General features: G+C 40.5%; 9 protein-coding genes and 2 long non-coding RNA genes across 25 annotated transcripts in view; 6 read left to right on the top strand and 5 right to left on the bottom strand.

Annotated features, from left to right (window-relative positions):
* Positions 1-13,041, bottom strand: part of LOC111269307 (sphingomyelin phosphodiesterase) — a 41,838-nt gene extending 28,797 nt beyond the window's left edge. Inside the window, exon 1 of the mRNA XM_086971979.1 lies at positions 13,027-13,041. The gene's annotated coding sequence lies outside the window, so the exon portion shown is untranslated. The remainder of the gene's footprint in view (positions 1-13,026) is intronic.
* A 26,577-nt stretch (positions 13,042-39,618) lies between these two features.
* mRpS23 (mitochondrial ribosomal protein S23) lies at positions 39,619-54,835 on the top strand. Of its 2 annotated transcripts, none has more exons than XM_022848324.2 (3): positions 39,619-39,723; positions 53,905-54,099; positions 54,488-54,835. In XM_022848324.2, the coding sequence occupies exons 2-3, from the start codon at positions 53,909-53,911 to the stop codon at positions 54,738-54,740; spliced, it is 444 nt and encodes a 147-aa protein (XP_022704059.2). In that variant the 5' UTR covers positions 39,619-39,723; positions 53,905-53,908; the 3' UTR covers positions 54,741-54,835. The 2 variants fall into 2 exon arrangements, with proteins under 2 accessions (XP_022704059.2, XP_086828223.1); XM_086972097.1 differs by lacking the exon at positions 39,619-39,723 and adding an exon at positions 53,023-53,167.
* Positions 42,040-52,906, bottom strand: LOC111269213 (uncharacterized). Of its 4 annotated transcripts, none has more exons than XR_002685662.2 (5): positions 52,817-52,906; positions 50,541-50,658; positions 44,635-44,752; positions 43,771-43,919; positions 42,040-43,333 (listed from the first exon to the last, which is right to left on the bottom strand). It is a non-coding gene; the product is annotated as an uncharacterized LOC111269213 (long non-coding RNA). The 4 variants fall into 4 exon arrangements; XR_002685694.2 differs by having other exon boundaries at positions 44,643-44,752; XR_002685678.2 differs by lacking the exon at positions 52,817-52,906 and adding an exon at positions 51,392-52,375.
* A 548-nt stretch (positions 54,836-55,383) lies between the features above and the next one.
* On the bottom strand, positions 55,384-57,584 carry mRpL13 (mitochondrial ribosomal protein L13). 2 transcript variants are annotated; one of them, XM_022848573.1, is made up of 3 exons: positions 57,495-57,584; positions 56,958-57,238; positions 55,384-56,436 (listed from the first exon to the last, which is right to left on the bottom strand). In XM_022848573.1, the coding sequence occupies exons 2-3, from the start codon at positions 57,200-57,202 to the stop codon at positions 56,124-56,126; spliced, it is 558 nt and encodes a 185-aa protein (XP_022704308.1). In that variant the 5' UTR covers positions 57,203-57,238; positions 57,495-57,584; the 3' UTR covers positions 55,384-56,123. The 2 variants fall into 2 exon arrangements, with proteins under 2 accessions (XP_022704308.1, XP_022704237.1); XM_022848502.1 differs by lacking the exon at positions 57,495-57,584 and having other exon boundaries at positions 56,958-57,488.
* Positions 57,585-64,458: 6,874 nt separating this feature from the next.
* On the top strand, positions 64,459-72,269 carry Ppcs (phosphopantothenoylcysteine synthetase). Of its 2 annotated transcripts, XM_022848210.2 has the most exons (3): positions 64,810-64,849; positions 65,064-66,013; positions 70,797-72,269. In XM_022848210.2, exons 1-3 carry the CDS (start codon positions 64,825-64,827, stop codon positions 70,803-70,805), a joined length of 984 nt encoding a protein of 327 aa, XP_022703945.1. In that variant the 5' UTR covers positions 64,810-64,824; the 3' UTR covers positions 70,806-72,269. The 2 variants fall into 2 exon arrangements, with proteins under 2 accessions (XP_022703791.2, XP_022703945.1); XM_022848056.2 differs by lacking the exon at positions 70,797-72,269 and having other exon boundaries at positions 64,459-64,849; positions 65,064-67,916.
* A 138-nt stretch (positions 72,270-72,407) lies between these two features.
* On the bottom strand, positions 72,408-86,565 carry LOC111268495 (5-taurinomethyluridine-[tRNA] synthase subunit MTO1, mitochondrial). Of its 5 annotated transcripts, none has more exons than XM_022847552.2 (11): positions 86,463-86,565; positions 79,002-79,236; positions 78,570-78,847; positions 78,257-78,419; positions 76,915-77,087; positions 76,457-76,696; positions 76,189-76,314; positions 74,816-74,909; positions 74,259-74,462; positions 73,647-73,968; positions 72,408-73,297 (listed from the first exon to the last, which is right to left on the bottom strand). In XM_022847552.2, the coding sequence occupies exons 1-11, from the start codon at positions 86,559-86,561 to the stop codon at positions 72,943-72,945; spliced, it is 2,289 nt and encodes a 762-aa protein (XP_022703287.1). In that variant the 5' UTR covers positions 86,562-86,565; the 3' UTR covers positions 72,408-72,942. The 5 variants fall into 5 exon arrangements, with proteins under 5 accessions (XP_022703287.1, XP_022703365.1, XP_022703437.1 ...); XM_022847630.2 differs by lacking the exon at positions 86,463-86,565 and adding an exon at positions 85,504-85,595; XM_022847702.2 differs by lacking the exon at positions 86,463-86,565 and adding an exon at positions 85,122-85,446.
* Positions 86,566-86,571: 6 nt separating this feature from the next.
* LOC111268759 (CXXC-type zinc finger protein 1) lies at positions 86,572-91,741 on the top strand. The gene is made up of 6 exons (XM_022847961.2): positions 86,572-86,913; positions 87,934-88,329; positions 88,688-88,956; positions 89,222-89,567; positions 90,151-90,317; positions 90,887-91,741. Exons 1-6 carry the CDS (start codon positions 86,572-86,574, stop codon positions 91,170-91,172), a joined length of 1,806 nt encoding a protein of 601 aa, XP_022703696.1. The 3' UTR covers positions 91,173-91,741.
* An 8,850-nt stretch (positions 91,742-100,591) lies between these two features.
* On the bottom strand, positions 100,592-106,160 carry LOC111267848 (protein kinase C-like 3). Of its 3 annotated transcripts, none has more exons than XM_022846431.2 (7): positions 106,084-106,160; positions 105,232-105,410; positions 104,743-104,977; positions 103,436-103,686; positions 102,737-102,956; positions 101,996-102,380; positions 100,592-101,584 (listed from the first exon to the last, which is right to left on the bottom strand). In XM_022846431.2, the coding sequence occupies exons 3-7, from the start codon at positions 104,900-104,902 to the stop codon at positions 101,191-101,193; spliced, it is 1,410 nt and encodes a 469-aa protein (XP_022702166.1). In that variant the 5' UTR covers positions 104,903-104,977; positions 105,232-105,410; positions 106,084-106,160; the 3' UTR covers positions 100,592-101,190. The 3 variants fall into 3 exon arrangements, with proteins under 3 accessions (XP_022702166.1, XP_022702481.1, XP_022702243.1); XM_022846746.2 differs by having other exon boundaries at positions 103,436-103,614; XM_022846508.2 differs by lacking the exons at positions 105,232-105,410; positions 106,084-106,160 and having other exon boundaries at positions 104,743-105,108.
* A 108-nt stretch (positions 106,161-106,268) lies between these two features.
* Positions 106,269-117,861, top strand: LOC111268187 (cyclin-dependent kinase 10). 3 transcript variants are annotated; one of them, XM_022847193.2, is made up of 11 exons: positions 106,269-106,764; positions 108,751-109,019; positions 110,230-110,302; positions 112,297-112,368; positions 112,534-112,712; positions 113,306-113,411; positions 113,540-113,684; positions 115,101-115,224; positions 115,530-115,684; positions 116,086-116,138; positions 116,383-117,861. In XM_022847193.2, the coding sequence occupies exons 2-11, from the start codon at positions 108,900-108,902 to the stop codon at positions 116,457-116,459; spliced, it is 1,104 nt and encodes a 367-aa protein (XP_022702928.1). In that variant the 5' UTR covers positions 106,269-106,764; positions 108,751-108,899; the 3' UTR covers positions 116,460-117,861. The 3 variants fall into 3 exon arrangements, with proteins under 3 accessions (XP_022702928.1, XP_022702863.1, XP_086827895.1); XM_022847128.2 differs by having other exon boundaries at positions 112,531-112,712; XM_086971769.1 differs by lacking the exons at positions 106,269-106,764; positions 108,751-109,019; positions 110,230-110,302 and adding an exon at positions 111,178-111,381 and having other exon boundaries at positions 112,531-112,712.
* Positions 117,862-124,179: 6,318 nt separating this feature from the next.
* LOC111268091 (atypical protein kinase C) lies at positions 124,180-129,646 on the top strand. Its single transcript, XM_022846861.2, has 5 exons — positions 124,180-124,797; positions 126,233-126,435; positions 127,206-127,425; positions 128,144-128,525; positions 128,989-129,646. The coding sequence occupies exons 1-5, from the start codon at positions 124,635-124,637 to the stop codon at positions 129,353-129,355; spliced, it is 1,335 nt and encodes a 444-aa protein (XP_022702596.1). The 5' UTR covers positions 124,180-124,634; the 3' UTR covers positions 129,356-129,646.
* Positions 129,647-136,677: 7,031 nt separating this feature from the next.
* The window catches only part of LOC147754022 (uncharacterized), a 7,437-nt gene continuing 3,914 nt past the window's right edge, over positions 136,678-140,200 (top strand). The window contains exons 1-2 of the long non-coding RNA XR_002685034.2: positions 136,678-136,725; positions 139,914-140,008. This is a non-coding gene — a long non-coding RNA (uncharacterized LOC147754022). The remainder of the gene's footprint in view (positions 136,726-139,913; positions 140,009-140,200) is intronic.

Here is a 140,200-nt window from a genome sequence, read left to right as displayed (position 1 = left end):
ATATATTTATTCACAAGTTTGGACAAATTGGACTAGCTGTCGATGAGCTGTACCGAGGAAAGCGAAAGAAAGGACGAAGGTTTCTTGACGGTGGAGGTGCTGACTGGGGAGCAGTAAGAGTTCAGTCAGTGTATGAGAGACTTCCTCCGTCGACAACGGCGAGCTCGGGCATCGCTCGGAGAATGGCTCGATCCATGGATAACTTGTGACTTGTGTTTCTATGAGGTCAGAGGTGAGTTAGCCACTGGCGTTAAAGAGCAGCCGCAGCGTCACTGAAGGGTGTATAACTACAATAAGGCTAGGGGGGCTGTAAAGTCGAAGATGAAGAGCGGATGGGAAACTTATCGGTGTCACACTCACCGACAGACGATGCAGGCAGAACTGGCTTCTTCCATGACAACAGTCCCTGGCGGTCGCGCCCTTGACATCATTGAATGGAAGGAATGGCTATCTAGGTACGTATCTCCTAGGCATAAACATCCCCTGCTCCGGATCTCAAGACCTGACCAGTACTTAAACTGGCCTGTTACATGCAATGCAGTGTATACAATAAATGTCTGTGATGACAACTTCTACTAGCCTTGAGCATCAATGCTCTCACCAACCACTTCATATTACTGGCAAGCAGTTATAGCTTCTCGTTGAGAAACGGGGTACCGCAATAATCGTCGGTAAGTGTGCGATCGTACGCGAAAAACATCTCGCACGAATGACCGTAGTAAGTAATAGTTATGGGAAGCAGCCATGGTGTTTAGGTATTGAACAGAATACTTCGGCTGCATGACCAGCGTGACGGGTATTATATTTGTGAGATATCCTTATCATTTAGCAGACAGCCAGTGGTGATATAAAGTTAAGTAAATGTGCTGTACTACAATTAGAGAGAGAGGCCATAGCCACATGCAGACGAACTGATATCCGCAATATAATCGTATCTAGCTAAGGTAATTGAGCGCGAAAACACGTTGTATGATTTCATAAAATTACCGGGTTAACCACTTGCTTTCTATTGACAACAACACGAGAACCGCTATTTTGGCCGCCAACGCAGCAGACGCTTTTTGCTTTATCGGGACTCTATTCATATACTATAGAGCAGTGAAAAACAACACAAAGCCAACCCTAACTATGCATTTGAAAATTACGAAAGGAGAACGAGTATCCTACGAGGTACTCCTTAAACAAGTAAGCATTATTAACGAGAAAATTAAGCAAACGGGTATTTCGCGAATGCATTTAGTAGTTTAGTTGAAAACGGTCCGCTTAAATCTTTTTTTTCTATACGGCTAGTGAATGGTTTTTAGTATCAGGCTTGAAACCTTTTAAGCCTAAGCACAAAATAAGCTCATGAGAATTAGCGTCTCACCACAACGAGGCAAACATCCTGTGAAATTTAAGAGAAGGACGCACAAGCTAAATATGCAAACATAGGTCTCACTAATACATTTTACACCCTAGGCTAAGTCGGCTGCTAGTGAGATTGCCGTGTCAGGATGGACGAGGTAATCGAGCGAAGTCCAGAGATTGGTAAGCCCGCGCCCTCGACTGCATCCGGATCCCGGCTTGAATACAAAGTTAGGACAAGACGGGATGCCGACGAACAATATAGAGAATGCGAAGCACAGATGTAAGAACTCCTGCCACTCCGGTACCCGTTCTAAGCTGACTGTAGCGAGCAGCCCACTCTTTTCTCGACTGGCTATTTTTTGAACAGTCGTAACTCAGATGGACACAGGTTGCTTCAATTAGCTTTAATCCCAAGATATTATATGGAGTTATACGTCCAGTGAAGGCGAGCGCTGGGCCGATGCTCGACGACCGATCAAACTAAGTAAGGGACAGAAACGTTGGGGTCATCGGAGTTTGCGAGTTGTAGAAGCATATACTACACCCGTTCAAACATAAACCGACGGTGAGAAAGACATATATAGAATCAGAACTAATCAATGACAGTCGGTTGGACACTCAGCACAGAACTCGTAACGGGGGTTTCACGGGGGAGGTATTCTTCGCTTTTGCGCCAAGCAGGGGCTCCGCTTTGTATGGGATGCAGGAGAAAAGGCGTTTCGCGCGGTCTCAGTTCAGCAACATCCGCTTTCAGACTTCGAATCGCAGTATCGAAGGCTACGGTCGGAGAGATTGGACTTTTTGAACGGGTTGGATGACCCCTGGGCTGCGACTCTAAAACATGGGAAAGATCGACTGAAGTTGTAAAAGGTGCTGGACAGTTAAAATGAAGGCTAAGTCTGTGCCAATCTGGGACACTTATGCTACTCGACGCCCTTAAAACGTTCATGTTGGGTCAGGCCATTCTTGACTTTTGCTGAGTGTCCAATAGCAAGAAACTTCCACTGGTCTCAACGATGAGCAGCTAGCTGATTTTGACATAGAGATGTTGGCTTTCAAAGAATTGAATGTTGTTGCGGTAATGCAGTGGGTGAAAAATGATAGTCCACTAGAATACACTAACCTCTGCTAACGGATCATTAAGGGTAAAACCGCAATTATCTCCGACTTTAGGAGCTCTCAATAGCACTAATTGTACGTGTGACTATATCCACCTTGTATGCAGAGCGTACCAGCTCATTAACGTCGAGCGGCGTGGGCAAAACTGCATAAAGAGAAGCCCACCTCATAAAGCGAAAAAATGCTGTGCGATACCGAAGATTAAGCATGAAATAAATATATGAAATAGATATTTTTTTTATCATTAAAGAAATGTAATAATAAGCTTTAATTATTTAGTAGTAATTTCGAATGGTTGCACAAGAACAAAATTTTATTACGTCATCACTACCTCGAGAATCTCATCGACCTTCAATATACTTAGACGGCTCCTCCGACAGCGTGACGTTGATGTATCACACACATATACATTACGTGTGCAATAATAGAGGTCTATTTTGCAAAAGCTAATATCATTCAGTAGTACGGACATTTAGCATCTTCGGCAGAGGTGAGTTTAATTGAATTATATCATAGGTATTGAATACTTAAAGAATTTTAATTTAAAGGTAAACAGCTTGTAAGACCGACATCTTGAAACGGCTTTACCCATACCACGATTTCGCTTGTCATGTTTACGTACCTATACGTGTATGTATACTCAGCTATATATCGACATAACATAATAAATTACTTGGGTTACGCGTACGAGTGATAGAGAAGAAGCCCTCGGACATGAGCGGCAGCTAAAAAAAAACGAGTCTGATCGCAGAGTTCACGGATCTCGACGTCTAAACACTCATGTTATGTTGTACCTGTCAAGGTAGATGCGAACCGTCTTTCGAATGACCGGAGAGACAGCCAGTCTGCCTATGTAGCCGAATAGGGTCCCGAAGTGCATAGCTCAACAACGAAACATAACACAGAGCTAAATCTACAGTAAGCGATTTGCGAACGCAATGCAAAATCGGGGGTTTTCGCTTGATGGGAGAGTATTCCAAAAAACGGAAATAAGCGCCCCCTGTCTTATCACAAGCGGTGAGGGTTGGCTTTGCGTAGTCTTCAACTCGGAACTCACTCAAGGGCCCCTCTCACAACCCCTGCGGGGAATCCAGCTACCTAACTTTCATAGACACTCTTAGATCCTAAAGGCGAATACTTGCGGCTGCGGTACTGCTATCGAGCAGGCCGTCCTGTGCCACATTAGCCCTGTTACCGTGGAGACTCTTGTCCTGAGCAAGATGAATCGTACTAATTAAAGACTTCCCTCAGATCGAATTAGCATAGTCAGTCAGTTTGGAGCTGCTACCTCGCGAGTGGCTCAGCTTCTGAATTCGGCCAAACAGCGACAACAGGAAAACGGGACATAGAGACTAGGAAAACAGTCGGTGATCTGGGATAGCTCCTCACGTCTCATGTGAATGGCTACGAGAGAAAACAGCCATCAGAAGAGCCAGTAATGTAAAAAAAAAGCTAGGTATCAAATAGCGCCGGCTTAGAATGAATATAAATTGTTTTATTATAAATATCATATGGCCGAAGCTCAAAGCGATTTTACTTTAGCAGATCTGCGATGATTCGTGTGAGATTCGATCAATTATCGGCAACGTTTTGTGTCGCTCGCCAGTCGTCCGTGTTGATATTTCACTATGGTTACAGTCTATCATATATAATCTACAAGGTATCTGCAAGCTATAATTGGTTTATTGATTAAAATAGAGTTACTGTCAATCGTGGGGGATGTCGATTGGCAACCTGAGGAGAGACATAGCGAAATGTAGTAATTTTTGAGTGTATTTCACTACGCTGCTGCTGCTGCTGCTGCTGTTGGGTTTTCCAGGCTGAAAATCTCAACTTCGCGCCTTTGCAACATCACGAGTTATGCTGAGTAGCTAAATTTGTATCGAGTAAAACTCCAGTAGGACGATACTAGGACACTGAGTAAAAAACGTGAATAAATAACAAAATCGAATGGGAGAAAGGTTGCGGTTACGGCCGAGACGCCAATTGGCTCGTGCATAGATATCGCTCCATTGGAGATTTAGAACTTTACGGCATTTCCCTTGGTTGAGTATGCTTTGCTCTTACTACCTAATACTACCTAATACTACCTAATAACCTTCAAATACCTGTAACTCTTCCAAACTACATGAATAAACCAGCGCATCGTTGTGTACAAAAGTAAACTAGCCTTCCGTAAACCTCCCACAACCCCGTCAATGCTCAGACTTTTCCACAAGATCCTAGACACAAGCTACATTATTTATGTTTCTTTTTCACAAAACAAAGCATGTGATTCTTCTTTCCGCTTTCGCATGTCTGTTCCTGTTCGCTAACCGTGCTTGGTTCCCCTACCGTTGACTGCAGCGTACGGAAACAGTAATCAGCATCCACCTTAGATCGTTCATTCTTCGTAGTTTTTTTATTTTTTTTATTAGGGGTTGGCTCAGTCGCTGAAAACGCCGCGGAGTCGTAGGACAAGAAATTGCTAATATCAATCTTGGCTGGCTGCTCTCCGTTACACTCGCTAACGCTTACCATCGCTCACATGGAGCGAATCCTTAGACCAAACCAGCTTCTAGACCAAGCTAGCACACATCCATCCATTGGGCGAGTGTATTTGAGCTCCCACCTACATTTCCCTCTATATGGGACCAATTGTTTATCATCAAGCGTTCCGGACATGCTTTGGAGTTTGGTTTCTAATGCCACTTGACAGAATGCAAGTAACGTAGCGTACGTACCCTGCGCACCCTGAACACTAGTCAGCACGATAGTCTCATGGTAATAGGCGTTGGTGGTTGAATCGTTCCCTCTATCGCCGGTGGCTATGGTCGGCGTGCTTGAAATGCTGGGTGTGTGACATGGAGAGGCAAAATTGTCCTCCCGTTTCTATTTATCGAGCCCCTTACTTCTTGTAGGACCGTTTTCAGAGGCTGGTTGCTTTTACTGATCATCTTTGATACACCCGAGACCCTATTTATTACCACGATGAAGGCAGAGCTATCTTCGACGTGGGAGTAGTTATAGGTTTATATAAATACGGGTTCTCTTGCATTCAACGGTGTTTTTGGGTTGATCCTATGGGCGGTGTATATTAATAATCCGCGGAAGCGAGGAAAAAGGCAGGTTGCGGAAGCCAATTCGTCGCATGGCAGCAAGGCGACTACTGATTCTGACTTACCCGCAATATTCCGTTGTCTCAGAGCTACGGTATTGTCAGACTATTTGTCGGACAACGGGAAGTTCAAAAAGCCGCGTACGGACAACTTAGTGCATGCTCATAGTACATACGTTTTGTAGAAGAGTACATCATTCTTATATTTGTTGGTTACGACGTGGGAAATGACTAAAGAGAAATATGAACAGCTGATGTAAGACAATTAACTGAGAGATACTGAGCACCGCAAGGTAAGAAGCAAACTCTAAAAGCTAATGCCATTATTTCCTTTGAAGAGGACTCATGAAGGGTGGTCGCAGACGAACCCTTTATGAGTCCATTTTTATATCCCATGAGTCCAACATTTTAATAAAAAGTAAATGCTTAATGTTCATAGAAAATATAATGCTTATTTTTCGTGCGTTTACTGAATCTGTATAGAACAATCTACTGTTTATTCTAGCGCAACCATTACCGGAAAGAATAGCTTAACATATATGATCAGTCCTTGATTCTCACATCTGCAGTTTCACTTAAGCACCCTTGTCCGTATAGTGTTCATCCAATACTTCTTCAAGGATCATGAACTAGTTCGATTCTGAACGCATATGTGAAGTGCATTCGTTAATTCTTCAGATATGCTCGTCTGATTGGTTCTACCTGTCACCACTCGATGACCAGGACATTTCGTCTATAGAAAAATTACTATACACAATACACATCTTGAACATTTTTTTGCGCTCGTGTCGGCACTGCTGCCATATTGAGTTCAACGAATTTAAAAAGGCTTTACCACGTGGCTCCCAGTCCATGCATTTCGTCGTTTGAGTACTTCGTTCTTCTTACCACGACATGCTTCTGTAATATTTGCTACGCTTATATATTATTGTTATCAAGATTGTAACGTATTCAGAAGTGACTCACTTCATCGAATAAAAAAAAGACGACAATATAAGAACAGCGGGTCTTTTGTGTGTTGGCCTCGGTGATACTCGATGGCCTGTTGAGATTCATCGGTGACCAATATAAAAACTATACATTTTCACCCGACCGCTACACCGCACAGATCACTATTCAACAATTAATACATGCCCTTCTCGCAGCCACGCCTGGCAGTGAGGCGCAGGGGTTCAACGCAGTTGAAAGTTTAAGATATTCATATGCAATTAAATCTCCCTCGATTGCCAACACCCCCCGGGTTCCATATTATTCCATCGTTAACTTCTTCTCCGCTTTCCGGTGACGTTCTTCTCCGGCCGACTTCCCTTCGAGGTCAGCACGATCGTTTCACTCGTCACAGTCGAACAGTCCAGGGACTCTCTGAGAAAGCAGCAATCCCCCGTCCATACTTATGCGTGTATGCGCAACTTGTTGGACAAACTTTACCGCCACTATCGCCATGGCCCGTACGCCAAAAGCACCGTGTCAGCCACGGCCTCAAGTAATCCTAGTTGTTCCTCGGGGAGAAAGGGGGGAAGGGAGGAGGAAGTGGCACTGTAATCGATCACGGACATGGCGAGTCTCGGGGACTGATGAATCCACAGGACTAGGAATCTACAGGAACTCGTACGTCCAACCAGCTACTCGACGAACGAAACGCCACATAGCCCTCCACCCGTTGGAATCGTTGCGGCTGTGGCGGCGATAAAGCAAGCGGAGCAGCCGCAAAGAAAGGACAAGCAGAAAACCCCGTAGCAGGAATTGAACTCTGCTAGAGGCGGGCTGAGGACGTCTTCCATCAACTTCATGAACGACCGTCGAAGAACCTCCCTTATCGGTGTTCACGAAGAGTCGCCATAGTATAAAGACAGGAGCCAAAGGGAGCTTAGAGGCAGTGAATGGACACATACTCAGTGTGGTCGCAAAAACAGTTCTGTAGAAACACCGTACCTACAATAACCCATTGCACGTGAGAACTGGCAAATGTGGCGATGTTGATTGTACAATGAAGGTGTGGAAGGCCTCGGCGGCGTCTTCTTCTAGATTAGATGTCGCCGAGTGCTTGATAAATCATCACCAGAGAGTGTAACCTATATCATGGCGGTGATGTAAGTTTTTCGTCCTCATAACGGTGTGAATATATGCTAATCTTTTTTTTTTTCGGCAATGAATAGGCCCCATAATTGACGAGGTTATCTAAAGGAATTTCGTAAGCTATTTGCAAGCGCATGCTTAGAGAGCCCGCATCCTTTGATACGTTAGTTTGTGGTCGCCTATAGGAGTTCTCGTAGCGAAAGCTTTTCCCTGAGAGGTTGGTTACTGATCAAATATAGGTAATTATAATTTTTGGCTTGAGACGTTTCGATTAATTCTATGAACCAACCAGCGCTTTCTCGTTCATGAAATAGCCAAAATTAATCTAATTATAGAATAGTACCCGTGTTATGTTCTCGTTTGTTTGTCGGAAAAAAGACACCCAAAAGCTAGGCGTTGAGATTAGATTCAGTTGTTATCGCCAGATCAGCTTCTATTGCTACTAACTCGTAACTCGCTAATAACAATAGATGTGATCCGACTCAGCGTGAAGTATATGTATAAGGTAACGCTGACTGCGACTTTCGATTTCGGTAGTCCCACTTATTTATACAGCGTTGACAGTATTTTCAAATCCATATCATGCTGAAATCATACGAAAACGTTTACTTCATTCTCTAACTTATATAGGATTTCCTCAACACCAGCTACGTGTATAAATCGTGAAATTATTTATGTGTAGTTTACATTATTCGGCTACATTTTTGTAGAATTAGCGGCCCTGTCTGGGAAACAGCCGAAGACGCTCTATAACGATTATGGCATTTTCTTTTTTAAATACACATATGTTTTGATTTATATGCATTTTCGACGCAGCCCGTACCCTGCACCCGGTAACAGCTCGTTAACAGTTAAAGCACTCGTTCCTTTTGCTCGTCAGGCCTTCGGCTCTTTTAATCCCTCATCATATTTTCCTTCTCTAGCGTCCCTAACAACGGAGAAGCTCCCAGTCTAACCATTTGGCATTGTTCGTCCCTGTATTGCCGGTCGAGATAGCAAGCCGCTTAGCGTTTGAATGAAAGTAGTTAGCCAGTGTTGGTTTAATTCACTTGTTGCTCCACTCAATCACTCAGCTAACCCTTTCACTACTGGGCATTGGTTTATGAAATCTTATTCCCTTCGGTTCCAATAGTTAACGCGCTTCGCTCCCGATTAAACCAATGGTGATATGCCTTCATGCTGCCCACTGATCTTAAAGGCGGAACAGTATTGAAGAGTGATAATTAATTGAAAAGTTCAACTTCTTCCTTAAGCTTTCGACGCCTTAGGTAGCTGGTGCACTTAACTTGGTATTCATCAGTCCCTATGGGGTACGTATCTGCAATATATACACACACACGTCTTCATACATACGAACAATATTATGTGCGCATCCGGTTATCGTCATTAGCATTTCCTCTTCGTCTTTCTAGTTTTCACAGTCCACAGCGCCATGGATAGTCCCGTGCCTCAGATTTTCTTTAGACCATCGAACGTCCACCGGCCACTTGCAACTGGTTAACTGGCGACTAGTGGTCCGAATGATGCCCTCTCCTCCGACCCCTCATCTATTCTAACTATTAGGGGAACTAACTGGCTGGCTATCCGACAAAGCAAACCCCCTACATTCTCCCGATTTTGATGTTTGTCGTTTCGGCTAAAGCTTTCCTCCCCGAGGGTCGCGGATGTGTCGTAGCTCCATATTCAAGCTTTCGCCAGCGTCCATCCATCTAAGTCAGTCAGTCAGTCAGTCAGTCAGTCAAGTCAGCAAGCATCTTCGAGTTACTTCATTCAACGCTTCTGCGCGCTGCGGAGTGCCACCTTATATTGCTCGCACACGAGGGCGTGGGTCGGCTTAAGTCGCGCGGCCTTCAATCCTTTCCGCCAGTCAGACTTGTATCGCTCATATCCTTAGCTTGACTCTCCACTTCGTCACTTTCTTAGTCCACTTTTCGAGGGGGTCGCCCCCGATGTATGGGGCATAGAATGCACGCCACTTTTGTCTTGATGAATAGTCTCAAAGTGGAGGACGACGACGACTATTGATGGCGTGTCCACGCGGGAGAAATAATTTTATTTGTTTAAGTGGCGCCAACTGCATAGTCGCCAGAGGCAAGCCTGATAGACTTCGCGAGGTCCCCTGGACTGGCGTGCGTGACGGCTACGGTAGTGGATTGAACTGGCAAGTTTGTATATCGCAGGAAAGTTACCGGTAGGTGAATCGGTCCACCAAACCCTTCAAGGGTAGAAAAAGCGGTGCTGGCGATAATCGTCTTACAAGCAACGCTCGATAAAAAGGATCAGTTCGCTGGTATCTTTAGAACTCCACCGCTCAACTGTTGAAGCCGATGAAAAGATCTGCTTCACTTGTTCTCTATGGATTAGGGATCTGATAGACGTAAAGAAGATGGCTAAGTTTTTGAGAAGATTTTCCCTATAGAAGAGGCTGCGAGACCGACACGTGGAAATTGATCTAGTGAGTGACTAGTAATGGCATTAAGCGGGCGAAATGAAAGCTAGGTTTTAATCAGCGATGGATGACTAGGATTTTGTTCAATTTAACTAGAACCAAAGACGATTTTTTCCACGTTCTGAGTAGACAAGCTAATTTGTTAGATTCAGTCCAACAGTCTACTAGGGTAATACGGTGAGTAAACCTGGGCAACGTGACATTAAGATTTAACTAATATGGTGTTGTAGGCAGATGACCTGCAGGGTGTGAATATCTAGAGTTAGTATTTTCAAACAGGCGTACATTGTATATGTAAGACTCTACCTTAATTACAATTTGAGCTGATATTTAAATACCTCGAGGCGTAAAGAGTCGCCACGTAAAGGACTAACCTGCACCTTCGGGTGCTTAGCTTTTCTCCAAAATCTTTGAATGACGGCTAACATTAGAGCATCTCGAAACTTTTCATCTGTTGTCAGGTATTTTGTGTTGCGTCATTATCGAATAAAAAATATCCACACGTTCACCATTTAACAGAGCATGGCGTCTCTGCCAAACAAAGAAGGGCCCGAGATTCAAAAGGTTTCTTGTCTAGGTGCCTGTAAGAAGTTGGCAAGATTCCCTCCTTCAATGCATTCTAGGAAGTGATTTTAATGTTCCGCCTTCGCTGCCTTTAGTGGAAAGCGTGCAGCTTTTCGGCAATCACTCCCCAACCTAAACCACACATCGCATATGGGTTAACTATGCAAAATCATCGCTCGTTTCAAACGTATTAATGCCAGTTGTTTCCCTAAAAACGATCATTTGACCCAATCTCTCGACCGCTGTCCGCCAACTCCCAACCGCTATCAAATCAACGTTGTCTTTTCCAAGAACCGCACATATTTACAAATTCTGCAAATTTTGTTGGAAACGAGCGAAACGGATGACAGAAGGAAGCCACCAGACGGCCAGTTGTCATTTGGTGACCCTATTTGGTCGCTTGGCAAGTAAGTCCAGTAAAGCCGTACATGGACCCCTGTACACGCAGACTCCAGCAACCGATGGAAACAATTTGGCGAGTCCGCGTGCCAAAGCTCATCACTCTCGTTCCTTGCATTTAGGAACCGTTCGTGGAAGCTTCCCTAGTCGACAATTAGCGATTCATAATTACGGTTACATTATCGTCGGCCGAACGCAGGTATAGGCCCGCAGGTCGCTATCACAATCATCCTCAAAACAGCCTGCATCAATAGCCCTCGAGAAACCTCCTGTCGCAATTCTATGAGTGTCCAGGCGCTTCCCTCCGCTCTGGGATGCACACACAGGATTTTTGGTACAGAACCTGTCTGGAGCTCAAGACTATCCTCGCCAGCACCCAAAGAGTACAACCGCTCCATTGCGCAATTCTGGGTAAGCAAGTCGCACTTGCATCCGTTACCAAACACTTCAAGCGGTTGCAGCCCCTGGGTCCTCAAGCTAGGGAACAGTTGAGACGGTGAGGTCGAATTTTCGCTACGGAAGTTAAGGATTACAGCCGACAAGTGAAGCATCTGGTCATCGCGTCCATTAAGGCAAGCTGACTCCACTGAGCTGAGAGCACAGGCTTTCATCTCGTTTTATCTAACTCTATCGTGAGCGCTTCTTGGGCAGTCCAGAGCAGCACCTGATGTTTCATTGCACTGTTTCGCATGGCACCACTGACTATGCCCCATTGCTTAGACTCGAACGTCATCCCTCACGCAAGCCCTTTTGCAGGCTGTCTTCTATCGATTGAACCTGCGACGCGCCTACTAGGTAACTGCGGTTTACTCGCGAAGTGTTGGGTTACTGGCAATCGGTAGGCGCCGTTCGTGCAGTTCGAACCGCTGTTGGTTCTTCCATTAAATTTGTCGAGGAGACGAGTAAGAGCGTCATGCCATTCCTTTGTGGGCTTCTATTACCGTCCCCTACCACTTAATGTCTTGTTAATGTAATATCTCGTCTATCAACGATATAGGATTACGTCCGTTATATATATATATAGACTAAGCTACCCGCATACAGAGATAAGCTCAAACCGCTCAGAGGTTTACTAGGACCAAGATGCGGCTTACACCTACAAATTGAAATTTTCCAAATGAATTCATAGTGAGTGCACAGGATGAAGAAATCCAGTGTACAGAAATGCTGCGAGCGAACCCTTAGAGGTGAAGTGTTGCTGAGTTCGCCATTTGTCGAAAGTGAAAACCAGGACATCAAATATAACAGAAGCAAAACATCGGTGTTTGTTGAGAGAACACGAGGTTTTGCATAGCACAATCGTGGGGAAAGATTTATTGATACTTCGAGAAATAGTTCTCCTCAGAACGGTTACTAGCATGTTGGGCAATACGATGGATGTTTAGGTCAATCCGTAAAACCATTTAATGGTATCTTCTCAATGACTCGATACGTAAAATATATAAGTGGATCTGCTGGCTGCGAAATATGCCGTTACTACTTACCATGGTTTGACGTCTGCATATATATAGTATAAAGCCTTAAAATGAAGTCCGGATTGACTCTAAGTCGTATTCCATCAGCATATATGGCCACGTACACAAGATATCATGCACAATCCCGTAGAAACATATACTCTTCTACAGGCAATAACAGATTTATTGATCATTTTCGTTACGTTCGGCTTATAGCGCGCAGGTTGATCGCTCCGTAGACATTACCACACTAAGGCTCTAACATTTCCAAGCTGAGAACAGCTATTATAGTTGAAAAGGTTCTTCAATGTTCTGTGTACAAACCGTGCTGATAGTTTGCACTGCGGGACCTTTCTTAACTCTAAAATTAGCTCACATCTTGAAGCCACTTGCCAATGACAGTCGGTAAGTAGCCTCTCAGATCCTTCACCTGAACGAATTCGTTTAGAAATTGCTTACAGCTACTTACGTCTAGAGAGAAAAGGACAGAAAAAAAAGTTGTCCATCAGTGTAAAACCTACCCTGGGCGACTCCATGTCGAGAAAGCGTGTATAGTAAACAGAGGCGCAGGCGAAAGAGAGGACGCCATAATGGCCCCCGGATACGGATACAACTCTATGAGTTTTTCCTTTGCCCCCGATCCCGCTCCTTTCCGGGCCTGGCGAAACCGGTCCAAGTTCGCGTCACGTAGCAACTACCGTAGCAGTTGGCAAAGACCGCAGACGGCCGGGACAGAGCAGTAAAGCCCTCGCCCCTGGATGGGAGAGCCTTTCCTCTCAGCACGTGAGAGGGCAACAGCGGGCAAGGATTTGAAGCCCAGAGGGCACACACTATCTATGCGAATGGCACAAGGTCGCCGAACATCTGTGGAGCGCGGGAAAATTTGAACGTGAATATGTCCTTGGCAGATCTATTGCTCTGAGCCAAAATATAGAGGACATTACTATGGCTGCATCATTTAGGTTATGAGTAAACATGTGCGTAGAAAATAAATTAACATTTTGTTTTTCGGTTATGTCCTCTAATAGGCATGTACTTAATTATGACTGTGATGTGGGTAATTGTAGTAAATCGTAATTAAACACTTCGTAATGTTTAATTTTAAGAAAGCAACCGTCAGACACAGAAGTTCTTGTACACTTTTGTAACGTCCGTTCCTACCAAGCGACCAATGGTCGCTAAATATAGACGATCGTTTCATCAAGTATTGTAAAAAAAAAAATGCCAGTCTATACTAGAAGATGTAGTGAAAAGGCCAGTACACTGACGCTATAAAAAATATCTGAGGATCATCCGAATCTGAGTGAGGTTGGCATGAACGTGAACAAATAATTCAGTTATCAATCAGTCAGACGATTAATGCAGTCCCGTTAGTTGGTCTTCTCTGATGACTCCGGCAGCCATTTCTAACTATAAACAAATGTCATTATCAAAACAAGTCCAGCAGTAACATAAATTACACTCATTACGATTCACAACTACCAAGAACTGCGTATTTCTAACGTTTTAAATAGTGAAGTCAAAAAACCTCATCGAGCATCTGTTGACTGACGTGTTAGCGCTCACAAGGTTCACAGGGTTGAAGCTGTTGTCATTTAAATATAGGCTGAAGCACCGGCATAAGCTGCTAGGAGTTTTGGACGGAGTAGAGCACTTTAGAAAGTGCCGCCCACGGAAATTTTCTAACAGTGTCCCAACACGTATGAAAATGTGCGGGGTAAACGATCTAAAGTTGAAAAAATAAGTACAAATTTCATATCTGTGTGGTTAATTTAAATTTTATGTATCGCGCAAATAATGCTTCAAGCAACTACAAAAATGGCGAAGATCGAAAGAGGATAGCATTATTTTGTCATGATTGCTATTAGATACCTGTAAACTGTTGGACTCGTTTCCTCTTACGCACTGAAGGAAAAATTTAACCATGAATGAATTCGGTGATGGACACAGGTGGGGCTACTCAGCCATTCTTTAAGCTGGGAGCATCAACTAACAAAATCAATTCTTTGTTTTATCTCGGCACGAAGTAGGACATTTCATTATTAAGCACCAAGGCTTTTGACTTTAGGGACATCGCGTTCGACTATGGAGGTAGAGGGTTGTCCATACATGCGAAACGTATCCAATGACAGAGGAGTGCAACTATGTAAGCGGAAACGATATGTGGCTGCTTTTTTCTTCTAATACTCAATCGATCATTCGTCAGACATCACCACTGGAGCTTCTATATTGTTTTTAGTCATCTGCAACGCAGCCGAGTATTAGGCTGATGCGAAACCTCATTTTCGCACAGCCCCGCCGTACGGTGAGGTATATCTAAAAAGCACTATATAGGATACGTACTCGTTTCAGTGGATCCTTCCACTGAGTTTGTTATCGTTCATTACACATCGGCACAACAACAGCAAAGCGATCTTGGTATTTTATTTTCATGATCGCTGGGACAATTACCTGGCCACCGATGCGATGGTCTGTCAGCCAATAGGCGGAAAAAGAGAAAAGATTCCGGCTACAACTTTCTGTCGGTTGAATTTGAAAACGTATTAGTTAAGGCCGCATTGACAGGACCAAATAGGACGGAACAGTACCTGGCATTTACGGGTTCGTTTGTATCAAAACCACGCAAAATGATAGAGCAATCGGCCAAGTCGGTTGTGGCACTGCGGTCGTATGCTGAACTCTATCGACTGAAGCGCCACAAGATGTTCTGCACTGGTCCCCCAGGTTTGGAAACGAGTCAGAAATGGCTAACCCGACGCTGGTTAAATGAATCTATCAATACTATTGAGCGTTCCTATTTTCGATTCATGTTTTCTATACATGTTCAGTTTGCTTTGTGACATCTAAATACCATTGTGCGTTTTTGCTGGCGGCAGGCACGTGCGCTTCCGAAAACAACTTAGATATTAGTTACTTTGGCTAGCTATTTTCTATTACAGTGGTTCCGGGGAGTTGTATTTTTGCACGTGTGGCTGGTTACCTTCGTATTAGTCATAGACTTATCAATCGTCTTGATCGACAGCTTCCTGACGCAAATTTATATGCGTTAACGTCTCTGATCACTGCGGTTAATTGCGAGAGCTGGACCCGTAGCATTTGCCGCATGAATGGCAGCGATGCCCGTTAGATGTAAACATTCAAATATGTTTATTAATTATTTTACGTTTGTGAGCTATACACATTAGATTTCTTTAAAAGGAACAAATGTCTTTGTCTTGTTGAAACTTGTTTCTTAATACTTATTCCAGTAGCAAAATGACTCGTGTGAAAATAAGTTGGACCGCTTTTGGAGAGGTAGTTAAGGGCTTTTTTAGCACGTAAGCCGATAAACAACATATGACATTACATGCTTCAACCTGTTGTCTAGTTCAACCTGAAATAACGGCCTACCCTCAACCGATAACAAAGTTATTGGCTTTTCCCATCTGACATATACTATCAAACTTCCACCATCAAAATGCCTATTTTTATCCAACTTATCTGTCCATATGGGTCCTCGAATATACAGCTTTCTCGTGACCTGTGCGTGATCGTAAAAGCCTCGAGGGCGATGGCCTCTGTTGCTGAGAAAAATGGAATGTCCATAGGCGGGTTTCAACAATAACAAAATTGAATCCTAGGTCGTGATCAATCTAAGATTCAATCAACAACTCGCTCGAGTTGTTACAACAACTACACCAACGGCGCCATAACGATGACTGCGGTTCAAGCAATAACTATCAGCCACAATCCCCGTTAGAATGTAATGGCCTCATGACTCACTACCCGCTCAATAACTCGGTCTCAAGCTTCGTCTTACGTTCTCTTGACAGCAGCCCCGAAGGTTAGGATAGCTTTGGAGCTGCGAGCCAGTATCAAATACGTATGTTTATAAAAGGATCCAGCTGGCACGTATAACCGAGATCCGCATGTTACCTGAGTCAGTGGCGAAAGCAAGGGACCTCCTGTCAGGGCGCGCAAGAAAACAATTAACACGGCTAATTCGAAACCGATCCAAAAGAAGGCTCCAGTTCGTACCTTGGAGCGATTCAAGCACTACGCGCCGGTTAAGTACAGGGAAAACTAGGCGAGACTATAGAAAACTTCAAAGGAAGTCTAACTACCGGCGACGATGAATTAGTTTACAAATCAAATGCCATTACATTGGTAGCGTTCAAAATAAATGTGTTTCAAAGGAAGGTTTTCCCACAAGTCTCTCGGCCCTGCAGTCTCTAAAACGACCCCACATGGCCATTTCTCATGTAACTGCGGCTCGTGTGCCAGCAGGATCTAACCTATGCGCTTCGCATACCAAGAAAAGGGGTAAGTCCCCGGCCCGGAAGGATCAAGGGATCGAGCCCCTTGGGTATGACTGAGAAAATTGGAAATTTTTGTGGCTTAAAAATGTAGGAAGTATTCTTTCGTTATAGGCAGGGAAATTAGCCTGCAAACGAGATCAAGAAACAGGGAGAGAAAGTTATCTAACCAGTGAATTCTCTATGGATTGACAGGGTTGGAGCATGTGATTACGAAGAGATGCTTGTCCCCTGGAGAATCTGTTTCGGGTATGAAACGGCCGCGGCCAGTGGAGTCCAGTGGTAGAGTTACCTTTTACTCACTTAACAGTCGACGACTCATGAGTTAGTCAAGCATTGAGCAGGCAACAATGGATGTGAAAAGAAGACAGTAGTTAGTGATCGAGCGTCTGGATTAGGTGAGAGTCTGAGTCTCTGAGTAACTAGGCAAGAAAGTATCACGGTTTAATTAAGAGGATTTGCGGATCTAGGCAACGTTGTCGTCAGAAGCGAACGAATTGAAAACTGCTAGATGGGATTTTAGCGATACTTTCGCTGTGTGTATATCGCACGCTAAAAGCAAGCAAGGGGGATTGCTTTAAGAACGTACCATTCTCATAGACCGCGGAGTGAAAAATATGGAAGTATCTAGAGGTGAGAAAAACATGGCCGATCGGTTAGCACCCTGATGCCGCATACTGTTAATGTCTTTTTGAGCATGATAGGAAAAGTTAATGCCACTCGATATTTTTTCAGGTTAAGTTGTATATATATATACAGCTTATTATCCGACTTATTATACAACTTATTTATCCAATCAACTTAAATTAATGTAACTCTGCTCCGGGCAAAGTTGTACGACTCCAAGTTGAAGGAACTTTTTAATTTTTTTGTTGAAGAGGTCTGGTCTAATGCGCGCAAGCACAGTCTGGAAGTAATTCCTCCAAGAGTCCATGCGTGAACCCCGCGTTACGTTGGAACCTCTAGGCGAAGGGTACACAAAAGAAGGTTACATATTCGCGTTTACCGTACCATATTGTTAGAAGCCATTTGATTCCTTTTAATTATCAGTCTCCCTGTTTCGAATGCCTCTTTCTTTTTCAGATTACCTTCCATGAAGGTCATTCCGATGCCGCGAAACGGGTGACACTAAAGATCTGTTTAAATGGGCTCTCCCGCCGTTCTTTGCATTCTAGCGGCAGCGCCCTAGGAATCCTTCAGTATTGCTTATTTCGAATATTGCGTCATTATGACTAAATTCACTGTTTTTTTATTTTCTTAAGCAAATTTCTTTAGTGTGCAGAAGCAATCATAATTACATCGATTCAAGCTTTTAGAGTAGGGAAGTTGAAGTCCTACTTTTCTATTGTATAATCTTATATTGCCAACCGGTAGACAGTTCGAACGCTCTCAGTTATCGTGCCCTTCATCCACAGGTCACCTAAAAGAATTTATTTGCCAAGGGAAATGTATTTATATACCAGCCTTGAAGCTTTTTAAGAACGAAATCATTGATAACCGTACTAGACCTTAATATTAATCCACGTCCAACAGCAATTTTGTTTAATTAGCCTGGTTTAATAATTATAGCTTTGTAAACTGGATATAATGTATTCCTATATTTCTCAAAACAACTTTCCAAAACACCAAATAATGATTTAAGCGAATTTTTAACACAGAGCTTATTCGTAACGTATAGGTTCTGGGTACCAAAAACATCTTTAGTCAACACATTCAGACGGACTCACACTCACTTCTTATCAAGAGTCGCATAACACTTCATCTTATTTGTAAGTTATAGGATTCTTCCCGAAGGTCGTTTTGACAGCGAAACCTTTTTACTTGATTTCGCTGGCCTTAAAATGACACCTTTTTCTTTTTCATGTCGGACGTGCCTAACAAGTTTAGGACAAATTAAGGAATATTGTGATTGGTCGGCTTTAATATTGTGTATAACAAAGTTAAACCGAGTTAGAAAAGATGTACAGTGCTGTCTAAGTATTATTTGATCAAAGTTACGCTCGGTGATAAGTTTCAAAACTTATGATCGAGCCTAACTATGCTTCGTACAGGCAAATACTAGATACATCTTGGTTACTATAGCAATTTTTTTCTTGGAAAGTGACGACTAGAATTTAGCCTTGCTATATATGGACTCTCTTGGCCTTATCATCAGGACGGTAGAACTGGTACAATTGTAGTTTTGGCTGATATCTTTATTCTTCACTTACTGTCATCAATTGCTGTATACTAATGATGATAGTTATCATTATACAGTAATAACAATATTCTCGTCAACGTGAGAAGAAGCCCTGACCGTTAAAGTATTTTTTCCTTCCGCTAACTGTATTACCCGAATCTAAAAACTAGCTCTACCTATCGATTGTTATAGCAACGCCTGTCCCGTTCTCATAGTTACTAACAGCCTTTTTTTGATAAACACATGCACACAGATCCAAGATAACCATAACTTGTTCGTTGTTTTTACAACGGCGATAATGCACCTGGGCTTTATTTAACGTGTTCGTGTAATATTGTATATTCGTGTCACACCGTAACCGCTGCAGTCTTATCTTCACGATCGCATCATTTGTTTATGACGAGGTATTGTTGTGTCATAGCCAACCATTTCTCCGCACTTCAGCCAGCCCTTTAAATGGCTATTGTATTGTTAATAATGAGGTTAATGGTAATCCTCGAAATCGTGTAGATGTTCGAAGTATGGCTGGCGCGCGCGATTCATTGCGTAAACCACTTTAAAATAGTTTGAGTGGCAAACGCGTGTTCGAGTCTTTCCAGGCACTCTGCTTTACGATAGACTTGCTCGCTGCATAGCCATAAGCGTGGGTCCACATGGCGGCAATGGATAGATCATTTGTGAAGTTCTAAAACATGCTTAAATTACGTGATCCCCGCTGCCATTATGTCCGAAGGCCAGTACCAACAAGGCGGCTGAACAGGACTAAGAGCTTTCACTCACGATGTCTGTCAGGTTTTTCACTCTATGCTGAAGCGCCCAAAACCACTCGTCCTCTGCTAATGAACTCCATCACGGAAGAAGTCGTCTACGGAGATGGCCAGTTAACTGTAGCTTCCCTGTGTCAATCCTCACCGACTATTTTAATAGATTACGCAGTGGAAATGGTGTCCCATCAAACACAGCGTATGTCGACCGTCGGGGGAATACTGTATGTTTGTACGTGTTCATGCGTGTGTATATTAAAGTCATATGTCAGCTTTATCGTGTATGATTCGAAACGACTTTAAGGAATCATTTCGAGAGCGTGCGTCTAACGATGGTTAGCACGTGACCCTAATACCAACTATGATAGACCTCATCGACGTCGTTGTATGTCCATGTATCATATAAGCGTCGTGGAGGAAGAGAGATAGCCCGGCAGGGAGAGCATATGAGATTTGCCTCTCATTCAAAAATGCCCCGGATGGACAACAAAGGTGCTGCCGCTTGTTTCCCGGACTGTGTGTCTGTCCTGACGGTAGTCTTCGTCTAAGATTGTTCAAAAGATTGATGAATCTCCTCTCGTTAGCGTCTGTTACTGTTCGGTGCCGCGTCTGAAGTGAACCAATAGGCTTTACTCGGTGTCAGGATCCAATCGGAATCGGACCTAGAGATTTCATTTGAATCAAGTTTGAGCGATGTAGCGCGATACAATCGGGTTGCTTCTTATTCACCCCGAGTTTTTCCTACACACGTGTCTCGATAAACGGTACGTCTCCGTCTGATACAACGCGATCTTGGCAAACCAATAGATTCTGGTAATTGTGCTACCAATTTTAAAGACCCCCTTTTAAAGGCTCCTTTAGACTTGCCTAAATCAGCGCATGCCGTTTAAGGATGTTCTGTTAAATTACTATCGGTACGATAAACACTAGTCTGTTGAATATCAGATGAATCAAGTTGTTTACGTGCGACCTAACGCTTCCCGTAGATGTATTTATATGCAGAATGTGTTAAGCATAGAGCAATGAAGTGCATCGGTCGTAGTGATTAGAGGCACAGATTCATATAGGTAGGTCCATATATCTCCTAGACGAAGTGCTGGCAGACCGAATGAAATGTTCATCAAGATGAGAAAAGGACCTGGCAAGCCTGTTATCCGTGTCAAGTCGCCATTTGACTAGTAGGGGCTATTGCTTCCCTGAAACGGAGGCCAAGAATAGGTAGCCGAGGGGGGGGGGGGGGGGGCGGAAAAAACTACTTGCTCAAATTGTGGTAGAACTATTAATGAATAAATAGACAATGACTAAATAAATTGGATTATCGCCGCGTGGTCGCTCGTCCAACTCTGTATCTCAAAGGGTTCACATAATGGATGAAGAGCTCGAATATATGCTTAGCGAAAGGCGGTCGTAGGAACGCCGAAACTGGGCACGAAGTAGAAATAGAATGGGTGTCCTAGGCTCATTCCACATGTTGAGGACACAAAGGCTGGATTGACCTGTTCATTTAACAGCTCGTATCTCATTTAAATACTTCTGGGAAATCTAATGCATTCGGAGTATATAGTGTTCAATGTATCTGTGGTAGGGATCGAAGAAACTATACTTAGATTAGCCTACTTGGCTTGAATAGGCGTTGTTCCCAGATATTCACGAGGGAAAGTATAGTTTAGTTATCTATTGTAAAAACAGATTTTTTAGTTTCGTCAAAACTCACTCAAAAAATAAATGGCCGTTTAAATACTTTTCGGCGAAAATTCGTAACAAAAAATTAGAAAAATTCATTTTCTGGTAATCATTGTCCAAGCGTAGTATCAAGAACAATGAATTAACTGCAGAGCTACCTCACGTGGCTGTGCTACAATCCAACTGATACACTAATATAAACTGCAAAAATACCCAACGCCTAAACAGCGTGAGCCAAAGTTAAGATCCAATCAGTGTTCTTATCTGCAGGTTTACAAAAACAGATTTTTATTCCCGAACATACCAGCCTTCCTCAGACTACAAATAATACGGCATTCGGCCACTCGACTTCAACAAACCTTAGCAACAATTCACTATACGAAAGTGTCCCTGAAATCCACTCGATTTTCTGCTCCCCAGTAATAAGCCAAGATCAAATCGGATACGAGGCAAAATCCTTACCGATATCACCCACTAGAAGATCGCCGTCGGACAAGGCAAGCGTTCACATGCCCCCATCCCCGCTACGCGATTCCTTGACGTATACGAGAGCATCAGGCTTAACAGTTTGGCCATGTTGTCATGTTAAGGGGATTTTCCAATAATTGGCGGCATGCTTCAGCCCTAGTAAACACTGTACATAGGATGGGACGGAACAGGGCGAGGTGGGGTTGACTTGACTTTCGAGTCGGTCTTTCAAATCATTAAGAGTTGCAAGTCGTCAAGTTTCTACAAAGCTATTGAGACCGGTTCACTCACACTGGTCTCTTAGTCGGTCCGGCATCTTGTTGAAAACCCCACTCAACGCATGCTTATGTCCAATGCGCTGGCTAGGGGGACGTCCTATCACCACAGCTAGAGATGCCCTAGTTAGTAGAAAGCCGCATAGAGCTATGGACTTGGCAGTAGATAGAGGTCATTAATGCTAGCTTAGATACCTCCCAGGCCCTGCATAGCCTCGACTCCTCAAAATACCGTTTGCCTATCCCGGAGTGAGTGTGTCGCCATATACAATTCGGGATTTCCCAGTTAAACAGTGGCCAAATAAGCTTAACTTTACGAGTCTTTCTCGATCAGAAGATAGCAAGTGGATAAAGCTGGAGTCGAAACTTTGTCTCCCAGACATTCCTGTTTTCCCGTGTAAATTAGAATGACTCAAAAGTGAATGGTAGTTGAAATGCTTAGTAAAATGCTATGCGAAATAAGCAAGGGAGATCTTACTGGTTCGACGAATTTTCAATAGGCTTGTAAGGCGACGCACGACTAGAAAGACATGCAAATGCCAAAAGTTTAAAAGGCATCTGCTAGCCATTATAGCTTCATACGTTTCAGAAGTAGGCAGGAAACCAGTTCGTTGAAACTGGCTCAAAGAAGACTCAAATGTTTATGATGGCCAACGAATACCCAGAAGTACAGTGGTCATTTGTGTATCACAATGAGCGGCTGTTAAAGGTGTGATTTTTCTTCTTACAATTAACTAAATTGTTCCGGATAATGACGCTACAGAATTAGCAACGGAGCTGCGGGCCATTAGCTAACTAAGGTCTCCAATGGCATAAATGAGTCAGTGCACAACAAACGGTTAGTTCTAGTATTGGGCCTGTGGCGCCGACTATTAACCGAAATATAATGACATTATACTATAATATAATAAGTTGAAACACTAACATACTACTATGACTGTAATTGTCACTGTCATTTAAACACAAACATTTCATTTACAGCTAGTTGAGATTTAACGGCTAGGCTCTATTATTTGATGGTAAAGTGGCGACATCTCGATGCGTATAACACAACCTGACGCTACGTTCTGTCCCGCACGGGGGGCGTCTCCGCTAATCAGCGGGAGATGGCCACCCGCCCCGAACCAGCGCACCGTCGGTTGTTATTGAGAATGATGCGAATCTGACTTGCGCTTTGATAGCAATGGGGCGCTACTACTTATTCGAGATTGAAATCCACGCTTCGTGCTTCCGTTGAAATTCATCAGAGCGGAAGTTTGTGTCGGAAACTGGCGATGGCGGCGGCAACAGCGGTAATACTATAGATGTTGTACGAAATCAAGATGGCAAATACCTGAATCACCATTTTAGTTTGCCGAGCCGAAGCCGACTCCCGCCGGTTGACTGGTTCCTAAGTTGCATTGGTCCCAGATCATCGACATTTTGTTGGTCGGGTCGAGTTGACTTGTCTCGCCTGGACGATATTCGAAGATATGTGAAAACTGTATGTCTATGAACGATTTTTCTAGTTGCAGTAAGCTTACAAATAGGATCACGGTCGAGGTCGATCCCTAGAATGCCTTCCGAGAACGAACTAGGCACTATTTGCTGGTCTACGGTCGGCGACTGGAATCGCTTTAATGCAGTTGTTGAGAAAACACTTCCTAATAATCAAATTTAGTAGATCCAGAGAATGGTTCCATCCAAATAGAGTATTTATAATAGCCGAATTATTTTAAAATCCGAATAGCTCAAGTGATCATGGTCAGCAGTCGACCGACCGACCGACCGACCGCCCGACCGACCGCCCGACCGACCGACCGACCATGGTATGGTAGCAGAGTTATTAATAACGCTTGCTTTTTCCGCGTATATCATTCAGAAACGTATTCACTTTTTTCTAATTTCGTAATAGTAAATAGACGTTTTTTAGCAATTGTGCTTACGCTGATATAAAGTTATAAAGCAATCGAGCAAGATACAGATCCAATCGAGTAAAAGGAAAAGATGTATATCTTATATTTGTACTTAGAGGTGTTCCAGGCTCTTTCTTTCTTTTATTCGTTAAATGGATTTTAATATTCAGTCATAACCAATTTTATTTCTTCCATCGCATACGCTAATGTATGTCTGTTTCTACGCGAATCATTGTTTCGGTGATGGAATTGTCAATGTTACCTACTATCTACAGCGGTTACCACTGATGCTCAAAAAGTCTCCGAAAGTAAAAGTGTTATGCCTGTTGGTCAATAAGGAAAATTAGTGATTTAATTAATATAGTAGCTCACTTTCTATTCAGCTGAATTGACACGCTGTGTGGCTGTAGATGGGAAATCGCGCACTCACTGGTGTCGTTTTTTGCCTCAATCTCCCTACATATATTACTCCCGCAGCCTTTTCTCTGCTTAAATATCTCATCAATGCTCAAACGTCCCATTGCTTTATTTTCCCCCCATAGTCACGGCCCTTTGGCAAAAGTTTACAGTTTCCAACAACTACATATAGTTCTATGCGACTCGTTCACACATGTCATTCGCCTATAGACTCCCACGGGGTCCTGGCCTTCGTCTACGACACTTCATCGCATCAGTTGGGTAAGTATCGTCTCAAAGTGCCCCTAGATTCTGATCCCCCCTCTACATGCTTCCTTATTTCGAATCGAGCAGCGGCAGCAGCAACAGCAGCTGTAACAAGATGCGTAGAGAAGCGAATCTATGCTTTTGCTGTACGCCCCCTGCGTCTGGCGACGTCTCCTTGTAAAACAGCGTGGGTGCCCTTCGGTTTTCGGCCCTGCCTTACAAGCCGACCCTCCTTTTCCCAGCTATTGACTAGCTGTTCCCTACCTTCGTCTAGCCAACCACCTGCTTAATAATTCATTAGTTAAAAGCCGTGTAACTAGTTTTTTGAGTGAACGTTACGGGCCCACTTCTCCACTGCACTGCATGCATGCCTGTCTGCCTAACTGACTACTTTCTGCCCTACAGCGGTGCCATTGCATTTCGGTGTTGCTGAGTATGGTTCTGGGTCTATTCTCTGTCACCCCACTCAGAGGGAACATCTACCAGGCGAGCTTGGGCATGTACCTACGTCCAATCTTTACTCCGTTCTACTTTTCAGCTAAATAGGTAACACGGTTGGCACACAGAGCACAAAGAGTTCTGCACATGCATATGTATCCGCTGGATGTGTGGGGGTTAGTCGAGGCAAAGGAGTCCAAGGCAACACCACTATAGCTGATTAGGGCCGTGGGGCAATTGATGTTGAACGGAGTGTACCGCGCCGGATGAGTGCAACTGTGTGAGAGATCGAGCTTTCTTTCTAAAAGGGGCAAAATGTTGGTGCTAGAATGTGGTGTCGTGACGACTGTGTGACGCGGACCGACATTGAGATGAGAAATAAAATAGGCAGGTTTCACTTTTGTTCACCCCCTTCCAGCCTCCTATTGAGTGTGCAGGTGTGCAAGCGAATGAGGAACGAAAAGACTGATAGTAGTTGCCTTTCACACCGAAGGCGGCTGAGAGGTTTGTTGGAAAAACTGCATTTGCGTTGCTTTTACATTTTTTCGATGAAAGATATAGGTTAATCTACCTGTGCATTTATACAAGGATATACGTACATTATACGCATGTACATATGTGTAAATTACACACAGGTACATATGTGTTCATTACACACATCTACATTTGAATCTATGCAAATTGCTCGTGACGATTTTATAGCAAGGCATCAGAGAAATTTTAGCTTGCCACGTAATATACGTGAAGAATCACGGCCCAATTTCGTCTAGCATCAAAATACCTTTATGCTTACGTCAGCGTGACGGTTGTAATTAGGGACCGTAATAACTGTCATCAGAGTATATGTTCTATTGCATTTTTTTCTAATTTGCTAACCTGTATTTTGAGGTTAGCACCTGCTATTCTTGTTATGTTTAATAAAAACGCAAACAGGTTTCACGAATTCTAAGTTTTTTTTTCATCTCTAATGAGCCGTTGCTTCTTTGGTTCCACGAAATAATTGTTGTAAGTTTTCATAAACATGGATCATTGCGCTCTACGACCTGAGCTAGAGCATTGACTTTTGCTTTGCAAGAATACAGAATATATATATAAGCTAACTGTTTAAACCCTTATTTGACATAATTGAATTAACTAAAGTAGTTATTTACAAAAGAAGGATAAACACGGAAAGGGTAAAGCAGAATGTTTCGGCTAGAATATAGTTTCAGCTATATTTGAAGCACCGGCAAACACATGTTGATCCATTGACACAAATGGCTTCGTTGAACATCTACTAACTAATTCATTTAAAAGTAGATTGATTAATACCTTTTTCCGTATTGGAGATACAAGTATGTATGCTCTCAGTGGCGCACGTTTCCAAGCTATATCAGATCTCACTTAATTATTGCACATTGCCTAAGTTTTGCTTTCCTACAAATCGTTCTCCTTATCAACTTTCTGCCGCTATATGCTATTTGACACTATAATACAGCACCAGTAAATGCCCTCTCATACTAGCAGACAACATAGCAGACGGCGTCAGGTCAGCGGCGAGACCTGCGCATATTTCACCTAAGAGAACGATCTGCAATAGCAAATGTTCCACGCGATGCTTTATAGGTTCTCTTCAATGAAAGAAAGTATTATTCCACCAAATTGGCCCTCATTAAGCTTCGTGTGAGCACAACAATGAGGGTATCAGTGAAGCGCCTCTAGGTGGTACGCGACCCGCGTTCTTTAAGCTGCACGTTTGTGCCACAACTGTATCTCATGCACATAAACCTAGCACCGAGCCACACTTCGTTGGTAATGAGAGTACATCTATAGATACTCAAAACCACACTATTTGTGGCGGATTTTCAGCAGGCTTGTTGATTCTCGCTATTGATTATTATACTGCTATACTGGTATAATATCATTGCTCGAGGCTAAAGGGGGCAGAAAGAATGCAGAATTTAGTGAAAGGGCGGTAGCGCTATGTGAAATGTGAAGTGCCCTCGGGCACCAGCGGATACAAGCAGGACAGCTGCGAGGACAATTTTTTTCCCCAAATACCTACGTTGAATTTCTGTAGAAAATGATAACATTTTTAAGATAGCAGTCACAATGATAACAACAATAACAGTAGGAGACGCACAACTGCTATTTACAGGGTAGCTTCAGTAGATATGCAAATGAAGTCGTGACAAGGATCAGGCGGAAGTCTTCGCTTAGATGGGCAAAGAACAAGGCTAACTAAGGCAGGGTTACTAAGTGGGCAATTAGAACTCCCATTGAGAACGATTGTTCGAATAACGCTGTAGTTCCATCAACACTCTAAGTGCATGTATAAAACAAATGCATATAGTTACAATTTTCGTTTAGTTGATACACAACTTCTACACCTATTCGTTGATGAATACTTCATCTAATACCCGTCATCTGCCCGAAACAAGGCAGACCTTTACATATAATGATTTTTCATAATGACAATTATTAATAGTAATCCCGATAAGAAGCCCACGAAGGGTAATTTATAACCCCAAATAAATCCACCGATGAGACATGCACGGCCCCTTTTGCCCATCCTGCAAAACATTGTCCATGAGCTTGCATTATGGAGAAGCACAATCTAGTGTGCATACGTAATGCTAGCTGATTGAGGAGCTACGCTGCACCATTTATATATATATATATATATATATATAGAGAGAGAGAGAGAGAGAGAGAGAGAGAGAGAGAGAGAGAGAGATCTAAACCATCCTGAAGGCCTTTAAGACTCTGAGCAAAATTACGTTGAGAACGCCGAAACTGGCAATAGAAGGATTTTTCAACTAAATGGCCTACTTTGCCCGTATACCACACCGATACGCAACTGAGATAGAGTCTTATCACGACAGAATGACACGATAATCCCACCATCCCGAAGCGCTTGAAGTTTGCAGACAGAAGAATTCAAGCGAAAACGACAACAACCGACACAGCTCGGTCCCGCTCGCTATTTTGAAAAACACCTTTAGGCATCTCTACGAACGCCCCCACCCAGCCTCTCGTCGGCTCTCGAGCAATTTCACTCTCAGCAGAGTGGCAGCTACTGCTTATAGCGCACCTTAAAGGCTGAGCAAAAATAAAACGCTTTAGAAACCCTTCTGAATCCCTTAGTCGCAAGTAAAGGGAGAGTGAAAAAGGGGAAACGAATCCTCCCCCACGGTATTCCATTGTGACTGGGCGTCCCACACTGCCCGTGGTGCGCAGCACAAACATGGTTCTATCTGTCGCTCGCTCTCTCTTTTTTGCAAAAGTAACGCGGGAACCTTCAAACTTCTCCAAATTAATGGTGTCCAAATCCTGGACCATTATCAATATGAGCAACTCGTGCCAGTTCCGCACGCCCAAGTTTGACCCTCCCCTCCATTGCGTAGGGGCGTAGAGGAGGACTTCGCGTACAAGCTTCTCGCTATTTTTGCGTTATAACGATGGATGAATCCAAGTGCGATGTAGTGTAGAAGCAACGTAGCTTCGCGAATAGGTTGAAGATAGTAAGGTCGGGGCTAGTTGTCAGAACCGCCAATGACGCAGGAGTAAGCGATCTTGCACCTGTACCCCCTTGTTTTTGCCGCGAGCGAGTTCATTTATCTTGACGTAGCAGGCGACAGACCTAAACGACTGAACTTGCTAATATGCCTACCGCTAAAATTGACAGTTGCAGACGCAGCAGCAGTTCTACGACAAGTTGGGAGTATCAAGCGTGTGTCACGTGGGGTTCCACCAGCGAAATCTAAGACACTACGGATCTCCCCTTCCCCTAGTAGCTGAGGATGACGAGAAAGGACACAGGTTTGTGGGGTTCGGGCGAAGCGACGTAGAAGACGATGATCCTACAAAGAGTTTTCCGGCGTGAATGATGTGCTGTACTTGTTGACGCATACATCCACCCCCGAAATTTGCGGAAGGAAAGCAGGAGAGGAATATCAGGGGTTAGAAATGAGGTAGGTTTAAGGGTAGAGAAATTCATGATCGTCATGCTGCTAAACCTGGTTCATGCTTTAGTATTGGGCTATCCGAGTCTCATTCGATAAAAGGCCTTCTACTTTTCTTAGATCTATTGCCTCTGTTACTCACTCGAACTGACGAGGTTGCGAACGCCTCGCTCTATCACCGAAATAATGACTGCTTCATCAGTGAATTAGTATATATAGCATTGTAAGTGATTGATATTCTGTTCGCGATGTCGCGACCTGTCGCTGCCTCTCGCCAGTGTTCAAAGTTTGCTGTTAGCAAAGACGCTCAGCAGGCACCCTGCACAGCCAGCACCTCAAATACTACAAGCAACGACTATGTTTAAGATATGTGTTTCTACTGGTGGATGAGCAAAGCTTGTCATCCATGGCTTGATACGGTATCATTCATTTTCGCCATTGTGACCAACTCGTTGACTAGGCGAGATAGCTTGGTTCCACCGAATCCGGTGGACCGTAAATCGCAGTAAATGTATGTAGATGCATGGATACGGGTGGAGCATGCAATGACAGAAGGTTGATTACATCCCAGCTCTGTTAGGTTGCGGTCCGTGTCGGACCCGCATTGTCAAAAGCTGTGTCGCTCAATATCGTGAAAATTGCAGTTGCATGCGCTGAAAATGCACTGATAGCTTTTTGGTGATTTGTTTTTTAAAAAAGGTCATTTTGTAAAAAATCAACTGACCATATGAAGATTTTTTTGCCACACGGGCCAGGCGTTTCGCAATTCTGATGTTGATCAAATAGAGATATTCAGGTAATAGGAAATACACGGGTCAGATATATATCGAAGTGTTTATGTAGCAGGTAAAGCGCCTGCTATACAAGCACTTCGAATCGTATACTATGCAGCTAGTGCGGCTCATAGCTTCCGGATATCTTACTATCCTTTTTTGTACATTTCTACAATGGATTCGGAGGTGCGCGCGTATAATTTTGACCCGTTAAACAGAGCCAGGCATAAGCGGTTTGAGCCCGCGGGACAACAAGTTAAAGAAATTACGTTACCATAAACGTGTTGGAAGATCGTTCCGTCTCACTTTCGAAGATCTTTAATTTAGGACAAAACAGGAAAGCGGACACGAATGATGCAGCGAAGCTGATTTAAGGCACATTCTTTATGCGATCAAACGTTACGTTTCGAAAATGTTTTCTGAAATTGAAGAGGCAGTTAATAAAGGTTTATCATATCAAAGTTGTTTGTACGATACAAGGTTCTGACAGATGTCTTGAGCTGATAAAGAGGGAAAGGACAGATGATTATGCGGCCAGGCCACGCCACAAAAATCGAGGGGCTGTCAAACCCCTTCGAATTCAACTAGATTGTCAAAGGAAAGACGCACCAGAAGAAACATATAAAAAGGCCGTATAGCTTTTGATAGGACTAGGTCTATGGGAAATTTTGCTCTACACATCAGTCAGATTTTCCGTACTCCAAATCGTTCCGAAGTCAAGAAACAGACCGACCGAAGGCTAGTTGACAAGACCTCGATGCGCTTGCTCGTAGTCGAACTGCCAGCTTATTATTGACGAACCACAAGCACTTTCCGGGTGGCTTCACAGTGAGACACGCCGCTGGTCCTGCACTAGCGGCTCATCCTTCGCGTTTACAACCAGTGATGAGTACAGAGGACAAGCGGCTTTCGCTGGTGGTGCCAGTTTTATCAGCCTTCGCAGCTACAATGAACTCCAACAGATTCATTGAATTCGTCATCCAAAGTGATCAGTCAAAAATCATGTCCGTACCAGCAGTGCAGTGAAGAAGAACCGTCAGTCCTCGAACTGTGCGGTCACTCGTCTCGTCCTGGCTAGATCTTATCATTCTATATTGATTTGAAGTTACCTTTCCCGTTTTCAATGGCTTCGTGGCCCGTAATCTAGTACAGGTCAGATGTTGCCACTGCTGCCGTTTTTGCTGTTGCTGGTGGCATTCAATGGGCTGCTGATCCAGCTCATCAAACAAAGTCAAACAGTTTCGGGCGTGAACCACGTGGCATATATTATACTATGAATGATAATGGTGAGCAACGCACAGAGAGGCCAGAAGTGTCAGAGCATCTAAGGGGGTGACTGGGAGGTAGTAACCTTTCGACTTTCATCCGCTCTGGACCTGCGCGTGCCCTGTGCAGGACTGCGTGAAAGCATTGCTTCTAATACCGGTTCAATAATGATGTGTGCTGCGTCTCTGCACGCGGACACCCTGTGGGCATTGCCTGTCATATTAGCTGTGCTGTTATGCCGTAGCGATGCTACAATAATAGCGGTGCTTCGAATTAGGTATCTTCACAGACGGACACAGATACGGTGTGGTAGCCTTTAATTTTGCCTTCCTTCAGCTGGTTGCTGGTGCCTTTTCATTTCATAATGTCTTCCGACGCTTTTTGAGTGACAACCAGAGCCCGTGCCGCGTTTCAAATTCAACTTATTTAGACTGGTCGCGTGGTCCGTACCAAGAATCGCGCGGGCATCATTCAGATCGACTCAACTTCATTTGAGCCCTTGGCTGCAGCGACCGTGGTAAATCATGAATCGGTTGTTTTGAGCACTGATGAGATTTGCATTTTGAGGATGCGCATTGCTTGAGGATGGCTGCTGGTACGTCCCTGTAGCTCTGACTTGTTCTCCGTAAAGGTTCGGTCTTCAGGATGTCTGCGGGGGGCTTGACAATATACATGGTGAAAAGCGGAATCTTAGTGGACTTTGAAACGTGTGGCGGCCGACGAAAGTGAATCGGCGAGGCTTGAGGACGTGCGGGTTGTTTCGTTCTCACGAGCGACTCGTTCATTGGATGTCTCCCTAAGGGAAACGGACGTTGTCTCGGTAGGCTTCTGCGATTTGCTAAGGCTATCTAAGGAACTCTGTGAAATGTCATGTTGGCTTGGATGTAGCTAATAAAATAAAATTATACCATGACCAAAGTGCTAATTCTCTGTTTCCTGCTAGCGCTTGCAGTATCGTTATAAAGCTCCAGCACACGTTTACGTATTATTTATCTCGTTTTGTTATCGTAGCGTAAACTCGCTGAGTATCCTGACATACACTGACAAATGAGAACGATTGCTATAACAGTTGCTCTAACAATTACGTAGTGAAACTTTCCGTGCTAAAATAAGCTATTTTTCTCGATGTTTTTTTGTTTTCCATTTTTAAATTGGTTGCATTAGCAACGACAACCTATCGGGAGCGAGCTTACAATTGTACAGTGCAAATAAAACGAACAAGAATACTTTGTTTGTTTTAATTATGATGATATACATCTGTTTTTTTTACTCTCGATAATCTACCTTTATAAACTAATTCATAGTTGCCGGCCCCCTATCGCGAGCGACAAGAAAGTGAATCCATTATGCCTCCTGTCAGTCTGAATAGACGCATTTTTTTTATATTTAAAACGTATGAGTATTACCCAAGGGTTAAGCAAATAATTAACAAAAGCTTCCATCAGACGATGTCCCAACATACGCATATGAGAGAATCAAATTTTTGGCTTTTATATATACATTTACCATTTCTACTTAGTTTCAGCAGTAAAATAGCACCCTTCTAACTAACTACAGTTATGTTGTTTTCCTATTGAACGCTCCGAGCATTCACCGAATGGACGGATTTCGTCTGCTAAACAGATTGTAACGATGCTTGCCTTCTACCAGCTACAGTTCTCACCGCTTTTCAGATAGCTAGCTTTGGCTATATGCACATAATAGCACAACGGCTATCGTAGCGATGACGCACATTAAACAATACAGTAGCAACCAGCTAATCGATTTATATAGAAAATCAGCCGATAACCCTCTAATCGTATCAAGCCTAACAAGATGTCCGCCCCTGTTACCTGTCTACCCCACGGGCTGAACCGCAAAGCAGAAAGAAAGCTTATCAGTAATGTAGATCGTCAACAGCGCAGGGATCCGACACAAATGTTAGTTGTTATTTTCATATTTGCTCCCCAAACGGCCATCGCTGATACTAAATATTTTCGGGTCGAAAGGGAACTGATATCTATTGATTAGGTTGGCCTACAGCATTGGTCTCAATCACTTGCTGTTAAAAAGGCGAAGGTTGATCCCGTTCTAGGGAATGCCTCTCATCGTTCACCCAGGTTCATCATGGTAGACCATAAGATTCTTAGGGCCTCATTAGAATATGTCATAAGCAAAAATGATAAGCCGATTCAATGTACCGCCGATCGATGTGACTTGTAATCGTGAGAGCACGCCCACTTAGTAACGTCAAATATTGAAGCTGCTATAACAAAAAAACTTGAGCGACCGTAAAAAAATAGCACTTAGCCTAAAATATAAGATTTATGAGTGCGTGAGGTCAATTAAAAATGAAGTTCCTAGGGGGGGGGTTTTCTTCCATAAAAGCAGATATAGTTACAGAAAAGGCGATCATTATAACAAGACAAGAAAAACGAATACCATATAAACAGCTATTACAGCAAACGCACTGCTACACGCTTTATTAACCAGCCAAAATCAGAGTACCTTCATTCATTTGCATATAATTAACATCATCACAGCGAAGCCACACTAGAAGCATTTTTCCCAAACGACCTGCTTGTATGATCGTCTATAAACCTACAACAGTTTTCGTTCCCTTCTCTAGCCCTTGCGTAGTATTCCTATTAGTCGACATTATCCAACTCGCGTGGTGAAACATGTTCCTCGAGAGTAAAATTCGTCCAGTACCTCTCGTATAGAAGACTATGCGACACCAAACTCGACTTTACGCAGACAAGCTCAAGCTAATACATAAAGGCATTACGCCAACAGTCACATGGGGGGGCGGCCGGCCGGTCGGTCGGTCGGTGGGTCGGTCTATCGAACATGAAAAGCACTTTACATCGCTCCACTATATCGATCCTGCGCTCGCGATCCTCACAGCCGAAGCCAAATATATATTTATATGAATGAGCACTTTGAATGAAACGAGCATGCGTAATTAGATAATGGTACTGCTGCTGCTAATAACGCCAACACGAGACTATAACTGTCGTAGCCCCAGCAAAACGATGCTCACAGACAACTGTTTTCTTAGGGTTGTAATCGGCCAAAGTTTGGGAAATCGAGCGAGCCCTTTTCTGCTAGTTTTGTTGGCGGGCTGTTCGACGTGGTCTTGCTTTCAAACCTCAAGCGTTGGGCCTGCGCGTTGGCTGACGGTTTGTGGGAATTTGTCTCTTCGATGTTATTCAACACGACGGCGGACAAGAAGAGCACTCGTCCCACTCTGAGTTTATGCTAGAAAGCATTGAACCATTAGCCAGACAATGCGGCTAGATCGGGCAGAGGCTTTTTAAACGTGAAATTTCTGCGTACAATACGGCCCAGACACTTCGGAGATATCTTTCATAAGCATTTCAAGCTATTTTCTTTACAAGAATAGGTCTTCGGACCACTTCTTCCTATAGCATTTCGTGTCAAGAGTTTGCCTAAATTCCTAGGTACGTTTTGTCGGACATATCTGGACTTTCTCCAACAAACCTGTAAAACGTCATGACAGTTATTCAAACAGATATAGAACTTATAAAAATACCTCTAACTGAGATTTTAATCAGTGTAGCAGCATACTTGCTAAATTCGATAGTTACCATGGGAACGCAGTAAGAGATCCGCGTTAGCCACTCCGATCATTAAGAGATATCTCCTTTTAAAAGAGATACTTCTCAAGCTGTCAGTAGTGGAAGTACTTTAGGCGCGCTTCGCAGAATCTAATTGGTTAATGTAGATCTCGAGATCTGCAGTCTGAAGTATAGCTTTCTCGATGGCTCTTGGTTACCAAATAAAATACGCTCCACTGCACGAATATTATGTACATTTATATATATATATATATATATATAATTATTTGTTGACAGAAAAAAAAGGGGGCTAACGAGAGAACAGGAAGTTAATCATATTGCTTGCTCTTGAAAACCTTTTCTACAAACTGACAATGTCTTGAGCCTTGATTTTTCTCTAGAATCTAACATCATAGAAATCCGTTGGTTCCCAGTCTCCTTTCTAAGCTTTTCGAAGGCTGCACAAGTCAGGAACACCTTCATTGCAGTATCCGCAAACGGCATTAAATGACTTACTTATACGCAACTGGTCGTCCCCGAAGATCTGTGCCCAGGCATTTGCATCAGGCCGAACGTCACGTCTTTATGCTCTTTTTTTTTCTTTTCTGTAACACACTTACTTAATTAGTCGTCTTATGATTTTGACTGTACTCACTTAATCCTGCTGAAACTCCCATATATCTCGTTTTCCTTTTTCTACACATCTGTTCAGGTCTATTGCATTTTTTTCATGCACCAGTAAATCTGTTGAGATCTGCCTGACGATAACCGTTATTGTATCAAAGGAAATAGTTGTAAATGGCATGAATTATTCTATTAGTAACATAATCAGCATATACTTCATTTCAGCACGTTTCATTCAGAGTTTTTCTTAGATATTCGATGGTTTCGTATATAGGACCGTAGTTTAATACCTGTATCATCTTTCGCTCACGGAGTATTACCTCAGGGAATATTAACATTTCCTTCTTTACCGGGTCTAGTTCTACTAGGTCATGGTCAAGTGTAAACAATACCCTAGGTATTGTTTATAGTGGATTAAAGTTCGTTACTGTTTCATTCTACCTATTACTGTTCCTGGTGGATTACCAGCAAACTCGGCTGGATCCTTCGGCCTGATCTAGATAGTCTTACCACAGGCTGCCATCATAGCCTTCATTCTAGAGAAAAGCGCCGAGCACTAAGCCCTGGGGCACTCCTCGAGGCGTAGGATACGTCTTGCCTCCATGTATTAGTCACCTGTCATTTAAATAAGCGATAACTCTACTCAGTTAAGGTTCTTTAAGTCGTTTTGACGCGATATTTCATGATATAGACTTGGTAATGTTAAATGCCATTGGAACATAATTTTTTTTTAATTTTGTTTTTTTCGTCTCGCTTCTTGCCACTTTTACTACTACAACCGTGGCAGTATATGTTGACAACGTTTCCTTTATTAAAGAGACCCACTGTACTGCTGTCGTTAAGTTCGAAGTTGGATGATTTTTTAAAATACAAATAAGTGATCGTTATACACTTTGTTAATAATCGCTTGTAAAAAATATCTGAAAAATAAATAATTCGCTCAAATTCAACCAGCTACTAAATGGTTACTTCTGAAATCTTCTGTGAGATAAAACGTGCTTCGCGATTATTGTAGGGTCTGTATGTATAACGATAAAAAAATTTAGTCTAGAGCGGTTATTTGTAACGAAAGGCTTCATCGATTAAGCAGGATTTCTTCTCCTCGGGCATACCTCTTATGTTTACCTAATAGCCGATAAAACCTGGATTAGATGCAGCTATGCCTGATTATTGTGGCCTATATTCAGATATAGCATCGATTCGCAATCTGTACCTTCATCATAAGACCACCTTACCATTAATTGAATCAATCGTGTTACCAAAATACGCAAATCTATTTACGACAGTCAAACCGGCCCGAGATAGTCATGTCGGTTAGTGAAACGCCAACGCATCCGTAATCCACATCCTTACGAAAGAGGCATAAACTAGTTGCACACAGGGAGAAATTAACAATCAGAGGAGCCGTTTCGCATCAGATGAATGGATGAGGAACTTAATCCTTACGAGGTTTGTTTCAAATCTGTTGCTAGGTCCTAGTGAAGCTAAGCAGTTTCAGCTATTATGGAGAATTTGTTCAAATACCTTTCATGGGCATACAGTGGACACTATTTTGAGAGGTTCAAGAAGACCTGATTCAAAGAAAAAAAAAACCCTGATACGCCTAATCCTCATAGAGCAATCATACTAAGGACAAGTTCTTGGCTAGTTACTGGCACAAGGCATATTTCGTTTCAGCGAAGATTGCATTGGTTATACGGGATATAGCCGTAAGGGCAAGGCTACAAGCTTTGAATCTTAGAATTTCCGGTCCGAATCCTAAAAATCACATGACAAACGCTCCAGTCTTCCACTTGCGAGTTTGTTAATAAAGTTTTTATTATAATTACTGTTAAGCAAATAAAAGTCAGATACAAAAATATTACCATCAGCAATTTTTTTTCATCAAAATGGATTTTTTCACCAATACATTATATGAATACCTCTTAGTTGGCATCACTTCTGAGGAATTGTCAACGGGGATATTATGCGAAATTTGCTCATAATTTTTGGAAAAATCTATGTAATATCTTTTAGTAGGGCTTTACTGTTTATTAGACTTCGTATTGTTCTAGAAAATTGTCGTTTGACATTTTTACAACTATGCACTATTACTACAGCAGTTAATTAGTAAAAAATCTAACGCTCAATTGGTTAAGAAAAATCTAGATGATAAAAAAAAAAGATCACATCCTTTCAAAATGCTACAGTTTAGAACGCCAGGTCTCTCGCTGAAAGTAATATTCCATTGAAGGTCTATCTTTTTTTTTAATGACATATTCAAACAACGATAATAAAGTATTTGAAATCATGCTAGAAGTCTTTCAGTTTAAGTATTATACAGTTTGCAAAAAGAAAACTCTACGGCGCTACGATGAAGGCCAAAACAAAAAGTTCCACTTTCGACATTACATTTAACTATAGAGGCGGACGAATGAGCCAACGATAGCGTTGCTAACTAACTACTCGATACCCGTCCGGTGATCATAATAGTACGCACTCGATATACGAAGGCACTCGAGATCTCGGGAACGGCTGTTAATTCGCCATTTCTATAGCGAGAAAGGTAAAAATTTGGGAGGATTCATCAAAGGAACTATAGAAGTCTTCGGCCTTGGAACAGACGACAGTAGAAGAGATTTCGACTAACCAGGTAGTCAACGACGAATTCGGCGCCCTGATAGCGCTTTGTGGTTCTGGCAATCGGATTGTATTAGAAATATGCCCCTTGTGATGCTTGTGCCAGTGGAGCTGAACTAGATGAAGCTCTTGAACTTAGGACAAATCATTACTGGTACGTTAGCAATGGAAACTTCATAGAATATACTTCATTCTATGAACGCGCTATTTGCGGAAGAGTCTTAGGTACATCGAATTTCAGAAACAAGTTATGTATTTTACCAATGGGATTATTTGACCATTATTGAGTTAAGGATAGCCTGTAAGAAGAGTTCGATTCAGACATTTGACAAATGTGACGTACGGCCTTCACTTTTTAAGAATGGCATGTTTTTTTTTATTAGGAAATATTTGCTTACGAAAACGTCTGAAGACAACAAATCCAAATGTTAAAATAAAACTTAAGTCAAGAAGATCGTGGTCCGTGAATTTAATACGCTTGCCAGGAGGATGCTTGCAAGCTAGACTATAGCATTGTTAGATCCATGGGTGTAGCGTTCGCTTCCAATGTAAGCGCATTAAAGGCAAACCCGTAATGCACATCACTAATTTGTACCGCTTTTGACTAACTAATTTCACTTAAAGAAATTTAATATAAGTTCACTTTTTTTTTAAATTTCTAAATTCAGTTTTTAAAATAGCTTGTTAGCACGAACTGGTAATATGATAAAGTAAATTTGTTAACTCAGGCTACTAAATTTACCTCTTTGGCCCTATTTATCACTTGTGTGGTAGTTCTCTGCTCATTTGCGGAGATAATGTAACTTTTCAAACAGTAGGATACATAACGAAAGCTGCAAGCAAGATGTGTATGTAAACATACATTATTCTAATGTAAACATACATTTATTATGTGTTGTTTCAACTAGTATGACGCAGTCCTGATTCCTCATCGGAAAAATGATCGTGAACGACAATGGATAGAAGAGGATACATTCATCGTAACTTTGCCCTGGTAATGTTTACGGCATCGGCACAGATCTGCAATGTCCTGCTTAACTGCGTTGCACATGTGCTGCGCGATGGGAATCATCATTATTATAGAAAAATTACTGAACACGAAAACCTAGCGCTAACATAATTCGTTCTATGGCAAATGTACGATTCAGTATTTCAAGCACTACCTGACACTCAGCATATCCTTAAACGAGCACTGAAACAGCAGAGTTCCTGTTTTCTGCACAGTCGACACCTATTCTAATCGTTTGTGTCACAAGATAAAACTAACAGTAGTAAAAGACCCTCAAACCTCCCATAGGTCGACTGTCCTTCTTTTTTCAACTATAAGACAGCAGATCAAACGGCCCCTTCTGTCCTACAAGGTTACGCGCTGTCCAGTTTTGTCGAGCTAATACATTGTCATCATCGTAATACACGCATCTATGTCTCCATGATGCTGCGCTCAAAAAGATTAAAGTAAAACTCCTTTCGCGAGCATTAGAGGCTGTTAAGCCGCGTCGAACAAATGCAATAGCGTATCTATAACCCTTTTCATTGGTGTTTTGCTTTGATATACATTGCTAGCAGCGCCAAACAAGCATGAACATCGACCCGCTTTTTAGTTTCAGTAGAGGAAGTAGCTAAAACGAAGGAGGTATGTGAGCAAAAATGAATCATTACAAAAAAAAGCCCATCAACAACCATAACCGTATCCAAAAGCTGCAAACAGAGCTCTCAAGTCACTTACCCCTTCTATACTCCTCGATTCCGTCTGGAGTGCGCGAGGAACCCAGGTAGGTGCTCATCTGCATTTAGGTACTAACTGCATAGACTGACGACGACAACGACAGCTGTAGCAGGTTCAGCAGGTGCCTTGAACGGTGGCATAACTCTGTGTTGTATTGCGGGGTCGCTTGCTAGCTTGTTCTTCACGGTGGATCGTGCATGAGGTTTATCTTGAGACGGGGCAGTTAAATACGATCCCGTATGGGAATATCTAGGTACTGCGGCGGAGTCATTGATCGCTGGTGCCAGTCAAACGTACACAACATAGACACTGTAAGAAAAAGCCGATGCTGCTGATGCTGCTGATGCAAGAATGCGGGAGTTGCGACTCCGTACAGCAGACATTGGTTTCCGCTCTGGTAGACTTCGTTTGTAGATAAGAAATGCTTTGAGAGGGATTGAAATAGCGTAAAAGCCGAGTGATACAGTCGACCACCTGAGGTAACCCCATCAAGAAGCTTTATGATGGGGCCTGGGAGGAAGGAACGGGATGCGGTGGACATGATGACGCAGTGAACAGCGGCGACCCATCGAGCTCAACGTAGTACTACCACGAGCACAAGATGCAGAACAGGCCATTTCGTAAATAGACGCATGCGCTTTGGCACCAACAGCGTGTTCACGAGACCGCAAGAATGTTTAGATCTCCGCGTGCTCCAAAGGTTGAATGAAGATGAGCGCCTGGGGTGCGCCTTCACAGAGGAAGGAGTTGTGGGCTGGTAAGGATACAAGCTATGACCCGTAGCAAGCGTACGGCGTTAGTTAGACTCATAAGGGGTTCGTCAGGGGCGTGCTCAATACGAGAAACGAATGGCTCCTATGGAGAGGAAAAGCAGACATCCTCGAGTGACAGCAGGCTGTTATTTGCAATCGCGAGTTGTGCAATATGCGTGTTAGATCGGACGGACCTGTGTCGATCGGGATCTCAAAAACTAAGTTTCGTAGAGAACTTGGCATGTAAGCAAAATAGAGTTCGATGGTTGAGAGTGGACATTTGTGTATGTCGATACATGGCATTTCACTTAAGTGATGCTATTTAATTTCCTTTGTTAGTTTATATTTCAGTGCATATGACTATATCCTGGATGCTGTGTCAAAAGCAGTAAACTGTAAGGCAGTTTGCTTGATCTGATGCCAAAGGAAAATGCAGAGATGGGCTCTGTTTTCCGTGTTGTGGAATTTCGGAACGTGACGGCAAGTGCTGATCACTAGGAAGTGTAGCCTTTGGCAACCCAATAACAAGTTCCTATTAATATTATTGTGTATGCGTGTCTGAGTAACGTAGAAAACATGTCGTGATCAAGATTAGATGATACTGCTTATATCGATAGGCATTAGTGTACCAATACGAAACTCTCATTCTAATGTGGGCATAGAGTTCATCTGTGACAAGTTACAGTGACTGTATCGTATTGTAGACTCTGTGGAATCTAATATCAGTAGGTAGATATGTAGAATAATTATATTCTATATAGTTCGTATAAATCGTTTATATATAGATGATGCTATTAGCCTTTATATTTGTTCTTGCCGGATGAGTTTTTTTTTGCGATAGGGCTCCGTCTACCGCACTCTACATCGTCACAAATAATTTCTATGCCTACATCCTAACATTATATATTGGAAATTGTCTACTAATGCCAGAGTCGCACTGCTAATCATTAGTTTTTCGTGTTTGGCGTCCGGTGCTTAGTAAAAGCCCTTATACATTACCTAACACGGCTGGTTTCTAACACAAAATGAAATGTTCTTATACCCGGTCTCGAACCCAGACACCACGTGTGTTGGGGTGTAGTCGGCAAAGATGTTACGCCACCAACGGAAACTGATAACACAGCCGCCATATCGAAGCTCCTTCGCTGGCTACGTAACACCTACAAGATTGCAAGTGTATAGAAGCGTAACTCACTTTCAATCAAATTTCGCAAACGAACTCATCCCGCTATGATAAATAATGCTCTGGCAAACAAAGTTTACTTGTCGTGATTTGCTCCCGCTGTGAGGGTCACTCACCTGCACACTGCAATTCTCTGTCTATCGATGTGGTTGTGACTGAGCCCAGCAAAAATTAGATTTCTCAAATGAGCGACACCTGACTGATTTGTTCCTGCTGTCTACTCGGGAGATAACACCATTTTTTTTTTTTTTTTCGTGGCCGTTTCGGCTTTTGTAATGTTGTTTGACTATATGATTGTTTTAGAAACGAATTCAGGCTAAAAAACGTCTATCTAGAGCCAATCCTCCCTAATATTTTAAAGTCACGTAAATGATCTATAAATATAAGCTCAGACTTGCGTGCTACTGTTCAAGAGATCTTTAAGAGATACTGTTCAAGAGATGACCATTTAATGCAAAGTTAAACATATACTAGACGGTGACACTATATCATTTGTACAGGATATGAACCCATATATTCATCCAATCAAATCAATGGTAATCATGTAGTTTTTCTATACTATACGGTTACGCTATAGCCCTCTTCACGGCGTTTTTTTTAACTGAAACCTTCCAGCTCGTCCAGCGAACGCTTCAGTAGACGATCACATGTTATTTAGTAAAAGGAAAATGTTTTATGTATAACGTTTTACTTTAGCTATTAGTCCTCGGTCCAGGTGGCTGATTCGTTCTAGCGTAAAACGAATCGTCTACGTTCGAACTTAGACCACCACGTGCCAGTAAGTTTTACGTAAATACGTTACCCACGGAGATTCATGGGTTTTTTCTATCGGTACCCATATTTTTATACGCAACCTACGTCGTCATTTTTTTACTACGCTTCGTACTATCGAAATATTCGCATGCCGCATGCATTTCTATTTGTACTGCGAAAGACCAAATTAGTGATTTTCCATAGATTCAGCATTTTGGTGTTTTTTTTCCTTCGAATTGTCGCTGCTTTGGCAGTCCATTATTAAGGTATTAAGTCTTAAAATTTAAAAATAAAAATACATATACATAATAGCTATGTATATTGGTACGCATTTACACTTTTATAATACAGTTACGGAGCGAGTTAATTTGTTTTTCCGTCTCAGTCATACATATATATATATGTATAGACTGCGTCGAAAATTATGTTATTTAATATCGAATACTAAATAAACAGAAACATTAAGCGCGTCCATTGGGCTTTGTATCTATGCATATACCTAACAATACATTTAATAGTCTTTACGAACAATTCTACAGGTATAAAATTATTATAAATCCTTTTGTCAAGCTGAATTCGGAACCGAGCAATCCCTCATGTATAAGCTGCTCCCTTAAGAACAAAGTAGTATTTTTTTTTTATTTGCTTGCTTCCCATCGACGAGGACTTGCCACCTTTCCATCATCGCCTTTCACTACAGCGCTGTCTGGTAATATGTAGTCTAGCCGCCTTTTTTCATCTGCTAGTCCCTCTGGAGTTGGCCAACCTGTTGATGACGGTTCGTGACGGCTTCGGATAACCGACACGTCCATGCCAAAACACATCTACAAACGGGCAGGCGGCCAGCGAGATGGATCGGATATTTCTTATTGCCAACGTACCATGTTTCCCGGTGGTCGAACAGCGCTATACACGAGATCGGTGAATGCTAGTCAGCGTTACATACGCTCTTATCTAGCAGGCTCGTACTGAAAAAAAAATAAGTTGTGAATGGGATGTTAACGCATATGATATTCTCGCACAATACCGTAGTTGTTGTCGTCGTCAGTGGAATAGGGCTCCTTCTTTAGTTTGGGGTACGCTTAGTGTTCTGTCGTTCGTTAAGAATTTTTGCCCTGGCGCAGTTTCCTAGGTAATGCCCGCCCTTTTTGCGGTACTCCTGTTTGGCTCGATTTCCTGCGTCCCTTATAACCTTCGCATTTCATGTAGCATATCAGATGATACATGAGATTCAGAGGGAATCAGCTATACCAAGCTGATTCTCGATTCCGCTAAGACTCATCTATGGATCGCGTACTCGATCAAAGTGAACTCGCCAAGATTAAGGCGCACCCTTCTCCTCGCTGAGAAATCAGGGAATCGAACTCTAAAAAACACATATGGGTCGCGATGCTTTGCTACTTACCGCTATGGGTTCTTAGCGACAGTAGCGGCCGCACCCTGGGCAAACTGACAAGTGGGGTACGACAGGACACTCCCTTCTCGGCCTTAAGATCCCGTACACCGAGCGGTAGCCTCGTTCTATTGCCACTTCTCCCCTGCAAGAACTCAACGCTAAAAGAAAGCAGTGAAGGACAAAAGCTCCACTATTATGTGATGTTTAGGGGAAAAACTTATTCTTTTTTAGGGATTATTAACAAAGCTTCCCGAAATTTCGGACCTGATGGCAAACGTGAATATAGCTTCATATTGCTTTCATGCTTTAGGCGACTTGTTTCGCAGTCAAGATCTGGTAGGATTTGACCCCCAATGTCTGATCTCAGATCTCAGACCGCCGTCAGCTCTATTCAACTTTGTGCGGGCTATACCCACGCCCGTGTCAAACCGCCAAGGAACACTTATTATATACTCAGTTAATTTCCAACTCCGAATCGGCCTATACTTAAAGGAGAGTGCTGGTATCCGTGCCTTACATCTACAGACCGCTAAAGTCCTATGTATTTATATGGATTCGTAGTATACAGGGAACGCAGAATGTCTTTATTGCTTTTGTTTGCGTAAACCAGTTGGCCATATTTACCAAAGATATCATCTACAAACAGCAACAACCGAGAAGAGTTCGCTTTACAGCTTACCAACAGCGTCCACGGCTTCGTCCTCTCCGGCGATTTTCTTTTTTGCTTTCGCTCACCCATAAAGCGTTCTGGATTCACGTTGCATGTATGTATGTACGCGTGTGCTTGTCTGTGTGTATATTTGCCACAGCCCACGGGCAAAGAGCGCTCGTTTTATCAGGCATCATCAGGCCTATAAAAGACAATGTGCTTACTTGCTTACCCGGGGCCCTTCAGCGTAGCGCAGACGAGCTGTGCCTCATGTTCGTTCACAATAGGATGACCTGGTAAGCTTTGACGGGGTTTGGGGGGGGAGGGGGGTGAATATGTGATCTAAAAAGTTGCGACACCAAGAGTAAATACCATTAGTAAACCAACTTTGATCTATACGCAAGCGAGAGAAAGAGAGCAAAATAGAAATAGAGATAAAAGAGAAAGCCTATCTATAAACTTGCCAACGCGTAACTTTACCTAGCTTTTTAGCTCTTTCAGCGATCCTTCAGTTTCACCATACGATGGCTATACCGCTGTTTCTTCTTATTTTTTCAGTCGTCTGCATGCGTTAACCGTCTGCTATGAGGGGATCTAGTGAATAGGAAGGAAACTGTGGAAATGTAGGGCGACTACGAGAAAACTGCTTAACAGCGGTTTTTACGGCGGTTGCCAGGCCTTTGCGATAGCAGCAGTGTGATAAACTGTCATATAACAAAGTAATATCTGGATGGCGGGTGGGTCAAGAAGGCAATTACTTGGGTAGTACTTCTGAGTGCGTTGTCCTAGTAACCACGAACATGTGGCTGTCTCTAGCTCGAATTTAGCTTTAGTAAATGGCTACTACGGTGTATTGTTGCCCTACCGTTTCATAGGTCCGCTGGAGAAAAAGCCAGATAAGTCCAGTAAGACCCACGGGCTGAATAGTTAGCAGCCGATGCAAAGTAATATATCATACAGTACTTCACATCGTTCTGCAATGGACTCCGGAATTGAAGTGGGCCTAGTAATGCTGTGGACCCCTTTCTAGGCGACCCCCAAGGCAATACCTTGCGGTTCAGATTAGGGCTGATTCAAGATACAGAGAGCAGTCCAAAAATTCGCCGCGAATAAAAAAAGTGGATGGGTTGGGTGCGCTTTGCTTTTACTGTTGCAATTGCTACCGCTAGCAAATACAGTTGTAATAGAATCAAAAGGAAGAACTTTGCACCGACGTCAATAACAACAAAAGCTAACCCACTTCGCCAGAGCACGAACGGTTTGCATTTGTATTATAGTTAGCATGAGGACGAGACAGGGCAAAGACGATGACGTCGTTAGGGCCGTAGGGTTTGCCTCTTCTTTACTGATACCTCTAGAGCAAGCCAGCATTGGGCAAGCAAGCAGACGCACATCTTTACCTATGGTGAATTTGCGAATGAGTTCAGTAGCCAAGTTAAACAAACCATTAGTTAGGCAGCATCTAGGTGCCACCCACAAGTCTATGAAGAGGATGAAAAGCTTATAGCTTGGCGCTAACGCGAAGCGCTTGCGAGCTGAAAGCTATCCTAAAGAAAAAAGGCTTTTTTCTTCATGTGAAGTCGAGAGCATTGCCCCTTCGAACACCGTCCGGTGCCGGGTAGTGGCAATGGGCTGCAGTATCATATGCGCTGGTGTGTCAACAATGTAAGAGATACCGGATCTACTCTTTTCTTGTTCCCAACGCCTCTATGCGTGTACTGAATATTAAATTGCGCTCTTAATTAATATTCTTAAGTAAACAAGTAACATTCAGATCTGCATTCTATTGCTCTACAGTCAAACACGAAGATGATGAAAACCTGCAACCCTATAGTCGGTGGAAGGGGAGTGGTCGAAATTGTAGCATCTGGGGAAACTTGCTGTTTAAGTGTAGCTAGTTAAAAACCAGTTAGGCGATAGTAACTTTGGTGGGAATGTATAGGGTGGTAAATATGGGTCTATACGAGTGTGAAGGATACGTGTCATGGCGTTCAGAGGAGTTAGTCCCTCGAGCAGAACTGTATTTAGATGAATGTATCTACATCTAAATAGATATGTGAATGAAGCGAAAATATGAGTTGGAAACGGCCTAAGTAGAAGCCTGAGTTTTCGAGTAAAGAATATTCAAAAGCTACCACCTAAGACTTCGCATACAAATGAAGCCTAATATGATGTCTAAGATAGGTCAAGCTGCTGGTACTTAGCGACTGAAAATTCCAGAACGTCTAGTTCGGTTGAAGATAGCTCCTGAATATGAGTTCCCTTACGAAACATAAATATCGCAGTCTAAGATTCTACAAGAGGTTTCCGTTACATTATTAATAAATTATTATTGCATGATTGTTGCAGATTTTTGCCTGCATGTTTTGCTTGCAACATATCTGATTCGTTATAATGACGTACTTTATATTACACTAAAATATATAAAATAAGAACATCGTAGTGCTTCTTCAGATAAAGGGATTGTTCTTCAAAGTACGCCTCGGTATAAAAGTCATATGATAATGTTTACTAGCTGTTTGTGTGTGTGTGTGTGTGTTTGTGTGTATGCGTACTTATATTGTTGGTCGATTGTGACACTCGATGATGCTTCGATTGTTCCCAATGCAAACTCTGGTTCAGAGGATATTAGCATATCAATTCACGATCTTCCTATACACTGTCACCTTATTTAATCAGGTAAACTTTCAACCTGTTTTTAACAGCAACCTTGCACAAAACTGATGAAACACTCTGACCCTTTACGCGGAATACGCACACCTCAGTAACAAATTAAATGAAGACAGCAACCTCCAGTTTTTAAGATATAATAGGCCAACATTCTCAGACATAATTTTTTACACCGCCCGTTTTGAATCTATTTTACATTTTTATTGTACAGTATAAGTACATTTTGCCCATTGAGCGTCTTACCTTTAACAAGCTGTTATAGGGAACATATTTTTCAAACTGGGAGTTGATTTATCAAAATGTGACCTATTAGTCTTAAGTGCGTTAGAAAATCCTATTTCTGAACTGGCTCCGTATTTTGATTAACGTGTTTTTGTTTATAAAATAGCAATATCTGAAACAACAGCTCAGGTTTATTCACGGGGATATCGGAGAAATACGGGACCGCTAGTTTTTTCTCTAGATTTGATGAAGCTGTGTTAATTTTGCGCGAATTTCTTCACATTCTATTCAGATAAAATGGATCTTATCTAGCCGTATAAGCCATATAGGATGCTCGCAACAGTTTATCTCCATCAAAACTCATCTGTTTACCTATACGGTTAACCATAATCAATAAACATCGTAGCGCCGTTTGACGACTTAATCCATTTCCTGACCTTCGCGCCCTTGACTTTAACACCTTCCTTCATCACCTTCATTTCTTATGAACCACCAGCATTCGCTAGAAACACCTTAGGATGAGCGTGCTTTTTGACATGGTGCGTCCGAAGTTCACGCCTTCGGACGCACCATGGTCAATGCATCCGGTCTCACCGGGATCATTTCCATCGCATGAAATTCATATTCGATTACACCGAAAGCGTAGTCTCTGCGATCCACACCATATTTACTGTAACCAGCTCATGCGTAATTATTTCCGTAGTGAATGCTTTAAAACCAACTTCGTAGAGGTGCAAGAAGCCATTAATGATCAGGTTGGAGTTTACGCTATTGCCAACATGGTGGTAACTATGAAAGTCCACATCTTCAGAGATGAGCTGTGCAACTCCACTTGCAGCGGCGTCGACGGACTCAGTGAAAGACAAGGCCAAGAACAAATGCCACCCCAAACTCGAAGTCGGCTTGATCAGCTTAGGAAACACAATGATCTTTTATCGACTGTAAAATGAAGGCTATCGAACTATCATGCGACTATTTTCAAGACTGGCAAAAGACTTCCACATCATCCGATGTAATAAATATGATAGCTGAAGGTATCGCATGTATTCTAAACGAAGGAAGCCGAACTTACTTAGCTCAGAAGCATCTGAAAAGGAAAGCCTTTAACTTAGTTAATAATGTCTACGCGGCATATGATCTGAATATATTACGAAAGCAACTTTTGGTATATTTGCTTGTCACAGTCTCGTAAAGGAATTGTTATTAAGTACCGTTTCTAAATGCCACAATGTCAAAAACGGTAGTACTTTGAAGAAAATTATCGACCTTGGAATCTGCCCATATACTGTTGTTACGTATGTTCTCGTGCGTCTTTAAAGTTCCAGTACACAGAAAAGATCTTCAGAGCTTTCTGTGACTGTGTAAATGTTAGGTTTTTTCAAGAACTTGTACAGTAAAAAAAAAGGTTTCGCCTTTTTTTTTGTTGTACAAGTTCTTGAATCCTCCTCTTCCCTATAGCATCAAGGATTTACCCTTATTTGAGTCTTGCTAGTTTGATCTAGGTTCCCATTAGGGGATCTATTAAACGGTTATTATGGTAACAATACGCCATGATGACCATTTACGAACGCTCAAAATACTAGTGCCTGCTAACTCTTGCTGTGTTTTTTTTAGTTTTTGTTTTGTAGCATATGACACTGTGAAAGAGCTGTTAATAAACAATTCTATTAATAATTCAATTTTGACGGAACTCTCTAGTTGAACGCAATGGTTCTCAACAATCGTTAACAGAGGATAATTAATGCAACTTGATGATTACGCATTCCATTGATTCCGTTTATCGTTAGACAGGTGAACGAGTGTAAGACCAATCCGCCATCTGAAGTCGAATTAAGTCTTCCTACGACATTCAGCAAAGCCTACTCCATTTTAAGCAAAAAATATTAGACATTTTTGCTTAAAATTGACATTTTTTTTTATTAGGTTAAGATTTTTTTTGCATTGTTCGATCGACACTCACTCATACTTATCTCGCAGTATGTTTCGCGTCAAACTGTTAGTATGATTGCATTTGTTAGCATTTCACGGTGAACTATAAAGGAGTAACTAAGCATATGGGATTTGTCTGTATCAATTATTTTAAGCTACTTCTCGGCCAAAAATCTTTGTCTTATTCACATGCTCAAATCATTATCCCATAATAATCTTTGCTGAATCTAAATAAATAGAGGTTTTCCTATGCATTGTCATGCATCAACTTCTAGCACACGGATAGCTTAACGTAAGTTCTGGTAAACGCAAGGGTCGCAAAGAGAACGCAATCGAACCCAAACGTAGCGAAAATCGCTTCGAGGAACATAAATCGACAGCTCCGAACGTCGAGCTGCTAACTAATACTTAAACTGATATGACCTGATGCAAACATTTCTTGACAGTTTGAAGAATTTTACCTAAAAATTTGAGAGTCTACACTTCAATCTGTTACTTTTAATTTTTATGTCGCTCTCTGCTGCTGTAACATGTAAAATTTTGAAGTGACATTGTTCAAATCGCTGCGGAATTTTTGCCCTGGTTATAATGCAGAATGTTTAATCTATTTCAAAAAATATTATTGAAACATATGCCTGGAAATAGTGCTTACTTTAGTCAAAGCGCGTGTGGTATTTAGCCAATTTCTGCGTTAGACTACTATTCAATAGTGGTTAAGGAAAAAAATTAATGCGATCGTTTATTTATCTTTCTTAAAACAGTGTTTTTTTTTGTTACTGAACATAATCAACTTATTTTTCGCTTCGAGGGTATCGCCAGTCTAATGATGTTTGGACTGAACATCCTTGGAATAAATAATACGGACGAGAGTAGTTAAAACGATTAAATGTTTACAGAGCGATCTGAACAACCGGTTACTTCATTTGTAGGTACAAGTAAAGTATGAATCAAGATCACGAAAGTGTGTAAAGTCAATACTAATAGCAATCGATTATTGATTTATGGTCATTGGAAATGAAGGGCATAATCAAATAAGTACCATTAGAGCTTATCTAGCCGATGTTTATTTGGCACACCCGACTTCTTTGTTCGCAAGTCGCATAGAAGAAGAATAGCATAAGGCTATAGAACCGCGGCTTGTTACGCTTTCGTACGGTTATCGCACCTGTTTGATGTGATCAAAATGGAAGATTGCGACGCACTGCAATGATAAAGCCCAAGCAGGAATCCGCTTGTTCAGTTGTGATCGCCTTTTTCGGACCGATCAGACAACCCGCTGGGCGGCTAGTTAGGAAAATGCAATACTCACATGAATTTTGCGTATAGAAGTACAGATCTGGCTGTCGTGAAGTGGCTCATTTTAGTACCTTGTGGGTCCCGCCGAACCGAGGGGTCCCTATCGCATTTTGGGTTTGAAGATTATTTGCCTATGGAAACATACGAGGATATTTGTTAACTTAGTTTTATGTAAGTGGAATATTGCTGCTCGATATGAAAATGTTCAAAGGAATTGTGCTTTAGGGAATACCTATTCTAGAAAACATTTAGCTTTTCATATTTTCAGATAGAGGAAAAACTCAGCTACACATACGTTTCATATGAAGAGGTAAGAAATAAAGCATATGTTTACTTTGGTGAGTACTTTTATATACTTTCGCTGTTTCTCAATTTAGCGGTGTTTCGTGAATGGTATAAAGCCTGTCTAAAATTCTCTGACCAAGATACCTTCGATACCATGCATGCTCCATAGAGAGCCTCTGTGTAATCAAATTCAACTTAGGTTATTTTTAATATATTTGGACTCAGTCTATTATATAATTGAATCTAGATTAATGTCACTCAACAGATATCCTCTTGGACAAAGTACAGTACATCTTTATACTTATTTACATCTATAGTAAACCAAAAAGAAAATAAGTATTAAACCACTGAATCATATTGCTTTACCACAATTATCGTTCATGATTTTTTAAAACGATTCATCGGAAAAGAGAGGCGCCTGGCACCTCGCAAATTTACGCATGCAGCTTTTCCATCCATGACCAGGCAATCTCTTTAACTCAGGGTTAAATAAAGCAATCGAGAATCAACTCCGAACACTACCACTATATTGACTACGGCCACCTTCAGCATTAGTTATTACACGTCCACATGGGATACCTCGGCGTGGGGATGAGTCATGCCGCACCTGCAAATGATGCCGCTGCCGCCGCAAAAAGGGCAGCAGCGTTGGCTGTTTGGTCGCGCAATGCGCATCGCTTGCCAACACTTCTGTTGGCAGAATGTGGGCCCCAACAAATGTCAGAGATCGAATCCAATGGCAGCGTACGGCTAACCTCGCTATCGCCGCTGGTAAAAGTGCATCTTATCGACGGCAGTAGTGGTGTTATTAATGGTGATGTTGTTGATGCTGATAAGGCCTGTTCGAGGAGACCATTGACTTCTTCCATTCAACTTAGCTACCCCAAGCGGTAGATCGCTAGATAGCCAGAAAATTGGTTGCGGGAGAGAAATCAGTATCCTAATATTATTATTATTATGCTGAGACTATCAGTAGAGGCTGCGCGGTCTACGATCGCATTGGCAGGGTTGCCAAATCAAATTGTTGCCTGAATCTATTTCATTCATAGGCATGTACGCACTCGAGGCATAAGATACGCAAACATTAATTGTAATACTGTATAGCCGTTTAACCTTTCAATACGAGGTTTTGGGTTTAAATGGCAAATGTATGCATAGTATTATATCGTGTTCCTAGTTCTCTGTTTTTCGCTGTCTGCGCAATGCGCTATGCTAACATGTTTGCCTACAAAATGTCACGTTGTATTCAGGTTCGAAACCCGACGTAAGCATACTTCGTTTCTTTCTGGAAGATGCGAGGCATACGGGGCGACGCTTTATAACAAGTAGCGGGCGTAAAACTCGAAGCACTTTTTTAAGTTTATTTTTGCAACAAACATTTGTGATCTGACACAGCTGTGTCTGTATGTAGCTCAGGGTGAATTTGTATTAACGGTAACTAGCTTGCTGTTCTATTCCGCAATGTTAAACCTGCCGCTTCAGATTATGAGGTTTTTTAGTGTTGCGTAATTAGTGCTATGTGCAGTCACTAAGTAAAGAGGAAATGGGGTTTACTGATAGTATTCACAAAGTAGTCACAAAAAGCTAATTAATAATGCAAGACTTACTATTTTATTATTATTACTTATTATATTACTTATTATATATATTATTATTATTATATAATTAAACAAAAAACCTCTTGTATTGTAAACTAAAAGCAAGACTGTGATGGTAATAGTTTTAAAATGAATTAGAAAATAATCTGTTTCATTCCAAAGCTACATTTTACGTTCATGCAATATATATTGGAACACTGATAGATATTTTACAGTTCTATCCGTTTTGCTAGTTCGTACATGTATGTCATTTTTCAACTTTACAATCAACTTTTGTCCTTAAAATAACCATTACTATGTTATTTTTGCTAAGTTTGGTGGAAAAATTTTCAATACTTCGGTCTCAATATCAACTTTCAATAGCCTGTGTGGTCTCGCAGATCTCCATTTGTCGAGCCCTACATACGGTATCGCCGTTAGCTATTCTATCAAGTAGCGAACTCCCAACACGAAACGAAGTGTTTCCACGCTCTGCTTCGGGCCTAGACCTCAACGTGTTCCTCAGACTAGCAATTAAATACGTTACGCACTAAGCTACCAGGGACGTGGTATCGCATGCCACGTACCACTGCTAACTCCGAGCTCCGTTATTTTCCCACTAACCGACGGATCACGCCGCATGCCTTTTCTGTTTAGGTGCGTGGAAACACTGATGTAGCGGTAGTGTAACGCTGTTTATAGTGAAAATTTTTTCCCTCGGGTGAACACCCAAATTATTCTGCAGTACAGATTTGAATCAACCCATAATTGTCGCAAAGTAAGTATAACCGTGTAGGGAGAGAAAGACCACTTACTAAGTAGTACACTTGGTCGTTGCGGATAAAACAGTTGATTTTAGTGAAAAGCAAGCTGCAGTTGTGAAAATCGAAAGCAGCATTTGATGCCGTATGATTTCAGTACCCAGATGAATGTAGCTAATACGTGCCTGCCAATTCAGTGACGTTGTATGTTTTTTTGACGGAGTTCTGCGATATCGGCGTCGTTAAATCGGCTCTGCTATATTGCTTTTTATTATTGGATTCACTTTTCATGTTCTACAGATTTCACCGTGAGAATATTCTACTTCTAATCTGGATAAAACTATTTATGTATGTCTTCTATAGACCGTGCAGAGAAAATAATGTTCTTCACAAACATGTGTTTTAACTATAATTTTTATTTTAAAATATACAGTTGTTCCCATTTGTTTACTAATAACAACACTAATAGGCCGCTCAAGGGAGTTCTTTTGAAATAATGATACGTTTGAAATAACGTAAAACGCACGATCTGTTTTATCATATATACTTTTTTACCAAATAAGTGATCAAAGAAAAAATCATTAACATAAATTAATAGCAAAGGTTATGAATGAAAAAGTAAAATTTAATGTTAGTGTAATTAGGATATACATGTTAGATCAGAAGCAACACTTCATTTCAGATCGAAAGAAATCAGGGGCAAAACTGTTTCAAACCTTTGAATTTACATAAACGTGTTTACTGTGTTCGTTAGGCTTATGGCGGGGTCTCGGGTTGAGAAATTGGGTACAGTGTTCTCACGTACCAGGGGTTTGTTGCGGGCCGGTGGCATGAAGTGGAAGGACCGTCCAATTTGGTACGATATATACAACGCGTACCCACCCGAAATAGAACCGCTGTATTTCCGCGAGGAACCACCAGTTAATCCAATCCGACCCATACTGTACAAGTAAGCACTAAATTACCTTGTTTACCCTGTGAGACAATCGGCAAGAAGTTAACCAGCTGAAATTTAACTGTTTAAAGTCCAAAAGAAGGTTGTTTTGACTCCTTATCTGCCATCTACGGAGGATATCAAAGAATAATAATAATGGTAAAAGCACTAGAAACCAAATCGATATTGAATTATATCAGACTCAAAACACCGTGATACCGTTAAGCTGTTGTAATAACTTTGAACTTTTACGAAATACAAACATTTATTTTATCCGCTAGATAACGGTAAAGCTCAGCAAAAAAAATAACCCATGTCTAAAATTAAATATCTACACGCAAAGTCTCATGCATCTTTACAAAAACGCTAGATAATAACACTGGCCCTTTTTTTTTTATATTAGAGAGGACATCATTCGCGCTAAGTTTGCGAAAGAGGTTGACCGTCGTAGTCATCCGGAGCAATTTATGAAAATGTACAACACTGCCTTGAATGAAACCGGCTCCGATTCGGAGGCCTTCGCTCGTGCCGTCGAGAAGTTCCGTGCGGTACGGAAGACTGAAAAAAGATTAGGTCGACCCCGGGTAGTTGTCCCAGACGATGCTGCTGCGCAAACCCATGCCGCAAAACATACAGATATAGAAAATGACATTTGAAACAAATCATCAGCTCGTTTCATATGTACTAGTTACCAGTCTAGTATGTGTATAGGGTAGTAACATACTTTTAATAAAAACACAAATGTATTTAATGTGTGTGTATTACTGATTGTTTAATCTGTAGTAATTCATTAGGGCAAGAGAAGTATTACAGATCAGAATGGCAAACAGAGAAACATTCTCAGATAACTTATCTAGTTTTTCTTTTATCCCAGGTCAATTCTTCAAGCTGCGTATCATTTAGACCGTGAACTATATCTAGCAGGGGTATAAAAATGACTTGACTCTTGGTAGCTTTCTGTTAACAGAGTCAACAGAAAGCTACCAAGCGCTTTATCTTTTTATAACACATTTTTTGCCAATCTAGTATAAAACTCGCTCTGATCCATCGCAACAAGTTCCTAAAAAAAAACATTGAGAAGCTATTAAATTCTAACAAAATAGAAATGGTTGTTAAACTCTCTTCGGCATTGAAAAACTTTGATATATATTAAACAAATGTAATTTTGGTAGATGATGGGTTACTGGTTATAATTTTAATTTTTATGTATTTCAAAAGACACATTAATTTTACAAGTTTCTTTGTATTGCATAACTCGTAAATAATGAATTCGGTCGTTAAAATAAAAAATGTCGTGGGTCGTTAATCTATGGGTATGTTTATTGCTATAGATGAGAGGGCCGAAATTCAAATCCTGGAAGACCTTTTTTTCGCATCATATACATTCTTCAGAAAATGTCACTATTGACCAGATTTTAACAAAAGCCTTTTGGAACGTTGATGTCGAGGTCTACAATGCAAAACTGACTTTCTGCGGGATCACATGTGAATTTCAATATGTGAATTCCATATGTGAAGTTCAATGAACTTCAGCTGAACTCTATGTTTCTTGAACTGTCTCTATAACAGATCAAGCTGCCATTGGATCTCGACGTATTTCTAAAGCGACTCCGCGAAAAGATCTGCTAGCTACTGCTAGCTAACCAGCGACTGCTAATGCTACTATCGCTAGTGCGCGTTCCTCAGTAGGGGACTGATTATGAATATAACCCTGAGAAACGACTTATGATATTATTATCTCCATTACCCACATTGTCATATCTTCAAAGATTATTGTTGTCTTACGATGAGCGTTAGATGTATGGATTTTACACGTTCTTTGAAGTACCCTTTACAATAAAGGCCTTTAGAATATACTTGCCCCTACCTAATAAACTACAACCATGTACGAAATATACGTAAATCGACCGGTCCTGGCCGCATTTACACCTACAAAATCAACACATCGACAACTGTTAGTGTAAACATTTCCTAAAAGTAAAACGCAACTCCTTTATTCAGTGCTGTCACGACAAATGTCGTTAAATATTTGTTCAAAGCTACAAAACAAAGTCGTGTGGGTGCTCGAACAATTTCGGGAAGTTTTTTCGCTCTTCCTCGGGTATTTCCTCTAGCTTACGTGGAATTGATTTCAGCTGCCGGAGTTGGTAGCTCAGGTTTTGCTTAATATTGTCTGGAATTTTGTCGTCGGCGAACAGATGAAGTCGAGACATTCGTAAACGTCGAAGGAGATCTCCGGGAATAGCACGATAAACGGCTTTTTCCATTACTTTAGTTGGGTTACTATCGTGCATTTCCCATGCCGATGTCCAAGATGCTCCGCCAGCGTAATCAGTATGATGATAATACATCCTACAACAGAAGGAATGATGAATAACGCCATTTAGAATACATGCATACTTTTAAATTTCTGATTGGTCGAATACTGTCGAAAATTCCAGCAGTCTCAAAACGTGATAATATTTAGAAGGAAACTTCATATAGAGTTTGAAATTTTCAGTTTAATATAATACGTTTGTAAATCATGTGTTAAATGTCACGTAAGCCGGGCGGCGAAAAACCTTAAATACGAAACGAAGGTCTGTGAACAAGGTATTCAACTATTCTTAACCAAAAAAGACACCTACATTTACCACTAGTCTTATGAAGTAGACGCATGTTCAAATACTCTGTAGATAAGCAACATACTGTTTTAGTACAATGGAGGAGATTTTTCATTTGAAAAAACGCAGACTCCTGCATAGTAGACGATACCAGGAAAGTATTACAAGAGAAAATCGTGAGAATTTGAGATGAGAACACATTTTTTACAAAGTAAAAGCAATAAATGCCAGATATTTTGTTGAGTATCGATGTTGCCCGCATACGCTTACCTGAACTTCCACTCATACCATGGCATCGCAATTTCTTTACAGTTGATCACAACAACGTGATCTCCGGAGTCTAGCATCGGATGAAACATGGGCTTCTTCTTGCCCTGCAAGACGTCCGCAATGAGTTCGGAACTCTCAAACGGGTTTTGGTGCCGGGCATCATAGAGAAGCCACTGGCGAGTAAATGTCAATTTTTGATCGGCCGCCGCTTGCACAGTCCGCAAGAGTTTCGCCGTAAGCTTCATTTCCGTTACTAATCTACGGATTCCTCACACGCCCAGCTGAACGAAAAATAGTTAACAGATTCACTTAAAATTAGTGAAACTTTGCCTAGGAAAACGGCGGCTTAATAGACCTGTGTTTTACCATGCGCCTAGATTATTTTTCTCCATTGCACCGGTACTAACAGATTGAATTCACGATTTTCTAGTGAAAATCAAATTCAATAAAATACATTAATCAAGTTTCCTTTTAATGCAGAGGTCGACCGGTTTCCCCGCATCGAGAAAGGGCTATAGTAAAGGAACACTACTCTACCATCCGATACGCGCAGCTCAAATCAACACATGCTGTCTCGTCGTCCTTCCCCAACTATAAACAACAACACTGGAGCAGCCCAGAATTCCGTACCATCCGACTAGGTGTTCCGTTGATTAAGCCTCGCCATAAACGCATTGCACTTTCCAATTGTCTCATTTCCGAACTGCAATGCGCTTTTCAGAGGCCATGACATGCTGTGAAACGGTACGATGCGGAGCTGTTCGACACTCGTGTATTTCACCGTATCGTGTTGTGTTGTGAATTATCCCTGAATTCTGCTGTGCCTACGCAATTCCGAACTTATGCAGTGTATAGCAACACTATGACCAATCGGCAAGCCAAGCTATTGTTGTAAACCAATTCATAGGCATGGATGTAAGCCAATGTCCACTGCCGGTGTGTTGAAGTGGAGCTATCAATCGACTCCAACGCCGAAAACTGATTGCAGAGATTTGGATCCGCATAGGAAAATAGTGAAGGATCAGGTTGGAGCAGAACAGCTGCTATCGCTAGTAGCCTATAGACTTCAGCTGTCAATTCTCACCCCATATTAAGTGCAAACTACCGACACCGATTAACAGTATTTTTCTTCGGGGAACTTTACGACAAATTGCAACCGCAAAGGCGCCTCCGGCTCACTGGAAAGCTTTTCATTCAACTCTTGTATTAGATTTTTTATTGACGGAAAATTCTTCCTTCAAATCAGCCTATGAAATTCAAGTTGTTGTTGTTGTTATTTTGCGGCCTCTACGTATGTGCGTAAATGGGTAATTAAACGTTCTGAACCCAGGTTAGAGCGACGAAAGAGTATGAGATTTTCTGATGCTCACAGAAAAATGCCATTACTACGTCGACTGCGAGAATCTCTGGCGGTGCCTTAATCCGTTTCTAATAGCAGCCATCGAATACAGCGAAGGATGTACATTAGGAGGATTTTTGGCTGTTTATGAGGCACGTCTCACTTTGTGAATGACAGCCCAGTCTGACGGGCGGTTAGTTCCCTCACCAGCAGCAGTGATAACCAGCTTATCCTAGAGCCAGCTCCCAATGCAGGATCACCGTCGGAGCTGAACGTGTAAGGAGGAACAAGGAAAAAGGCCCGCAGATCTGAAGAAGAAAGTGAGTCAACTGGTTGTGATTATCCGAAGCTGCAGCAAAACAGCCAGCATTGATCTGGGATAGACGAAGTACTGCTCCAGCGTTCGACTACGGTGACGACAACGGCCACCGAACGGGTCAGTCAAACCGAGATACCTAGTTATGAAGTTAAAAGAAAATGTTGAATTGAACCTGTGGAATGTATGATACGTTTAATTTGGTAGCTGGAGTAATTAGGAGAAATTTTAGAAGAAAAGTCATGAATATCAGTAATATCGCAGTGCAACTTTTCGGGGTGCACAACGGTGTCTACTTTATGGAAGTGAACTGAATATGATTACCTTTCAGAAAGGTATTGTAATTGTGTCGCCGCCAAGCAATGCAGACGATGCTCGCGCGACAAAAATATGTATGTTTAGCCGTTATGTACTCAAAAGGCGATTAGTATTCTCCGGCCGTCTAAGTCGCATTAATACTGGCATATCTCGAAGCTTAATATCTATAAGTAAAATTTAAAGCTTGTTAAGATATATATATAATTCGTATGGTACATGAATATGACATCTTTACCATTTTATTTTCATTCTTTTCTAGGAAATATTTATGTTGACTATAAAATAGTAGTTAAACAGAGTTATGTTAGTTTTTAGTTGATAAGCTCGCGTTTGTTATGACAATGTGACAATGCCTAAATCTTGACGTTTTTCTATACGTATTTTAGTTATACTTTGTTACAAAGATGTTTCAATGCACAAATCAGATCGTCCCTCCACGATAAAGGTTCATAAACCTCGAATCGGAGATAGCATAAGCTTGGACTTTTCTTTTTAGGTACAGTAGAGATAGTTTTCAATTAAAGGAGCTAGTGAACGCCGTTTTTCTCTGCTAACGTTACATAATCACGCTAAACGTATATTAACGCTGCATAGTAACTGCTACATTAACCGTATGTTAATATTTAATAATATAATTGTATAGGCCAAAATATTGTATAAGAATTAAATTGAAGGTCACAACCGAAACATTATAATCTTGGTGTTAAAGGAAAATATTTGCTTTACCGAAAGTACGTATTTAACAAAAGAAGTTGAATCTGTTTTAAAAACCGTTTTGTTGCTTTGAGAGTTGATGACCGTAATATATAAAGGGCCTATACAAAAATACCACAAAAAACATGGGAGTGTGTCAAAGAGCGTGAGTTTGGGTCGTAGGGGAATGTACCGTAAATATTAAAAATGATAAACACTGTTTCCATACTTCTTAATTCTTTTTCCCTGAAAGACATGCTAACATCGCCAGTGTTCTACTTCATCATACGCCACAACGTTGCCATGGTGTAAGGTGTTTTTGATATTAAATATCAATAACTTAGAATCAAATATGATTCGTTTGAGATAAACTTGAGAAAGTCAGGTAAGTAATGCTTAATAATATAATAAAATCAGCGTAATAATAGAGAAGAACCACATTCGATCGTTATCTAATTTAGTTAAAAGATGTTATTCTAATTTATGAAAAACCGTTTCGTGGAGCACGTTTGTACGGAATTGCAAGTAGAAAAAGATAAGAGGGTGGGATTAGGCATAGGGCTCATAATAAAAATGATGAAAATATCATTTGTATTACTATGTGAAAATATATTACTTGTTTATAAGCTGTAGTTAATATTATTAACATTTTACTGTTACTTATCTAATTATTGTGACCTTGCTTACATTCTTTATTTCTACAGTAAATACTTGCAATGCGAGATGATAAGCAACAGATATCGTATGGGCTATGAGTACATCAGTAAAAAGTATGCGAGACGTTCACGACATACTATAATTTTATATAATTATGGGTGACCCAATAATATAGGAATAGTATTAGGAAAGCGAGTGCATTACTTTGCAAAAGTGATTAAAAAACGAAGTCGCATTACTCCGCAACGGTGATTAAAAAACAAACGTTACTCGGAATGAATAAGTCCTGGCAAGAACATCTTGGACCTGTAATTCCATATGACTTCGTGTCGCCATCGTCGATTCGTCCTTCAACGCGATCAAGTACGACAGACATTTTTTATTATTTGGAAAATAGCGTTGTGACATAGCTTGGCTTATAGCCAGTATCTTACGAACAACTGTGTGGAGTCACAATCGTATTTAGCAACTGGCAACGTCTGTTCGAAAAATCCTTCGCATGATACACCGAGTGTCATCCTTTAGCTCACAGCAGCCAGTTGTATCGAGAGGCATTTTATTTCCAAAGATTGTAAAGACGGTAGCAAAGTCAACCGAATCACTTCTGACACTTTTTGCCATCTTCCCCAGCAAAGGACCTGCTCCCTTCGAACACTCATTGGGTTCAGTCCTCTTGAGCGATCACTTAAACACTTCTGTGTTTCCTAGCTGCATGCAACACTTGACTGGACGGCCGGAGCAGACATCAGGCACCAAACATGGATTAATTCTTTGCTTTGATCTGTTCATGCTTCAATGTTAATAATGATCACCCCCTGCCTAGTTAGGTTGTTAAGTATTTTGTTTAAGTATTTAGTAATAAAAGCACTTCGAATGCGAACCGGTGCTTGCGCTTCAGCAGTTGAAAAGAGCGCAATACGTCAACCTTCACAGTCAAAATTGGATGGTCCAGTAAGCGCTAATGCGGACACCATTAGCACAATTCATTGCATTACTTGTATAGCATGAAACAAAAAAACCAAGGGCATTATTTTAAAACGGGAACGAAACCGAAGAAGTCTATGCAAGAGGCCGGATGCCGGACCAAAAGCGTTTTTCATAAAATGGAGCAATAATTTACTCAACATGTGTAGAACCTTAATCTACATAGGCTGAAGCAGCTTTTGACCGACTATCAGCCCAAAAGTTGTATCTATTATTTTTCTGTTTTAAAAACATAGAAATGTTGGTTGTTTTTTGGCGAACAAAGTGTTTTCCAATTAGAAAATGCAAGATCTACTTGCATTTATAAGTGCAAGCAAATATTTGAATAAGAATTAAGCAAGTTTAGAGGTGCTAATATTTCATTACTTATAGTACTATTAACTAAGTTATTAGCACATTCAAAAAAGTCATTCTTGCACATGATTTAATGAGCAGTTTAGGTTCCCAGTGAAAACCATAATCGAAGTGAACGGCGAATAAATAAAAACGACTACCAGAAGAACTCGTCGGCATATACAAAAATTGCATGTAATTATTAATTTTTATTTATATTAAGTTTGTAAAAATCTAGTTATTAAGTTTGTAAAAATCTAGTATGACTACCTTCTCAATATATATATAAGTGTATACATATTGATTAGTTCTATTATTCGTCAAAATCATTTAATTTTTTTTTCAACTTAAAAATCAATCTCTAAGTACTATAAGGTGCTATAAGTAAACAGTAAAATAAAAGAATAGCTTTTGTTCATTTGTTCGATAGGCTCGATTACTATAACGACTTGGCCAATACGAGATTTTTCCCCTGGGGCGCGTTCGCCGAAGATGCCTGACAAAAATAAAATTCTCATATAAACATTCTTTGTTTTTTTGATTTTATCTAATTTTTTTACATCGATCGAGGAGGTTCTGCTACACCAGAAGAATTATAAGGGAATGTAATAAACACCCTAAAGGAATGATCTGGTTCAAGGCAAGTTATAAGCCTTAAGGAGGCGACCTTGTTGGCCATTATCGAATCATTCTCTTTCTACTTACGAGGGTAACTTAAATGAGGTGCTCTATATAGCTTGACATGGATATTAATGCCACTATATATTTGAAATGTAGCTATGTTTTGAGCTCAAGCTTTCCGAGAATATTTAGGGGACCTTTGAAGTCGAAACCTTATGGATGACCGACTGGAGCAGAGAGAAGTTAAATTATAGAAGATTATCTTGTCAGCTTCACCGGCGATTTAAATTTTTAGCCGAAACAATAAATAAACCTGATACAGGGTAGCCCGTTGCTAAGTTTGCTGGTTTATTTTGAAACACCGTAGGTCTTGCGGGAGAACACTAATCCAGAACACAAATTACGATTATAGGTCGCTTTGAGAGTACACATGCGGGAGTTGAGCATATATAATCGTATGGAGAACTGACGTAGCTTCAACCGTTGGAAAAATATCACAGTGAAATTAACGTGTATAAGAAAGACAGTGATCGTAATTTGCTGTGTGTAAATGCATCACTCCTATTAAATAAAGCGAATCGACCTCGACGGAATCACGAGGGCGTGCAACCAATGAGGGCGTGTAACCAATACAACGTATTTAATCAGTCTATTTCTTTACGCAAAAAAAATATGAAAACGCATCGAGTTTGGATTTGTTCATATGTTTATTTATGATAAATCGTTTTGATTTTGATTGTTTTCGATAGTTTTTTTCGAAGATTGGACTAGTTTATATAACTTACTGACGAAAATATTGTAGGAGGTTCCTATTTTTCGCCTATAACCAAACGAGATATGAAATTAATATTTAGATCTCCTGCTCCAGTTGAATCCTTCTCTGAACATGCGGTTTTCCTTTTATTAACCTTTGCGTTGCAATACGTTATTCAACTACGAGCCGAAGGAACAAATTCTGAAACAAATCAAGCAAAGTTAAATAAACTATGTATACCCTGCAGGATACTTGCGAATATTGTTCGTAATATCTTTTTTTTTTGAAATAATAAATCAAACTTGCTTGCCTTGAATAGCTTTTATTAAACAAGTTGGGACAATTTTTTTGGGAAAAAGACACTCAACAATTGGAGTCTTCATTTTACTCATATGTTAGGGTAGTGGTGTAGTCAAATGTAGCTAATATTACCGGTACAGAACCAAAAATAGGCTCCCAACCTTTTTTAGTATTTGATCTTTCCCATCCTGCATGATCCGATTTTTGTTATATACCTGCGGGTAAGTGCCGAAAGATTTCGAAGAGCAATGAAAAAATTTACTTAAAGCTAACTGTTCTCTTGGCAAATTTTAGACCTTACCGGTTTTTTCATACGCTTTGTTCTCCTTTTTTGTCTTGCACTGGACCAGTTGACATTCGCAGATAGAGTTATCACACTGGACTTCGTCTTTGACACCTCATCGAGCTAAGACACATCGCTTGTTCATATATACCATTCTCTCTATTGCATTGTCGGCCTGTGAGTAGCGCTCACTGTCCACCGCGATGACATGGTTAGCATTGCACTCCGTTCGTCCCGTCAACAACGTGATTATGGTGTTGACGGGGCAAACGACAGGAGCCGCACGGCAGGCTTCTAGCGATGAATGATGCGCTAGGCGCAAAGCCTAGCTCATAGCCTTGGCCAAGCGAACGAAGCTTGATGTGGGGCTCGGTTCTATGATTTTGCAACAATCCAACAGAGAGGATCCAGCGCTATGTACAATAGCATGCATCTGCTGGTGGTGCTATTGCCGCTACATAGGTCGACGCCAACAATTTATATTCATATAGTTACGACTCTGTTAACCATAAGGAGAAACCATGACGACAATACAAAGGGGATAGCCAACAACGACAAACCAAACAAATGACACAACCCACAGCTGTTTTATCCTATTAAAAAGAAGTTCGATGGCTGTGGCGCATTTTGGTGACACGCACGTAGTAGCCATGGCCGTCAAACAAGTAATGTTAAGTCACCAACGCTTCCAGTAACAATCGCGGAGTTGATCAAACGATCATACACAGAGAAAAACCGTCTACGTTACCATCAGGGTGTCCTGCCAAAACAGACTTTCCTGAAATACCCTCCTTTTGCCCCATTCTTTGGCTCCTTTTTGCTCCCACCCCTTCCCCACGCTGCAGCCGCGACATCGCGATATATACTTATCTGATAACTAAAATGGATATGACAACGCTGCTGTATAGTTCATGGCTGTAGTGCAACCTCTACCAGATTTGCATTTTACGTCAGCAAGTGGGACCGTGAGGTCGCTTAGACAGGAAGTACCTGTTTTATGGCAATCAGTGGGTGGACAAAAAAGAACGGGCAGTGCACTGTTTATATTCATAGTACCCGTAATACTGGTGATGGTATATGCAAAAGATTGTAGATAGCTATCGCCTAAACAGGAAATACAGGGAATACCGCTGTGATTGTGCGAAGCAGCTGTAATTGTTCGCAGGACCGAAGATCACCTTTTGCTCATTCGGTGTTCAAAGTCAGTGTTTTTTCGATGTTGACCGATGCTAGATGTGACTTCACTGTGACCTCTGACACAGTGAAGACATGGGAGCGCTACAAAATTTTAGAGGTAATTACAGCAGTGGGTAGCGATTTAATTGAACGTTTTTACCTATAGTGGAACATTTCGAGGCGTCAGTGTCGTTGATTTTGTTTTTATCTAATATAATATGGAACGTATTGGTAGCATTATTATTGCGTACAATAAGAAAGTCTGGATTAAGACGCAAGCGAAAGACAGCACCAAAAAATACAGTAAGTGCTTATTATGTAATGTTTTTCAGATTCGACTATGGCTGAGTGTGACGCCTTCTTCGACCGGAACAAGCCCGGTTTAGACTTCGAACAAAAGTCTAGACGAATTAAAGAGTTCTGCGAGTTCCACCAGACAAGCGAGAACACCAAAATTGTGCTCATAACGTCTGGCGGCACAACAGTTCCTCTAGAACATAACACGGTACGCTTCGTGGATAACTTTAGCATTGGCATGCGTGGAGCAGCTAGCGCTGAGTACTTCCTTAAAGCCGGTTACGTTGCAATCTTTCTCCATCGATCGAAGTCGCTTGAGCCATTTTCACGAAAAATTCACGACAACGTCCTCGACCTATTCTCCTATCAGAACGGTCAGGTCACCATCGCGGACAAGGCTCGGCCGCAATTGCAGGAAATCATGGCCGACTACGAACAGGTGCGCGCAGAAAATCGCCTTCTAAAAATCAAATTCACGACGTTGGCTGACTACCTATTCTTGCTTCGCGCATCAGCTCAGCACCTTCGTGCATTTTCATCCCGGGCGATGTTCTACTTGGCGGCGGCCGTTAGCGATTTCTATGTCCCGCCCGATGAAATGGCCCAACACAAGATTAACTCGGATGCCCAGCTCACCATGACCTTCCACCTAGTACCGAAAGTTCTTAAACCCCTCGTGTGCCTCTGGGTGCCGGACGCCTTCGTTGTGTCGTTCAAACTTGAGACTGACGAGAACATACTGCTAGACAAGGCACAGCGGGCCCTTGAGAACTACAAGCACAGTTGGGTAATTGCGAATGAGCTGCATTCGCGCAAAGAACGAGTGACATTCGTTAGCAAAACGGAAAAAATCGACGTACGAATGACGCGCGAAGAAATCGAAGCTGGTAGCGAGATTGAAAAGAAGATTGTGGCACAGCTCAGCGTCCTTCATCAGGCGTTTCTTAATGCGCGGGAAACTATTGACCGAGTGAAATCCTATGAGGTACAGGATTGCACAGTAATTGGTAGTCATACGGTATAGGTATGACCGAACGAACAGTAACGTATGCAGCAGAAACAAACAATAGATGATATAGGCATGAACAAGGTGAACAAGTGTGCCCGAGTATTAATGATAACGGGCCTCTAGCTGGCGGTGCTGTATAATTTGGTTTGACTCGACTTTGTCAAAAAATATACGCTGATGGCAGCGAAGTATCGGAGTCGGAAAAAACTCAATCGGATTGCCTATCGTTATGTCAATTTTCTTAATGAATGGGTCACTCTCGGTTGAAATCTTCAGCCGAAAATCCGACTCGATTTTTTGTTTTTAGAATGAAAACGACAAGGTGGTCATTATGGTTACTCGATGAAATAGGATAACGATATGGGTACAATTGTGTCAAGAATTGTTTCATTGGGAAAAATTGGTAGTCATAAACACTATAAAGAGTTATCATAACTTGTTTTGATAATGTACGTAAAACTCCAAAAAAATAGTCCCATGATGAGTTAAACACAGTGTTCTAATAAAAGTGATTACCTTAACGATAGGACTTGAAAATTAAGTTGAAAATTAAGGGAAAACTAATAATAAGCTCAATGTCTAACCTGAAAACATATAATAGGCGTACTGTAGGTATTGACGCATGCGTTATGCACCGTGTGTCGATATTAACGAAAAAAGTCCCGTTCTTATACCACTCCTACTACTACGGACACTTAGCTCCCTGCGACATGTGTTGCTGTGTTGATGCAACTTTTATAATGGTGAAACGATTACAGAATGAGTGATGTCAACGTTCGTTGTATATTGATGACTAGGCAGGTTGGAGTCGTTAGGAAAGGCAACATTGTAATCACGCCATTTCCGGACGCGTTTTGCAACGACGGCGACGACGACAATAACAATAAACTTATAATAAGCAAACTAGCTACCTAAAAGGGTGTAAAGGTGAAATGTGTTAATCTACGGTATTTTCATGTCTTCATTTCCAAGAAAACTTATCTTATCCAGTTTATTCAAAAGCTCTATATAGATAAAATCCTACGCAATACCTTCAACAAAACAAAGTTTATCGTTTTCTCCAAATGCTTTGAATTCGACGACCTTTTGAAAACGCCGTACCCCCCAACGATGGTCATAATAGCAGTAATATTCGTAATAATAATACAGCTCAGAGATCAAGTTCACGATGAGGCTAGACAGTATTGTCTATCCGTAATCAAAGCTGTTATTGTTTCTTATGAGATGTACATCTGGTTGGCAAATTTATCAACCAGATTACCAAGACGAAGAATAGCAGACGAAAAAGATCAGAATCGTAAGTAAACTGCTTTGAGAACGGTGGTTGACAATGGTTAAGGAAGATTATAACCGAGTGACTAGCATATGAGGTTAATTACATTTAAATGCTGATTATTTATGAATGGTTCTTTTATTTATGAAAATGGGACGTTACATTAACATTATTGTATAACAATGTATAATACAACGCTAGTGAAAACATGGTAATTACCTACGAGGAGGTTTTAGCCCGAAGTTGATTTGTTTGGACCAACAAGTGTTCATTAAATTTTCGCATATTCACAAGCTATCAAAGTCCAATCATCGTTTAATCGTTGGGTTTCATATATGAAATATAAGAGGCATCTTGGAATAACAGTAGCTTTATATATGTAAATAGCTGCACACATGTGCGTAATAAAAGGAAAAAATAATAGTTATTAAGGACTGATAGAAACCCACTTCGGCCACCGAAGAAATAAGTAATAATTAAAAAATTATTTTTCTAAGCCCTATCCCTCTGAGGCGACGGACTCACTCGACTCTGAAGTCAATACCACGTTCCGTCCATAACTACTATATTATTTTATATATATTATATATCTACATATAAAATATATCTCTATTGTCTTTCTTTATTGATACTGTAAAATCAAAAGCTAGCTTAAGAAAATAGCAGCAGATAATTGTATATATGTATATGTTACATAGATTTATGATACCTAAATAATTATATATACGTGGATATATACAGATCATAGATATTTAGAAACCATTATTTGGAGAAATTTGGATAAGATGGGCATTATGTAATGCCTACGAGTAATACGATGATGACATGTCTGCGTTGCAACATTAGAAGTACCACTGCGATCGCTATTATTTTTGTTTAAATTTTATCGATTGTCCGCTTTTTCAAAACAACTTTTTGGTGGCTATTGTTGTCGTAAAACCTTTAGAACCCAATATTTTCTGCCTCTATTGAGTGCATTCGTCGTTTGAAGGTGCGCGGTCTACTACGTGACTACTGTATTCCACTAAATTGTATTTCTTGGATTTTATGTTAAAGTACTTACTTCCGCTAAGCAGCTACAGATTTATCCTAGGTATCTGAGAAACGATGAAAAAACAAAAACATAACACATACGTGTACAGAAGCAGCATAATGCAACATTTTTTAAGTCTGTACCAGTTCTCAAGGATGCTGTTGTACTAGGGCGACCTATCGTAATATCTATGAGAACACGACGTACAGTGTTAATGACCACAAAAGGAGCCAAAAAATAAGAGGCCTACTAGGATATGAAAGGTCATATTGATATGAGTACGGTCATCAGCATATCGAGAATAATATCGGTATCAGTCCTTTAACTGGTAACGTTATGCTGGACCATACATTGCGGTTATATACTAGCCTCACAGTACCGTGTGAATTGCACCTTAGCAGTACTTTAAAACAGATCTTTATTCTCTCGTGTTCTCAGGCAAGGTAACTTTAGCTGATGCTCCAATAACTGGATATATTATAGCAAGGTATGATAATAGGATATATTTCTCTTACGGGACGAATTCTGTCGTTGTCGTGACGTTTGGGCGTTCAATGCTGAAAATACTAGATGTTTTAAAAATTTAAAGAGGTGGATATTTGCGTGCGCAACAGATCCACGCGCATCTTAAGAGCGAGAGAAAGTAATTGAATAACTGGAACAGAAAAGGTTCGTCTAGTTGTTGAATAATTCTAAGCAATTAATTGTATAGTTCTCGAACATACACAGACCTCACACAAGAAACAAAGTATTGCAGATTTTTTACTAAGAGTGCAACAACGTTGGGTAGCCCTAGTAAAAAAAAGTAGTCGTATCCCCGTATTACTACAAAATAGTAATAATAATAATAGTTATACTGATTGACAATGTTCAGCAAGTAATAATAATAATGATTGTACTGATTGACAGCAGTGTAATGCAGTATGCAATATTTCAGGATTTCACCGAAACTTCGTTAACTGTCCACACATATCTTGTTCGTTTTGTGCTGTTTAGTCTGACCTTTCATCTATGGAGAACATCATAATATATATCGAATACTGGGAGCAGTCAAGCCTTTGAAACTACCACAAATGACAGACAATTGTGGTTTCTCTCTCATCCACCTGAGCCTTTGCGCTATGTGGATCCAGATCTCTCAATATATTTTGAGTTCGGGCTAGTGGTAACAGGCTTGACACTAAGTCGAGCGGCTGTACTTATGAAAGGACACGGACGGCAGCCGGACAGTCAGTAAAACTCTCGGGATCAACTCTGGAATCTACCCACAAACTTAGCCAAATGCACCGGAAAAAAACACACAAACAAAAATATCATTGGTAAGACGATCGTCTCAATTGATTTCATCACTATCTACTCAGAAAACAAAAGCCAACGAAGGAACGAGCTACTGCTTCACCAACATCGCCAAACCCATGCTTTAAAGTGCTGTTTATTATGTCCAAAAAACAGAGAAGTCATTAACCGAACAACACCTCTTCGTGAACAACCAGCGCATAAATCACCGGACTTATTTCCGCACTGGCTGCGTGGCCTCGGTGATAACGAGTGCATGCAAAAGCAAAAAGTAGACTTCAGCTGGAGACTGCAGACTAAGCTCACGTCCGATTTGTCGACAGTGATGATCAGCACTTAAATCAGTCATACAAATGACGGGTATCCCCTATAAAAACGCTATAGAGGTCGGTGAATGACACCTGCCCATAAAGGTATAGGATGACAACATGAGAGGAAGGGTGTATCGACAGTTAAGCGACCTTAGTAGTACTTTTCTATTGTGCTACTCGGCTCGTGTTGGTCGCATGATTTTTCTTTTGATGGGTAGCTGCTTTTGATGGAGAGGACAAGGAAATGAGAATGAGAAATTTTGATTATGGTGCATGTACCATCTTGCCATGTGGCCTGACGACAGAATGAATATTTGGATCTACGACAAATTTGGATAGAATAGGTGTTCAGCGTTAGCGGATTCAATTGAATATTCTAGACAATTTCAGAATAAGATAACGAACATTTCTATCTCCACTTAAAAGTAATTTAGTATCTGGCAGGGGTAATTTGAATTTCGTAGTCGCTTAGACGTTTATTACGGGTTGATTTCTGTTTCATTGAAAACAAATCGTAATTAGTAACCTGTTAAACGGCAAAGGATGTCAACTCTTCAGAAATGAGTAATTTTAATAGCTATTAAGGTATAATACCAAACAGAACAATTGTTTTGCATAGCACGCCAACACGAATACTATTACGCCGATAGTAATTGTACATCAGTTCACACCTTCTGCATTACCGCATAGTGCAGTACCTCTAAACTTGAACTTAGCCGAATTCACATGTTCTTCACAAGTAGCGTGAGACTAACTCCTTTTCTCACTAGGCCCAAAATACCAACTTATACTCAGGCACATAGGTACACATGCCAATCGTATGTAAAGGGCTTACTTTCATTGCAGGGGAATTAAGGTGACGCACCATACCGATGTAGAAACGCGTACGACGTCTGGCTGAGGCAATTGTGGCAACTGCCCATCGTTACTGATGACGCCGTTTTTATTTTCCCCGTTGTTATTATTTACCTTTAATTGTTTACTCTTCTGGGACTTTCAATATTGCTGCAATTGTGGTGGCGCAATGCAAGTTTCGCTGCTTATCCGGAGTAAGTAGTATCTCGTTACAGATCCCCTATGGATGAGGTTTAAAAGCGGGTGACAGCCTCCTCTTAGAAACGAAGCTAACTGATACGATCCATACAGAAAGAGGACGATGTTGAGTTGAACCCAGGGGGTTTCAGTACTGTGGATCGAGCACTCCAGCAACGCTCATGATCGAGCCATTATGTAGAACCTAACAGCAAGTCGATGGTACGCGTTCAGATGGCAAACAGCTTAGGCTCACTGTGCTGGGTGGGAACTCCAGTGACATGGTTAACTACGGTATCAGCACAGACAACAATAAACAATCCTCAATAACAATAAGAAGAAAAAGACTAGCGTTTTTGGTTCTCGTTTAAAACGGCCATAAGCCCAGCTGAATGAGTGAGAAACGGTATGGTGAACACATAGGGAAGTTGACTCCCAGGCAGATCTTTCAATGGGAACACTTTTCAAGATCTCCGTATGTAAAAGATGACGCAAACCCATTGAATTTCATAACACAGATGTACACTAGTTTTGTCTATTATATAGCGAAAGCAACAACGAGTTCATTTGAAACCGTCGAGAATATTCTAAGGAAAGTATCTGAATGTGACACATACTGCCTTCGAGTGTATTAAATTACGATGGGAAACCGCGAATGATTCGCAAGGAGCTAAAGTAGTACATTATGTGCATCTAATTCCGTATAGAACGATGATTAGTACGGGCCTACTACAGCAGATAATACTTTTATTGATGTTTTAATTAGGCCTTGTATCACGTCAGTTGCATATTAATCACATAAAACTGTATGTATAAATGTATATAAATGCTTCAAGTACTTAAATGATATCTGCACAACTTAGAAAATATGATTGACTGATATTACACATATTATAAGAATATCATCTGCATATAATCTATGCACGTGAATAGCGCTCAGAAATAGCGCAGTGGTAATGTAAGTGCTCACTATTCAGGAAATTCAACTAAGTTGGCTTGGCAGATGCTTCAAATAATTCCTAACGTCTTACATACCGAATATGACATTCGAAATTCAATTTTCTTCAGATATTAGAGATAGCTGAAAATACTTTTTTTGCCTAAAAATTTTAGCTAAAAGAAAAACGTAAGATTTTATTTTTAGACTGCAAGTCAAAAACTTGTTTTTGAGCTGTAGTATAAAAGCTCTAAAAAAACAAAAAAAAAGATATTGCACGAGCAGTAAAATGAAGATATGGTTTTTAGCCAATAAATGTAAAAACTCTGATCATAGTTCTTATCATGAGCACATAGGCCGCATCAAAATTTAATGACGGACGAATATTATTCTTTTTAACATTAAGCAGCTTTTTAATATTAAAAAAACATTGCAAGATCATTAGTAAAGCAAAGGTTTCTGAAGTTAAAGACAACAATCTAATAAGATTCAATTTACAATAATTGTGTTGGTTTATTTGATACTTATTGGATAACATTGCATTATTATTAGTATTATCATTATTTGTGATACAAAAAGCACTACACATATATATACATATATTCCAGTCTACTTTCTATCAACACTGGAATATAGATATCATTAGGTAATCAACAAACCATACAAGCGACATAGTATTTCAAAACACTAACATGTCAGAGTTTTTTTGTTATCAAATGCTCGGTATCAATATCTATTAATAGATGTCGAATCACTACTCGACATCTTCGAGGTTGTATTTGTCTCACTTCATATTAACACGCGATATTTTTGACAAAACACCTCTGTTTGAAGCACTTGACAGTTTGAAAAAAGGCTGCTTAGCAGTTCGAAAGTCTTCATTTTACTCGTTTCTACTGTATTTTACTGCTCTGCAACGTTAAGAGGTCAAAATTTAAGACCCCAAATCTGTTAAGTAACTTTCTTCGAACTTATTCAAAAGTTTTTTATGCCACTGTATATATACATATATGTAATAGCTTGTTAGTTATCAATTTTTTGGTGGTTCTCTTTGTCGACATCAGCGGCATCATCTGTCCCATCGATATCAATGTCCTCAGTTTGCTGGGGGTCCCTGTTGGATGATGCTGCCAGTGATCCCCTGCTACCCTCAAGGCCCTGCGATGTCCCAGGGACAGTGTCATCGGCTTCATCCTCCGCATCCTCCTCTTCGTCGTCCTCGTTGACGTCCATCTCGAGCAAACGCATCCGCCGTCCGTTAACGCGGACACAACATAGATTTCTCGAGCCACTAACGGCGAGCACTTGGGCATTACCAACGCTGGAGGGAATTGGACACCTGTCGAGAACTCGATGGTTCATTTTGTCGATGTATGATCTGCAATAATGCAATTGATAGATAGTAAAAAGGACAGCAAGCAAAAATATATGACAAATAAATGAAACTATTACATATGTTACAAAAAAGATGTGTTACAACTTTTTTTTGTGTATCAACTTGGTTTTCATTGCATGACTCGATACATGCATGGTTGTCTGGATTGTTTTGGATTTAATATTGTAAAGTGGAGAAGTTGACGGATATGAATAAGTTACGAAATAATCACCATTGGGATGCGTAGGTTTTGATGGATAGATAGATAGGAGTTCAGCAGACTGACCAAGTAAGAGTAGCAGCAATAACAGTAATCCACCGTCCAACCCTCTCTTTTCGCTTTACAACTTACCCCGCGTCAAGGGCGCCAATCCTCCAGTCAGCTCGCAATGCAGCCACAGCTTGCCACTCGTCGACTCTAATCAATGGAAACTGTGCCAAGACAACCTGCTGCAACTGTTCTGGGTCTCGAAGAAGTACGGTAATTACATCACCTGAATAAAGCTGGGCTGCAACTATTGCCTTCGGCTGTTCAGCTGCCTCGCCGGCTCCACGCAATGAGGTACTAAAGAATGCACCGAACTTCAGGACACAGAATTCTTCGTCGCGAAAGACAAGCATATGCTGCGATTCAGGTGATGGTACAATGCAGGTAAATACATTTGTCTCGGTAACTGCATAAATCAAAGGGTATAACACAGAGTTAGAAAAAAAAAATCTGTTTTAATATAACAGTTTGATTTCGTTTTTGCTGAATCCGGAGTATCTCGCAATGAATTTCCTTCAATCGGACAAGGTGTAGTCGGAAACAATTCGGATAATACAGAGTTGAAAAAGTAATGATATTCACATTACAATTGGACAAACAATTGGATGCTGAGCTAAGATAAAAAGGCTAGAAAATTTTTAGTTGTGTCCTTGATAGACCCGCGAATTTTCATACCAACTCTATATCTAGACGTACCTAGCTGACTATACATGACATCCTTTCCAATATCGATAGGCCCCGCGAGGATTTTTGGCTGAACGCCCTGAGTAAATCCGACGCCAAGGCCTTCAAATGCACCCTTAATGCTGTCCTTCAGATGGATATATTCAAGCATCAACGACGTTTCTTTGCGATGCTCTGATAGGCCCAATTCACTCAAAATAGGAATGCCGAACTCATCTGCAAGAACAAATATTTTTAGATGGAAGAAAATACGAAGTTCTTTAAATAGTATATACAAAGGTTTCCACTAACCAACATTGTTAATTTTAAATGATAGGTATAGCTTCTATTTCGCTAACTATTATTATTATATGAAATACATATTGTTAACGATTTATTCCTAAACCACCGCTGGCATTATTTTTACGATATGCAGTAACATTGTGAGGTTATACAGGATTTTTTGAACTCATAGAAACTCTAAAAGGTACACTCTTTTATGAACATGTAAGTTCGGATAAATTGATATATATATATATATATATAATAAATGTATTCATGAAAAAACGAGTTCCGAAGAAAATACTTACGGATCTGCATTTTGAGCGGGTGCTCACTCAAATATTGCCCGACCTGATCTAACGTAAGGTCGTTATCTCTAGAGCAGACGAGGTAAGCGGATACCTGCATTTGTTATGGTTCAACCAAACCAAGTCGAAACACATACTGTTATTAATCGAATCAAAGCGCGCCCAAGTAGCCCATAACAGAAGTCAGAATCGAACGCCTTCACCTTAGTCCCTTGATATCATTTTAAGCGCTTTGTTGTAGCTCTCAGAAAAAGCTATTAAGCTGTTATATACTTGTCGCACACCTGTCCACTAGTTGCCCTTTTGAGGCACGAAAAGCCTGTAACCACACAAAGATCGAAAGAATAAGCGGGTTGAAGCCAACGTTATATATTCTTTTGTTCCAACCAAGAAGTAATTCAGGCGTGGCAATGATGTCAGGCGTTGTCATCACGTAACTACATTATGTGCTTACAATTGCTATGTCAACGGTTCATGAGCTTGTTAAAGAACTCGAGGTGACAGGCTGCATTCTTTATTTCATACTAGGTAGATCTCTCATAGCAGCAGACACTTCTGATATCCTTTAATTGTACTGCCATCACCTTACATTGAACCAACTCGAGATTAGCACTGAACATGATTTTTATCCTAGGTGACTCCTCTCTCTCTCTCTCGCTTAGACCCTCCCCGGCTAGCGGTAGAGATTGCACCATATATCATTTACGTAACCGTAAGCTCGAGTCAGATTTACGTTTGATTGAAGTTCTGCAAATTCGACCTGGAGTTCACTGCATCCATTTCTAACGGGCCTGGAGTCAATTCATAGGGGACCGAGTTTCCGCATTTTACACACTTGGGTTTTTATTTTGTGACCCGTTACATGCGAAATGTCCATGCCTTAGCCCACAGAGCCCTCAGACTCCATGTTCCGCTTTCGTGAAAAGCCTCTTTGACACTGAAGCAATGCGTTCTTATCCTTCAAGTCCAGATACCTGATTGTTTTTTCCTGGCCTTCAACATTTCAATCTCTGTTTTTAAAGTGCTTGCTCCATTCACTTACTGTGCTTTTACTTACGGCTTCCGCGCCTAATGTCTTCATCGACTTCCGATGAATTTCCGCAGCGCTGTGACCTTTGAAGAACAAAAACTTAACCACTGAAGGTTGATTTTCGAGATAGAAAAATGTTTTTCTCTCTGAACTAATTTCTTGTCAATTAAGCTCATCCTGTTCTTACTCACAGTCTCACTTACTTCAGACTTAGTAAAGTATTTACCAGCCGATTCAAATTTGCTAGCGATGCGTACCTTTAGAGCATTTGAATTTTGAAAGCGTGCCGGATTTGCGTAGCCTTATATTAGAAAAAAGACAATATGGCCTTTAATATAAATACCTTCGCAAGATCTCCCTCCATATGTCTTAATACGTCCTCGGGAACGGATTCGTCCGTAAGCGATAGTACGGTTCCGTATAACCAGCGGAAGAACGTCTTTAAATTTCCAATGTTCCACGTTGCTACCTTCTCGTTGCAAATAGAAGAAAGCAGTGTTAGCAATAAACAGAACAAACGCCATGTTCAGTTAATTTGAGGTAGTACTAGCAGAGTTTAGTGATATCAATAAATTTGGTTATTTCTCCAAAAGGGATCAATGTTAGCATACCTGATGCAATTCAAGAACTTTAAGCACAAAGGATCTGAGCGCACGACTAAGACCTTCAAGTGTCTCCAATGAGATTGAACATAGCGCGTACTCTTTCCATGAAGCAAGTCCTTTCATTTGCTCGATGTGGAAGAACAGCCGGTGACAAACGGGTAGAACATGGCTAGAAAGAATTCGTGTCAAATTGCTATAACAGGCCTCTACGCTGACACTCAGCTTATGCAAACCCTTTGGGGTAACCTGAAAGCCAAAAAAACAGCAGGTAACGTGTTTGGTTGATAGCCTGTAGTATATGAATTGAGATGTACACACTTTTACAAGCTCAGTTTGACTTAAAGACACTGTCATAGTTCCAACAGAAAGATTTTAAAATAAATAATAATATTAAGTTTACATAATAAACTTCATAAACATATATAGTAAACTTAATAAAAATTTTGCTTACTCAAAAGCTATACCTTGTATAGAAGAACGTCTCTCAGAGCCGTCGAAAGTGTCCCGAAAACAACCAGTTCCAAAAGGTCGTCCGAAAAAGATGCACCGTGTGAGAAGTTGATCAACTTTGAATCCATCTCGAGTACTACGTCATCCCACGATTCCCTCAAAAGGCTCATCGAAGCGCCCAGATACTCTGCAAATGACGTTAAAAGTAGAACGTCAGTCACAGAACAATTATCAGAGTGTGGAAAATGTTTTTGCCGCAAATAGATTCTCGAGACACGAAGATTTTGCTAATCAAAAAATTGCAAGCCTGCTATCATCGATTATCTTCGATTGAGTGTAGTATAAGCACTCCTACTTGTTCCGATGGACACAAGAATTTATGTATACAGCAACAATCTATAGGTAATAATAAAAGATCGTCTGATACACAAAAGCAAGTGGCAACTAAAGTACTCTATATTAGTTGACGGTCTTTAAAAATAACTGACACCCTGAATATTACAAAAATATCTGCATAAGTCTTACGTGATTATCGGCGTTTAAAATTTAGAAATGTCCAGGCTTTACAATGTGTTAAAGTAAATTTTACGACCAGGTGTTTAGTTTAAAATTCATATATATTTTTGGGTTTGTCTGCTGCTTATAAAATTGACTCTATCGAAAATAAATTGGATTCTTCACTTGAATCGTACACACCATACAAAGACGCATAAATGGTATAATTTTCCGTTGTTTTTCATGCTTTAATTAGTAATTAAAATTAGTTATTAATTTATTAAAACCAGTAACGTTGCTCCGATATTTTAGTAGACCTTCTATCTCGCAACGGCTTTTCCTCCAGCGTTACTTGAACGGATCTGCGAATTTAAAAACTGTTCTCTGCATGAAATACCTATACTTATTGTAGATGAGTAGGTCAAAGGTCAACTGGAACGAAAAACATACGCCTCTGTAGGTAATCGTAAGTACACTCGTATGCTTGGCTTTACCTACGTAGCACCCTCTAAAAGCTATATTGAGCGCATACCAGGATATCGCTGTATTCTGAACTAGTGATGAATTAATCTCAAGAACAGTCTTTTTATTCACCACATATATCAGCAAAAAAAAGAGCCAGAAATTTCAATCCGTATTTAATCAGCTAAATATACTCTAAGACGGATTTAAACTATAAAAGACAGCAACATAATTATACAACGTTGAACATATGACGGTAATAACAACCTCTGTGTCAGTTTTTTTACAGCAGTACAGGAAAATTAGATTAAATAATTTTGTGTGAACATCCAGTCATTTGGATGTTGTACGTTACACAATTATGCTTTAATACCATTTAAACTCTTGTAAGCTGATTACCGTCAAGATGACCAATATGTCGGTTGTAATAGGCCATTGTCTGGAGTTGGTCGAGTTTTTCCTTGAGAAGCGGTGTGGAATAAACGATGTACTCCCCAGCACGACTTACTGAGAATATTCGTGCAGCGTCGTGGCTCATTGACGCGCACAACAAATCGCTAGCCTAAAATATACCAAATAACTTTTCATAATTAATAGCAGGATACCACTTAGCCCCTGTATATTTGATATACGTATATCAAGTCACGAAGTAGAACTAGTTTTCTAGATTGTGTCATAATTAGCTTGTAAATAAACTAACAATATGGTTTACCTGAATTGAGCCGCAGGGCAAGGTTCCATGGAGGTAAAGGTTGAGTGTATCGCGTGACAAGCACAGTAGCATGTTAAATGGTACCTTCTCAGGAGGCGGTCTTGCTGTCTTTAGGTTTTTCAGAGGCTCTAGCTTTGAGGGATGATTGTCCTGCGAAACTACATCTCCCACTCGATCCCTATCAGGATCTAGAATCCAGTGAAGGCCTGTCACCGGTCGATCATCTTTAATATGATGTACGACCTGTCCCTGCTCAACGTGACATAACTCCAGACGGCCTGAGGAAAATAAGTTCTTTCATTAATCACATCCGTCATATAGTATAGAACGACAGAGCCGACTATTCTGTAATAGGTGTTTGAGTCCCCTCCTCTTCGGTTATGCTCATCCAGTAATCAAAGGAAATCACACTCATCTATTGTAAATACATACTGTCCGAGTATGAGATCGCGAGCAGCTGTCCGTCCGGTTTCCAATGAAGTGCCTGCACGATGACGCCCTCTTCGCGAGGTTTTGGCCTGGCCCAGACCTTCTGCCACCGGTGACGGTGTACGACAACCTCACCCGACTCGAAGGCTATGGCTAGAAGGTCCATTCGGGGAGACCATGCCATCAAGTGAGCGACCCCAGAAAGAGATTTGTCTTCCAACTGCTGAAAGGGCGCCATCTGTATGAGGGAGATGCGGGACGATAGAAGTGTATAAGGACGTTATTGTTTAACGATGTCATCGTTTGCCTGTACATTTATTTCGAGAACAACTGTTTGCTGAGCTAATTGTCTATGATTCTCAGGCCATGTACTTCCACGACGTCTTATGGTTACGCACATATTTGGTATGACGATGTAATTCAAACCGATATTATTCATGAATACCCCATAGTAAGTTTATCTTGCTAACAAAAAGGAAAGTTTAAACGAAAACCGTCACTTAAGCCATAATAAACTAATAAACCATTTTATTAGATTATTGTTTTATCTGCTCTGATGTATGATGTTGCTAAGCTGTTAGAGTTGAGCTACAAGACTCACGCAACAGAAACTTTACCTTAGTAGTGACAGCGAATGCATTCAAACTCTTACGGCACGCCAACCGTTCCTGACAAATCTACGAAGTGTTTGTTTCTTACGATCACGATTTGAAATTGTTGCTTATTAGAACATGATGTTAAAACCTATTCTAGGACCAACATTGGACTCTTTGGTGGTTCAACTCGGATCCCCTGGCAATGTATTGTTTATATGTACCCGATGCATATCTTTTGTTTCTCTCGAAAAAAAGGATTTTTTGCTAAGACACTACGCAATATATGAAGCAGAAGAAATATCATTGTATTTCCACACCGTCTTTGTCTGCATCAGCTGTATAGCTCATTACTCTACTTGAAACCTATGCACAGTGGCTGTATACAATTCAATCTGCGAATTTATCGGCTCGCTGAATGTGCCGACGCCTACCAGGCTATTATGGCAGTAGTGAAACTACGGCGTAGTTCGAGCACTGACTGTAAACACTGATGGTATTACTTATTATATTATTCATTATCAATCTCAGTTGACAAATATCAGTAAGATCTATTCATCTCGAAGATTTTTCCTAGTAAGTAAACAATACTAACCCAAGCACTATATATTTGCAAATCTGAATTGAATATAGCTGATCGTTGTATAAAACAATTATTATTCGATTACAACTACAACAGCGTATGGGACTAATAAATGTAGCCGAAACATAATTCCATGTAAAGTGTCCTACCATGAGTAATGCATTCGGAACACTCAAAGATATGACAAAATCAGCCCTCAATTTAAAATGGCTGATTTTTTCATACCTTTGAGTTGTGCGATATTCAGCTTAATATTTAACATCAGTCTGAAAAATGCCCAGATTCCTTGCGTCAACGTTTTACGCTATCTATGGCAAGCATTATAGGATATACTCCTTTTATCTCATGCTTTCAATTGGACAAACTCCGTGCTGCTTTTGCGAGCTTACCTAATATGTACTTATTTGTTTACGTACACAACCTTTGACGTTACTAATAAATGGATTTCATGAATTTTTACGTTCCATAAAGCATAAGATTCTTTCTCCAGCAACGCTTATAATCCTCGTACACAGCGGGGCAAATATATCGCATTGTATTACGTATCTATAGTAATTTTTACCTCATTACCTCATAATGGACCATTTAATAATGTAAAAAAATGCATTACATCGTAGCTAGCTAACAGATCCGTGTTTTATTGCATATAGTTCATCGTATGATACAAATGATTATCCTGGCCAACCACTAAAGTACAACCAGAGTCAATTCAATTGAATCGTTTCGTAAATAAAAAAAACCAAAAGATCCATTTAGGGAAAGCTTAACTGCAATTTCCCTATCCAGAATCAAGTAAATGCTTAGCTGTACGACATCATTCACGGAGAAATCGCAATGGTCAAGTTCTTCACAATCTCCCCTCCTCCTGCCACATTAATGATAAATATTTTAAGACGTTCACAGACTCGCCTACAATTTCTCATATATCTCTCTCATATACAAAAATCTCATATACGCATTTAAAGACTTGGCTGCTTTCGAGCATAGTTTATGTCAGTGTGCCAGTATAAACAGAATAAAACTGAGATTTTTTAAGCAGACGACATTTTTACGGCAAAAACACAATACTTCAAACCCTTCATTGTGGTGAACTTAAACAATTAAAGTCTGCTAACGAAAATGAGTCCAACCTTCATTTTGAGGACGCACGACGCCTTATCAGTAAACACCGATGAGTCGGCTGTTAAAGAACAATCCAGATTATAGATTCAAGTGGGCATAGCGAAAGTTCAAACTTTGCAGAAAAAGTCCACGCCTATTTTTATCAAACTCTTTATGTACAACTACAACGTGCCCACCCATCTTTTTCCCTGCTGTAATCTTGTTCCCTTTAGAACATTTGCTGCTTCTATTGACAGCCAAACATAGAAAACAAAGGCTTGAAACAATGTCAATGGCTGATACTGACTAGAATTTGGATTGGTAAATTCTGTTGCTGTAAAAGAAAAACAGGGAGGAAATAAAAACAAAATTCACTTTCTGATGTTTTTAGACAAAAACGTAATAATAAGCTTAAAATTGTCAGTTTCGCGTCTTTCGTGGAAATCAAGTAAAGTTGATCTAATAGCTAGATTTCATAGCAGAACTACCGTCAGAAACTATGCACACAAAAGTGATCTTCACTTTCGACGGAAAACGTTGATAAGTTCAGTACAGTAATTCATAGTCACACGCTTCAACGAGATAAATTTGACCATGACAGGATAAAAACAGTTGCTTTAAAATGTGACAGTTTTTATAATCCTTGACGGCAAAATATTACCTACGACGCTCTGTGATAATAATAATAATGACAATAATAAGTTAACCGTATCTTAAAATAACTAATACAGCAGAGGCCGTGTGTTTAGTCGCGAAACAATCTTATTTGTTTGAGATGACCTTTTTTATACCAAGGAACTTTGTTTAGAAGCCGCTATAAGCCTGAGTAGGGCATCGGGCGTCATCCCCTGTATCCGCGAAGCTGCCCCTATCGTGGACGGCCGTGCGGCTTCGAGCTTGCCTCGAATCTCGTTCGATAAATTGAAGCGTTTGTAATCGATATTTTCGGGAATTTTCGCTTCTTCTTGACTTGACAACGTCTTGATCTCATCGAGCTGATTCTCAACTAACGGTTCATATATTGCTTCGACCATCAAACGATGGAACAGATTGCGATTCTGTTGAACTGCCACTATGTCAGGGTGATAGTCAAAAGCCATTAGCAACTCCTCAATGTCCAGGGAATCGACCGTCAAAAGCGAGTAACCAGACCGCATATTGGAGTTAGATGAAAGGTTACTCTTAGGCATCAACTTTCCCCATTGATTTGTTGCCATCCTTTTCGTCTGTAAAGCCCGCTTTGCATTAGCCAACTTCGTTCGAGTTTCGACAAGACGGGAGTAGCGCTTCTCGTCCACGCATCCCGCTATATATCCTTTTTCCGTCAATCTCAAATCTGCATTATCTGGTCGAAGGTAAAGCCGAAATTCAGATCTTGACGTAAACATACGGTAAGGCTCCATTGTCCCGTGTGTGGTTAGGTCATCAATTAATACTCCTATATTGCTTTCCAGTCTGCTAAACGTGACAGCATTTTCGCCCTGCACACGGCGGGCGGCGTTGATACCTGCAACGACTCCTTGAACAGCAGCCTCCTCGTAACCTGTCGTTCCATTGATCTGTCCAGCGAAAAAAAGGCCAGGCACTTTTTTCGTCTCCATGGACGGATAGAGCTCGCGTGGGTCAACATAATCATATTCAACGCCATAACCAGGTCTCGCAAGTTCCGCCTTCTTGCAGCCCATCATACACTGCACGAGCTTCAATTGTTCTTCGGCAGGGAGTGTGCACGAGATGCCATTTGGGTAGATGAGGTCTGAGTCAAAGCCTTCACTTTCTAGCCAAACCTGGTGCTGACGCCCACTAAAGCGGATCACTTTTGATTCAATCGATGGACAATATCGGGGCCCATTAATCTCTTCGGCGACATGTCGGTTTCGGTGCATGTTGGCGAGGACTATTTTCTCTATTTCCTCCGTTGTATAGGTCATATACGAGGATACCTGCTGATCTGCCGTTAACCATACGCTGTCGTTCATAAAGGAAAAAGGCACTGGCGGGTTGTCATTGGCCATTTCCTCCAAATCCTTAAAATCTATAGAGCTTTTAATCAGTCTAGGGGGAGTGCCAGTCTTGAGCCGGCCAATGCGGAAGCGTAATCTATCCAGTGTGTTTGCCAGGCCAATCGAGGACCTATCGCCGAGTCTTCCAGCGGGCCAACTATCTTCACCGATATTAATCATCGCCTTGAGGAAGGTGCCCGTTGTTAAAACGACCGTCTGTGCATCAACCTCCTCCCCCGTTTCAAGCACGATACCAGCGCATTTTCCGTCTTCGAGACGAAGGTTCTCAACACTAGCTTCGTACACCTCAAGATTCGGATGTTGTTCAATTGTTTTCTGCATGTTAGCCTTGAAAATTTTGCGATCCATCTGAGCTCGTAGCCCCCACACCGCAGGGCCTTTCCGCCGATTCAGCACTTTATACCCTATACCGGAGTAATCACAAATGTTGGGGGCCAGACCTCCGAGCGCATCGAGCTCGCGTAATAGATGCCCTTTGCCGATGCCACCAAACGACGGATTACAAGACATTTCGCCAATTGTGTCGAACTTGTGTGTCACGAGAGCTGTCGATGCGCCCATACGCGCAGCGGCGGAAGCAGCTTCACAGCCGGCATGGCCTCCACCGACTACAAGGACATCGAATCGGTGTCGCGGAACCGTCGAATTCAAAAGACGTCGTACGTGCAGCATTTCTGCGAGTCGGTATTCTGTTAAGGTTATATCCACCCACGTGTTCTGTGTCTGTTTATATAACTAGTGAACAGACAATCGGCCGGAGACCTTTATTAAAAAGGTTTCGTTGCTCAGTAGACTCTTCCCGCCTTTTCTCGACCGCCGTTTCTAGAGGTCTTCCTATGATCGGCTGTGCATACAATCGGCCACCTCTGCAAAAGAGAGACGCCATTCATCCACTGGTTAATAAACCATAACCACGCTAAACAACTGCTCATTCGAAGATTATGCCGGTATAGGGAAGTGTGGAAGAGAGGCATGGACGTGTTTGTTAGGTAGAATTATCTGGGCAACATTTATGTTTTCAGATCTCTGTGACATTTGCAGTTCGATTATTGCTTGTAGCTACCTTGAGACGATGCGCGTTTGTCCTACATGTATAGGCCCTCTTGTGGAGGGAATGCGAGGCTTACACCACATTTTCTGTCTTTTACGGATTACTTTCGTAAAGGCTTGTATCGTACGTGACTAAGGTGAAGCGTCTTATGATTTAGTCAAACGCTCTTTTAATTAGACGGCGCATACAACAAAATGAATAATAAAATCATGTTACAGTCAAATATGTATACATATATGTCTATAGTCCAAGGCCTACGGACGCCTTGAATATGTATTGGCGAACTGTATCTCCAAACGTTTATTGCAAAATACGCAAACTTTGATTATTAAAACATATTTATTTACCCTTGTTAAAATAACTTAGCATTTTAAACTTGATTATCATACTAAACTCGGTTTCAGAAAATTACGCTCAGGTCATAAGTTAGTGCATAAGGCAGTAGTTATAATCGCTAAAATTTAAAAATACATTTAAAACAATTTTTCGAATCCAAAACAATTGAGTGACGGCAAAACCACTTCAGAGAATCTCACATTTGTTTCGACCAATGTGTTTGTTTAATTCTATCGTCAGCTGATCGAACACGTCTATTCAGTGCCTACTGGAAGCTATTAATTGACCATCTAAATATAAAGCGTTGTCCACCGACCCTCGTACCTCTGCCTGCATCATCCCCTATGCATATATACAGAAGCGTTAACGATTAAGAACGTCTTCGCACGCCGAGCGCTGTCTGGCGTTGAATCGCGTCCGCCAGTGAAATCTCACCCAGTAATTCAGCCGGGTAGCGAAGATGCTATTGGTGGTTTTCCTTGAAGGCACCGCGGTACTTGCGCATCAATCGTGTAACGCTCGACGAAGATGAACTTTCTTTCAACTTACTTTTTCCAACAGTAACGAAATAAGCATCTGTAGGTGCCGCGTTTGCGACAAAAAAGAGAAATTAAAATTTCCTAAAAGTCCTTTCCAAAGAGGCCTTTTGTTTTCATTAACATCTGCAACACTACGCTATGTCTTGACTGCTGTTCAAAAGAGCCCAGATCGTAGACGACAGTTTTGCATCGGCTCCTAAACACGTTGCACTTTACAACTATTTTTCATACGAACGAAACTATTGTTATAATATGACTTCATGTGTATAAATACTGACCTTCTTTATTGCCGACCAACTGAACGTTCGCTCTCCAAAACGCTTCTAGTGAGCCATTTTTCATTATAGTCTATCTACGTCCGAGAATTAAGCGAAGGGACAATTATTTCTCGGATGGTAATACGCAGATAGTCGAATCAGCCATAACCCAGCAAAAATAAACACCCCAATAGGGGATTCGAAAGAACGACCGAAGGCCACAAACCACAAGAAATAGATCCAACATAACCTGAGTGTCAACGATGCGTTTTCACATTTTGAGGAGTGAAGGCCGCTCGTGGTATTAGCCACTTCGTGAGAAACAGCAGCGACACAGGTAAGTAACCGTGGCTCAAGGAAACATGTTTATACTGAATGTTTACATAATTTCTAGTTTTGCAGATATTTAACTTATAAAGTTTCGTTGGAACAAGAAAAATCAAAGCCTAGTGTTGATCCAATGAAGTTCTAACTAGAAGTCACTTAGGCAGGCCCATGAGGCTTACTTGAATTAACTGTAAATTTATCTACTAATTTGAAAAAACCCCCTAATTGTATAATATCTTCTGAAATTCCAAATATCATGAGACGCAACGCATAACTAAAGTGTCATTACTGGCAACAGTCTGAAAATAGACTTTTGATTGAGTTATCTTTAGTAAAAGTCACTCTTGAAACAACATCTTCAGTGCATGCATCGAATGTAACGATGCACCCTAAAATACGTAGTGCCAGTACCCAATATGTCAATGAATGTAAGTGTGCTTCGAAACAGTGATTACATTTGTAGCATACACAATCTAACAGTGACGGTTTGCCGAACAAATCCCCAGTTGTTCTTGTTCTCAAGAAATCTCTACCTAGACAGCCTCTGTACGTCTGATGAGACAGTTTTAACCGTTCTAACCGATTCTAATGATGATGAAAATTATTACTAATAATTATTAGTTAAGTTATTGGTCTTGCTTTTGCTGACTCACCGGCAGGACATGCCAATATAGGCTCGGCCAGAAGGTGCGCGATTGTCGTTGTAAAAAAACGTTACTTGATCCTCTCCATAGCTCCGCCGCACTCAACATTTGCGCCGCAATGGCCGGCAGCTCTGGCGGAGGTTCCGACGAAGAAAACAAGGAAGAGGGGGTTTACTGCATTTGCCGAACGTCGGATACGTCACGTTTTATGATTGGATGTGACAACTGCAACGAGTGGTACCATGGAGACTGTATTTCGATTACGCCCGAGTTTTCGCGGAATATTTCGAAATTCTTCTGCCTCCTATGTAGGACTGGGAACCCGGCGCTAAAAACGATCTTCAAGGGTGATAAAAAATCCTGCGGTGAATGCAGTGCCTGCGTCCGCTCTCAAAACTGTGGAAAGTGTGACACATGCCTTGACGGAGCAGGAAAAAAATGTAGAAAGCGTATTTGCAAAGTAAGGCCACGATTGTGTGAGAAGAATAGCTTTAAGATGTTGGCGTTACAGGTATTGTTAATCTGTATCGTCGCCGAAGGCAGTCTCGTGTACTACGAACAGATTCGATTTGACTTGATGGCAGCATGCGGCATAGTGATAGCAGAATGACTAAACGTTTGTCAATTTTAAAATAAAGAAGAAGTGTCAGGCGGAAAACGCTTTTCAAATTGTTCGTTTACACTTGCAAGTGTGTTGTACACAAATTCAAATGTGTTATACACGCGAGAAACATGAATAAAGTTTAGAAAAAGTTCTATAATCATCACATGGCATAAAATAAGTAACAACTGTAATTTGATCATATAAACAAGTTAGCAATTTTCGAATGCAGGATAATTTATTTAAATTTTCGTACATTTTAAATTTGATGCATTGATGGTTATAACATAGAACTTTCATTTGTTTTCCTTTGTTTATAACATAGAAAAACTTAGAAAATAAAGATTGTAAACATTAGTTTCATTATGAAACTTTTGCATATATCTTAATGGTACTGTTATTCTTTAATAACAATGATTAATGTATTACAGCTAAAGACAGCCCACGTTTTCTTAGCCCTCTAAAAGTATGTTATAAACATAAATGATTGAAAAAAAAATTGAAATGCACGAAAATTTTAAATAAATTATCTTGCATTTAAAAATTGTTAACTTGTTTATATGATCAAATTAGAGTTATTATGTCATGATTACAGAATTTTTTCTGAACTTTATTCATGTTTCTTATGTGTGTATAACACATTCGAATGTAAAACAACAATTCGAAAAACGTTTTCCGCCTGACACTTTTTTTTGTGTACGTTTACTAAAACTAACTTGGATCATGGCCCCATACAGAAAAATACAAATAAAACCTTGTATCTATTCCAGTCGTGCATTCAAAAGGTTATAAACAAAATGAGCAACGTTACAATACTGAAGATGATAATCGAATGTACGCGCGTCGATCCATTGCTTTGTCTATCTACCCCTTGTTTAGGTTGAACGGAAGCGCAGGGAAGAAAAACGTGAAAAGCGACGCCGTGAAGAAGAGGAGCGCCTCCGAGCCGAACAGGAGGAGCGAGAACGGCGTAAAAAAGAAAAGGAACGTCGACGTAAAGAAAAAGAACTTCAGCTCAAACGCGAAGCTGAAGAACGGGAGCGACGCGAACGTGAACTCGAAGAACAGCGTGAAGCCGAACGTAAACGTCAAGCCCTTGAACGAGAGCGTCAATTGGCGCAACAGCAACAGCAGCAACAGTCGAGCCAACGAAAAAGTGCCCGAGATAAATACCTTCAAGATGATGAATACGTACCAGAAAGTGGCGGAAGCAGCGGGCGACTCACCACTAAACGGAGCAGCACGAAAAAACAGCAGAGGCAACAAGATTATCAGGTAGGCAGACACACGATATTTATATGGGAACTGGCGCAGCGTTGCATGGAAATTGATTCTATGTCACATATAGCACGAAGCGTTGGTCCTTAATGAACTTGATTGTGTGATTAATATTGTGATTATAAGTGTTAATAAATGATATCTCATTATATTTGATTTTGACTAAGTGTAAAATATCCTACACAGGTGTTGGCATCAATGAGGTAAATTAAGTAGAAAAAACTTGGCTTTTCTGCAAGCGTATAGCGAGCTTTAAAAATGGTATCCGGAATTACGTGGTGACGTATCCCGATTTTCACGCGTACCCTTTTTATCACCATTAATTGATTTATTGCAATATACTTTGTCGACTAAGGTGGCGCCGCGTCGACTTCGACGGCGGGTTGGTGATGACGATTATTCATGGAATGACCGGGGTCGAACCGTTCAGGAAGAGGCCAAACAATGTTTTGGCCCGAAGTGCGCGCAAGTGGCTCGTGCAAATTCGAAATATTGCTCAGACGAATGTGGCATGAAACTCGCAATGAGTCGAATTTTTGAGATTCTGCCTGCGAGGATACAGAGTTGGCAGAAACGAACTGCCGAGGCAGAATTGTCAAATGAGCGACAACTGCAAAAAATTAGGTGAGTAGGAATTCTACATAGCAGCGTTATTGATTTCATTCAAATACTCACATATTATGTCAAACGCGCAGTCGTAAAAATCCGTGATAATATCGTTGATCAAAATCGCATTTGAAGGCTCTGTCAGCAAAACGAATCTGAGTTAGCTCTTTTCAGCTAGGTGAAAACATATTTATAATAAAATTGTAGCTAATCCTCCTTGCCATAAATATCAGCAGGATACAATCACGCTAATGCGAACAGCTTTAATCGATCTTTTTACTAGGGAGCAAATACATGATGCTCATCTGGAAGAATTGGACTATAGGCGTAAGAAGATGGAACTCGAAAATCTCATTCGTCGTGCGAAGTCAACGCTGATCAGCGAGGAAGATGTTGAAGAGTCTGAGGATCAAGAACAAATTTATTGCGTGACCTGCGGCCATGAGTTTCAAACAAGAACAGCCATTCGTCATATGGAACGGTGCTTCAACCGTTACGAAAGTCAAACATCGTATGGGAGCGCGTATCCAACGAAAGGTGACCTCGCTGAGATGTTCTGCGAATTTCATGTTCCATCACAACAGAGCTATTGCAAACGTCTTAAGATTCTTTGTCCTGAACATTATAAGGTGAGCTGGTGGTTTTATACATCAGATAATACTATTTAGAGATAATTATTGAGTATTTCAACTGTTACAACTCAAACTTATTAATACAGCAGCTGTTTATAATAAAATGTCACCTTTCACCTGAGCTATTTACTATGCATAATACGAGACGTTCAAAAACTACACATTTTCAAGACTTGTGCTGTACCGCAGAAGCAAAATAAGCCTTGAGAATCGTTGATGTTTTCTTTTTCAATTACGTTAACATACTCTATAAACAGAATTGATCCTCCCTTGCATCTAGATATTCGAATGCGCTCCGTTGTATTAGATACGAGGTATTCGCTGACCAACTCGCTTTTATTATGTATCCGAATTTAACTGTATCCACATAGTTCTGTACAAGCTTAACAAAAAAGCATCTCATTAAAAGAAGGAGTAAACTAGCGTGCAATAATAGTCATTAAAACAGCCATAGTTTAATACAATAATGCAGTTTGCAAGGGGGTAAAGTTCATTGCCACATAGGACATCAATAACGCCTATTTTAGATGTAAACGAACAGATATAGACAAACTCAAAACTTTTCAAATCAATTTTTCAGGAACCCAAAGTGATGGACACTGAAGTATGTGGCTTTCCAATACAGAGAGAACTTTTCAACGACGAGGATGTTGATTTCTGCCGTTTGCCGAAGAAGAAATGTATTAAGCATATCTCTTGGGAACGAATGAAACGAGCGCAGGTCGATATGGAAATCATTCGAGCGAGGTTGGTTGCTTTATATGTTACTATGCTCTGTTTAGGTGTTTGGCAATGCGATGAGAAAATGGTCAGAAAAGCAGATTGCTATATTGAGAACTAATTAGTTAATCAATTAGAATTAATTAATTAGAAATTCATAAGTTTTGCAAGATAGTAATTCTCAATATAGCAATCTGTTTTTCTTATTAACAACTGTATATGTGCCTGCATCATAGCTGTCGTAATGACCCAAAGTGCCCGGCTGTCTTAGCAGATACATTAGAACTCAGTGGTAAACCGGGAAAAGGATGAAGAATTGGTATTTATAATAATAGTAATGTTATTTACATATCTTGAGGTTCACAAAGAAGTTGTACAGCATTAAGTAATAAATATATATCCTTGTGGTCGCTTTAACAGAAAAAAAGCGATCAACAGTTTTTAAAACACAAAGGTCAAAAAGATAATGCAAGGAACGTGATAGCTAGTGTTATATTTGTCAATAATTCAACAAATATAAGTAAATGAGAACGATGACGTCCATAACGGACACATAAGTATATATAATTACTGATGATTTTTTTCTTTCCTTCAAGGTTGAAGCGTGAAGAGCTATCGGAACAGGAACGTACAATACAAATCCAAATGGCAAGTCGTGGTGGGGTGCTCGGCCTTATGTTGCACAACACGGTTGAACACGATGATGAACCGCCGCATTCACTGCATAGCGATCTGCGACGAAACTCCAATGACATCGGAAGATCAGGGGGGCCGCATAAGGCACTGATCAACCATCCTCGCTTTAAGGAGATCCGAGAAGGACCCGGATCACCTTCTGGCGCGTATAGAGGAGACCATGATTATGGGTTCCGGCCAACGTGATAATGTCATTATTAATTATGTTAATGTAATATTTAATGGTGGGAGTCTCTACAAGGACATGGCGCGAGGCTGTATTGTTAGCTGACGATTTACAAGCATGGCCTTAAGCCCTTACGCCATTGATAAATCCGTACGTAAATTTATGATGACAAATAGACGGACATCCGTGCAGTTTTAAAAGTCAGTATGTTGCGTATCTTCTAAAATAGCAGCTGTTTAGGTATATGAAATTCAATTAGTATCGGATAGGCAGCAAGTAGTTGGTTACATAGACAATCTGTACATAATAATTGGACTAGTAGTAATAAGAAGATTCAAATTAATTAAGGTTGCGATGAATACTGGGTGTATTACACATAATTTGGATAGGAATGAAGCGAATTAAAGAATGAGATAGAATAAAGTTAGGTGTCTCAAGTATCGCAAAAGATGTGAACCAGAAAGCACCTATGAATTCCCGAATACAGCTGTTTCATCCTGGCACATGAATGATTGCCGTGCCTCGAAGATTATATGTAAATACACTGTAAAGTCAAAAAAACTGCTTGTAATTCACTTGGAATATGTTATTATATGCGTTTTTTTTAGAGAATATTCAGCTGAGATTATTTTAGCGACATTTTTTGCATATGCTAAAAGATAATTTTTGACGGTTATATTCATTCAATACAAGTATCATCAAAGTATCCCCAACATAACTTCGATTGAGAAACTAAGCCATTCACTAACAGTTTTTAAAATGTTCTTTCTTTAATCCTGTAATAACTTTTTAGTAGTCACTAATAGTTAAACGATATTGACAAATTTTTCAGAAAGTTCGAAAAAGGCAAGGGTTTAAACAAGGATAAAAGTTCGAATGGTGTAAAAGGCCACAGAAAGTCTCAATAGGACTAGTCGTTGATCTCATCTAAAAGACCGAATGTCGATTTCAATTGACATCGTCCTCTTCGAAACGACTTTTGATTTTTCTCACAAATATCGCAGTATATCAAACACGGCTTTTTAAGCCATTTCAATCAAACAGAGTGCTTTAAACATAAGGTCCATTATAAATCTTTCTTGAATTTTCAAAAACTGCATGAAAACGCGGATTTTGCACAAAAAAGAGCAGAAAATAATCTTCATTCACACAAGCCTACGTAGTGTGTGTCGTAACATATAAATATATTTTATCCTTCATATACCTTCTTTTGAATAGCCTTAAGAAAAAACTGTAGACGGCGAAGAAGCAGTTTGTTGTTACCATCTCCGACAATAGAATAGTCAATACTATCTCTTAACTCCAAGCTTGGATAATGTGTCTATGGGGAAATAGTTCTATACGAAAAAAAGAAAAAGGCTAGAACAAGAATTTTGGGCATATTATCCTTTTTATTTTTCTGGAAAAAGAATAAGTTGGCATAGACTGCGCAAGGAACATACTGTGTGTGTGAGCCTTCAGCACTTATCAGTCGCAAAGCTCAAAAGTGTTTCATTCTGCAAAAAGGAACCTTAAGATCCGCAATTAGTTGCGATTCGGGAAGTTAAAAAGGTTTACGCAACCCGTAATAATGGCACTTAGAGATGGAAGTCTATATCATATGATAGTAAAAGTCTACTTGTTGCATTGATAGAAACTTTTCAGATCCATCTGTATACACGACACGATATATTTTCGGATGTTTGAGTGCCTCACCAAATACTAGGTGCAGCCTGCGTTAAAAAACGAGGGTCGGCCTTTTTTACATGCAATCGTGACTACAAGAGCAAGATAGGCGCTGTAGAACTAAATGGAGAAAAAAAGCCTTCAGTAACATTCCCCAAATAATTTCTCACTGCTGATTCTCATTTTACATATATTCTGTTGTGGACCAAGTCCAGCTACCTTTATGCAACAAAAGTGTCGTAAAAGTCGAAACAAGCCCATTTGTAGTACAACACTATTTGTGAAAAGTAACACATGTTTTTGTAGACTTTAACCGAACAAATGAAATTTATTAAAAATATTTTAAAACAGGCTAAAATGAATATAATTTGTAAAAGAAATAGAGACGCTTACCCATCTGAGTAGAGTATTTTCGCATAAATTTGGTATTCCTCAAAAAAATGATCAAGCTTTGATCGGGATTGATCTTGAGACAGCTGGTGCCTGCTAGAACTAAACGAACTGTGTGACCTTAAACCAGGGCTTAAAGCTAAGTTCCTATGCGCCCTTAAGTTTAGTAAGCAAACACTTTACCAAAAATCACGGAAACATATTCAGTCCTTTAGCTTGAATCAAAAATTTTTATTGACTAATAGATCGAATATGGTGTTGCATGGGTCCACCCAAGGTTTCAGCTATGGATCCGACAAAAAACATCACTGGAGTCACCTGGTGAAACTACCTTCATTACTAAATTTAGTAATAGGCCATCTCAGAGATCTGCCTGGACTCAGATTGGATAAAGAAAAATAACCCATTTAAACTAATCGGAGCAGTTTTTTCGCCCTAATTTCAAGTCCACAACAACGGCATAATCAAACTATCATAAAACCATTTATTTTGCACCCTTTCTAATACGACAATTTTTACTTCGTCCATTACGTCCAAATACGAGAATCGATTACACAACTGGTTCGTTAGTACACATTCAGTACTATCAAGAGATTTATTATTTAAAATCTCAGTTTCCAGCAAAAAATACTACTCGTTAATTCCTGCATTTACCGGTGTATTCATTCGAATATATTCACAGAGACCTGAAGTTGAAAACTAATGATTACATGTACGAAATGTAATAATAGCAATATTCCAGTAAGGACTTCTAGAAGTAACGTTAAAGGTAACCAGGACAATTTTGCACCAAAAAACTTTGCAAGGTTTCTTTCGAACGAGTATTTATGAAATCTGACAGAGTGACTTTACTTCGTCGATCCGTCAGTCCCAGACTGGGCCACTTCGGTTGAAGGTGTTGCGCCTATTCGTTGAGACCTACGAGGAAGAGTGAAGAAATGAGCTGTAACATGTTATCAGAATCGCCCACGTGGTGGAGTCACGAACATGTCAAATTAGAAATCACCATTGGCCAAGCCCTCTATTGAAAGTAAGGTATACGAAAACCTCTAAAATGTAAGAAAATCTCCCTTACAAAGTAATAGACCAATGAAATTCAAATCAACTGCTCAAGTTTTATTTTTATTAATTATTATTATTATAAAGTATTAATTGTAATTAGGTGCACAGGTCCGGTCGATTTAATTATGAGGTGCAAGGCTATTGGAACATATTGATCTATTTGTTTGCTGCTAAAAGCTGATCTTTTTAGCCAACGGATGTAGTGTTCGTATCAATCATAGTTTGCCAGTTCTGAAGCACTTGCATAGCTTAAACAGATTTAATAGACTGTCAGTACTCATACTAATATCATATACAAGGAATTAATTACGATACGAAGTTAACTAACTTCGTGTCGTATTAGCTGGTTTCTATATTCAGATTGCGTTCTATTTCGAAATAAAACACACAGTTTGAAATTCAAGGTTCTATGTGCCGTGCTGATCAGATTTAGGAAGCGCTAATATTTCGTTATGTTTTGGAGTTATGACAAAACATTTTTGAAAGTGATTTGATTACACGTCCAGTAGTAGCCTATTGCACCGAATGTTATTGAGGGAACTACAGGTTAGCAGAGAGAGGCTATCGTCAATCTGTTTTAAACTGTCACAAACATCTGTTTCAATAATGTCCTTTTCCATTTTGTTAAGGCCTGTTGTGTGGTCGTCTTTACATCGTTCTAACGCACTAAACATATACATGAATATCCGTATCGAACAGGAAAACTCCAGTATTTGTGGCATGGGCAACACTGGATTGTTACTTCGATTCAATAATTTCCATCATAATTATTTGAAAGGTTCGCCGGCTCTGCTGTGGTCGATTACTACGCACAAGAAACAGGTCCAGCCAGCCGGTCAAAAGAGTCGCTGTACCTCCGTTTCAAAGATACTCGTCGATATAGTAAAGTTATGAGTCCTTTATGTATTTATGAACTATATAAGTGTACTTGCAAAAATTTTCGTCAAAGCCGTCTCTATATTGCCTAGTTGGCAAGTTGATTGCCGGACTTGTATTTTCGCCAGTTTAGCTTAAGACACAACGCAAGTCTAGTGAGAAAAGCTAACCAATTTGCACAGTTTTTTTTATTGGGTGTATGAAAGCAGCAAATAAATCATGAAAGAATGCACGACTTTGAAAAGTATGATAATCTAGCACAAAAGATTTACATAAAAGCAAGCCCCCCTAAGGCAAAACTCCCGCGGTATGCTGTTATGCCACTGTGTGTAAGTCGTTCGTTGCCAGAGTTCCTTAGAGCAACTTTCTTCCGTTCGATTTTTCGACAACACTAATTTCTTGTGCCGCTGAAGCTCGAAGCACCGCATTTCGTTAATATAACAGTTTGCTAAGGTCCTTATTATTTTAAATCGCAACGTAAATGACTACGCCCGCCTTACGCAATAAAAAAGAGCCCAGGACCTATATTCAACAGTCAGCTTTTGTATTGATGCAATTGCTTTCTGCACTGTCATTCAGGTTAATCTTATCACCTTGAAAAACGAACGTGGTCGACTCCTGGTGGAGACCAATGTATAATGCTCAGCCCTAGACATGCATTGCAATGAAAAGAAAACAAAAAAGCACAAAATAGACTTCACAATACTTAATTCTAGAAAATGATAGCTTCCTCCAGAGTGAGACAAATCTTAGGAAAAAAAATTTGCAATAAATAAACTTAATCCTTTATACCAGCAATTTGATTTAGTGCTCATATTGTTCCACATATTGGGCCTAAATCGTCGTTTCTAGCACGAGCTTGCCTATGTTAACTCCGCGAAGGTGTTAAAAATGTTTTCGGTGCTTGACTCAGCTTCAGTTCAAACCTACCGTCATCGCACCGAAATCCGACCTAAATGCTTCATTCATCACAGCTGACTATGATGACATTTTGCACGGATCTTCATGTCACAATTCTCCAAAAACAACTTGTCGCAACGTGTGCATTCGATTAAGCCTTTGCTACTGTGAGCAATGGACAGTTTCATGGATTTTTGACCTGTTAGTCCGCAAAAACTATCTCCCGCAAACCGAGCATCAAAACGATTTCTCTGCTTTGCAAATGAGCATGTATTACTTTGGAAATCTTTTTCCATGTTCTTTACAGTTAAAGCGTAACTTGATTATTGATTTTTTGCGTCTTCTCATATCACTTGGCTCACTTGGGTACAGCTTGCGACTTATGTTCATTTTTGCGTGAACACTTTTTTAAACTGGCATCGAGACAGAATGAGCTTTTGTTCAATTTTCGACCAAAGACGTTCTTTTGCTCGTGACCAGACAGTTACCTGGAATAGAGAACTGAAAAATAGACAATCTTCCAAGTACGTGACGACGTTAATTCTATTTTCTTACCAGTCGTTGAGTCAAGTACTTGTTGCTGGTTCTTTTTTTTAACTGAACTATAGTTATCGGGGACATTCGTAGTACCTATTCAAAAATATCAATTTACATCTACATTAATTAAGAAAAATTAAATTTATAGAGCACAATTTTTTTGGGTGTGCTGAAGGTTGTTCTTCGGCAAAGTAGGTCATTTGCAGGTATATTTGCTAAGAAATGTCTCAGCTTCTGTTTCATAAATACTTAAAGATGTCCTTTCCATTACTGGTCAAATCTTCAACTGATGCAACAAGATGCTTTATTGCAGGGACAAGTCGCTTAAAAATGATGTATTTATGTACCTATAACTTCAAGACAATTCGTAGCATTAATCATATTGGCTTGTTTCCTAGGAGCTAGGAAAATAGAGGGAAAACCTGATTCTTCAAATCGAGAATGGAACTGACGAAAAATTACTTAACAATGCCAAGAAAAAACGTCCCACGCCGAATGTATTACGTGCTACGGTTTCAAATAAGACGGCTAAACAAAATCATAGACGACGAATATTCGAAATTTTTTCTGTATTAGAAGAGCTTAGATGTCTGATGGCCGCTATTTAGTTTATTGGATTTTTTTATCCATAAAATCCGTATCAACCGTTCAGCAACTCTCCCAATAACTTAAATTACGTTACAGTTAATAACATCATCGTTAGCGAGCTAATTTCTCTGCCGGGCACGTTATGAACAGGCAAAGAAATTGTAAAAATGTTGCTGTGTTTTAAAGTTCGCCTTGTTAAATCCTGCATTGATATCAGAAAGCTCTAAGCGAAGTGTATCAAGAGAAAAGTAAAGGTTTGCTTATTAAATACGTCTAAACAAGACGAATACGTCGTCATACCTAAATAAGTTATCGGTCAAAGTCAGGTAGACAAGCTTGCATATTTAATAAGAACGGGATAAACGTTGAAATGGCAGTGTGATCTGAATTCCTAATGTCTATAGAATATTTGTTTCGGATAATTCCGGGGATTAAAGGAGACGACTCCGAAGTAAAATAGAGAATTCGTATAACTATTTTTAGCGTAACTTAGCTCCCGTTTAGGTAGTGAAAGCTTTTGTTTTACCTAGAGCCTACGAGCAGAAATGTCCTCTCTTGCATAGCTGATCATCAAGTCTGCCTCTGCTACCAATCACGTTCATCATTTCACATCTATATCTTCGAGTATTCGATAAAGACAAACATTGGATATAAAGTATGATTACCCCAGTGATGCTGCAGCCAGTAGAGAGGGGACATCGACTCATTGAACAAGAACTGGGATTGTACCAAGGCTAATTGCCGAGTATGTTATGGAAAACTGCTTGCTATCCAAAGGGTGCTTTTCATAAAGAAGACGTGGAAACAGAAACGCCATATCATAACTATTATGTTACAAAGGAAACATCATACGACACTGGAGGATCACTATCCCATACGTCAATCACATACTTAAAAACAAGTGCTGAGTAAATTTGCTATTATCTGCCACATCTCTTTTTGAGAAATAACGGTAGGATAATTTGCGGTCATTTCTTGTGAGTTGAATTCGCAATTACAAGAACGTTGATCACAGTTTTTTTTAAACATGAATCTGAAAAAGATCTCGCCCGTTTGTTAGCTAAATAGAAAATGCATTATTTGTTATTCTTGCGATATTTCTAAGTTATGTATAGTACGTCATTGTTTACAACTTCACCTTTTGTAACCAAATTATGGATTCCGTCTGCTTAAAATGTCGCGGGTTTAATTTCGAAATTGACCACCCACATTGTGCTTCCTTTGATTCGTATCAAACACAAGGCCGCAAAGCTGACTATCCAGTGAACAGAAAATGTGGAAATTGGTCGGCGCATAGTCCGGAAAGTGTGGACAGTGTAGTAAAACTTCCTGTTCAAAACCCAGGCGCTTACGATGGTCTCGCATTGCCATAAGTGGACATTATTTTCTCTTGAATAACCTCACTGCCACCAGTGATGAATTAAACAACAACTGAACTAAACATGCCTACCAATTGTCAGCTTTCAGAAAATAATCCGCAAGAAATTGGACCTTAGCAATCGAACTAAGACCTATTCTACTTTAAGATTTGGATAGACCCTAGGCCTTGCCTTTTCTCCTAGAACCACCCGTTCAAAATTTCTGCAGCATGTTAACATGCATATACCATTTTCCATCGCGGGTCACAATTTACTGCAAACATGCAAAAAAGCGCAAAAGACTCAGCCGGCCGGCCAGAGCGAGAGGCATCCTCTTGATCCCACACACCATTCCCATACCTTGCAAACTACTCATCTTTGTCTTTACCGTACCAAGCAAATGTCCCCCAGGTTGTTTCAGCAGCATTTTGGCCTCGACAAAATGCATAGTACAGAACGCGTCTAAATTGCGCTTTGTTTTTTCACCCGGAACGTTCGTCCTTCAACTCGAAAGGAGTCCTCTCAATGTCGAAAGTCTACAGTGCGCTCAACACGACATCAAATATACAAGAATTGATAAAACAATTATATACAGTGAATCTATAACCCAATATTGTTCACGACACCTAAGAGCCAGTATAACATCAAAACTGAAAAATTACCGATGAAACACCGAAGCAGGATAACTATACCTCGCCACGAAAACACATCAGGAGTTGAGTTACAGAAAAAAAGCTTTCAGCAGACAAAGTTACGTATAGTGAATCCTACCATGCTAATACCCTACCGTGCACATAAGGCTATGTAAAATACATTGAGCATCTTCATGTTTTCATGTATCCACTGAATGTGAGGCGAAACCGAAATTGCGGCGGCGGTCCTAATTAAACTATCTTTCAGCTTGGTTGGGACGACGGCCTCATTAACCTTAGACAGATAGGACCATCTTTGATAACAGTCATCTATTTCGGATATCAACCCTTTGCGGCCTAATCCCGAGGCCTAAATATAGGAAGACGGGTACCCTACGCTACGGTGTCCGTCTGCAAAACAGCGTGACTAACCCTGCATCTCTACTAGTAGTTGAGGAAAACGCGTTCTAACGTGTGAATGAGCAAGGCCTTTAGAGGATTCAGCGAGCCACTGAGAGACTGATGTTCTACGAGTTCATTACGACTTGTCTTTTTCAGCAATTGAACTCTTTAAAGCAATGCCTTCTAGCGATACTGAACATACGTTTTGAGAGTTGCTTTAATTAGCCTGAGTGGATATTATATAGACAGATCATATATGACACGTGATATAGACAGAGCATTCTATCCATATTTATTATGCCCGTTCTACAGACGTACGTTAATTGATAGGCTTACATGTCAGCATTATGTCCATTAGTGGAGTGTCATGGAAATCTGTTCAATCAATGAGCTGGCTGGAACGCGTATCCGTTCACGTATGCAGCTCCTCTCACCAATTTGTTCCTAATTCAAATGCCCTATGCTTGTTTCGTTAGACGATAAAAGCTGAACAAAGACAGAGGGAACATGCTAGTTTATTTACTCGTTCAGAAACGCTACTTACCTTTTAGCAATTGCAGGTGGACTGTGTCCAGATGCCTACATTACTACAATGCCTTATTATATAATAAGATAACCGTATCCTCATTGAAATAACCATCGCCAAACACAGCGTAATCAACACTGAAAGAAGATTGTTAATCGTTTGCAGCCATATCCATACTATCTCGATTGGAAGGAGGTTCGCTTCAGCGTGACAATATGGTATCGTTTCATTTTCGAAAAGTTCGTTACGGATCGAATAGACGAATATATAATAAAGCAAACTTATTCAGACAGCGCGTCACACGGTTAGATCGCATTGGGGACATACTGCAATTCTATACGGTTTCACCTAGGCTATATATAGGTAACCTATAAGGTCACCTAAACTACTTCGGTTAAATGACATCAATTATCGGTATAGATTAGCTCAGATCGAAGTGACGCTAATGATAGTAGCACTAAATAGTGCTAGTTCTCAAACATGCGAATTTAAGACACATACCATTTAAAGCTTCGTTAGTGTTATTTATTAATAAGTATTTTGGAATTTACAATCTATGTTGTGAAGATGTCAAGGCGTCTGCTTGTGTGTGTATCTGTAGGTAAAAAAGAAACCATGTTGACCTTGTCCAGCTTGCTACGCCGAAACAAGTACGTACCTTTTCCATTTTGTGTATATGTGAACTGAATATAGAATCCAATAGAGACTGATATCAACGAGCGTACCCCACCTTGCAACTCGCTTCTGTCTTCCGACCATTCGAGTGAATGATGGTTCGGACCGAATCGCGAAGGAATTTGGCTCTCAGATGTCTCAGAGATCCCAAGCGTCAAATAACAATTTATGCTGTCCTTCTTCATCTCGACAGGCGCTAAGTAGGCTAATCGTAGCCGGGACGTCGTGGCGATTCGTAATGATGAACAATGCGCTTTTAGGTCGACGCGCCAGATGATGTCTACCCGTGTCGTGATGCGAAAACTGAGTTAAAATCCATCGATCTCTGTGCAATACTGTAGAAGTCGCATACCTGGAAGTCCATCCAGGGAGCCAGCTTAGCGCTGGTTAATTATGATAGAACCACATTCTACGGATATCCACGTCGCTAAACAGAACTGCTGCTACTGTCCACCGTGAGAATTGTATCCGTGGCGCACAATTCAGCCTTAGCTCGCCGTGATCGCCTCGAAATATTTGGTAAGACCAACTCTCGTATATCTTCTTTCGAATCGAGGGGACCACTGTGCCCACCTTGAAGCTGTTGTTGTTGTTTAAGTTTTATTTCAACAGGCGTAAGAGCTGACCAGTTAAAACCGGCTAAGAACTTGTGCTGACGAAGCGGTTCTAGTGAATCGCTAACGGTTCCGTCCGGATAGGAGAAACGCCATACGCCTAGGCGATCCGCGGGGTTGTCCTGAAGGACATCGATGAGAAATGCCCGTTGTTCCGCCGTCAGTTGACGGCTTATGTGAATTGTGACAGTCTTCGCCAGTTCATACCTGTACGCGCCGAAAGTTACGAACACAAGAATACCGGAAACTTGTAAGTTGAATTTTGTCTAAGTGAACCAGAGGTGCCAACGCTTACCCGGATTCAATAGGTGTTCTCTTAGCAACATGAATGTGAGTTTCACATTTAATGGGGGATTACGTGGGAGTACGGATGCAAATGCTCCGAACGATGCATAAGTGCGTTAGGTCAACACCCATTAAAAAATAAGTAGCAAAAAAAAAGATCAGCGTCGTGCCTATGGTTCTTAGTCAACAGGCATGCAATAAGCATACACATGCGCCATTCAGGTAATCATAATTCAACCCACGTCTCGACACCTGTGACAATGAGTTCTTTTTCTTTCAGTGTCATCATTTCATGGACAAAGCTCCTCACGAAGTATAGAACCGATTAAATACCTCATCCCTCGAGACAGTGAGCTGAGCTCAATGTGTTCCTTTCTCGCGAATACCGACAGTGGGGTTCTCCCAACGAACATACAGTAAACAACAATTCCATATGACCACCAGTCCGCATCCGAACTGTAAGTAGTTCGCTCCAAAACCTCTGGTGACATGTACGCCAGCGATCCGCAGCGATTGGATGAAGAATGGCCTTTCATACTCAGGCCGAAATCGGTCAACTTTGCGTCAAGCAGGGTAGGATGATCAGAAGCCTTTACAAGTAGGACATTCGAACAGCTAATGTCACGATGCAGGAAACCCATTTGGTGGACGCAGTAGATTGCGTGGGCAAGCTGACCAGCCAATCGACGAGATTGATCGATTTCAAGCGGACCTCCAACTAGTAACAAGAGGCAGATACAAATTATGTAGAAACAGAGCTTGCTTAAATGTAAGTAGTGGCTGAATACTTTTACCAGAACGAGTTCATTTTACAATTGAAAAATATCTTTATTATTTTTTATTATTGTTATTGTTAGGTCATCGTTTCCCTACTATCTCAGCTAGAACAAACAAAAACTAGTTATTGTATAGTATAGAAACAGAAACAATTCTATGTATAAACGACGACAGACTAGATTGAAGAATGATAGTTCAGGCTTAGTTCTATTCGTGTCAGGGATAAATATAATCCGGTATGTTAAATGGATTGGTAAGTTACAGTGCTCTGTGGAAGTTACACTTTGGCTACGGTACCGGTGTCCTTCAGGTAGCGACTGAGACTTCCAAGTGGCGCAAATTCCATAACGAAACACCAATTTTTATCAGTCTGTAGAAACGCAATCAAGCTGATAACGTTCGGATGCTCGGACACTGCACGCCATACGCTAAACTCGCATTTAACTTTGTCAAGTTCTTTAAGTTGGTCTTGTGATTGCGCGGATTTCTGAACACACTTCAACGCTGCCACATCCTTCTACAATAGAATGATATTAAATTGAACGGACATTAAGAGCCGTGCATTGAGTTCAAGAAAGAAGGAATAGCCTAGCAAACATGCCTGTGTAGTATCTACGTACGATGCCACCCAGGATCACCGGCAACTCCCGACACAGTTATCATTTCGCTGAAAACCACCTGGAATGGGCTAGATTAGCATATAGTGGGGCATCGATAAGTCCCTAAAATAAACGGTTAGTGTACAGAACCAACTAGGTCTTGTTAGTTACAATTTGTTAGAACGGAGATAGTAAACCTGAAGTGCTTCACAAAGTATTGATTCATTAATAAAACCTGAGGAACTAGAGAAAAAGTTCCTCATCGGTTACCGATCCAGTAAATATTTGTTGTAGTAAATATATTGTTGTAAACTCCTTGGTGTTAAACAGTGGTGATAAAGACCACCTCGGTTCGCTCAGACTTTCGTAGTCCTAGTAAACTGCCAATGATACTTACTCCTACGGTGATTTTGAACACTGTGCCAAACGAGCCCTGCCCAATGGCTTCGCGAACCTGGATCGCGTTGCAGACTTTAAAAACGCACGCTTTTTTGCAGAGGGGATTCGCCCAAAATGAGTCTGGTACAAGGGTGCCCACTTTCGGGATCCGAATAGGCCCTTCATGCGGTACCGCCTCTGGGGATAGAAGTTCTTCTGTTGGGACTATTTTCGTCTGATTAGCCCTAGCAGCTTTCTCAATGTGGCGTTCTATTGAAAACAATCACAGCCGACAGGGAAAATTTGATTTGCCGAGGTTCTAACAGTACGCGGTCTGTTATGTCCTACGAAGCAAATTTGGGTATTTGAGGTCCTAGATCTATGCTGTATGAGTTCAGTTTCCATCGTCGTTCGGTTACCCATCGCTGGAGTAAGAACAATTCTATCTTTGTCGGCTATGAACTACAAATGTCGGATTTTTGACCTGCTTATTAAGACATTTGTCTTAGACGTTGCGCTGAAAATGAAGATCATATCAAGGAAAACCTATTTTCTTTAATGGCCACTTACAAAAATTTGCATTACTCGGATTTTTGATACTTACTGATTTTAGCTTAACCTCAATTGTGTATACATGAAATAAAAAATGCACCTAACTACTCAGGCGATTGTCCTATTGCATGCGTTTCGTACACGTATTTAGGTTCCGGTAAAAGATTCTCAATCTTTTACCGGAACCTAAATTTAGAAAAGCTGGCTCAACTTTCCTATTTCTCAACTATTCAAACCAACAATACACATATTAACAAAAATAAGTGCCCCGGCATAAATATAAACATCTACCAGGCTCCTTAAGCTGAAAAGTTCTTCAAAAAAAAAGCTTCGTGTTACCATTTACCAGTATCGTGCGGTAAAATGGCACCGAACCTGCTTGTAGTGTAAACATTCAAATCTTTTATCTATTTCTAATAGCAGCATGGAATTGGAGGCTTGTCGAATTTCATTGAATTAAATTATCGTTGCAAGGTCGCTACGGCTTTGGCAATATTCTGCTCAATCTCTGCTGTGGTCTTTTCCTTTCGATGCTTAAAACATACGTCCTATTTGCTTAATTACCTTCCATTAGTACGAAGTCAACGCGCGAAACTAGGTATAGATTCATTTGTCTTATGAGCATATATTTCAGTACATGCACATAAGACAAATGAACTAGTATATATATATATACCTGTGTATCTAATTCGCCCTTTAACATGGAACTCGGTGCCGTTTCAAACTATAGTTAAAGTGTACGTTCGGTAGTAGATTTGTTATTGTTGCACTCACTTGAGCTGGTGCGCTTCGAACGGTTTTGTCGTTCCGACTCGTGTTTTCTACGTTGTTTCACTATATGATCACCCTCACAGCTTGGAAAAACACTCTTGCGAATTTTCCTAGTGTGGGCTGGAAGTCTTAGCTCGATATCGGTAGGCTCAATGGCTACCATTACACCTATCGCTTCTGAACGTTAATTATCGCGGCCAATCGGTGTTGTTTCTTTTCCGCGCGGATGTCGTCTGCCCTGCGGTTAAGCATACGCCGAAAAACCAATTTAGATATTTGACTCAAGTGATCACCACGTCAGACTTTCAAGATGATTTAACCTCTCTCTATTCACTCCGTTATCGTCGTAGTCTAGAAAGTGAAATGATTTCACATCGTTGTAAATAGCTCGCTTATAACTGAATTATCTACTAGCCTCGCATGTCTATTTGCAAGCCATCGTAAAATGTAGAGCGGTACACGAAAAGAGTTCCTTCGAGGGTGATTGATTACCTCAGGGTATTTCCCTAAGCTGTCTTGCGCGCGAGACCGAAGGACGGGCATTTCCCTTTAGATTGATGTGTGGCTACACATCACTCGTCTGGAGCGCTTTTAGTTTAATGCAGAGAATCAAAAATTAAGCGCCCCCCAAACGTGCTCATGAATTCCTGCCGGATTAGGTTTGAGGTCACCTAGACAGAACAGCCAATGGGACACTCGTGAGACCCTGGATTCTTCCTGGCACTAATCAGTTGGCTCTACATATGGATTGATTCGGGATACCAACCAGTCAAAGAAAATGATCCGTCTTTGACTGCGTGCTAATAGACTTCAAAGCTGAAGAGGTAACTTAGGTTGAAAACAAGTGCTTTTCCAATGAAAAGCCCTTCTACGGCTAAACAACTGAGCCTTTCCTATTCCGGCACTGGCTGCGCAAGGAGTCAATTGCACCTCGATTGAAATCACAACGGCTCGTAGATTTTAGACTAGTCGAATAAACAGCATAAGCGTTCATAAAATTCACTGTCATAGCACAACTACAGTGGAAAACGAGGCTGAACACGAGTGTGAGGATTCGCCAGCGCTAGAAATCGTAACGGAAACACAAACTCTATCGACGGAATAGATCTGTGTAAAGCCAACATTTTGATTTCCATCTGCCGTCAGATTGCACGGCCGAAGGCAGTTATATTCAATTACTTTTATCTACGGAAATAGTAAATATTCGGCAATACTTTATGAGACAACCTGTCACCTTCCAAGAGCATTGAGTCTTCTTCCGTATTTCCTCTTATACTAAATAATTTAAATTATAATAGGAACTAGCAAGCAGTACCCCTAAAATCTACGGCGTTTTATTCTTACGGTCTGGTATAGAACGATCGTCACGCGGCACCCAGAGTGTGTAGCTGTCGTTGCTCCTTTTTGATATTTCCTATTCTACGTCTGCAGCAACCGTGTACGAGGGTCCGCGACCTTTCTTTCGCTTGAGGCCCTCCACTACGTCTACAGAGACGGCCGCTCATGAAAAAAGCCGGCACCAAATAGCATTTGGTTCATTTCACTTGAAACGTCGTTACACAATGCAAAAGAAAATCAAGCAGTAGTAGTAGTACACTGGTCACAAATGGAACTAAACCAAGCATATTTGCCCATCGGACTTTGAGCAACGTTAACGGGAAGCATTGCAAGTACATACATACATATATATATCAACTAAGGGATATTACCAAAGACTTAGACTAGTACTGATCACGACCGTGCTAAATACCTAGATGAAGCGAGCAAAAAAAATATAGCGGGAGAGAATCATTTTAACTAAGGTGAGTTAGTTGGGGTACTGCCAGACGAAGTACAGTTATCGGCGCTGCTGATTCACGCAGCATTCTGCATGGATATTGGGAATGTAAAAGTGTTGAACTTGAACGCTTAAGAAAAAAAATCGTGCCTCCTTCGACTTTTTGTGCCGCGCCATTGTTTGTGCCATTGTGGGCGTAGCGCGCATCAAGGAAAATCGCGTTTCCGCCAAATTACCCAGCTAATACGGTAAGCACTGACTACACATTTGTCACTGCAAATTTGCTCATAGAAGACGATGATGTAGACGATGACGTCCTCAGCGATGGTGCAGTAGCAAGGCGTTCGCACCTATTAAACTTAACGAAGCCTATTGAGGGATGGTCTAATTTCGGAGAGTAGGCACACGGTTTGTTCCGTGCTAAAAAAAAACCTATCACTCATCTGAAGGACTACTTAACTAAACTCAAAATAAGAGCAAAAAAAGAATAGGGTAAGATACATTTAGCGGTAACGTATATCGAAATACCAATCAAATCAATGGGCTTTTGTGACCGATATACTTGTCGATCTATATGTGGTGTGTGCAGAATATCGTACAAGATATCGTAATAGCTGCGTCGCAGTTTCCTTGCTGATATAACTTTGAAGTAGAGAAGTTTATTGGCTTTTAAATTAGCTCAAATCGTCCCAGTGCATATCTCAAGACGGACTCACATCAACAATGCGTGTATCGCTATACCTAACTATTTTAAATAGCTGTGAATCAGTATTCTAATTATGTTAACAAGAATAAATTCGAAATGAGATGGGATCCGCTACATAATTACGTGACCGATTTGGGGACGAATTTGTCTGGTGTCATCCACACCTTATATCGTGGCAGAAATCACCTCTTCGAAGGGTTCGACGTGAAAGCAACGATTCAGCCATAAATCACGACTGGCATAAACTAGTAAATTCTCAACCTCTTTTTTATCTCTTTAATGTACATTTTGATTTGAAGAGATCTTCTAACAAATTCGGTCCGACTGGCGTAAGTGTTATATAAACGCGCGACGTTGTCCCAAAGTCAAGATAAAAGTTTACTAGTTAAGCTTTGAACGTTTTGATAAAACGTCAGTTCTGTTTTTTCTATGCTGTAAAGCCAAAATACTATTACCGTTATATTAATAGAATTAGCTACTATTTGCATATTAGGAAAGGCAGGTCTCTGACAGACAAAAGTTGGTTGAAATAATAAATGCAAAAGCTGCTGGCAATTGATTATCGTTCTTCTCTCCTTCCCCCCTCCCTCCTTCATTTGTTATTCCAAAAAATGGGTAAAATATTAAAAGAAGGCAAATAATTTATGCCATATTCACCTAGGCAAAATGCTAAAAATAAATGGTCGATACGTTTTGTCCACTGTGATTCTGTCCGTCTGGGGGCCCCGAAAATCTTCAAACTTAGGGCTTTGCTGGCCCTCCAGTGCGTATTCATGTACACAACATGTGTATTAATAAGGTAATGTAGTATCTAATATAAATAACTCGAATCGACACCTGATTCTCCAAAAAATTAGCCATTGCTATAAAGTTCAAGTTTATTTCAGGCAGATGTAAATTCCATTCATTTATTTATAGCACAATGGAAAATCCACCGATCATGTGGTACAACAACTAAACAATGAGAGCGACCTAGGTTCTTAGTGATGCGGAAGGTCGTAACTATCTTAATATGGTCACCCGGGTTCATTGCTATAATTTTCAATGTATTTAGCTACAATGATTTTTGAGGGATGAAAACCTTGCTTTCACAACGGACCATTGTTAGTACAACAAACAACGTACGACATTGTAACGCCCCATGGGACGGTCCTGAAACTAGATTGTGCTATTATTCCCAGCCGTTCCATAGCGCTTTTGCCCCCAACATTCAGACAATAAAAACGAACTCAGTGAAAACCAATAGATCATCAACAATATTACGTTCGATACATAATAATATCGATTACCAATCTATTTACATGATCCATATTATCTTGCCAATCGATAAAAGCGCTTAAATCAATGAAAAACAGATTTGATAAACATAGATAGATGGTGTTTTTACTACCTAGAATCACAGGCCAGGCCTGCGAAATAGGTATAATACTACATTAGACGACTGTACAGGAAAAAAAATAAGCATTTTAGGCAAAAGCTGTATATTACCTAGAATGTATGTTTATGTAATAGCTGGTCTTATTTTCAGGCTGTCCCGGACAGAGTCGCTTCTGGACATTTTTATCGTTGTAGAGGTGAAGTGTAAGTGAAACACTGGAGTAATTCAATCGCTTTCAAGAAAAAGGACTTCATCCGTTTTAGATCTAACGGGCGGCAAGTCTTGCACTATAAAACATTATGGCCCGTCTAATCCTGGATTCTGACGAGGAGTTCTCCGTTCCGCTGTCATTTGCCGAACTTCTTGCTAACCATCATCCCCTTTCTATCAAACTGCTCCAATCTCTTCCTCGAGCTGTCGTAAGCACAATACGAAGTCTTCTAACAAAGTGTTTACGCACTCACGTTCGCTAACAGGGAAAGCAGTGAATTTATTTGAAGGGTACATACACACATAATGGAGTAAAAACACTTTGCAATATAAACGAATGTTGGTACTATAAAGCTTTACGACTCTTGTAGTAAGTTAGCATAGGAACCAACTAAGCACTTTCTACAATCCTTTCACTTCATTTTGATTCGACATACAGTCTGTTGTATATAGAGCATATAATTAGTCATATACATTTTAACATGATTTAAGACAGGTGACTCAAGGCTTAGGTAGCTTTCATTCATCCTTGCTACCTTTGGCTGTAGTAGTAATGATAATAATAACTGTCATTATTCAAGCAACTTTTTGTATATTTCTGTGTGTAATTATCAATAGTTATCTTCACATATGGTTTGGGAAACAAAAGTAACGTACTCATAGAGACATAAGGCGCAGAAGGAAGGTATTTTTTCAGCAGCTGCGGCCTCTGGTTTTTGTTCACATATGGACACCGCTTAATATTGCCAGTGACGCATACCGGATGAGACGTGAAGATGCATAGTAATTCCCTGTTGGACTCATCCAAGTTCATTGGGTACAGAAATTTCAAGTTCTTGCACAAACCCATGACTCGAAGAGCCACCACACTCGAAGAGGTTAACGGCAGTCATGGGGCTGCAGCCGATATTTTAGACTATTTCCCGAGTTATTTGTGGGCAGTTTTCTATCCAAGGAGCTTTTAGATGGTCGTCATCAAAGTCAGACGGCCGGCCAAAACGAGGAGCATACTCTAGGTCCCGGATACCGTCTTCAAACCTAGCAGACACCCCTAAGAGATGACGCCGTCACCGCGCCTACGGCAAATGTCTCGGGCTGTTTGGGCAACCATCTAGCCTCGACGAAATGCATACTACAGAACGTATCGAAAAGTGCAAATGAATTTTTAGAACGTGAGAACCTTCCTTCCAACCTAATATAATGTGTAGTACAATTGCCTTCGCTATGGAATCCATTAAATAAATAAATTATAAATCCATAAAATTAGAAAATTGTGGCTTATGTAGCGTTTAGCATTGAATTATGCTTGCTCGAGTACATGAAGTGAAGGGGCTATCGACTGTTATGTCTTTATCAATGCAGAGCGTATGGCGCTACACGCGGAAACTATTTGCCTTAACAATTCCTACTCTATTTTAGCTGGAAAAATGTCGAACGTCTGCGGAGTACGAGAAACTAAGTAAACTCGGTAACGGAAGCTTCGGAGCGGTTTGTGAGTAGTAAATTTCGAATATTTTCTCAGAGCTGCTAACTAGAATATGATAAAAACTGGGTTTCTTGAAAGGTATCTATATACTTACATTGACTTTGTATTTGGGCTCAGAAATCGGAAAGATGAATTATTTAAACGGATTTGTGGTGCTAAAGTACTCTTTTGATTTAGCAAGTGATTCAGTCTGCAATTTGCTTCCATGATGTAAAGGGCGTTACGCTAATTGGTAGCACCGACTATACTAAGCATACTAAATAATATAGGTATTATGGTGATCATGTTAGACATTGGGTTATTTTCGATATTCAAGAACATCTGTGCTCTGAGGCTTCAGATATACCAAGTCTTTCCAGCTTGCCATATTACAGGTGCCGTACTTCCATCGTTGGTCAGGTTTTAAGTAGCAACCAGATCGTCATACCAAAATATCAAATAATTCGTTTATCGTGGCAATGAATTTAGCATTTTTCATCTATTATTTAGTTGTTCAAGAAAAGTTTACCTTGATCCTAGAAAATATATGCCAGCCATAAATCTGTTTGGTAGCCTATGTACTCGCATATCTAGATTATGCCTAACCTATTACTCGCTCTGTAACCAACGTTTCGGTGCGGGTTCTTTTTAGTCAACTGATGTTCATTGTTCACGTTTTGTTTTCTCTGTTTCGTGTTTTACGTCCGTCGCCATAGTCTTTGGGCATTCCTTCAGACAGACGACTCCCAGCGCAAAGTGAAATATGTCTATGCTCGGTTTCGAAATTAAACCGCGACGTATCTCTAACATAGCAGACAAGTACGTCACCCACTAAGCTATGACAGGGATTTATCGTTTTATCCTATCATCCTGCGTATCATCTCTTTAGGGTAAAATTTCCACGCCAGACCAGCTACTTAATTATTGGTTTTCGTTTTCATGTATTTTGTGCTTCGAAAACGCTTCGTTTTGTGCTAGGAGGCGCCACCTGTTTAAAGCAATGCTTACCTATTGTAACCGCGTTGAACTTACCACTCGAGACACTTATTTGCTGAACTATTTTTTACATTTTCATCGAATCATGCGAAGTTGTACCTTTAAATCAGGTAAAAGATTGGGCATTAGAAACAAGGAAACACAAGTTGGACGTATTTTACCAATAAACGCACAGACGCTTGCTGTGTCTTCAACACAGGGATCGTCGTATATGGTCATTATACCGAATGATGCGGCAGGAAACGTTAAACCACTGCGTAGTTCACATTTCGAATTGGTGTTGTGTAGCATAAATAAATGGCTACGCTTCTATCGCTGCATGACTGAGGATAACAGTGAGGGTGCGTTTTATAGGCGGGCGAACAGTTGGTCTCTGATACTATTTGGGTAAGGCTTTTTTCTTCACGCGGGATGTTTGCACGCAATGGCTGAGTGTCGCCTAGTGGTAAACCCATTTGAGAAAATGACGTTTTCTCTGCAACAAACGTTCTATGATAAAATCGAATGCAATGAAACGAGTTAGCTAGATCAAGGGGACCTTTGGTAAAAAGCAATCTGACATGCAGTGGGCTATTTGTTACACAAGATCATTCCTACTTTGATCGATATAATAGCGATATTATAATACAATTATTAGAGATTCGTGCCCGGTTACGTTTCATGGCATTTGCCGTAGAAGATCTGTATACTGCTCCCACTGCCGAATACGCACAGCATGATAAGAAAAAAGTACTGATTAATTTAACTCAGTTCAGAATATACTAAAAAGCTATTATTTTTACGGCATCATACGGTGCTGTCCGTAAATGGACCATGCAAAACTCTCATCGAATTTTTAAATTTATTATATATTTGTGTTAGGCATGTGACGTCGTTTTACTGTAATTGTACGATTTGTTTGGACAACTAGTAACATAAATAAATATTCACTGCCACTCGAGAAACAGATACAGCGGTTTTTATTAAGCGTTATACCTGCTCCTGGCCATGGAATTACACATTCGTAACGTGACGCATCTTTGCAGATCGAGTGCGCGATAAGGAAACCGGCGATGTGATCGCTATGAAACGTATCTGCTATTCGCACGATATAACTGGTGCAGTAATTAGAGGTTTTTCTCGCATGACGTTAGTTTCCATTAGTAGCTAATCATTGTTACGTAGATACAATATTATATATATAAATAAAGTGTATATTGGATATCTAAAAAAAATCCTTATGATATTTGACCTAACACAGCCTTCTTGGTTTGTCGTAGAAGACACTCTCATTTCTGGAGTTCGAGAGATTCTTGGTTTGGCTAGATTGCATCATCCAAATATTCTTCATCTACGAAACCTCGTTCTCAGTTCGAGCTCTATATTCGTTTCCTTTGAAGAGTGTTTGACAGATCTTGGCCAGATGGTTGATAATCTTCAGACGCCTCTCAGCGAACCGCAGGTAATGAAACCTGAATTCGTTTATAACTGTATGCTCTGAACAACAAGTTTAAGTTTCGAATGCTGACAATTTGTTTTTATTTATACTCTTTATAAATACAAGAATATTTGCACATCTCTCGAAATAGGCTTTTTTTGGGCGATTGCTTCTGCGCTGAAGAAGCGTAAATTCGCTGAAAAGTCATAATTTCGTTCAAAAATTATATCTGACGCTCTGGTAGACATAGCGCGAGATTCCTATTTATCATGGGCTTAGGCACTTCCAGCAGTAAAAAAAACTCAGGGTGTTTTTTTGGCCTTATGGCGAAAACAGGGAACGCAAGAACGAGATACTGGTAGTCCTATCATAGAGTAATGCTGCTAGACATTTCTTTTATCTCGCTGTAACTCCGTTCTATAGAACTGGTGGAACGACAAGGTCGTAAAATTGCGCAGCTGTTGATCTATACTATAATTGTATGTCGTAATTAATTCAGAGGAAAAAGGGTAAACCACGATCGTTTTATAATGAGTTAAAATAAAAGCCTAATAAAAACATGTTCGCAGGAAACATATTCCTTCATTAGCAGTTCCTTTAAAATGAACTATTTCCAGGTGAAATGCATCATGTGGCAGCTTTTTAGAGGTCTAGAAAGCCTTCACGCATTGGGAATCGTGCACCGCGATCTCAAAGCGTCTAATGTCCTCGTATCCCATACAGGTTGGCCTATAGATCTTTATTAGAAAGGAACAGAATACTTAGATGGGTCGATTTATTCTTTGTTCATTTGTTTAGTTTAACGAATTGAGGTTATTCCAATCTTGCTATGGGTGTTTGCCTCTTATCAGGTGAAGTCAAAATCGCGGACTTTGGATTATCGAAGGATTGCCTTAGAGACAAATGTTGGACCCCTAACGATGTTGTCACACTGTGGTACCGTCCGCCGGAAATCTTGTTCCAGGTCCCACAACATACTACTGCTGTTGATATGTGGTATGCTGTTATATTGCAATTAACTCATATTTAATTAAGCTGTGTATTTTTACTTACTCCTAGGCTACCTTCATGACTATTATAAATAGGAAGATTCTCTATTTGATTTATGAGTAAGTGCAACTTTTGTATTATATAGATGGAAGCAACCTTAGAAAGCCTCCAAACTTCTGGGTCAAAGTTTTGACAATCTGACCGCTTTTCGCCAGCCTCTTACAATCGACTGATGATACGTCATAGGACCTTCAACTATTATAGAACGTTGAACGATAGTTTGTCACGTGCTGAGCTACGCGGTCATTGAACAACTAGTGTCAATACATTGTTGCGTAGATCATAAAACGCGAGCTTCAAGGTAAATCTTTCTCTTTTTCGTTGTCGCACAAATATATAGTGGAAACAAAAGATGATTTTCATCTAATCTATACAAACACTTTTATTTTTAGGCTCCATTTCTCCGAAGCCAGAATCAGTTAGTAAAGATATTTTCTCTCATATTAAACGTTTGCGGCGACGATCTCTTGTTTTACGCCTTATAGCTGTGGACCCTAAACGCCCGTTTGGCGATATCATACGAAGGCGTGCTCGTGCTTATTCATCGTTTCTATTTTCATTCGAATTTTGCTTGCGGCAGGCGCAAGGTGTCGCCTGTGTGCTGTGAAGTATCGTGTGGTCATCGGGTATCTAATGAGCACAAAATTTTTGTTTGCCTAATATCGCATATCTTTTGCGCTGACGCGCGTTACGCAAACTAGAACGTAGTTGTGTTTCAATGAGCCCCCGGCGCCTGAGGGTAAAGGTCACCCCTAAACGGAAAAGAATAACGCTCTTCGAGTGTCGTTGTGCTCAAAGATTGATTCATGGCGGGATCAACCGTGCTATTCGTATCGATTAACTAATTACCAAGTCTAATCACTGTCTCTCCAAACGAAGATCTGGGGGTAACCGGGCTTGTTTGCCTTTATCACTGCCATTATCGACTCGTTTGAAAAAGTGTGAAGGGTCAAAGTGTGTTGAAAAATATTGTTGTGAAAAATATCTGAAGTGTCTGTATCTTCTGGGATAAATTATATCCGTTTTCTAAAGTTTCCGTTAAATTGGTAGAAAACATTGGCTAATATACTAGTCCACCGAAATACGATCTTCCAAACCAAAAGTGAAACAAGAGAACGAAATCAGGCGGCAATAGGCAACTAATACTAGGGCCTGCCGTCCCTGTGACCTTCGCCTAGGTCTAGAACGTTTTGAAAGGTATTTTCATCAAAACCGTTGTTATACGCTTACGTTTTATAAAAATTGTTACAATGAATTGTATTCTAGTAGCACGCTTAAGCAGAGTAAAAAAATGAACCACTGCAACAGTAGAGATTTCTTTTTAGTGACGCGCTTCTATTGAATGGTGTATATAAACAACAGGTCAGCCGGTTGCATTATGGGCGAACTCCTGCAGAAGCGGCCCCTTCTACCTGGAAAAACGGAGCTCCAGCAGATCGAGCTTATTACCCAGCTTATTGGGTCGCCTGACGAAAATGTGTGGCCAGTACGTTATAATTTTAGTAACTATAATAACACTATGATGTCCAGTTGATACGAGTCTAACGAAACAGGCACAGTTGAAAATATCTTTTTAAACGATCAATCAGAGGACGCTCAGTAGCAACGACGCCGGAGGGTGACATTACGGTCGTTCCATTTTTAAGTATAATTAGCCGACTCAAATAGCCAATGGCCATGCCAGTTTAGCCCTACCTTCAAATCTCCATAAACAGTGGAGATACTTAGGTACTGAAATAAAAGTCCGCAATTCAGCATCTACTAAAAACAGAACGAACGTTGCTTTCCCAGGGTGTCACCAGTATTTTTACTGCGTCGGGAGTGCAATTGCGGCTCAAGAGCGGACGTAAGCCGTCTCTAAATAATTTACGCCGTAACTTCGCTTGGCTTTCCGCAGCTGGAATAAGACTGCTTACATCTTTATTATGCTACGCACCGGAAAACAGGTTATTCATGTAGAATTGCTAGGTTACGTCATCAGCAACTGATGTCCATTGAACCAAAATACCAACTGACTTAGCTGAAATGGAAATTTCAAACCTATCCGGACCTAGGTTAGCGCGCTACTAATTCTAGCCGATGGCACACACTTTTAGGATTCAATCAAGTGTTTCGTCCTGTTTGACATGGGCTAATAGGCTGGACTCTAGGCTGCAATTAGCACGGAAGACACGTTTGTTTCGATGCGTACATTTCGATATAATCTCATACGTTCGACGAACGTTTCAATAAATTTTGTCCTTTTTCGTATCCACATGTGCTGATAGAATTCTTCCAATAGATCCTAATTTTCGTCACTAGCAGCATATATAGGTGTTAAAGCATTTAACCCCATGGGTCTTTACAGAGCATTTGCCGCAGACTGTTTTCGAAGTGCGTGGTTTAAAGAAGAGCCATTTGGTGAGTGCACGACAACAGGCGTTTGTCAAGCTAGGTCCACTTTACGTAGAAAAACATGAACGGAGTACCGTCTTTCCCTCTGCTGGATTAGTTTCAATATACTGCGCTATTTTTCTATGCTGTATCGTATCGTGGCGATAGGTCTGCGCAGAGATTTTATAAAAAAAAAATTCTGGGTCTCCTTTTACGTATCAATGAATCCAATGAGCAATTTTGTAACGTCTATTCTTTCGCCCACGCACAGCATGTGAACCGAGCCAGCTTCCATTGGGCCGACGACATCTTGAAAGGAAGAGTCTGCTTCAAACTAGTTCCGATTAGGGGTCACATTCGCAAACATCACCGTCTGTAAAACGACCAAAATGCAATTTTTAGCGACATTGGACTCTGCTCGACAAATGAATAGCATCGGCTGCTCGGAAATAATGGCTGTGGCTAAATGGGCATACGGCCCAAATCTGTAAATATCAAGACTAGCTGTTACCGTTTGATGAGGTCACTAGCCAAGTAAATCCTTTTCAAAGGTGAGCTCAACACCATCAAGACCAGTCGTTTCTAGATAACATCGAGCGCTACTCTTCTACTGCTAAGCCTTCAGGAACCCATTGAAGATCATTAGGGTATCAATGCGTGGAAGAACTCTATCCTGCTTTAGCCGACGCTGACGAAAAATTTTCTACTTTTTTAAATAGTTTTCACGAGCGAATTTACTTTATCATGTCTACATACCCCTAATCGATCCGATCGCATGTTGTTGTTGGAGCAAGCTCTCTTGGAACTGTGAAGCAGTACGCGTAGCCTGCTTGTGTATACTGGGAACAAGAACTTTGTTTAAAAAGATAAAACCTTTGTGACTGTATCAGACTTCGCTACGAGAGCACCCGAACATCTAGAGAATTCCAACAAACGTTGCTTACCTATAATATGTCATCGGAAGAAAAAGATATTATGTGATTTCACGAATGAGCAAGTGTAAGACACGTTTGTAAGGAAATCAATATGAAACATTTTACCTAGGATCAGTAACTAACATGTCTGTGTAGAGCGATCTATTTTTTCGGAAAGTAAAAAACAAAATTATCTACCGTTTCTGAAAATCAGCTTGTATTGTATGTCACCTCTTTTCCTATTCCCGATCTATCTAACCCATTTCAAACAATCGAGTTAACCAGAAAATGTTTGCAGTTAAGTAATGTATTTTTGTCTATCATCGTCTCATAACAATACGATCTCAAGCAACACTTCTTCAAAGACCAATGACGCGTTAAGGAACGTACTACCCGCTTTGTTCAATATACATGACTAGCATGGTCCAATGAGATACTTCTTGCATGTTTAGAAAAATTACCTTTAGGGCCAATAGTGAAAAATGGGACAAGGGCTACTAGGTTACTGAAGTGAAGATATTCTTAAAAGTGAATTGTATTGTGTAGACAGAAAAAATAAGATCCCTATTTACTGGATACCCGGATTACACTTGACGATGAAGCTGGCGTGTGTAGAATCGTTGATGGGGTGTCAAGCGATAAAGGATCGCAAGTGTCTCTCTATCGATTTACTTATATTCTAGACGTTGCTGTGCTTGTAGCAGAAACTTACTTCTACAATGTTCGATACGGTAACGGGACAGTCATTCGATCTCCCTATTCGCAGTGCGCTTATGTTATCAGTAGACCGCGTTAGTGCATGTACCTTATAGAGAAATAAAACTGCGTGAAAATAACGATCGTGCACGTTCTGCTTTCTCGTTAGATGTCCTGCGTCCAAGCGTAACCTAGGCGAGACCTAAACATTTTCGAAGATCGCTTTGCTATTCGATACCGTTATATATGTATATTACTGCTCTGAATTTGATCTGGTCGAGCCATAGCAAGTTAACAGAATAGCCACGGTGGTCGGAACTGCAAAAAACCTATAAGAAAATTTGCGTAATCTCATCTGTTATTAAGAAGGCAACCTGCGTATGTCATTGGTATGAACGTTGCTGTCGAAGAGCACTACGTTCCTGCCCAATACAGTACTAACTCGCTTGTTGGCGCCAAGCTTCGATTCGAATTTATTCCGTCCGCCATACTTCTCTCGAGATCGCATTGTCGATTTCGGAAGAAGTTCAGCGTTCGACGCGTTCTTGCGGCCAGACGTGCGGGATACGTCTTAGAGGGAAGCGTAAGATCGCGATGATACTCGATTGTGACTGTATGTCAAGGTGAGCGTTAGAGGATGCACATTCTGAACAGAGTATTATTATTATTATTACTATCATCTAAATTGATCAAGAGAGTATGACAACTAAACGCACGTTACATCTAGCTGACGAGAGCAATTTTGAATCGTTACCAGCGGGGACAGAGGTGGGTTCTCGATTGAAGATCGGGTCGAGTGTTGGGACAATATGAAAAATGCAAGCAACTGATTCGATCGATCGTTTACTTTAGCCATAGTTTATTTGTTATTGTTGGAATGGCATAGAAGAATATTTTAGAAGGTGACATAGGGAAAATAAATCTGTTTAGAGTTGAAACGCAACATATGGAAAATATCCCATATCTGTCTGGAAAAAGGCTATACGAAATAGTTATTTTTCTAGGACAAAGACAGCGTTTCACCAAAAGATGTCAGAATCGTATAAGAAAACAATTGAGTTAGAAATTTGTCTTGAAACTAGTCTGCCATTCGATGATTTGATCCCTAACGATTTTCTCAAAGTCATGCCAGTCTACTTTGTAAAAATGTTTTTTCTTTTTTTTATGTGTTAAAAAATTACTTTTATTAGCTAGGTCTAATATGTGTGTGGTTATTAAACTTCCTCGATAAGATGTATAATGATGTTGGTAATGATAGTAATAAGAAAGTGAAATAACTTTTTATCTATGAATTTTGCGGATATATAAAAAATATCTCTGGACAGAAAATTGAAGTTTAGCGCAGTTCGTTACGCATAACGAGATTAGCTAAAATATGCTTTTATGATATACACTATACTATATAGTGTAATATCGCCATAGCCTGTATACGATATGTCTGTATCCTGTATATATATGTCAGAAACAAAAAAAAGAGCTTTTTTTTTCTATTAGAAAACTAATTAGACTGTTCCTAATTAGAACCAATCATAACACCGTTTTAAACTGCACCAACTAAAATTAATTATCTGATTATGTTTAATAAAGTTACTATTAAGCATTTGCGATATGAAAAACTAATAGCTTATAAGCACGCAGTTGCACACAAATTGGCCATTGGATACAACAACTATGCCCTTCATATTTTATGTCCAGCACTTGGGCTTTTGGGCACTACTCTAGCGGGCTGACTCCTTGCACCACGAATTGAGCCTGTGCCTCGAACTCAAGTTCAGCCTATTACGTGTCCTTAAGTTTAACAGACAAACACGTTACTACTATTCTATAACGGGGACTTCTCGGTCGGGAGCTAGGCTTAATCTAAAATATAAGTAGATAAATGAAATAAACGCGATTATTTTTATTACTGAAAAACGATTAAAAAGCAATAATAATATGAAAATAAATACCGACTGAGGTTAGAAGTCACTTGAAAGGTAGACGCTTGATAATTTCGAAAACCATTTTCAAGAATTGAACCCGTTACTGACGTCCGTACTCTGCGCATAAACAGAAAAATTACCGCCTTCTGAACTAACTGTACGCTGTGACAGTTATACTCTTGAGCTGCAGCATGTACACAACTAAGTTACTAACTAACTGGAAGACCAATCACCTTTCCTAGTAACTAAGGACAAATAACGTTCAGTGTTTAGTATATGAAAATGTATGAACGTACAACACGTATGTCGAAATACCCATAAATAAGATAGGAATAACGCTAAATATATTCATAAGATTAATGAGTGAGTGTTACTGTTTATATGAATAGAAATATCATACGTTTTAAATCAAACATGTCGATGTTTTTCTCACGTGCCAGAAAAATGCTCATGACCTGGCTAGCCTTAGCAATCCTTACATCATCGTTTGCTTGAAAACTTTGTGCACCTATCATCTAAAGTTCACTATTATATTATCCTAACATTAGATACAAATACCCAGCTTATCACGCTGAGATTTGTTGCGAAGTAGGTGCCCTGAAAACAGTGAATGCACCTAATGATTATTTTGGCATTTTTTTTTATACGATATGGCTCATTAAAAGACCACTAAATGCAAAACGTTGGACAGACATGGACGAGGATTTTGTCAATTTATGGTATCGCCCGCCGGAGATCTTATTCCACACTTCATATGCCACCGTTTCGAATTGACCGGGCTTTTTATCATCGAGCTGAGCGAGAAAAAAAACTGATTCGACGCAACGGATAAAATAAAGTTACTCAAGAACTGTCGATTTTGTTAATTGTTGAAAAAACTACGCAAGCAACTTAGTCGGTCCGTAGCCTCCTGTTATCCTCGATGAATGCCCAGTATTTCCAGCCGTCCTACGTACGATATTCGTTCCTTCTCACAAAACTATCTGTTGGAGTCAGCTTTGCGGTTCACTTAGCGATGACTAAAAATCGGTTGTTCTTTACCTTTACTCCACCTATACTTTATCTTTCGTTAAGCGTCGTTCAAACCATTAGTCCGCATACAGATGGTCTACAATCGATTACGTTTCGCCCCTTACCGCAAATTACGTATAAGCCGAGCGATACCTGCACTAGTTCTCCAGGGGAAATTTATAGCAATAAGTGTTATTTCAACAACTGCTGCTAATAACCACACTGAGGGATGAAATGTTTGTTTCTATATGCCGTCAAGCCTTCACTATAGAATGTGAGAAATCGATATAGAGGTGTTCAAAGGTCTTCAATGTGTGCGCTGTCACACGTTGAAAGTGTTTGTCGTAGGATTTTTGAAGAGATTACCACTCGTGCGACAATAGTTCTCGAGCGGTTGGTAGCCGATCCGTGTGTGCGTGTTATGAGACAAACGAAAGTTTAATGCCATAATGGTTTGGCAAGTTTCTATTAAATTGTCATCTATCTACCCCACTACAGCCCTAATACATAGAGAGCTCTAAAACGACGCGGACAGGGGAAATGTCAGCACAAGTGCTACATGCATGGGTAATTTGTCAAGCTTGCCTTTACTATGATCTCTTGCCACTGAACAGAATTCTAAATTTCACATCAGCGGTGGGTTGACTGAAATACTGCCAAGAATCATTTCTTAATCAAGTGTCAAGCTTCGCTAGAGGGAACGGATAAACGATATGTTTATATACTATTAGGGATTATGAGAGATCTTTGCTTATGTCGTTAAATAGTTAAAGATCGCGCGACTTTCGGCGTTTACATCTACGGCAACGAATGCCGTACCTGATCAAGTTTTGCATTTACCTATCCGAGAAAAGATTCACGATGCTACTTACCCAATGAAGGTTGGCTCAATTTACGACCAGCAGGCACATTACAGACAAAAGTTTACGATTCTTGCTGAAAGCCATCACTGCGAGGACAGTTGCGGACGAATATGAGGTTGTTCTTTCGATGTTCCACGTATTTCCAGCCCCTTCCCTACGCTAATCTAAATACTCTGAAACGTTAATTTAGGCATGCACTATAAATGGGCTACTGTAGAAGACGCCGTTTCTTCCTACCGCAGGCGAACTTCACTAGTTTGAATTAATTAATCAACTAATTGGAACATCTGATAAAAATGCCTGACTAATAGGTTCAATGTATTCGAAAGACTATTATTCGAAAGGAGTTAAATGGTCTCACGATAAGAGGATCATTAAGCTAGTTCAAACATTCACTCCAAACCAGCCTGGACAATCGGCTATTTACTAGTCCCGCAGAAGTTAACTAAGCGCATAGTTACTGCGAAACTTAGTGCTCTGTGATCAGTGCCCGTGAAGCCGCCTAGACTTCAGACATAGTTTCTATAACGTGAACCGTTTACAACTTCATAAATCGATTTCTATAACTGTCGTTAATTAGTATGAGATATGGGCTTTCTTTTAGAGATCTCAAAGTCGAGTTAAGTAAGCGGGGTAGGCATCCAGAATTTGCGACGTTCTCTCATGTTGTCGCACACAGTGCTGAAACCTCCCAACGTCTATTGCCTACAGAACATTGAGTATTGTTTCTACGGGAGACGGAAGATTTGCATCTTTGAAGTACGCGTAACGCTCGGATTACGTCGGCGTACAGCTTTACATCTAGAATGGCCGAAATTGCTTGCATGTCTGCCTAGCTACGCTCCAGACGAAATTTCTATTGCCAAACTCGATCACATGTAAGTATCTCGGAGAAACATAAGTAAAATGGCTCTGTGATAAACATAGAACTTCAATTAGAAGTCCACATAATATTATACAGTAAAACTTTTAGTTCCTGTTAGCATTGTTAGATAAAAACCGCCATAGCGAGACATCGTCATTTGCAAATCTTTTGTTGTGTCTAATTGTTAGTGCCTCAATCAGTCCATCATTGTTTTTTATCATGATTTTTAAATATTATGAGAAATTTACGATAAGCTATTCATGACTTACATGCGCGAATGTAAGTCCTCGAGTATAATTCTAATCCTAAATAATAGTCCTCATTTTTGTTTTTTTCGAATTTTTTTATATATTTTAATGGTACTTGAGGCATACATTATATCTTGTATAATCCAGCCGGCTGTTGGGGGTTATTACAAACGTCGTTCTGTTAGCTAAATTCATTGCAGAGTATACGCGAGAAACGGCCTACGAGACACCCAGTTCTATAGCAGCGAACGGTTCCCATAGAACCATAGTTTAGATCAAAGTACCATAAAGCGTGCAATTTTCAATAGTGACGATCTGATCATTTCGGACGAAAATTCCATTTTTGATTTCCTCATCGCCGGACTTCATCGCAGCATGAGCCAAAAAGCCAACACGTGGACGCGGTCGGTCTTGAAAAGCCGATACGATTCCCGCTCTGAAGTTCACAGTGGAGCATCTTAAAGATACGTTAGGTCCATTTAAAAATTTGACGGGCCCGAGAGCAGAAGGTGAAATCAGGCTCAACCTGTTTCCAAGATTTCCTATGCACTAAACGTGTGGCTGCCTAATCCGAGTCAGGGAAAGAAAATAACTGAGGTCGCATACATTGTATTCGAATTCTGTCTTTGTTTCGGATTGCAATCATGAAGCCTAAAGTCTTTGTGTACATACGTTATGGCGTGTCCATATTAAAGGTCCTTGCCGTGAAATTAGTTTTTTTTAAATCGAACCGCGGTTTATTCGATACAGTAGATAGTCCTTTTTAAAAGCCAATAATTTTCGTACTGAATGAACAAACTCGTAACTCACCTCCTCAAGGAAAACGACAATTATTTAATGTTTGAGCAATACTGAAACGTTATAACATTACTCCCTTCATGACCAAGCATCTGCGTCACTCTGACGGATTTTCCTCGGGAATGCCTTGCTAAGCTCAATGAATTCAGGGCTGTAAAGGATCTATTAAAAAAGGTGGGACGATTTCGTACGATGCCAGCTACATACGTTACTGGCCCCAAATCTAACGTTGGGTTGCTTGTAGATCTTCTTTCCGTGCAGAAAGCAATTTTTAAACACATTTAAAATATCCGTATGTACGAGCATGTGTATGTATAATGCAAAGGGCTAGGTGTTTTGCTGCCTCCCGAATTGTTTTAACCATTCAATAGGTATCGGCAAAAATTATACTGATCATAACAAAAAAGAAGCTTCTAAAAAGTTTTAATGATAAACGTAGTCAGTTCTGCACAGGTGTTTTTTTTTTCAGCCTTGTCAACATGCTATCCAGCAGGTGGCCACTTGAACTCAAAATTCAGTTCATCTTAGATTGAGAGGAATCGCACACATCGCTTACTGCCAGAATAGGCTATCTCAAGGGCACTGAGCACGGAAGCAAAAAAAAAAAAATAAAAACGATGCTTAGACAAATGTAAAAGAGACCTATTAACTGTTCCGAGTATGGTTTTATTAAATAACAGAATAACGTTGCAAAGAACAGTATCTCCGCACCTTGTTACTACCTCAGTCTCAAGCCGCCGTCATCGATGGCCGCTAGACCTGAAAACAGAGGCCCTATTTAACTGGAGATTTCACTAAGTTTTTCATTTCTCTTGAAAGTAATTCCTCCGATATATTTGACCACGAATTTTCCTTTGACACCTGCAACGAAGACACGTCTTTATTCAACAAATCGTGGCGCTAGATTCACTAAAAGATTATCGGTCACTGTGACAGCAGATTCTCAGGTAGAACTTCGATTGGCGGAAATGTTGCCCCGTCATTTCCATTTCTAAATTACGACAATAACGCAGTGAAAGCGGCAAACACAGAGATATATTATTATTTCTCTTACTAAATTTACTCCACCTGCCCGCTTAAGGGGGTAGGGCATTTGACAAAGATCCTTTTGTCCATCAGCCAAAACGATAGTGCGTGTGTGTGTGTGTGTGCGTGCGGCGCGTGCATGACGACCTGTGCGCATGCGCTGGGCTGAGGACAGTAATTATGAGCGTAGAAAATACCAGAACTGACGTCCTGGTACCAAATCCCAGAACAGTACGGAAATCTCGAAAAGGCACGATTCGAAGCAGGGAAAGTTATGATGAATCGCAGGTGAAATGTGGCAAGCAGAAGTACGTTTCCCGCGCAGAAACCCACACAGCGACCAGTAAGTTGACTCGAAGCACTTCTTGGAAGGGTACTATGGAAAAAAGACTAATATGAAGGATCGCTGAAGACATAATTCTAGAGGTGTTGGCTATGTGTGAAGTTAGGTTCGTAAAGAATGGAGCACGTGTGTTATGAGTTCTATTTCTCGCAAGGAGTGACTAGTATAGTAACACTCCATTAGTTCAGATGCAGCGTCTTGCTGTTGATGCGGCCTAAGGCAGTATGTAATTTTTATCCTCATTGTAATTATGTTCCCATTACATGAACCACTACACGAACATCCTTTCATATTGCACAGATGTTCTAACTCGGTTTCTAATTAAAGATGTGTTTCCTACGTTTGTGAATATTGCGTACGCCCGTATTTCATATTCGAGGAGCTTGATCTTTACGATTCTCCATAAAATTGTTTACATAACAGCATTAGTAATCGCCTATGCTATATATCGTTGCTATTATATATTACATTATATATATATTTACTACATATGGAAAAATAGCTGATAGGTGAGTCATCACTGGCAACTGTGCATACGAGCTCGTGTCTGCATTTTAACACCAGGGTAAAACAAATATGATATAAAAATCGTACGAGACTCAAGTTGGTGGCTCATCTGGCTGTACTGTTAGAAGTACGTTCACTTTCTAAGTCTCAACGTTACTTCGATTTTCGCTGCATAAATAGGACCCAAAGTGGCGCGGTAGTGCGGGAAAAAACAATTACGTCATGTAAAAGTTCTCTGAACCGCTAGTCTTCCCTTTCTTTAATCGTTATTCACGTATTTCATTATGCAGTTATAAGGAATTATAGCAGGGACTTTTGGAAAAATTAGGAGAAGAATCGATTGATAAAAAAAAGCCTTCTTTTATGAATTTTGCATGCACTTCGTGAAGTAGTGTTATATATATTCGAATCGGTGAGGGGAACAATCTGGATATATTCTTTTCTCAAGACTCATCTTGAAAAGTAAGACTGGTAAATATAAGCATTGCTGTAGCGCTAAAGAACCCAAACATTGACCTGTTTTTAATGTCGGGATTTCAGCCCTTACGCAACACATTAATGAAAATTACCCTGCAGGAAAGCTAAGTAGCTATATGAACTGAAAAGACCTGCTTTGTCCGCTTCTAGGCCATGTGACATTTTCCCTTTTGCAATCCCAACAGTGAACAAGCCTATGAATAATTTTCGTGCAATTTGCTTGCAGAGTACAAACAAAATAGCTAAATAAAAAATTATTCCGTTTCAAGTTAAGCGAAAAATAATGCTCTCAAAAATCCTGTAACTACTTTTTATCTAAATTTTTATATGTAAAGCCGATAAACTGTAATCACCTTTATTAAGCACTCGTTATGTAACTTCTGTATTATTCTATAAAAAAGATCTTGTTACAAAAAGAAAAAAAAGAATCTTTCACTTTTCGGTGCTCCAGAGGCTAAAACAGAACAGCCGGCGGAGCCTCAAATCGAAGACGAGCCCATTTTAATTCCGGAGGTAGGTACCGTTGTTCCGGACTCGTTCTGGATGAACCCATTATGCAAAAAAGCTGTGGTCTTCAAGGTCTGCCACATCATCCAGATCGGTGAGGCAATCGGACAGGGGTCTTTTGGCACCGTGTTCAAGATCAGCATCGGAGTGAGTAAGATAAATTTATTGCTTAGGTTTGTTTCCTCCTACATGCAGGCGAACGCGTACATTCACTAGTTGGGCTTTTTTATTACTGCGTGCAATTTCTGGATACGTCTTTTCCTGACCCGTTAAAAAAGTCATTTTAGCTGCTTCGATGATTTACGGTGGAATTCCTAGCCACTGAATTGTCCACTCAAAAACGATTAGGATTATTGCGTCAAAGCGTACGTAAACTGACGAGATTATGTAGGAATTACATTGCCTCTGCGTTGTACTTGTTTAAAGGCGTAAAAATATTAGAGGAGCGATAGCGGCTAAACGGATAAGTCCTTCAGACGAACGGCAGTAATATTAATATCTATAGAATCTTCCCAAAATGTTACGTCGGTGTATGGCGTTCAAAGGAATAACGTCGCTTTTGTCACAGATACAAATTTGTTTGTCACAAGCTTAAAAGTTCTTCTTGCGAGACACGGCTATACAAGTCTGATTTTTTGGTATAGCGATACTTATTTTATCAAAATCTTAACGAAGCATAGGTTTTTCGCAGAATTGTAGTATATCCATCCTCCATTTTCAAGTAGATACGATTTTTCGGCATGATCGGTGCGAAAAGGTGTCAGCGTTTCAACTCAGCCATTAGAAATAATTTTGCAATTTTACTGTTGACCAAGAGATGTTTTCGTTTGATATCTGCTGCTGCTATGGTTATCCCCGAAAATGATAAGTACTGAATTGTGTATTTACTAACGGCTACTAATTCGCAAGTATTCTAGAGGGAAACGGCGGCGCTGAAATGTGTCCAGAAATCAACAGCGACACAGGATCAACAGCGGGAACTGAGCAAAGTTAAATGCGAATTCAGCGTTTGGCGGGCAGTATCCGAGCATCCAAATGTAGTTAGCCTGATCGGTTTCCTGCAAACGGACCGCAACTGGTGTTTCGTTATGGAGTTCGCGCCTTTGGGAAGCCTTAGCCACTACCTAAAGGATACCGGTTTGTCAGCCACAGCCAAATAGACCGACTGGAATAGTAAAAGTCTGGTTAGCCAGTTTCCGCCCGCGTGTAAACTATTGTCGACACTCGGGTCACGATAAGATACCATTGAATGCTTGTTTGGTCGCCAGACAGTAGCGATTAGCGAAAATTAGAGGCGCGCAAGTCGGTTTACTGATTTTTTTTCTATTATTATTATTATTATTATTATTATATTAAACCGTCTAAACCATACACCCTGAGTGTAATCTGCATTGGATTAAAGGCTTTGTACTTTTATAGCTTACATTGTTTTTCTATTATTTGGCAATCTACAAGCAGCTCACTCACGCAAGCCAAATTGGATCGCGTAGTAGCTACGACACTTGCTGTTCCATGTGTCATCATATGATAGACTGTTTGCTTATTAGGTTTGAACCTTTTGAGCTTAGGAAGGATTAACAGCCTAACCAGGAGGATCCGAATTCATTCGCAACGATTTCTTTCTCGTCTAGAGGCGTCACAGAGACATCGGCTAGCTGGATCTGAGCACGCAACCCCCTGAGTTTATCAGATATATGGCTTATCGTGCAATGGGACTGACTATCTTTAAATTAATCTTTAAATTAACAAACATAGATTGTTTGTTGCCCTAAACACGTTATCTGTACACTTGGTACAGTACCCATGATCAAAAACAAGCTATCATAGCAATAAATTAATCGCTATTATATTACAGGGGGGCCCCTTGAAATCGATCAGTCAAGACGACTGGCTGCCCAGTTAGCTCACGCAATTCACTGTGTGCACGAAATGGGTTTCCTACATCGTGACGTGAGCTGCTCGAACATTCTATTGGTCAAGTCCACAACACACCCAAAGATGCTTGACGCTAAATTGACCGATTTCGGCCTCAGTATAAAAGGTCAAACGTCTTCGAGCCGGTGCGGATCACTGGCGTACATGTCACCCGAAGTTCTAGAACGATCGCCTTATGCAACGGATGCGGATTGGTGGTCATATGGAATCGTTGTCTACTGCATGTTCGTTGGAAGGACACCGTTATCTGTGTATGCTAAGAAGAAACACATCGAGCTGAGCTCACTCTCAAGAGAGATGAGGTCAGATGATTCGCACTACCCACATTTTATTTGACAACATTCGTCCTTTTATTTCTACCCGACTTGCAGTCGACGGCCGATGTACTAGCGTATTCAGTGATTAAGTTGTGCTTCAGAATTAAGCTTCGAAGTGCAATAGTATCATCGTACGTGGTCTTGCGTAACTACGGTTACTTCGAGGTGCACATCCAGTTTCGTTGTTGGGTATCGCTTTAGGCATCGAATCCGCTTTTTTAGGAAGTTAAAAGCCGGTACATTACGCAAGGCTGATTTCAACGTTTAGGTTTTCCACTATCGGCATTCATCCAGTGAGCACTGGACGCCGTTTGCTTGAGGTTTCGTTCGGCAACGACTGTAATATTATTCTAAAGCAAAGCTTACAGGATTAACTTGTGATTTACGCGTTCAGTAGTACAATATATAAAGAAGTGCTCTATGTTAAAACATCTTCATTATTCTTCAGGTACGAGCTGGCTAAAAATGTCACAATTCACATTACCCGTCAGCTAAACGCGGAACAGCGAGCATTTCTCATCGATATCCTGCGTGACAATCCTGTCGAACGCTTGGGAGTGTGGCGATTTTCGCACTCTGATGGACGTGTGAGCGATACGTTGGAGCCGTTTCGCCGGCACAAGTTCCTGGCCGGCTTTGACTGGGCAAACCTTGACGCTGTCGGGACTAAGTTGAAACAGCAACAACGCCAAGGTCGCAGCGGGCCCCTAGATTCGAAGGAGGACCTGCAGTTGCCATCGCTCGAGGAACGGCTTCAATCGGCGGCATGTTCGCCCAAGCTGAAATTTCCACATGACCGTAGTCTATCCGATTAGCATGAACACATTACGGTAGAAGAAGAGAAACCGCTATACAGCCATAACAGCGAAATATCTTAATTAGTTTGGTAGTAGATGAGCACAAACAACGACGACAAGCTGTGGTGATCAGTATGTTAAGATGGATCTCTTCAACGAGTCACGATTGAGTGCTTCAACTTTTGCTGTTGTCCTTACGTAGAACGGAAATAGGTCTAAATATGTGATATTTGACGCCATAGTAGAGAAACCCAGACCGCTGGGAAGGTGGGAGGACTAAAATGATAAATCTGGATTGATGCCATAACCTACATTCGGTATAGCCTTGCTTGCGACTAGACGATCCGATATCTCGTAGGTTTCGATGAGGGCTGTTGCTTGGGAGCTGGCAGTTCAAAACTAAAGATACTGTTAAAACGGTAGCAGGTTGGAAAAACAAATAATTGTGTCACTCATATGAGGCACTGACAATTTTAAGTTCAGGTTACAAAATTCGAGATTTTCCGGAGCTTAAGTTAGCTTGTGTAACTTTTATGTAATATTTGGCAGGTAATGGATGCTGAACTAACGACGAAAAGCTTAAGCAGGATTATAAAAAATCAGTGACGAAATAACGAGCTATGCAACAATGTATAGTAATACATCGGGCGCTTGCGGTCAGTTCCTTAGTATTTAATACTGAATACCGTCGAACGGTTTAAGCATCGTTTATGAAACATATCATATTCTTCGACATTACATGCTAATATAAGGCACCTACTGATGATCTTTTTCGGACAATAATTTCGCTCCTAGAACTTCCAGCTAAAAAACAGTCAATCTGAATTTTTCAACCATATGATAGTGTGTACCTACACAATCGTTAGCGGTCGGAGCGTATCTCGGTAGAGTTCTTAAACACGTATCGAAATGCTTTTAAGCAGCATCCGCACGTCGCCATACTTGGTGATAAACCTACGATTCGAGGTAAATTCAAAATCTATTTCTATATTCTATCACTGCGGGGGGGGGGGGGGGGGAGGAGAGGGGGAGGAGGGGGAGGGGGACCACCCTTGATATATGTTATATGACAGGTGTAATTAAATAAACATGTACTGTGTCCGCAAAAACTTTCTGTGAGACACAGAACGTACTAAAGACAGTCCGTTCCGTCAGTGGAAGCTTGGTCACGAACCTACAATACATAGCCAAGCTAAGTGTAGCTTGAGGTTATTTGGTTGTCTTTCTGATATTAAGTTCGAACCAAGAGTCGGGAACCATGAAGTTGGTTGGTGAATTAAATGGCGCCATATAGAAAAACGGAAAAATTAAATATCGTGTATTGTACGCATTAGCCGCATTATGGCCGGCAGTTAGACGCACACATAGCTAAAGTAAGTTGTGGCGTAGGTTCGAATCCTGGCATGTATGACAGATCTTTTTCGTGCTGGCAGAAGTCAGTCGTCTAGTAGAATGGTTAACGACGATAGCGGACCTAAAGTTCGAAGTATGAAGGAATCAATTTCTTATCGGTGTATCAATATTTATTTCGTATACTTAAACGAACTAATTTGCTTACAAAAGTTATCTAATTATTATTAAGTTACCTAACAATTATAATATGTAGTGTTTCTCAAGATCCGTGATAACGTCCGAAAATTAGCCTTCATATTGGCTAATTTTATTGATTGAAGATAAAAATTTAAACTTTTAAACCTTTAAAATATCAATACCAAACACCTCTCCAGGATATTCTGTTCTATACCCTGCTCCATAGTGGAATTGCAAGAGTAGGCAAAGTTCGAAGAACTTATCTAGCAGGGGGCGTGGTCAGGACGAAGCACATGCTTTTATTGTTGTTGTTGTTCGGGCGTATGTCTATGCACGCTGCGTCGCCCTGCGACAGCGCAAGATTTTAAATGTCATCCAAAGCCGCGATATTGTACGTCAAGTAAATTAACATCGAAATTAAAAATCCATATGAAAATAATACTACTCTTTTCGTTGAGTGAGCTCACTCAGCCGCCAGATTTTTTCACACGTGAAACATTTGGATTCTAACCTTGGCACAGACACTTCGGCGACAGTGGACATACTCAGACATGATCAGAGTTTTATGTACGGCTCTATATAATCGCTTTAAAACCGACTTTCAGTTCGGACAGGTTCCATATCCGCTGTAAACAGAAGCAGTTAGTCCGGCATCATTATGCGTTCGAAAGAGGTTTGAAATCCAGATCAGCTCTGTATCCGTATGTTAAGTAGGCAAACGCGTCACCGTCACAACATCACAGGAACGGGATCGTTATATAGACTCAACACGACTACGATAAAAGAAAAAAACAGCTTTATAAACAGTCAAGGCGTTCATATTCATTTTAGGATTTCATCATGCGGACCACGTAAATATGGTCACGTGGTCCGTACCACACGAAACCAGGTTTATGTTTTGGTCCACGTGACGCGTGTCCGGCTCGGTTAAATCTGATAAGGTTAGCCAGGCAGTAAATCAGCATAAAAGTTAACAGCTTGAGCTCCGAAGGTGACATAATGTGTGATTATATTCTATTTCTATATATTTCAGTTGTTCTTTGACAGACAGTATGGCCATTTCGTTAATGAACCACTGGCTTGTGCAGCTTTTTTCAAAGCAAATGTCTATTCGGATCAACGACACGAGAGTTTGCGGGAATTTTTTGAGGTCTGTGAGTGGAATCAATTTCCGGCCCTCCAGCTGTTCAGTTGGCCATACCGTAAACATTTCGCTTTTCTGCAAAGTCGCCTCAGTCACCGGGCCAGTAACCGCAAGCTGTACTAGTGCTAGAACGACCCACCGGTAATCTCTATGATCATTGAGATATAGGGTTATGAGCTCCTTTATTGCCCGATGAAGTGGGACTGTCGCAAAAATCCACCTATCTATCTTGTTTTTCTTTGGTGCCGACAAAATATTTGACATGTTTTGTCTAATTACTATCAAGCAACTCTGCTATATTTTGCTTTCAAGCTACCACCGATACATTTATTAAGCTGATGTCATTTGGTACTTAAGTTTCTAACGATTAAGCGATTCATGGTAAATATCTCTGATTGCTTTTATACCCAAAAATTAATATTGCTACCATGTTTCTCGTGGATTCATCCGAAAAAACACACTTTAATGCATCAAACGTACAGAATTTCCTATACGATATATAAGAAAGATAGGCTTTTTTTTTAGGGGCAAGAGCGATTTCGCAGCCAAGTATATAAGCCGTGCTGTCAAATTCACGGCTACCGTTTTTTTGCCGAAATGTCAGGTTTTAACTAGAAACCAGTTTGTACTTGTTGATTGATTTTAATCATTGAGTAGTCCTATCAACTTTGATATCCGCTTTTAATTTACTCTAAATATAAGCAATGCACACAGAACATCCGATCTTCAGCATAAGTGACTTCAGAGTCTCTTAACACCCTATATATCACCCGATCAAGCATGAAGGCACGAGTTATCTCTTCCGTTAGCGGAAATCGAAAGCTGTTTGCCGTACTGACACCAAATTTGTCAGGTAAATTTTTTGTGAAAGATAGAGTTCGGAGAGCGCTTATTATTGGAAAGCACATATTACGATATAAAGATCTCGGTGTTCGGAAGCAGCACGTATTTTGCCATGCGCTGATCTATATCGTACGTACTATCTAGCTATAATATATATCAGCAGGGAAAATGTTTGCTTATCCTTCAGATCAGAGACAACGAGCGCTTTAGATGATCAAAGTTGACGAAAATTAATAATGGAAAAGAATCTAGTAAGAAATAGATGATAAAAACGTACAAAAAAAAACAATATTTTTTAAAGTTCTTTGTTTGAGATTCGCATCAAACTAACTGAGCTCGACTAGATGATGACGAGTAGAATAAATAGTCCATTGTTTTGTCATGGTCTGCTATGGAAACTTACACATGTTTGTTGCGGCATCGGTTTAGCGACTGCCTCGTCGGAAACAGGCGCGAACGCAGAACAATAGAAAAAAGAATACTAAAAAATGAGAATATTCTATTTTTCATTAGTTGGTCTATATTTTTAGCTTTTTCTTCTTTTACGGGTATTCGTATACCATTTGTACATATGTACAATATATTTAATTTTATGAGAAGTCTCTTCTCGTAACACATATATTGGATTTAATTACTACGACGCTACTATCAACGACAATTCGTTTGTGGCCCTTGCTAATGAGTGTAAAGGACTTGTGGCGGTGAATAAAATCCTCTCTAAAGCCATATTTGCATTAAGCCATACTGACATTTGTACACTCCATGTTCAGGGTCTGAAATCCTACTTTTTTCTAGCCGTGTTATTGGTTCATCCAACAGCGTATCAATTTCTATATAATTCATACGCTGTTGGATAACATTCGTTAGCTCTGAGTTTTAATTTTCTGTACATTTTCTGGAGCACTCTTGAACGCTTCCGCAATATCCCAGTTTAGAACAGCGCCACAATTCACTGTTCTGTTATACAGTTACAAAAACACTACGAACAAATGGTGTTTTTTAACGAGCAGACGAACTTTTCGAACGTCATGCGAAAAGTGTCGGCATTTTTACAAAATCATTTCGATTATATTAAAACACTTGAATATTGTACTTGCCCTGTTTAATCGGTAACACAACTCTAAAAAGGTATTGCTTTTGACACGGCCGTGACAGACGTGCCATGCTTATTGTGGCACGTGGTCTATTATACTTTATAGAGTGAACGATGACTCTAATACCCAAAATGTATTAACTAAGGCTAGTTGGCTCTAAACACATTTTCCGGACCCCAATCGAGTGCTTTATTGGCGCAACGTAAAATTACAAGAATATCTTCATATACGATCCTGACGACGTTCGCTATAAACACAATGGACGCGTTGTTCCATAAACAACCCTTGATCAGCTACTAAGATCTATTTTTATTGCTTATTTTGAAACATGCTTTCTATATCCAGTACTCAAGACGTTAAGCATTGTGTTAGACGGCCGCCAATTCCAGCATAGAAAGAAGCGGCCCGAATTCGAGCCGAGATTACGACGTTTCTCGTTCGATGTACCGGGAAAGCGCATTGTACAGCGTCCTATGACGAGGACGAGTTTATTTCAGATGAAATATATCTTTTTTTCTGTCGCTGACGACGCTAATTCAGCCTTGCCAGCCTAGAAAGTATTCAACTTACGAGAGGTACATTAGATTACTGAGGAGTGTAATAATAATAATAACAACGAAGCAGTAACCGTCCGGGTATGCCTGCTGTTCTCGTTGTGGCAGCCTCTAACGTTATGTAAAATGGCAGGTGTCGATACCAGTACAAGACGGTATTTTGAAACTGTCTGTAGCGCCTACCTCATCGTGTACCTGCGACTAGCTCGTGTGTTTCTGATAGCAACAGAAATGGAATAAGGCTACATTTAACTTAAAGGAACTGAACTAGCTGATAGTGCGCAGTAAAACCGCAGACTTGAAGTTAAATCTTACTGTGTACCACGACTGCAAGTCAGCCACCCAATTCTGTTATATTGTTTACGTTACCTTATCATTATGTTAAACGCGTACGATAAAAAGGTTAAGAAACAATTCAAGGACGAGCATCACTGTGCAGGTTGACATTGCGCAATCTTTTGAGTGATTTGTCAAAAACAAACGTGGGTTATGGATATAAACATGAACGTGTATATTGGGAACACCTGAAATACCTTACTAATGTGAAAGTTATTTTTTATACGTAAGACAGGGCACGAATGTAATGAACCGTTTGTAGTTATCCTTGAAGTAGCTGACGGCCGATGGAGCCTACTAATGAGAGCAAATGTAATAAGTACAGGCCTTTAAGTTATAATGCAACAGAACATAACGACAAAATAGAGCTCAAATGATCTATAACTATAGCGCCTTAGTTGTAGCATCATATTCAGTCGATGCCGAACAGAACAAGCCATTTTAGCAGCAGCCGAATTCATTTTTAAAAATGTAGGTATTTCTTTAAAAATAAGGTTTTTAATTTACCAGACTGCCTAGCCTGAACTGAAAAGGATGTTCGGAGCAACCCGGAATCTGCAGAGCAACCATGTGTTTCTTTCCTTCCCTCCTGTATCGTCGAAAATTATTTAGTCGATTCTGACTCCATAGACTTCCATTAAAACGCACCCAATTTGCTGCTGAAATGATGTTAAACGTTAAACCTACAACAGGTTTGTTTGATTACCTTCGATTTATAACATGTCAGTGTTTTGTATCTATAGCTTTATTCAACTAAGGATTGCTCCACCCTAATCCCATATTTGAAAAGCAGACGAATATTTTAGGGCAATTCGATGATCATTATGCAATTGCATATTGTTGGCCGGATACCGCATAGGCAAAAAGTGTGATTCTACAATATATTAAGCATGTGGGTTAATGTGATGAACCATTGCGATGATCTCTACCTCTGACCAGCCGTAAAATCTACTTTTATCGTCCATTTTCTACAGCCTCTGGAGCTGATGCATAATGTTTGTAGATGACACTTCCAGCACTAGCACATATACGGTTAGAAACGCCTGATCGACCTACCGCCAAAAGCCATTTAGCATACAACATACACAAGTAGATTGCACGCCTCTATACTCAATCTTTCGATACATTTTTAATTTTCTAATCATAAGTTAGCCGATAAGAACTGCCTTCGCTGCGATTACTGTTTCTATCGGTGGAGAGTGGTAAAATAATCTTGACCTAAAGTATTAAAAAACATACTTGAGATAAATATATCCTAATATATGCTGTGACTGAACGAATTTCGTACAATCGTATTAGCAGAATACGGTGATTGGGGAACTTGGGAAGTATCTGAATTAAGATATTCAGAACTAAATATAACCCAGCATTTGTGGAGACAGCTAGTTCTACAGAATAGAAATTTTATGGCCTCTTCTTATAAAATATGCAAGATCGGGTTTACTTTCTTATAGTAGATTTTCTGCTTTGCGTGACATTTACTTCGCGTGTTGACAGATAAAATTCCGACTCAGAAGCGAGTTCAGATCTGCAAAGAAGGTTGCAACGTCACCCATAGCCACCACTTACGTGCGTTCATAGGGTAGGCTCATCGAATAGATCCGTGTGAAAGATCGCACACTGTCGTCAGCAGGTGTTATATCCTCGCTTGCAACGGCGGAGCGGCAAAAACTGCCCACGTATGGACCTTTGCTAAATGGTAGTAGCGACATGCAGCCAGGCTCTATTAGGCCATAGGCTGATCGTATGGGACCCGATGAAGTTATGTACAGGGCTTTGCGACGGAAAGCCGTTGAACAATTGCTGGAACGGCGAAAATGCGACGCCAAGTAGGCCCTAACGCTTCGTCATATATCTATAGGACGGAAAATAGGAAGTGAGCACTAAGTAAGTTTTTGCATCAAGTAAACTGTGTAAATAAGAGAAGCCGTAAACAAATGTATATACATATATATAAACAGAGAACGGAGGTACGGTAGCTCTACTGTAGTGTCCTGCTAGTTGGCGCGCCCGAAACTGGTGAGAAGCAATCGGGGAAATGCGCTGAAGATATAAGTAACGGAGTCACGATTCGTCAGTGAAGATGCTCTTCTTATCGTTTTTGTAATTGCTACTGTGTCCGTCACCGAAGAGATGTCTTTCACTTCGTACAACCCACGTCGACAACCCGTTCACCAGTAGGGTCCTTTGGGTATATCATAATGATGAGTTAAGAGACGAAGAGAACCTGAAGAGAACTGTAGCTTCATTAAAGAAAGTTCTGATTCAGCTCGACCTTCACCACGAGATGCACAAAGGATTGTATTTGACACGACGTTTCAGTTTCGTTCTGTGCCATTGTGTTAACTGGTTTCCAATTATCAGCTTGCCATATTTGATGTTAATTCATTGGTGATCTACAACCAGCCGATACCATAACGTAACAAGCGAACAGTGAAGCGGTGTTAAAAAGTTACATAGCCGTAGAGATACCGGAAAGTTCTGAACGTGTTCGAGAGATTGCTTGTTTCACTATAGGACAGCGAGTTTGTAGGCGTTTAAAGGGAAATAGAACGTTGCGTAAAACTGCACGGTTCTCTTTGATCAATCAATGTGGTAGGTACCTTCATGGCCAAATGCGCAACCTTCTTCAATTCCAAAGGGATACGTGGACTTGTAAATCTTGTATTCTCATTATAAATGGGTCAAGGCACTGCTTGTTAAGTACTTTTTCTTCAGCTTTTCTAGTTATGAGGCGACTGTACTCAAACTTCATACATTCATATATACATAGCTCCCTATCATGCGCATACTATAGGATTTTATATGTAACATAGCAATGCAATCATAGTTTAGAATCGGTCTCCAAGTTCTAACAGGCAAACCCAGCCCCAGCGGGACTTGTTTATCACTACAAAAAGCGATATACTGAAAGTTGGTTAAAACAATTGCGATTCGGCACGAACAGTCAATACTGCATTTCTCGTCATTAGGCCAATGTTAAATGTCTAATTTTCTCCTGCAAGAAATTTGCAATTTAACCTACGTTCCTTCAAACATACTTCACTAACTGAGTGTATGAAAAATTACAAAAAACACAGTTTTACTCTATTTGAATCCAACTCTTACAAATGCGATCGATCACAAAGAGCTAACGCCACAGAATTCACACCTACAGTGATCAAGCAGCTCTGATACGACATTATAGGAAATCCTGAAGTACTCAAGCTTTAATGAATATGTTGCATTCACCCTGTATATTTTGCAGGCCGAGTGCGCAATTCTTCTTCTGAGGGTGTTTCAAGTCTGATTTCAACTCGCACCTGCTTAAAACACCTCACCTTTTTTAGTGAACGTGTCCTTTCGGTGCACCTAAAATAGGACACCACAAGCTACCAACGACAACCTGACCGAATTTGCGCTCCATTCGATGCCCTCCTATTGGCTTAGACGACAACTTGGACGACAATGTAAAAATAGAAGTTTTAGTGTTTTCTGCTCAAGAGGATAGCTATTGCACTAATCAGAGCTATATCGAACCCGTACATACAATTTAGCCATGAGCGACTCTGATGCAGTTCGCTTTGTTTCAGGCTTCACTCGCTAGGGAACCTCGATTCGTATATACTCAATTGCTATTTCTTGTTAACTCGAATTAATTTCAAAGATTTTGAGTGCACAGTGGTAAAGTTACCAACGATAAGATGAAGCAAATCTTTCACGTCGGACACTACCCTTAGTGAGTCCTGTTTTAGATGGCTGGCGAAATCTTCCGGAGACGAAATAAACAATTATCTCAGAGTAGACAAAGACGCCACCTCTGCGTCATCATGAACACCCTCATACTGCTGCTAATGATTCATCTTTTCTGGAAGGGTAGTCGGGATGTTTGAAGACAAGCTATCTTTACTCAACAAGCGTTTCAAATGCTAGTCCTGAGAAAACAGAGATAAAAAAAAAACTCATTTTGCTAACAAATTGGAAAGTACAAGATCGCATCAATTTGTGCGAAAGCGCAGCAAGATGTAATTATTGAGATTCCTGTGTCCGTGTTTTTACGCTACAGGATATATGCGAGTTTTCCTAAAAACGTGAATATTTTCTAATTCCAGCTCACTATAGGAAAAACTATAGGTTCAACTTCGTGGGTAAGGCAATACGAAGGCCTTAATTCGATCCGCGCCACCACAATTATAATTACTGAAACACTATCACAAAAAACATTTTACTGCTTTGTAATTTAAGGTAGAATCAGGGAATTGTGCCAGCAAAATCCTGAAGGGTATTAGCAATATCTCAAATCCTATTGCGGACCTAACATTAAACCTAAGAAAAACAAACATTCCAAGAGTTGGATCCAAGTTAGTAGAAAACTTTCAGAGTCTTATGGAAATGGATGATTCTGTGTCGGTAGTCGGCGGTCTCTTGGGAGGCCTCTTTAATCCGATGAAACATATGGAAAGCAAATCCCTTATAAGCATAATTGAGCAATGTAATGTCTATTGAAAAGTTCTTAACCGTCCAGTTAAACGTTTCCATTTCAGGGATGTAAATGCTCAATTCTACTATGCTAATTGAGAATAATGATACTGTCAAATGCTATAGAATTACGACTGACTAAAATAGGTCTTAGTTAAATTAAGTAGGCCGAATTTCAAGCCTAAATCTATTCTCTTCAACCCCTATATCTATATAGCACAGTTGAACAACTGTGTTAATTCTGCGTGGTTTTTTTTTAATCAACACAATATAGAAAACATATGCTGTATAACCTGTGCGAATCTGTAAGCGATATAAGTTATCAATCCATCTTCAACAGGAAACACAAAATTTAGAAGAACTTAAAACAAAAAATAATGGAGCAAGTAAAAAATTTTAATTGTTATTCAGTAGATATTTGAGCGGTTAACTTTAGGCCATATGTATATCCGCTAAATGAGCTCTAACTAAGTGAAGAAAAAATTTACTCTATAGGAATTAAAATGTCTCAATACACTCCAACGTTCCATCTATAACTTAGTATAAACAAATCAACACATGATGGAGCTGAACTAGAGCCCAATAAATCGCAACTGTGTAATTCTTCTTTTATATAGGGAAAGACCGATGGCGTGGCCAGTCAGCTTTTTCGAAATACCACTGAAGGTACTCAAGGACGACGATGCTCGCAGGGATCCTCACATTGTAAAATGTAGGTCTGCCTTACTATATTCTCAACTGGTATTTCGGCGTTTACTCAGTTTTCCATTGAAGCGTAGAGTCGGGTTGTACCGAAGTAATCGATTGTTTAGAACGTACGGCATCCATATCTTTAACGAATTGAGACCGATTGAGCGACGCCTTTGAGTACGTGGTCGCATTATACCAATGCGAGTATAACTAG

The sequence above is a fragment of the Varroa jacobsoni genome, unplaced genomic scaffold, assembly GCF_002532875.2.
Source record: "Varroa jacobsoni isolate VJ856 unplaced genomic scaffold, vjacob_1.0 scaffold_15, whole genome shotgun sequence".
NCBI lineage: Eukaryota > Metazoa > Arthropoda > Arachnida > Mesostigmata > Varroidae > Varroa > Varroa jacobsoni.
This window is presented reverse-complemented; position numbering and strand designations above follow the sequence as displayed.

What these genes read in the sequence shown, in the direction of transcription:
- LOC111267848 (XM_022846431.2), bottom strand. Translation starts at nt 104,902, where the DNA reads ATGGTAGCCATTGAGCCTACCGATATCGAGCTAAGACTTCCAGCCCAC. An exon ending in TGTTCAAAATCACCGTAGGA is followed by an intron (nt 102,957 to 103,435) that starts GTAAGTATCATT and finishes ATTCTATTGTAG; the next exon opens with AAGGATGTGGCAGCGTTGAA. An exon ending in TCACTGTCTCGAGGGATGAG is followed by an intron (nt 101,585 to 101,995) that starts GTATTTAATCGG and finishes CGGCGCGTACAG; the next exon opens with GTATGAACTGGCGAAGACTG.
- mRpS23 (XM_022848324.2), top strand. Translation starts at nt 53,909, where the DNA reads ATGGCGGGGTCTCGGGTTGAGAAATTGGGTACAGTGTTCTCACGTACC. An exon ending in ATCCGACCCATACTGTACAA is followed by an intron (nt 54,100 to 54,487) that starts GTAAGCACTAAA and finishes TTTTTATATTAG; the next exon opens with AGAGGACATCATTCGCGCTA.
- LOC111268759 (XM_022847961.2), top strand. Translation starts at nt 86,572, where the DNA reads ATGGCCGGCAGCTCTGGCGGAGGTTCCGACGAAGAAAACAAGGAAGAG. An exon ending in GTAGAAAGCGTATTTGCAAA is followed by an intron (nt 86,914 to 87,933) that starts GTAAGGCCACGA and finishes CCCCTTGTTTAG; the next exon opens with GTTGAACGGAAGCGCAGGGA. An exon ending in CGACAACTGCAAAAAATTAG is followed by an intron (nt 88,957 to 89,221) that starts GTGAGTAGGAAT and finishes TCTTTTTACTAG; the next exon opens with GGAGCAAATACATGATGCTC.
- Ppcs (XM_022848056.2), top strand. Translation starts at nt 64,825, where the DNA reads ATGGGAGCGCTACAAAATTTTAGAG. An exon ending in AGCGCTACAAAATTTTAGAG is followed by an intron (nt 64,850 to 65,063) that starts GTAATTACAGCA and finishes AATGTTTTTCAG; the next exon opens with ATTCGACTATGGCTGAGTGT.
- LOC111268187 (XM_022847128.2), top strand. Translation starts at nt 108,900, where the DNA reads ATGGCCCGTCTAATCCTGGATTCTGACGAGGAGTTCTCCGTTCCGCTG. An exon ending in AATCTCTTCCTCGAGCTGTC is followed by an intron (nt 109,020 to 110,229) that starts GTAAGCACAATA and finishes ACTCTATTTTAG; the next exon opens with CTGGAAAAATGTCGAACGTC. An exon ending in ACTACTGCTGTTGATATGTG is followed by an intron (nt 113,685 to 115,100) that starts GTATGCTGTTAT and finishes TATAAACAACAG; the next exon opens with GTCAGCCGGTTGCATTATGG.
- LOC111268495 (XM_022847552.2), bottom strand. Translation starts at nt 86,561, where the DNA reads ATGTTGAGTGCGGCGGAGCTATGGAGAGGATCAAGTAACGTTTTTTTA. An exon ending in TATATTGGCATGTCCTGCCG is followed by an intron (nt 79,237 to 86,462) that starts GTGAGTCAGCAA and finishes TCCCTCATACAG; the next exon opens with ATGGCGCCCTTTCAGCAGTT. An exon ending in AAGTTCTTGAATTGCATCAG is followed by an intron (nt 76,315 to 76,456) that starts GTATGCTAACAT and finishes TGCAACGAGAAG; the next exon opens with GTAGCAACGTGGAACATTGG.
- mRpL13 (XM_022848573.1), bottom strand. Translation starts at nt 57,202, where the DNA reads ATGAAGCTTACGGCGAAACTCTTGCGGACTGTGCAAGCGGCGGCCGAT. An exon ending in TGGTATGAGTGGAAGTTCAG is followed by an intron (nt 56,437 to 56,957) that starts GTAAGCGTATGC and finishes CTTCTGTTGTAG; the next exon opens with GATGTATTATCATCATACTG.
- LOC111268091 (XM_022846861.2), top strand. Translation starts at nt 124,635, where the DNA reads ATGAGCGTAGAAAATACCAGAACTGACGTCCTGGTACCAAATCCCAGA. An exon ending in TGTTCAAGATCAGCATCGGA is followed by an intron (nt 126,436 to 127,205) that starts GTGAGTAAGATA and finishes CAAGTATTCTAG; the next exon opens with AGGGAAACGGCGGCGCTGAA. An exon ending in TCACTCTCAAGAGAGATGAG is followed by an intron (nt 128,526 to 128,988) that starts GTCAGATGATTC and finishes ATTATTCTTCAG; the next exon opens with GTACGAGCTGGCTAAAAATG.